The following is a 129738-nucleotide window of genomic DNA, read 5'->3' on the forward strand; positions in this document are numbered from 1 at the left end:
TCCCAGATGGACACAAGACGCGCCCTCCCTTTATAAACAGCCCCTGGCCCATAGCCCCAGCCCTCCTCTGCTCGGCTCTGCTCTGTTATGGGGGGAGAAAAACTGACTTTACAGGCTGCAAATATGAACGCACTGACGCCGTGTGCAGTTTCCTCTTCCCTCTGTCACTGCCAACACCTCCCAAATCCCAGCCATTCCCAAAGTCAACACACTCGGAATACCAGGCTGACTCACTTCCACGGTGGGTGGCTCTGCTTCCAATTTTCTCACCGCGCGGACCAGAACTGAATAAACATGTATACAATCTGACAAAAACATGCTCACAACAATGTATTAAGGACAAAAGACCGGCTAAACATCATCAAGAATACTTCCTTTTCATAAAAACAAAAATGAATATTCATGGGACCGGGCCTTGAAAGCTGCTTTGTGAAACCTTAAGGTAGAAGGAAATCAATCAAATTCTAAATCTTAACCACACACAAACACATGGCAGCATTCAAATCTCACTTGATGTTATCCTGATGTTGTGTCTAAGAGCAAGACACTTCCACCACAAAGGCTGGATGCAACAAGGCGAGCATCTGGTGTTTGCTGGGACAATTTGGATACATGCCGGTGAGAGCAACATCAGGAGTTGCACCATATACTAGACTACTAAAGTAAAAAGTAAACAGCAAATGCACGACACTAAAAAATCATATTCTATTCCATAATGTGAGCCATCTGTTACAAAACTGTCCCAAAACTATCCATGCACAATGCCATGTGAGTTAAAGGGACAGATGTGCAGAGGACACTTGGAGCACTTCTTCACATCACACTTTTCCTTCCTCTCCTTGTGTCCGTGAGAGCGTGGGAGCGCCCTCGGAACACCGTGCTCCAACCACGGGGATCACAACAACAGGAGGAAGCCGGTAACCTGAGCACCTTAAGCCAGGCCGGACTGACCGCAGCACTGACTGTGTGGGGAGAGCATTTCCCAGGACATTATCAGACAGGATCTGTCTGCTGTGGCCCACTGGGAATGCACCATACACTAACTTATGACTCACTCTGAGATATGTACAATACCATAGATAAACCCATAACACCCAAGATGAGCTGGCATAGGTGATAAGCTTCTTCTTCCTGAAAGTTTCCAGTGAGTTACTATATTATTACCACAATAAAGCCATGATCATTCAATACATCATAAGTGACAATGCAGGTTTACAATAGAGGCAATAGTTGATAATTGGATACATAGTGTAAACCATTAGCTAAAACAGTCAGTACTATCTTGCCTAATGACAGAATGACAACGCAGCACTTAATACCAATGGTAAAAAGTGAAAAATTGGCTGCTTTTAATTAGCTTGTTTGTTAGTGTGTAATTAGAATGTTTACAACTGGTATTTCTGTGTAAACCCACAGTTCTCCAGGTCTGATCCATAGCAAAAGACGAAATTTACGAATCAATCAACTGGACAAATCGTTGTAATTCTAATCGTTGAGTTGATAGATTTAAACTTCGTCTTTGGTAAATTGGTAAATATACTGTGCATATCAAATATTGTTAAGCAAATATACTACATCTTGATCAGTATTAAACTTAAATCTATTCATAAAAAAATTATTGAATTTAAAACAAACATATTTGTGCCAGAAAAGACAATAACATTTTGAAAATCCCCCAAATGTTCAATCCCAAATTTATACAGTTACCATTGTACGAAATAGTTACCATGTCAACAATACATATAGCTCACATTCAGCATTCAGCACACACAGCTGAAGACCTTAGTCAATCTACCCAACTGTTGCATTTCACACATATTATAAAGCCCCAATCACTCCAAATCCTCTCACCAATTTGTCGCTTTAACATCCAGCATTAGACAGTCCTGTCACTCCTCTGTACGCTCCAATCCGAAATGTCCACAAGGCGCAGAAAAACATACAACCAACATGCACAGTATCGCTTCCTCCTGTGTGAGTGCTGCGAAAGTCAGGGGCCCGCAACAAAAGGCAGCGGAGGGAGGGAAGGAGGGAGAAGAGGAAAGATTAACCCCATACGAGTGGACATGTACCCTCCCTTTACCCACTCAGGCACAGCTGGCCCCGCGTATCACTGACTCCTGGTGTTTTCGCTCAAGAGAGGAGAGGAGGGACGACCAAAAGTATACATGTGTTATGGGGAGGAGAGTGAGGGGGGTGGGGGGGGGTCTGGCGGGGGTCCAAAGGCAGCCAGCCCGGTGGTAGGAAAGAGACAATAGGAGGAAATGCTATATCAGGAGTAGCCCAGAAATATTGGAGAGACAGTGCAAAACAATGCCGTAGCGAGTGGAAAGCGCAGCCTGCAGCCGCTGCTAAACAATGATAGGAGACTGTTTTTTCCCCTGGTCCAGGACAGGATACAGAGAGCACAGATCTGCAGCCCACATGAAATGGAGATTTGTTTGTGTTTGAGAGGCAAAAATTAAACTGTTGACATATTTAGTTAGTGATTGGAATAGAAATATGCAAAGAATAAAATGGATATAAACTATGCTGCCGGTGAAATTTGAAGTGTAGATTTGTCAATGAAGAAGTAAAATGGACTTTGAATGGTCTTTTTCAACAGTAACAGACATAACAAAAGGAATGTAGAGATAACTTCAACAGTTGTAGCATCCTTGGGCAAGACACTTTGTGAATGTGCTGTGTGTGTGGGTCATTGAAGGAGGATAGTGGCTGATATTGGCAGCCACATTTCTGCCTCTCAGTTGCTGGGCAGCTGTGGCTACAGATGCAGATGAGGTGGGAATATATTGTGGGGGAATATTATGATAAAAAATAACAACAACAACAAAAAAACCCACATTGTTTTTATTTGTTGCTAATCGAAAACTTCAGCTAATCGGTATTTGGTATTCAAGCAATTACTAATACCAAAGCATCATATATACCTACTGTGTATGTCTCCAAGAACCTTTCTGTTATACTTACTCACTATTTTTTTTTTTTTCTTGTTACATGTATTACTGTGTTGAAGGGTGACTTCACACTGGTTCATAGGCCACATCAAAGCTGGGACTAAACTTGAGCTGGACCAGGATTAAACCAAGACTAGAAAAGTTGTGGTTTACAGTCGACTAAACTGGGCTCAAAACCAGAACCGGATCATGACAGTGTAAACACACCCTAAGTCACTTAATAGATCATAGGATTTCAGTTTTTGCAGTGTTTACTAAAACCTCAACTACCATAATATCTACATGTGTGTACTCTAACTCCATGTTTCCTGGTGGAGTTGTGCCTCCCAGCAGCTGATGCACCCGGACATGCACATTCCCTCTGTAATCATATCTGTGATAAGCGCTCTTCCCCCGCGGTCACTGCCTCACAATGGCCCAGTCTTCAGGGGCATGCTCTGATTACACTCACAAGAAGCCAACTCACACGGGCTAATTTCATTTCCTCCACTCCTCTGGGTCAGCTTGGACCAGTCTGTGAGGGTGTAAGAGCAGAAAGTAGCACTAGTAAACCCAAGCACACAGTCAGTTTAACAAATGTTCAATACAGTGTGAAATTATTTTATTTTGGATGATGGTATATCTTAGAATGAGATGTCCCAAATCAATCCATGTGTTGGTGTGTCTTAAAAAAAGCAGCTCTACTTCGAGCACCCACTTCATTATATTTTTTACCTTTCTAAAGAAGCACTCAGCCACCCTGTAGAGAAATCTAATTTCAGACATTTGTAAGGAGTTTATGGGTTTTATCACATGCAGTGATTGTGTAGTTGGTATAGGGATGTAGATCCAGCTGTGGTTGGATCAACTGGTGCATAATGCTGTTGTGTCCTTAAGCAAGACACTTCACCAAGTAATTTGTAGAGGTTGGAGAGAACATTGGTGCAGCTTGGCAGCCATGTTTCTGTCAGTAAAACCCAGGGCAGTTGTGGCAAATAGCCTATCAACAAAGAGGTGGTGCTGAATGCCATATCCACCCTTGGGCCTCAAGACTGCTAAGGTTTAAAAGAAGCTTACCAATCAACAAAGGATTATATGTGTTTATGAACCTTGTATCAAAAGAGTATTATCATTTCTTCTTTTGAGATAGACTGATTAAAAAGAAGTGCAAAAGTCAAGATTACCCAAATAATTTTCTCCTTTAGAAATAACACATGTAAGATTTTTATACTGATAAGATCATTTGGAGAAACATAGTAGATTTGATGTTTTTGTTTTCCCAGGGGTCAGTGCGGCCCACAGCAGCCTGCAGCTGTTTACCCTGACGGACAGCCAGTGTGAAGTCTGCTGGCCCAGTGACTGCATCCATAATAGAAGAGCTCTGATATCAGTGCATCTGTCAGGACCTGGCACAGATTCAAGGAGGGCTGGAAAAACCTACTTCTACACTGATATAAAATGAGTTTGAATCAAACAAAGCATTGCTCAATTTCGACCTCTGTAGTGTGAGGTAATTTACTAGTTCTACATCTCAAAGCCAACACGATTGTTCAATTTCACAATCAGTAAATGCAGGATGCTAAGTGAACACAAACACAAACTTGGCCTGACTAAAAAGTATACGAAGACGAGATTTGGACAAGACAATATTGCACATAGTTAGCAATTCCTTTCTAATTTGCAGAAATGCCTTGTCTCTGGGCTCAGAACAGTAACATCATTCATCTGATTTCAACTTTGAACAAAATCACACAACCTCTTCTCAAAACGTCTGCCAAGAACTGTCTTTCCCACAGACTGACAGTGGACCTACAGAGATGGGTCAGAGGGTGGAGGGGTTAGGGTGGTGCAGGGTCAATGAGTAGACTGGTAAAAGAGTATTACGTAATTTTCTTATACTTGTAACAATAATAGTGCTATGTGTTGTATCATGCTGTATATTTATTAAAAAGACAACAACATATGTATTTAAAGGTGCTCTATGTAACTTGTTTAGTGGTGGATCTGATGCTTTGGCTGGAAGTGCGGCAAAAGTGGCTTTTGTGAGCTTTACGCCATGTTAAAATGCTGTTATCTCTTCAAAACCATACCTGAAGTTCACACATGTTTGAGTAACGCTGCATTATTAGGCTGTCTACACCTTCCAAGCTCAAAATGCTCTGTTCCACCTTGTGATGTCATGAAGCAGTAGTTTTCAAGCTAACAGCTATCTTTAATCTTTTGTTTAGTAGACACTGGCAATTCCAGGGCTGAAATGACTCTAGTGAAGGTGTGTGGAGTTTAAAAACACAGTGGAGCACTTCCTGTATTACCACATGATGACAAGGTGGAGTGTTTTCTACCTAAATATGCAGGATTTCTACGTTAAACATGTGTGAATGGAAGAAAACACAATTCCAGTTATATACTATCAGTTTATATCTTTCACTTGTAGTGGTAAACAGAGATTTTAAATGCTGATTGCTCGACTATAAGTGGTGTACAAGTTGATAATGCTAACTCTATGATCTTGCAACATGCTTGCAAACTTACTCATATTGTTAGTAAAATTACCAAAAAGAAAACATTACCACCACCTACTCTTTGACGGACTTATTCATACGCAATTTTCTATTTGATTGATAGCATTAGCACTCATACGTCAGCACTAAATCAAGCTGGCGTGTGGTTTGGCAACAGCTGCTGCCACAACTGCTTTCAATGTAAAAAGATATTAATAATAACTGCTGTTGCTCAATGGCTCATTCAGGCCAGAGATGTCCATTTCCATATTCAGACAAGCTCTGAGTAAAGAACGTCAGAAATCTTATAAGCAGAACAGAGCCATTTGCTTCTGGCTTTTGGTACAGAACTGAGGTCACTTATGGGAAAATAAACCAGCAGTATTTTTTAATTAGCTCAACTTATAAATTACGACTTGTTTTAAAAGTGTAATTAAGGCTGAAGTGTGTGCTCTCTTCTGGTGGTTTTTCTCTTAATCACACCAAAGATAATAAATGTGATGGCTATAGAACTTAAACAAGGGCGCGGTGTAGAATAGGGGATTTTAATGTGATGGAAAGTGAAAAAAAAAATCAGTATATTTGTGTTATGAAAAATGAATGGTTGGGCTTTGCAAAACCACTCCCAATAAGCACAAATTCCTACTAAAAATATTTGATTGGATTTTATCCATCCATCCATTTTCTTCCGCTTATCCGGGGCCGGGTCGCGGGGGCAGCAGTCTAAGCAGGGACTCCCAGACTTCCCTCACTCCGGACACGTCCTCCAGCTCCTCTGGTGGGACCCCAAGGGGTTCCCAGGCCAGCCGAGAGACATAGTCCCTACAGTGTGTCCTAGGTCTTCCCCGGGGCCTCCTCCCAGTGGGACATGCCCAAAACACCTCCCTAGGGAGGCGTCCAAGGGGCATCCTGAGCAGATGCCCGAGCCACCTCAGCTGGCTCCTCTCGACGTGTAGGAGCAGCGGCTCTACTCCGAGCTCCTCACGTGTGACTGAGCTCCTCACCCTATTTCTAAGGGTGCGCCCAGCCACCCTGCGGAGGAAACCCATTTCGGCCGCTTGTATCCACGATCTTGTCCTATCGGTCATTACCCAGAGCTCATGACCATAGGTGAGGGTAGGAACGTAGATTGACCGGTAAATCAAACCTTCTTCACCACAATGGACCGATACAGCTCAATCCTACTGTCACGTCTTCCAAGGAGGAAGCAGAGACTGGGGACCCGGAGGCGGCCTCAACCATCACCCTGGCTGAAGTCACCGAGGTGGCTGGCAAGCTCCCCGGTGGCAAGGCTCCAGGGGTGGACGAGATCCGTCCCGAGTACCTCAAGTCTCTGGATGTTGTGGGACTGATTGGATTTTATATTAAACTATATGCATCATAGGGTCAATGAAGGGTTAATGTATAAGATAGTATTACAACTTTGATTCAGAGCATTGACTTACTGAATTCGATGCTTTATTCAAGATTTTAAGTATATTCAAGGCTAGGGTACTTATGGACCCCTTTGCAAGTTTTTATTGCAATACTGTACATTGAGCATACATCATCAGCGCTATACATTTTAACCATCAAGTATTGGTATCAAAAAATTACCCCCAAAAGTACTTTGTATCGAATCACTACCAAATATTGTGGTATTGTACATCCCTAGTTTGCAGAACCCCTCCAAATATGCAGAAACACTCTCTTGTCTTCTCTTCTCTTTTGAACTGTAATATAGGTTGTGAACCTATCAGTTTTCATCTCTATTATGTGGTAAAATTACCCAGACATTACAAGAAAAGATTTGATTGGATTTTTCATACTTAACTATACATTCAGATTGCCTTTTGAACTGCAAAATGGATCCTATTTCATGATCAAAATGGAACAGTTCTTTGGAAGGGAAGGGCCAAGGAAGCATATGGCTGAATGGCTTTTGTTCTATTAATTTTATGATGATTATTTATGTTTTGATTTATTTGTATTGTGATTTTAATGTCTTTCTTACTTTGAATTACTTTGAATTACAATGTGTACAAATCATGCTATACAAATAAATCTGCGTTGCCTTTATTCAAGCGCATTCAAGGCTAGAGGTGTCATTTTACCCCCACAGAGTACTATGTAAAAACAAACTGCACATGTTTAGCTGACAGATCACCTATGGGTTTCGAAATAAAAAAAACATTCTAGCTTCGCTTTAGCAGGCTGTTGGATTGATTGGAAAGCAACCATTTATAAGGACTACTTCATTGGTGTCCTATTTATGCTGATGCTTAAATGTTTTACTCTATATCTTGTAATAAACTCAATCATATGAGAGACATGGGTGATGGGCTCCAATGCCGGCTGTACCAAGCTGCCATTGACATAATAAGGAGGTTATTTTTCATGACTAGGACTTGGTGGTAATGCAAATTTTTAAACCAGTAGCCCGCAATGCATCAAGTTGCTTTGCTTACATGCAATCATTTTGGAGTCCTTTGGAGATGAGGCCTGACAGTCCGCTGGTTGTTTCATCAGAGTCCTGTAGTGAAGTATTAGAGGGTGGAGGGGTTAGGGTGGTGCAGGGTCACTAACAGAGACAAATGAACGAATATTACGTAGTTTTCTTATACTTGTTGTATGGTGCTGTATATTTATAAAAAAACAAACAAAAAAACACCACATTTATTTAAAAGTGCTGGTGGTGGATCTGAAGTTTGGTTGGAAAAATGGATTTAAAGCTCCTATATTACGCAAAATTGATCTTGTGAGCTTGTTAGAATGTTATCTCCTCAAAAACATACCTGCAGTTGTGTTTTGTTTCATTCACATATGTTGAGTAATGCTGCATTATTAGGCTGTCTGCATCTCCCAAGTTCAAAATGCTCTGTTGCACCTTGTGAGGTCATGAAGTGCTAGTTTTAAAGTTATCAGCTACCTTTTACCTAAATGTTTATGCTAAATGTTAACTCTAAATTTCGAAATAAACTCAAACAATCATATGAGAGACAGGGTTGGTGAGCTCCAGATGCCCGCTGTACCAAGCTGCCATTGCCTATTTTCCCTGACCAGGATTTTGTGGTGATGCAAATGTTCATACCAGTAGACCACAATGCATCGAGTTGCTTTGCTTACATGCAATCATTTTGGAGTCCTTTGGAGATGAGGCCCCACAGTCCGCTGGTTGTTTCATCAGAGTCCAGTGCAGCAGCTGGCTCCTGCAGGTTGTTTACCACATCTGCACATCTGAGTCTGATTCTGACCAAATCCAGCCTCTCTGTGCGTCACTGTCAGGGGCACGGAGCAGTGTCCCTGTGTGGAGTGAGGGGAAAATATGAAGGGAAAGTGTATGAGAATATGTTTGTCATTATGATGATTGCACAGAAGGGCGAGGTCTCTGGATGGAGCATGTATACAGCGCTCTGCCAGTGTCACTCGGGGTTGCTGAGTTTAGGGACGTCATGAATTTGAATCCAACTCAGAGCGAAAACATCTGCAGTCTGCATAATGGCAACACTGTTTTTAGATTTATATTTCTGTCTCAGAAGACCTTTGTTATTATTTTGTGTGTGTGTTTATCTTGGTCAACAAATGTTGCATAAAACCTTGAGAAAAAGGGCATGAATAGAGCAGTATACAACTATTTGTCCAGTTGACAGATTTGAACTCTTTTGCTATGGATCAGACCTGGACAACTGAGGGTCTACAGAGACATAGAGGAGTAAAGGTGAACTCCCTCACGTTTTCAATATGATTGTGGTTGTCAGAGGGGCAGCAGGTACAGATTGGCAGCCACACTTCAGTCTCTTTGACCCATGTCAGCTACGGCTATGGAAGTGCACATGGAAGAGACAATGAAATTACTATTTACCTTCAATTAATCCACTCGTGAATGAACTGTTCGTAGACTCTGAGCAATGGTGGAACATGGTCAGCTGTCTGGAGATGCGGGCGTGACGCTGGTTCTCCATGATGTATATGTGTGTGTGTGTTTTGTGGCTCTCTGGTCTGTTTTGGTTACGGCCCTCGTCTGTGAAGCTTCAATGATCAGAGCCCACTGACAGAAGCAGAAACGTCAGAGTGAATCACGTAGAGTGTTGTTCTCATGCACTACCCTCACACACAGAACTGCCTCCGTTATATTGGGACTTTATGCAATTGTGTTATTCCAGTACGTTTAGTCATTCCAGCCTTCTGAGATAGCAATTAAAAGAGGAAGGTTACGATAATGTATTGCGAAATCTGGATACTCCTTTTTACTCCAGCTTACCAAAAGAAATGCAGATCGATCAACCAATCAATAAAATAACAATAATTTAACCAGACTGAGGAGTTAAAATACAAGAAAAATATCAGTCAGTTTGAGGAGAGTGAAGACAAAAGTGTCACAGCCAACTTTATATGGTGCTTTTCTACCTTTTAGGCCCTCAGAACGCTTTATATCGAGGAACCACTCACTCATTCACGCACATTCACACACCGGTATATGCAGACACTGGAGACAAGGGGAGATAAGTGTCTTGCCCAATGATGCAAGCACAGCATTTGTCTGTGGTATCTGGAATTGCACCACCAACCAATGGCAGTGGATCTGACCGCTCTGTAAATGATGTTATATGTCGAGAGCGAGGTTCAAGCCACCAACCTTTGGAAGAGTGGACGAATACTCTGAGCTACCGTCGCCCAAATAAGAACACTGGGCTGGTAGGGTCAGCAGATCCTGTATCGGGGCAGTTCGAGGAACAGCCCTCAGGACAAAAGTTTACCTCCAGATAAATTGATTCTAAATTGCCAATGAAGTTGCCAGTTGCCCATTGCTCCCTCATCATTTCCACTATAGCAGCAGAACCATCAGCCTCTCCTCTCATCTTCACCACAATATTCACACTCTCTGTCTCCACCTACCAGGGTCTTAGCACTCATTCCAGATTCAACTCCCCCTCTGTCTATATCAAAATACAATTAAAATTCTATAAAAGCTATAAATAATTCAATCTTCCCATACCCACAGAAGTAGTCTCCCCGCCTCTCTCATATTTATCCAGGGTAACCTTTAGCCGACCTCCTCGCTGCTTGCAGGTATTTGTGGAGAAAGCGTCTGTGCCCGCGCAGCAGCACACATGGGAACACTTAAGGCTGGATGGGGAAGTGAGCGCCTCATTTAGCTGCTAAAGAGTCACATACTTGAGACAGGCAGAACGCCACGCCGGCCTACATGATTACTATGACACATTTCTGTATACAGCAATCATATCAAGTACAGTAAGTGACAGACGCCTTATTCAGCAAGACCTTTACATCCATTCTTATAAATAGAATACCACTCATTTTACAGCGTTCGCCAATATATACTCCAAAGGCTCATAAGCAGCTCCTAACATGTATTTTTTTGCACTGTGCATTGCTGCAGGTTTTGTGTGTAGATTTTGTTGTCACATTTCAGCGAATTTTAAGTCAGCCTAATGTTAAACTAATAGAGTTTAAAATGCGAAATTCTAAACATAGCATTCATTTAAAAGTATTCTGGCACTAGGGGGATAAATGTATTTACCAGCAGTTCCACAGCTCTTTTGTTTACATCTTTTGCTCATGCATCTCTATGAAAGCCAAAATCATCTCCCAGTAACATAAAGTTTTTGATGTTCTATCCCAAACTGAAATGAGCAATGTTAATAATAATTTTAAGGCATAGTATGTCACATAATATATCAAGTTTTAATGGAAACAATGCACATTTGCTTCATATCTATAGTAGCTAAATATCTGCTGCTGTCTTTGTTTGTTTTTGAGCTGGGCATACGTGAGGACAGCTATTTGTTTACACCGGTGCAAGGACTGAATGTAAATATAAGACCACTATTGCCAACTGGAACACATTAAAATCCACCAGAAACCTGTCTAAAATTCTTGACCCCCCTTACACATTTGTGTACTGTTCTCGTGACTCTAGGAGATGTGACATTTTGGATGTTTTCAGTCTGATGTTGTCATATAAATACAAATACAGTTGGTCAAGGTGATGAGAGCAGAGTCATAATGTTGTTAAATGTCAATCACCAATAGCTGAGTCAGGATACATCCGCTGCCGGGGGAGCCAGAGACAAATTCAGCTTACGGCCTCCTGAAAGCTAGAGCCGGCCCTGCATTTGACATAGTTAGGACACATAAATGCTTTTACATTTACAATTCAAGCAAACATTTCAACCGGTGATCATCTAGTTAGTGGATCAATGCTAACTGACTGTATAAAACTGTTTGTTCTTGTAACCTATTAACACATTGTTGCTAATAATCCTGTAGGCTACTAATGTTATATATCCCTTCATTGGCTGCACTCACCCAGGCAGTGGCAGTATTTCAAAAACTGCAGCTGTAGTTTAATTTGAGAAAAACTTGTTTAGCTAACTTCAAGGTCATGTTAACACTCAACAGTAACTTGACAGAGAGTTACCTTCTTAAACTTCACTAAATGTTACCAAAGTGAAGGTCTCTTTGTGAGTGGGGTCTGGTGTGCCCTCCCGCTCCAGGCTGCAGCTGCTGTTGTTTTGTAGGTCACCATTACGTCAGGAGGTGCAGGAGGGAGGGGCTGGGAACCACTGCTCTGACCCAGTAGAAGAATGTTAGTGTTAGGAGACATGTTATACTCCCAGACTTCCCTGAGCTGTGCTAACTCACTTCCTCCTCTACAACGTGTGCGCACCTCAACCATTCAGGTTTATTAGAGCTCGCTGAAAGAACGCATAGTTTGTGAAGCTTGGGAGTATTAAATCAGAGCTGGAAAATGTTTTTGTTAAATTAGGTACAAGTATCAGTTACGTTTTTATAATTGCATTAAACCACATATCAAAAGATAAATTTGTACAGCTACCCCTCGTACTACTGTATCTGCTTTGACTACAGGAGCTTGCCTACTACTGCTCCTGAGACTACAAACTTTAACCTAAACCACTTGTAATATTGTAGTACTACTATTAGGCCTATTTTTTTGCCATGAACACTACTACTACAGCCATTGCAGGTAAGGAAAATGGTGAATTTTACCAGTACACCTTGTCATGCCACTATATTGCAATGTAACAGTTACCCTTTTACCAAGATCATACTGTCATGATGACTATTTTATTGAGGGGACAGTGGCTATGATGGGGAGCATCAGCTACACCTCGAAGAGCGGCGGTTCAATCCCAGAAGCAACCATAGTGACCATCAGCAGAGACTGACAGCCACATTTCTGTCAATTAAGGAGAGCTATGGCTACAGAAGATACTTACCATCGCTAAGGAGTGAAATGATAAAGCCTTCTGTAGCTCTAATGCGACCGTATTATTCCAACTACTACAATTGCTGTATTTTAGGCTACTACTGCAACTACAACTACTACCACTTAAGGGACTATTACTATTTCAACTTTATTGCCGTGCCATTTCTGGTTGTAAGCTCACAATCCACTTTCCCACTTTTTTCGTCTAAAATATAGTATGGTTTCACTTCCTGCACTAAAATCCACATAGCTTAGACTGCTTACCATAGTATACCCTGATATCACGTCATGCCAGAACGCAAAGGGCCGTTCATCTCATGGCTAATTTCACATGCCAGCTGTCGAGGTGCGGAGAGTTATGGCATGAACTTCTTATAAAAACGCACCAAACTAGTGAGAGGGACCCTGCTGAAAGAATGAGATGTATGGAGTGAGAATTTACAGCGCAGCGTGGATTTATAGTGGACATGTGTGAGAGGGCTTTGTGTTGAATTCAAGGGCAGAGGGTTGGAGTGGCAGGCACGAGTAATGCCGGGGTTAAGTGGTGTGGAGGTGGCCTCTCAGGCAGTGGGACCTCCAGCATGGGTCAGAGGACTTTCACTAGTGTCAGTGTAGAGGAAACAAACACGCCTTTAAATATAAGGATCTGTTGTGCTAATGGGAACTCTATTTATTTAACAAGACAAAAGTGTGAATTAAAGATCTTGCAACAATAATGGTAATGTGAAATATCCCCTAATGTCTTGTCCGAAAACATGGATGAATTGTAACTGATTTTCAAACATGAGGAATATGTTATTCTTTATGCACCATGATAGAGTAATAACTGTGGGTTGTGGGCAGTTGCTTCAATGTCCAACATGCATAATCAAAGAAAAGACGCCATAACACCTGGTTGTTAATATGGTTGGGTCCTCTTCCAATCAAATGCCCATTAAAAGGATTGGCAAAGTCATAAAGTCTTCACTGCATAGAGCAAAAAGGTTATCTTGAATTAAAAGAAATAAAATCCAGGTACAGGGACTTTAAGATCTTTAAATAAGATACGAGGTTTTTGCAATCCAGTATTAACATGCATTTTTGCCTGTGTGCAAGAGAAAAGCAAAGTTGGCTCTGATTACCCCTTACTGATTTCTTTGTTTTGGTTTGGGTCTGAAGATAGATATGTAAATGAGTGACAAGTTGAATCTTGTCACCAGTTTGATGTAAGTTGTATCAGCGTGTTAGTGTCTTCCTTCTAAGAAATATTTAAACCAGATCCTTACCAGAGCTACATCAGAACTGAAGAAGTTACTTGGATAGGTGGCAAAACACATTCACTGCTATGGAAAAATGTATTCACTGCTATGGACTCTACCTGGACAACTGAGGAACTGCACAGATGCGTATGATTTTAAAAACTCTTGATTATTGACTTTGAAGACTGGCTCAGTCCCCGTACCTTTGCCAACATCAATAAGACAAATCCAGAGTTGTCTGAATTAATTGTGAGGTTATAATTTAGTCATATCTCCTGAGGTTACATTAGTGCGAGTCTGAGTTAATTACCAGTCATACAGATGGATACAAAACAGCCCTGACAACAGCACAAAGAGTGTTTGAAACAGTATGTTGTCAGGGCCCAAAGTGTCTGAATGTAAATACAGCACGACCATGTAAACAGAACTGTGTATGAGACTCTGCCAGGCTTTTAATGGAGGTTCTGGTGCAAAGGAGAACACAGCATCTTAATCATAAAACTTCATCAAGTTGAAAATTTGCCTTTTTGTAAAAAATGGTAAGGATATTGTTAACTTTGACACACGTATTACTACAACAAGTGCACGTTTAAAAAAAGCTCTAGGTGCCTTTACGGTCTAACTCCAAGTTTAGCATTTTTCATTCCAGACTGGGATGGAAGGGGGTCATGGAATATTTAGTTTTTTTGGCGAGGAAATTTACATAAATGATTGTTGCGAAACTTGAATGGAGAGATAGCATTTATCACTTAAGACATCTGGAAAAGACAAGATGGGGTCCATTAAATAACAACAAATTCACTGGAAGCTTTTTCAACACATAAGTTGTTATGTTGGGGACAGATGGGAGCATGGGAGTAATTTCTCTGCTGGAGGAGGTACTTTATCTGGAACTGGCCAATTGATATTTTGGTGAAGATAAAAACAGAGTTACTATTGCGGTGGCCAAAAAAGAAGGATGTGGAATCTAAATTATATCACAAGGGTCATATTTAAAAACCCACACAATCTGGAATTAACATATTCTTGCTATTTATTGTGCAATGTATTTCCAATGGTCCCATAGTAATCACAATAAGATTTTTCCTATTATCTGGATTGAGCAAATCCAAGTAACATCTCCAAAATTGTGGTAATTCCCAGACTGCATGCCTCCAGTTACTCCATTTTGTACCTGAACAAGGTTATTCTTTCAGTTTGATACTCATATGCAAAACAGTGACTCCGATCTGGAGAGGGTTCTTGATACTATACTTTAGTCATCCAATGAGCTATGACTTACAGATGATTTTACTTGGTCACAGCATTTTAATTCCATTAGCCTTTGCAAAACATCAATGGATAACTGTGCCAAAAATGTACTTCCTGTCTCGCTAACTTAATTTAGATTTAAAAGAAGCATTTGGCCTCGCTCATTTACAACACAATAAACATCTCCAGACCACAGGCCCTTTGGAAACACTAGCTGCCTGTGATATATTTAGCCCTTATTTGCAGAGGGGCCACCAGTCACGCCGGGCCAGATGTGGCTGATAGATTTGTGATCCGAACGGCGAGCTCATATTTACCAAGGATGTGGAGATGGATGGACGCAGGAAGAGCTGGACACGCAACACAATGGTCTGGGAGAAAAACGGAAAACCGCGCGTCTCTCCGGGGAAGCACTAAAGGGGATTTTTTGCTCCTCACATTCACGACAGCACCTTGGCTTCTGATGACCTCTGTGGCCTTGGAACCTCAATATAGTGATCAAAGTGATTGCAAACTAAACAAGATTGTCTACTATCTATAAAATGTAAATATTTATATGAAAATGTTGGATAACAGATGATCTAACGTAGAATACAAATACGTTGATGCCCTGAGAAACACCAAATAGGTCAAACACCACTGTAGTATTTATATTGAAAAGAAATGAAGAAGAGTTGAACTTTAACTCAAAGGAATCACATTTGAGTTGATAACACAGAAAAACATCTTTATAGAGTGGAATCTGTAAAAGCTGGCAACTTAAGAGGACCCAAACATGTTCCTTGAGGTACAAATATTACCAAAAACAACAACCATTGAACCAAAACATCATTCAAATTAATCGCAAAAGCAGGTTACGTCATAGATATACAAATTCTGATAAGAAATGTCCTGTTATTGAGGTTTAGAAAATGCTATTATAAACAACTTAAGACATTTTCACAGTGTCAAATACTGCAAGACTTTCCCTGATTTGTCCCAGATACTTTTGTTTTTTTGTTTTTTGTGGAGGAGTGTGACAAAGAGCAACAGCTGCAAGGATTAAGACTGAAGTGGGAGGGTCGAAGGGTGTCTGGGGAGAGGGGAGTCACTGTTTTCATATGTGGGCGGCTCTATATGAGTGTGTGTATCAGTGTGGGTGTGTGTTCAATCTGAAGAAAGGTGTCTATGTCTTTGAGATAGACACTGAACAGATGAGCCAAGAGAGAGAAATACTCAAGTATCAAGAGATAAGAAAAATACATATCAAGAACTGAGTGCATGTTTTTAATGTGTATGAAACCTAGTCCAGTCATATAGGTTTTTATGGAGTGTCTTGCCCAAGGACGCTATGGCAGTACGCAATGATGATAATTGGGTGGGTAGGCATTAAAGAATCAGATATTGATCATTACATGGCAAAAACAATATTTTTATTTGAGCTGCAGTTATTATGTAACAATAACCAATAGAAGATTTGTGAATGTGGGTGAGAAAATGAAGGTATATTTAAACTGCAATTCTGTCTCATGTATGGTTATTAATATATATTTATTGTTATCTTGTTGACCTAGGTCAGGCTAGTTGCCCCATCTTTGAACCCAAGCTTGGAATGCCTAATAATGCGACTTGTCTATGACACAGTGGAAAAATACTTACCACAAAACTTGTCATATCAACCCACCATATACCTGCTATAACCACAAAGCCAACAGTAACAACAATAGCAGGTCCACCTTGTAAAACATATAAGGCAAATACAATTATGAGTACAGCTGGGGTGACATCAGCCATAGAAGGCCAGGTATTAATAATCATAACATTATTAAAGCTATTAAAACAATGTGTGACGGACTAACCCCAGAGTCTTGTTGGTCTAACTCCCTAACCAGAGCCACAGTACAAGTGTCTGCAGAAGATGAAAATATTTTTTGAACAAACAACAGTGCTAATGCTTTGACTGGAGCGAAAACAACAGTTGCTCAGCAGACATCTTAGTCCCATAATCTTATTAACAAAGCAATCACTCAATAAGGACCACTGGTATAGTTGATTTAGGGGGAAATGGATCAAACTAGGACTTAAATTAACACTTAGTCTAGTTTATATAATCAGGATGGGATGTGTGCTTATATATTTGGTGATTTAAGCCAATAAAAGATGATATAAAAATCATAGAAGGTTCTTAGACTTAAACTCAGAAGTACAAAACACCACAAGCTAAAAAAAACAAAAACAAAACAAAAACAAAAACAAAAAAAACCTTAAAACTTAAAGTGCAAAAGCTGTATTTAAGGTACTAATGTTGATATACTTCGCTGAATTCTCACAAATGACCTAGAGATGCCCTGGGGAACTCCTAACCCTCAACTTACTATCTATAGAGTCGACCTGTAGTCATCAGTCAATGTAACCTTTCTATGCTGCAGACAATGTGACTCTAGACCCTAGGTTTAGGTTAGTATACAAATCACTACATGACACAACTTTTTATGCCTTTTTAGTTGTTTTATAAATGATTAGGTAACTGTGCTGGCTGACATTTGTGATCTGAGGCAGTAGTTCTCAGTCTAGGGTGTGAGATCCCCTATGGCCGCTGCCAGAGATTGCCGGAATAGTCTCTGGTCATCTTAAGCAAATTTTATAGTAAAAATCACTAATGAATGAAAAATCACTGACATTTTAAATAAATTAAGGGGCTGCTTAAAATAATACCCACTAGCATTATATATAAAAAACATAGTCATGAAGGCACATTGTGGAACAAGTCAACCAATAGCTCTGATCAAATTGTAATAGAGTGACATGAATGGCCAAAATGCAAACTGCAAAGTAATTTCAGACCATTTTATAAAAGTATGTTTTATGAAAATTAGGATACATCAATGCATATGTAAACAGTAAAGAGCATTATAGTCAATACGTTAATATGATGTGTTAGATAAGTACTCTGACTCCTGAAACCTATACATCCTACTTAACCAACTCTAATTAGTATAAACTGATACATGCAGGAGGTAAACATCAGCTTGGGACAGAGATAGTTCTTTCACGATGTCAGACTGTCATTACACCCTGCTCGGGGACTATTTAACGCTGCAGCGAGGGAGTTGCCAAAACAGGAAGTGTTTTATGTAGCTGAAACATTCCATTTTTAACTCGCACACAGGCTTGCTAAAATAAATAGGACAGGGAGCAGCGACCTGGGAGGTGACAGACTGGGGTGTGCACACATTTAAAGGTCTTGTGTACTATAAAAATGCTCTGTTAACAAAGCATATGTGAATTTTGCAATTACAGCCTTCAATAACAAAAAAAGCTGCTAAATGTTGATAGTATGAATTACTAATCAAGCCTAGGCAAACAGTAGTATTAAATTATAATGAGTACCAAAAATGTATTATTTGTCTTTGGACATCACAGTGAAGACACACGCGACACTATCAGGTTGTTACAAAACAGGATTTTGAGCAACAAAAACACCGGTAATGGAATAAATGCTGCTTAATGTCTTACTTTGGAACATTTCACTCAAAAGTTACATAGTGCACTTTTAAACTTGAAATCCCTGCATATTTTGTACAGTGTATGTCTGGCTTTCATTGTGTGTAAAGCATCTTCAGACTTGCATTGCTCTATAGCGCGCAGTGGTTTCATGGTTGTGCGTACATACCAGGGGCCCCCACAGGCTCCAGGGCCCCTTAGGATCATGAAGTCATTTCCTCCTCTGACGCTGGACCTTGACTTCTGCGGCAGGACAAACTTGGAATTATAGAGCCCAAACCAACACTCTAAGGGGGGTGGCTCCTTTTAGACCAGCTATGTGCAACAGTCACCACATTAATATCTGCATCGATCATCCTCTATATTGGGCATCCTCTGCTCTGCTGGTTATCCTCTGCACTGGTCATCCTCTGCACCAGTCATCATCTACATGGGCCTTCATTTACACTGGTCATCTTCTGCAATGAGCATCCTCTGCAGTGATCATCTTCTACACTGGCCATCCTCTGCATTGGTCATCCTCTGCATCAATCATCATCTGCATTTGTCATTCTTTACACTGGTCATCCTCTACACTGGTCATCTTCTGCAATAGGCATCCTCTGCAATGGTCATCCTCTACAATGGTTATACTCTGCACTTTTCATCCTCTGTATCAGTTATCCTCTCCACTGGTCATCATCTACACTGGTCATCTTCTTCAATAGGCATCCTCTGTAGTGATGGTTTTGTGCACTGACTATCCTCTGCATTGGTCATCCTCTGCGTTGACCATCCTTACCCCGATTATCCTCTGCCCTTGCCATCCTCTGCACTGATCATCTTCTGCACTGGTCATCCGCTACACTGATCATCTTCTGTACTGGTCATCTTCTACATTAGCAATCCTCTACACTAGTCATCTTCTGTGCTACCCATTCTAGCACTGGTCATCCTCTGCACTCATTATCCTTTGCACTGCTGATCCTCTGCACTGGTCATCCTCTGCACTAGCCATTCTCTACACTGCTCATCCTCTGCACTGGTTATCCTTTGCACTTGTCATCATCTGTACTAGTCATCCTCTGCCCTAGTCTTCCTCTGCACTGGTCATCCTCTGCACTGCATCTTCTGCACTGATGATTTTCTGCCCTAGTCATTCTCGACATTGGTCATCATCTGCATCTTCCATCCTTTGCACCAACTGTCCCCTACACTGGTCATCCTCTACACTGATACCTCAGTACTGCTCAGGCTATTTTAACCAAACATTGTTCTCTGTATTTTGGCTGTGTGTATTATCCTCTTTCACCATCCTCTGGGTTTATGGGCCCTAAAAAGAGAAAAACTAATATAGCAGAAAAATCCAAATGTGGTACTAATTCCATAACTATTGAGTTTGGCTGCATACCCAGGTGCTTGAAAGCTACAGGGAAATAATCCAAAAGTCTCCCACATACACCATGCAAAAATAGCTATACCTTACATAATTTTACCTTTTTTGTTAAACCTGTTGATATTAGTTTAAAGGTGACAAAACATATGCTTGTGGCCATGCATGAAAACACCATATGAGTATAATTATATGCCCAAACAGACAGGATCATTTACAACATGTCGTGAAATGTAATAGTATCCCCACTTCTTTATTTAGTGTAGACATAGTTTTTTTTTTAGAACACCCTCAGTCTGCGCCCAGGTCAGAGGTTGTGACAGCGCAGTGACAGGGCGCAGTTAAAAACAGAGAGGAACTTCAGGAATGCTGTCAGTGTCTGGACCCTAGCAGTGGTCCAACCTTGGGAGGACAAGGAAAGTGCTCCAGGAAAGTGTAAAGATAACATAGCAATTAATCATCTTCCAACCAAAGACTTACTAGTTCAAATCCCATCATCAGTCATGTCTGTGGATTTTGTAATTTTATTGGTGAAAGCTGTTTGATTTTGCACGGTTAGGCCACTGTGGTTTATTGCCCAAGAACAAAACAATAACATGCTCTTGTTAAAATATTGTGGCACCAAACCATCAGTTGGAGGGCAAATACTTGACACACTGTGGCACACTCAGCCATCATAAAGACATGCTAGCACTATAGGGGGCATTTAGAGTCCACTAACATTTTAGCTGATATGTTCCAAATACATAAAGGTGCACTATGTAACTTTTCTAGGACATACCATCTACTTGCATAAAGATGCTGCCATACTATGGAATGTTTCATAGTATGGCATTAAGCTTAAACTATTACATGTGAGTTTATTGCTCAGAAAAGCAAGCATTCTTACTGAGAGTGGAGTCGCTTTTCCACAGATCTGGCCTGTAACTTGACCTTTTTTTAATTGAAATTTCCACACAAACCATGGAGACAAGCAGGAAAATTAGATAGTGCTCTTCTAAAAATCCTCTGCTCATCATTGTGTATTGCGTATATCTGTATAGTATTTCTAAGTTCTCTCATGCTTCACATTACCCAGTGACAGAAGCCAAGGGACCACATCACTGGCCCCCATCTCCGCTCTTCCCTATCCATGATGACAACTGTGGTCTGTGCTTACGTAAACAGGACTAGACCAAAGCAATCCTGCACAGTTAGCCTCACTTTATTACTTTTAAGATTCCCAGTGTCGTGATGTGCTGATGCCACCAGACAGTAACCACATAGACACATCCCCTTTGTGTTTTCCACTGAAACTTATGATCCTCAGTTATGGGAAGTATAACAACTCACAGCATAATGACAGAGGAAATGGGCACTCAATATATGAAGCAGTCTTTGAGAAGCCATACACCACAAGGCGAGATGAGGAAGAAGCTGGCATTTGTGACATTCAAGGGTCAGAACTTTTAATAGTTTTTGTTTTACTTTGAGGAAATATGCATGCCATACAATAACCTTAGGCCTTAGGGTAGACGGCAGAGAGGTAATTGGCTCAGAATGGCACCCACATTAAAGGGACTGTCGTAAAGACTGACCAAAGATACAGACTCGGGAAACACTTCAGCAGAGTTTATTTGCAGATACAGGAATGTGAATGAAGGTAGACAGAACAGACAGTCGGGAGCGGTAGTAGTCTTGGAGCAGGTCGTGGGTCACAGGGTCAGAGGCTGGGGTGTTTGTACCAAACATGGAGCACTGGGTTGGAGACGGAGGTGCAGAGTGGCTCCAAGGAGTGAGATCATGGTGGGTACACGGACGAATAAATTGGAACATGACATGAAGGATGACCCGTGGAAAGACCAGGAGATGACAAGAAAATACTGGAAGGTGACAAGACGATCCTCAGTCCTTTTGTACTCACAGGTGAAGACTTGATTGCTTGATGACGGTGCCAGAGTCTCCGCCCAGCTCCAGGCTCAAACACAGAAGGGATGGGGGAAAACAGCACAGAACACACAAAAAAACCCAAATCCTGACATTGACAGTGTGAAACTTTTCCAGTGGAGGCTAGTTTTCTGCTGGTCTCCATGGAAATGTTTCTGTTTTCCCTCAAATGTTCCATTGTATGAATTAAACGTAATTGTCTTGCATTTATTCAGTTACAGATGTGTTTATTGTTCAAAAGTTTTCAAGTACATGCATTTTCTTTCTTGATGCCTCTCTGCAGATCGAACTATAACTTGGCCTAGTGGTATCACCTGCTTGTCCCTATGGATAGATAAGTTTAATGCCATACAGTGAAACATTCCAGGCAAAGAAGAAACATCTCTATGTAGACAAGTTGACGTTTTTCCACCTTGAAGGCACTCAAAGCACTTTACATCGAGGACAAACTCACCCATTTACACACACATTCACAAACCAGAATACGCAGGCAACAGGGGCGAGGTGGGTTAAGTGTCTTGTCCAAGGACACAACAACAGCTTTTATCTGTGGGAGCTGGAAACGCCCCATCAACCTGTGAGTCAGTGGATCAGACCACTCAACTAATGATGTTTATGTCGAGAGCAAAATTCAAACCGCCAACCTACAGATAGTGGACAAATGCTCTACCAACTGAGCTACTTCCCCCAGAAAACCTTTAATATCAGTGAGGGGAGCTGTTGCCATAGCACAAGACTACCACCAAGTCTGGTTAGTGAGTGAATAATGCAGTCAAGCATCCAAAAATGTGTTATAAATTATTGTTAAATTGTCTGTAGTCACGGGTGGTGAGAGGCCATCTGACAAAGCTGTGTGAAATCGTACTGAGTGAAATTGATCTGTTAACCTTAACATGGTTATCTTGTTGTTGTATGTTACACTATGAGGAGGTAAAAAAGCTTTCATTGCAAAAGAGCAGACAAGCAGAGACACATTAAGGACAAGAAGATAATCTCTGGACCAGTAGATCAGGTTTTACAACTTAAAACATGTACAAAGCCTCCTCCAGTACCTTTACCTGACCCATTTAGATGATTTCAGAGGTAAAATTACCATCACACCACACGCCAAGTTTAAAGCTAGCAGCTACTATTTTTAGCCTTATTTATACTGCTTCTCAGCTCAATGGGGTGGCAGGGGCAAGTCCTAGCACAGAAATCCGCAATGAATGTTGTTTTCCACACATATTGACGCAGTTGAGATTTGAGAAAGACTTCTGGATTGAGCTTAACACTGTCCAGATGACTACCACTGAAACCTTTGTTACCATTGAGTGAAATGCCAAGCTATTGAAAAAGCATAATGCATAATACAGTACAATCTTTAACATGCTGACAACTTCCAATTTTCTATTGGCAAACTTTACTTGACTGACTGTTGAATGAGTCTGGTCTTTTTAAAAGTGTAGACCATCAACCAATCACGAACAAACCACTGGACAAAGGCCAACATCCACAAATGGAGACATCATGAAGACATACGCAGTAATACCCTACAGAATCAAACTATCTCTCCACCCACAACTTTGTACTGCAATTGGAGTCCTCGCCCACCCGCAGTAGTAGTAGCAGTAGTATTAACAGTAGTAGCAGTGGTAATAGTAGCAGTAGTAGTGATGGCTGTAGCAGATCCGATGTTAAGCGCAGGTCAAACCATATACAATGAGAGCGGAGGAGGTTTTTTCCCATTCTGAATTTTTGTAAACCCACGCACACGTCCCAATGACAGGCCCTGGGTTCGGCTGGAGCGGAGAGGATGTCAGAAGTGAGATCTACAGTTGTAAGACTTATGGATGTTTCTCACAGGGATTTGAATTATACTAATCAATAATGATATAACAAATTTTGTGTGGTCCTGGTGGACATAGTAAAAATGCATAGAATCAACAACCAGGAAGCAGATTATTTGACTAATGAATGTATTTTTTATGATAATTACTGGCAGTATTGGCAATGTTTTTCTAAATATGTAGTCATTGGGCTTTATAGACATAAAAGCCAAGCATAGTTTTTGTGCACCAAAACTGTAAGTTCTACAGTACGGCATTAAACTTGTCTATCTCCATGGAAACAGACACAAAACAGCAATCGTAAGAATGCATGTTTCCTAAGACCTTTAGCTGAACAAATGCAAGATGGATAAGGTCAATGCCATATAGTGGAACATTCTGAGCTAGGCAAATAATATCACCATAGAAAAAAGCAAGTGGCAGTCACTTGGACCAGAAAAGTTACATTGTGCAGCTTTAAGTAATATGCCGTGAAAGGGCCTATATTACGCTATTTTCTGATCTATGTTATAATGTTGTTTCCTCATCGAATCATACTTGGAGTTGTGTTTTGTTTCATTCACTCATGTTTGACACACAAACCCTGCATATTTATGCTGAGGTCTTCTCTCAAACAGAAAACACTCTGTTCTACCTTGTGATGTCATGTGGTGATACAGGAAGCGCTCCACTCTGTTTGTAAACTCCATACATCTTCACTACAATCATTTGGGTAATTTCAGTCGTGGAATTAATCTCTACTAAACAAAAGGTAAAAGGAGCTGTTAACATGAAAACTACCACTTCATGACATCACAAGGTGGAACAGAGCATTTTGAGCTTTGGAGATGTAGACAGAGTAATAAAAGGGTTATGCAAACATGTGTGAATGAAACAAAACACAAGTCCAGGTATGTTTTTGATGAGGTAACAACATTATAACATGGCTTCAATCTCACAAGAGTCAGTAATAACATAGGACCTTTAAACTTGTATTTAACCATAATTTTAAACATAAATCTCGCTTGTAGGTTTGAAATAGACCAGAATCTCAAAGGCATAACTATATATCTTACTTGTTCACACTCAAGCAAAAAGCTAAGCAAGCAGCAATTATACCACTTTATTCTATGTTTTATGGAAATTAAGCACACACTCCCTCATTGTCGCCTCATTATGTTGTGCACAACTGTTAATTAAAATACGGCCAACTAAAAACAGCTAACAAAGGCTGTGGCGCATTCCCATTGTACCCAAAACAAGACCAGTTTCCACACTCTCCAAAAATAAAAACTACTCTATATAAACAAGTGCAAGTGCGAGCGTCTAACAGTAGCACCCTCGGGACCCACGCACCAATCTGTAACTCTGCTTCCCAAACAGAATTCCCTATTTTTACCCTCCTTCTCCCTGGAGGGAATGCACCCGCTCCGGGCCGTTAGCTTCTCCACAGATATGCACTCCCAGAAGAACAGCCAAAATAAACAAACGCAAAACCGCTCGGATAAATTTGGCTGCTCGTGCGGAAAAGCTTGGAGTCTCTGTGATTGCTCCCTCACAAAGAGAAAAATGTATAAAGGAGGAACAGCACACAGAAAGTGAATGGGAGATATTTAAATTCTGCATATATAAATAAATGATTACACATGTGGTTTAGTGTCAAGGTAAAAGTGGGAGGAGCAGAAAAGCCACATTCTCAAGTCTCATTATACAAGCCATAAGACTGAAGCTTTCTTCCTGCTAAAATATACACATTTTATAAAATATACTTAATATACTTATTTATTTATTTACATTTACAGTACTGGATAACCTACTTAAGAGTCCATAGAGGAGCAACCAAGGCTTTGTTTTGGGCTAGCATGTTTTATGTTTTTTGAAGGTTTTTGTCAATATACCCTAGTCTAAGCAGTGGTTACAAAAGCTTATCAGGTGTGGAGAATGAATGAAATGTGTTTGACAAAGCAGCTTTTAGCCAGAATGAGCTCAGAGTAGAGTTGCTGCTCCTCCACATAGAGAGAACTAAGTTGGAGTGGCTGTTTTAGCACATGATGTTTAGAGTCTGTTCTATTAAAGGAGGCCATACTTCACAGAGAGTATGAAGGAAATGGGCAATATGGTGCATCTCTTTTATGTTGGTGTGTGCTTCTTTATTTTTAAAGGTGCTATATCAAATTTTTACATTCTTAAAAATGTGAACATCAAAACTAGCGCATTTTAAACGTTTGCAGTCGTCCAAAGTTATTCCTCACTTACCTTACGCATTCCAAGCTTCCTAATTGTTCACAGTGATGAGTTTATTATCGCTTTTTACAACTTTCAAAGGTCAGAGTGGAATTTTGCTGTCACGGTATTGCTAACAACAACTAGCATTCTAACCGTACACTTCCTCCTTCAAGAAAATGCTTTATAATTAGATTTAGACAGCAGATTTAGATGTAGACAGCTGACTTTGACCTCAAGAGCTGCTTATACAACATATCTGTACTGGGGTAAGTCAAATTTTCCTCAAATATATGGGAAAAATCAGATACAGGCAATTTAATCCAGGGCTGTGAGCACAAATGAAAATACAAAAACATTTTAAAATCACATCTGTGGTCCATGTTTCCTCTACGCCTGATGAAGATCCCAAAGCTAAAAATACTGCAGTGATTAAAGAGGGGACAGTGGCCTGTGCTTTCCATGGGCTGTTTATGGAGCAGCAGATAAATGTAAGAGACATGACATTAGACTAAAATTAACCTAAGATGAGTGCGCCTCACTTCCTGTTTACTAAACTCAGATCTGTGTACATCTGCAGGAAATCTACCCCTCTGCAGAGACGCTTGACTGGGGAGGAAGTGGAGGAGACAGCCTCACTAACAAACTCATATAAAAAAAACATATAAAACGAAATTGGGAACAAGTTGCAAACATGCGCCCACAATTTTTAAAGATGAGCAAGATGTGTTTTTAAAAAAAGAAAAAGAAAAGTTTTACATAACACTACCACTCAAAGTTGCCTCATAATCCAATCAGTTAAACTCTCTGGGGGTTAGACATTAATAGTAACAGCTGCTCTGAGGCCGGGGCTGCAGAGATGATTTGAAGTACTAATAATTAATAACACAAATAATGCCAAGAATGTTCTGAAATATGTTTTCTCTTACTTTCATTCTGCTCAAGAATGCAAAAAATAAAAATGCTCAAATATTTTACTATTGTCAACATTAAATAGGCACTATTTTACTTCTATCGGGTATTAACTACATACCATATTTAGATCACCATGTTACCTGAAAACAATGTATTATCGTGTTTTATAAGTTTCACTTTTATATTTGACACTCTGAGACTCCCCTCCCTTTGCTCTCTGTGCTAAGTCACTCTGCCTTCAGAGTGTTATGCGATGCTATCACAACACAATCAGTGTTCTTGCCACTACAATGAATCACATCAGGCTTGTACAGTTTTGTATCATGTTTTTGAATATTTATGGAGAATTGTCATGTGAGAGCATGAATGACGTAAGCATATGGACAGAATCTTCCAGCTAACCATAAGGGGGGTTCGAATAGGGCCTTAGAGAGATGGCTAAAATACTCAAACATGCATGGATGACATCTGAAACCTCTTCAGGCACATTTTTGATGAGGGAAAAATGTTATAACATGATAGAAAGCTCAAAAAATCTATTTAGCATAATACCCCCTTTTTAAACTTTTGTCACTTGTTGACAGTGAGAGGGGTAACCAAAATTTATAATTAATTAAGCCTACTGTTACACTGTAAGAGAAAAGAGAGAAGTAAACTCTAAAAGTTACTCTAGTAAAAGATACTAGTAAAAGTACTTGAGTAAATGAGTACTTTCAATGAACAAAGTGAAACTAACACTTTTATACATTGTTGTTTTGCCCAAAGACACAACAACAGTATGCAATGCTAATAGCAGGAGCCAAACCGTCAACCTTTGGATTAGTGAATGCGTCCAACTATGAAGTACCACTATTGTTCTCTACCCAGCTGACACATGACACATGACAAAATTCATACTTTTTACACAAACTAGTGCCTTTTAGCCAACATGCTTTTGCACATCAAAAGTCTGTAACATAAATAAGCCCAGTTGCGTTTGTAATAGTGTCCAATGGGTGTTTCAACATTACAGGACAATAATTCTGCTCATATGTTTACTGTGCGCTCCACCCAGAACTTGACCCTGTCTTCTCTGAGAACAAGCAGAGAGTCGACCAGTGCCAAACCAGAGCTCTGCTGCAGCTGCGGAGCCATTCACAACTACAAGAGAAATGGACAGTTTAAAGAGGCCTCAATTTCTGTCATATTGTGTAATGTGTTAGCTATGCACAGGTGGGAAGACTGATATGCCATAAACTGGTGAGTTAAAATAGTCCATTGAGAAAAGTGTGAGCCTTGAGATTGTTTTCATTCTTGGACCGTTGCGATATGAGCAAAATTTGTAACTCCAGTCACAAGCAGTTAAAAGCATAACGACGAAAAGGTCCAGGGTTCGATTCTCTTTGTGTCTGAGGGATCACTGTATGCATTTCACTTGTGTTTCTCAAGATACTCTGGTTTTCCCCATCAACAAAACAAATTTCCAACAAGCTAATCTATTTTGAGAATGCCTGATCTTGTCTCATCTTGGAAGCTAAGGATTGGGCCTGGAGACCACTGAAAATACCAGGTGCCTCAGTGGGGCAGCAGTGACTCTGGTGCATCCTTAACCAAGACAGTTCACTCCCCTTGCTTATTATTAATGTATATAGTGCGTTCGTGGTGGTTGAAGGGGCTGATGGTGCAGATAGGCAGTCGATGGTGCGGATAGGCAGCCTTGTCTAAACAGATGCGGCTACAATATAAAGCACCAAAAGATGAAAAGTGAATAAATATTGCAACGTAAAGCATCCAATACATTGCGATATAAATAAAAAATATTATTATTATTATTATTATTATTATTATTATTATTATTATTATTATTATTAATCCTTCAATTTACAACTGTTTAACAAGGGCCCAGTGCAGAGAGGGGCCCTTTACAAAGTCTACAATGGGCATTTTCATCAGACAACATGTAGTGCGGGCCCACCAAGATGATTTGTACCCAAAATTTGGTACTACACCCTGCATAAGTTGTCCTATTGCTATTGACAGATGGGTCAAATGCTAATCACAATTTTTCCCATTGGGCCAATACATTTTATCTTACGATTACGATATGTTTAAACTAAGCAAACCAATACTTTCTGTCCCAGCTGTTTGGAGTCGAGGTTGTATATGCAAAATAGAATTCTCTACTATAACCCAGTGTCTTTAAATACAGTAAGTGTATTTCTATCTTAAGTCACATGTTTTCATATCTTGCGCTTCCTGGTTGGATTTTGAGCGTGCTGAAAGATGGAACCGTTCTGGTATGTGGTCTTTCTTTAGCGTGTGGTGTGCGCTGGCTGGTCAGAGCGTGGGAATGTGGAGCAGGATCGCTGTGGTATTTTGAATGTTTGTTATTAAATATTATACCGCCAGGGACCGCGACCGAACCCTCGCACTCCTCCTCCTCGTCTTCACAAAACAGTATCACATGATGAAGACTGGGCAAGTACAAGAAGAAAAGGTAAAAATAACAGAGGAGTGAGAACAGCTGATAGGGAACTTTGGAGGATTAGGGCAGAAATGGAATGAGCAAAATGTTAAAACTCTGGCAGGAAGAACAAATTAGATAAGTGCCGTAGGAATGGATCAAGGATAATAAGGGCCATAAGTAGTAGTACAGTAGAATATACTGCACGCATAATCTGATTTTATACCTTAAATTGCCTGGGATCCAGAATACACACTTCAATATTATACAAAGATGTGAATCTCGTAACTGGATTCAAAGGGCGTGACTGACAGATGGATTAGCCAATCAGGGACAGGCATGGTCCAGCCGTCCTTACTGGAAAAAAATATAGGAAAAAAAAACTTAGAAATCTGTTGATCTGAGTTTAATTAGATTTTATTTGTCAATCACAGGTGAACAATGAGCTCCTTCATTTCACATGTGTCACTGAAAAAAATACATTGCACGAACACATTTGGCCAAGCTTGAGATGTAAAGGAGGGCGTGGGGACCAGACTGATATCAATCTGTATAAAAAAATACAAAGCGATGTCATTTTGAATATCTTATTTTACATAGGTTGATGAAGGGTGAGAAAAGTGCATTGCTTCTTCTCCTGTTTGAAAGCTGAAAAGTTTGAGTGCCAAGTTATAACAATATTTTAACATTGTTCATCAAAAACATACCTGGAGTTGTCCTTTGTTTTATTCATACTTATTTTATTAATCCTATTTATGAGATCATCTTTTTCCAAACCTCAGAAATCTCTTGATTCATTCAATTGTACCCAGATTGTGACGTCAGATGCTGTTTTTAAGTCCGTAAATCATCTCCAGACTTGTTCTGTGTTTTTCTGCCGTCAAATTGTATTCATTACAACGGCTTAGCTAAAGGAAAATCTGGATGAATTTCTCTTTTTTTCCTCTTTAAATTGTCCGCGATACAGGTAGTATTATAATGATTTATTTGCAAACGTAAAAGGAGCATGTTGAGTAGAAGATTTGGATGAATTGTCTTTCCAATGGACACAAAAATATTCACATGGGTAACATTTATCTCACTAACACAGCAAATAGATGGTGGTTCAATTCTTTACCACATTTTTACCAACATAGTAATACATTTTTTATTGTATGTCCAAAACAAGCATTCCCTATAGCTGACCTGCACCTCCAGCTATCTGCACTTTTCATTTCCTCCTTTCTTTATCCATGCTGTATTACCACACCAGCACCATTTTCCAAACAGCCTCTGAGCATTCTGGGGTCTCCTTCTCTGAGTGGTTTCCCTGTCTATAATTATCACCTATTAGGCCACTGTTATTAGGGTTATGATTGCTCGCGGCTCAGTGCGTGTGAATGGAAGCGCGCGCGTTGGGCTTTGTCGCCAGTGGCTTTCTGACCTCGTCTCGCGGTCTGGCCCTCGCTCTTCGGATTCCTCTCCGTGTTTGTGGATGTTTCCCCTCCTGAACGAATGGCTCTCATGTGCGTCAGCAGAGTAACCGCGGCCTCTCATCCTCTGTGTGCAGCAGCCCCTCTCCCCCCGATCAGAGAAGGACCCCACCCTTAGCTCTCTCCCTACACAAAATCTCTCTCTCACATCTCTCAGTTTTTATTATATGCCTTGTGTTTGCTGTCCATGTGTGTTCATTTATTTTTAATATCTGTTGCAAGTTTACATGGTTTAAAGGTGCACTTCGTAAGCTTTCTACTTGTGTCCATGGAGTTGTTGCTGCTTTGTCTAGAATGTTCCACAGTATGGCATAAAACTATTCTATTTCCATGTAGAGACGTAAATGACACCACCAGGCAGCGTTAAAGGTCAGAATGCAGTAAGAGTGCACGTTTTTCAGTTTATTTTTAGGCATTAAAATACTTGTAAAGAAATGAATGCAAGATAGATAAGTTAATGGAGCATTCCAAACAGACCATTAATGGCTCTATGGAGACCACCAGATGGGAGACCACCGACCACACAAGTTACATAGAGCAGCTTTAATAACATTTTCTCTTTAGTACATGCAATGCTCCAGTGTTTCAACAAGGATCAGCAGTCACCGCATACAGAGTAGTTTGCGTGTAGTGCACTGAAGATTTAAGAGAAAACTTTAATGCCTTTACTAGTGACATCAAACAACAAGTTTGATGGTGGGTCACACAAAGTTAACAATCTGACCAAAAAATAAAGAGTCTTTGTGATTTGGGTGGAGCTCAGAGTAGAGTTACTGCTCTGTCACATTCAAATGGACGGATGAGATCTAAGGGCAAGGGGGGAATACTTTTGCTTTGTGTTGGCTCAACTCTGGGTAATGAGGTTTGGTTAAGTTGTGTTTGCCAAGTTGCAGGTGAGATCTGTGGGTATACTAGTTAAGCAATAAAAACACCTGCAATTAAATAACTGTTGATATAGATATGTTTAATGCCATATTGTGGAACATTCCAAGATAACTGCATATAGCAATTAGTAAAACAACATTTAAATCTCTTGCTAAACAATAAGATTGATTCAGTCTTCTCCTTTTTGCTAATCATTATATGGGTTTCACAGTTTGGAAACTTGGCATAGCAATAAACAATTACAAAAGTATAATATTTTTTGACTGACGAAGTTTCCCCACATTGGAAATGAAGCCCCTTGACAGTTGCTTTTCTGAGTAACATAAACTATGTAATTGCACTATTCAACTATTCTGTGTAACACAAAAGGGATGGGTTTGGATTCAGAGGGATTTCCTCTGAATGCTGCTCTAATATGTTTGAAAGACAGTGACACATGTGCTCTCTCTGGCTCAGTGTCTGTGCTCAGATTTATGCCCCAATAATGAGTGTGGGACATAAATATTACACTTAATATTGGACACTCATCTCTTTCCTCCATGTGTCGGAGCAGCTGTGAGTCTGCATTTGGCTGCTGGAATGAGGAATGTCTTATAGAAAAACATTCAGAAAACCAAAAAGTAGCCTATATAGTTCAATCTAAGTTTTCTTAGTTTGAACAGTATTAGTTTTTAAAGATTTAAGATTTAAAAATATTCAACAAAATTACTTTCAACTTACAAAGTACAAAAACTAAAGAAACAAAGTAATCTCCATCTATGCTCAATGTTGGGAAGAATACGTAGCAAATATGTAGGCCTTGTTGCAGAATACTGAATATCTGCATTAAAATGTGTTTTGTTATGTATTCTGACACATGGACCAATCTGAGTACTGTATTCTGAATACTTTGAATACATTCAAGGTGCACTATGCAACTTTTCTGGTGGGGGATTAGCTACCATGGAGATGCTATTGAATTGCTGTAATGTTTCACAGTAGTCTATAACTTATCTACCTTACATTTATTTAATTACATGTGTTTATGTTGCACAAAAATACCTTGTTAAGAACCGGGTCGCCTCTTCACAGATCTGACCTGCGTGGCCTGGGGGTGTCTCTGGCTTGTCTCCATGGACAAGCTGCTGGCTGACCCTTCACCAGAAAAAAGTTATATACTTCACAACAGAGGATTAACCCAGCTTAATGTTTGTTGCACAGTTTGTTGTGCATTTAGTTAGCAAACCTTGCCTCGAGTGGAGGAGTTCAAGTATCTCGGGGTCTTGTTCATGAGTGAGGGAACGATGGAGCTTGACACTGACAGGCGGATCGGTTCAGCGTTTGCAGTGATGCGGTTGCTGTATTGTACCATTTTGCTAAAGAAGGAGCTGAGTCAAAAGGCAAAGCTCTCGATTTACCGGTCAATCTACGCTCCTACTCTCACCTATGGTCATGAGCTTTGGGTAATAACCAAAAGGACAAGATCACGGATACAGGCGGTCGAAATGAGTTTCCTCCGCAGGGTGGCTGGGTGCTCACTTAGAGATAGGGTGAGGAGCTCAGTCACACAGGAGGAGCTCGAAGTAGAGCCGCTACTCCTCCACATCAAGGGACTGATTTTAGGAAAGTCACTGTATACTGAATACCACCAAATGAAAGAATAACTGTACCAAAATACACTTACTCAAAATTAGTATTGAATAGGCTCACATGTTTTGGTACATGTTAAGGTAACTTCCCAGCACTGTCTATGCAAATATACTACTATTACTACTACTGTTACTTCAACTACTGTTCTACTGTTCTGTTACCCAGTAATTTCCCATACAGTTTTTCCACTTTTCACTTCCAGTTTTCTTTTCATTAAAAAAATATGGAAAAAGATTGTGGCCACATTTTTGTTGAACTCAAATCATGAGTTAATACCCTGAATCAGCTGAGTGATCCTGATCATTACGACATATTCCAGTAAAATGATGAGTAAGAGGTGACTAAATATTAAAAAAAAGCTCAGTGTGGTACTGTGTGTGTGTCTGTGCATGTCTGCTACAGTTTCTCATAATGATACAAGAACTCACTGGAAACAGATATTTGGACACCTGGTTTCTCTCATTCAATTTAAGAGGTTTTTTTTTTTTAGGTTACTGCAGCTGTCCAACCACCATGAACTGTAATACAAACTAAAATACCCATAAACTCTGTTAAAATGGTTACTGTACTTGCACACTCAGCTGAGCTAAAGTAACTTTGTGGTAAAGTAACAGCTGCTCCATCCTGGCCTATTTATTCAACACACATAGTCTTTATAGTAGCATGTGTATCTATAAGCTCTACATGGATTATTTGTGAGATGTTGAAGTAGTTAAGTGTTCATGTGTTAACTCGATGCTGTCATTTCAAAACTAGCCTGATGACTGGCAATGTAGTTTGACCTTATATGCTGTTAATTGAGTTATAATGTTTTTTCCTCATCATTAACTTACTCAAATACTTGAAATATATATTTTTGATTAATCCGTGTATGTTTGTGTAGGCATGTGTTTGATACTGTAAAATTAGATCTGTCAACTGGACAAAAAGTTGTGGGAGTGAAGATGTTTCGCTGCTCGTCTAAGCTTCTTCTTCAGTTCTGGTCAGATTACTGGTAGATACTGCCTTATATCAATCTGAAGGGAGGAGCTAACTTCACTGAAACTGTAAACAGCTATTGTCTCCAGTTTCAGCCTGACAATAGCTGTTTACAGTGTCCACCAGTAATCTGACCAGAACCGAAGAAGCGGCTTAGATGAGCAGCGAAACATCTTCACTCCCACAACTTTTTTCCAGTTGACAGATTTAACTTTGGCTTTTACTGTGGATCAGACCTGGATGACTGCGTTTGTATTATCCTACATTTGCGTCTTGCGAGTTCTGCCAATTTCTGTTTTCACATATATAAAAAAACAAAAAAAAAACAACAACTGTAAAGCAAAATCTGAATCTGTTTGGCAGTTTTGAACAGGAAATCAATGGAACGATTTCTAGATTATGATAGATGTAAAGTGATTTTCCATCCATCTTTTTCCACTCCAGGATCAGACACATCCTCCAGCTTCTCCGGTGGTATCCCAAGGTGTTCCCAGGCCAAACTATAGACAAAGTCCCCCCATCATGTCCTGGGTCATCCCCCGAGACCTCCTCCCAGTGGGATATGCTCTACTCTGAGCTCCTCCTGTGTGACTGAGCTCCTCACCGTATCACTAAGGGAACACCCAGCCACCCTGCGGAGGAAACTGTGTACTCGTTCCTGTCCTTTCGATCATTATCCAAAGCTCATGACAATAGGTAAAGCGATTTTTTTTTTTTTTTCAAGATGCAAATTGTGGCCTTGTTCACATGCACACCAAAATCTGATAAACTGATTGGACCTTTGATTACTCAAATGACATGTAAACTGCAACATCTGATGTGAGGAATCAGAGGGACTACGATTAGAAAGAAATAACACGATTTTGCTTTTTACATTTCAATTAAATAATATTATAACTCAAAAAATCTTATATTAATCGTATTTTCAGTGTGCACCTCACAGCAGCCAGCGTGACTTCATCATACACATTACATTTTAACTTCTAATAGTCCTGTTTAAAGTTGGCTATTGTAAATTAGAATATCAAATCTTTACATGCAGCTAACTATCAGTGTTTTTGATTGAATTTCACAAGCGGTACAAGCATAGTATCCCTCTGCTAACCCAAAAATCTCACCCATTTACCTAGTTTACCCTCACAAACGTGGCATACATGTCTTATGAAGGTCACATGAAGTAGATTGCGCTAATGCAGGTCCAGTGACTCCAATCACACACACTCCTCCTGTTTAGTCACGGATGTCCCCTCGCATCTCTCACTTGAGTAATAAAAACAACAAATCTTTCCAGGATCATCCCATCCCATCCCCACCTTTCAGACCTCTAAGCCCTCCACTTTGAGCCGAGTTAGTAAAGGTTAAGCCCCACCACTTGGTTCATAACAGCTGTGGTCTTATCTTTGATGGAGGAAGGGCATCTCTTTTAAAGTGAGCAGAGCTGACCGGACAAACAATGGCAAACTGTTGGTGCAGGACTCAGAGCAAAGTTATTACAAGTGCATTCTTTTGTGGGCGAGTTGTAACCATTTAATTAGGCACCACTAGCTTGCCGTCACATGCTAAAAAACACTTACAATTGTTTACTATACAAGAGTGAGTCATGTGTCTATATATTTACATGGAAATACTGCAGATTCAGGAAAGTAATCTTGGCTTAGAAATTGGACCAGAAAGTTTTTTAAAATATAACTCTCAACTCCTTACTTTGGAAACCACTGCTATAGGCCTATATCACAGTAGATTTATGTATTCATGTATGTATTTATTTGCATAGCCTTGAGTAATCTGGGGTTATCATTTATTTTTAGGTTTATTTTTGAAGTTTTTGTACAATATTGCTCACAGAGGTTAGTTTCACCTTTAGTGTTGTTGTATCATACTGCCCTCTAGTGGTCAGTTACAATAAGAGCAAAAACAAATGTCCCAGTTAAGTCTTGAAGTTGTATAAAACAAAAATCATGTTGTTCTAGAGCAGCCTATGGTTAAAAATAACATCAAACAGTGACCACAATTAGATTTTAAAATGAATGTGACTTCGATCAAATATTAAAGAAATAATAAAGCATACATTTCAATTATATCAAACAAATAAGGACAAGAGCCGTGTCATATGTTTGCGTCATTATGTACAGCTGTTTATTTGTGATTTCCCAGAACATTAGTATCTTACTACATACATACAATGTAATCAACAAACAATGAATCAACAGAAGAGCTAAAGACAGAGCGACAGACAGGCGGCGGACCTAAGCACGCACAAACTTATAAGATACACTTTAACACTATTGGTGTGTATGGAGCTGCTAATACTTTACTTCATCAACAGCGACGCCATGGCAACGGTATATAATGATTTATAGCTTTTGTACTGCATGGTGGTGTAAGGGAGGGGTCTTATCTTGGGACTCAACTAAGCTTTGAATATTTTTTGACATTTTTTGAATATTTCTGAGCAGTAGTTTGAGATTCAGGAGGCCACAGCTGCTGCAACTTAGTTTTTTTTTTTTTTGTTTTTTTTTCTAAATCTGATCTGAGACAGGGTGTGTTCACATGCACACCAAATATCTGATCATTATCTGATTTCCGGAGTTATCAGTATATGGAAATTTCATGTAAAAACAGTTAAACCTGATGTGTAATCTGATATGTGATTTCTTTCTGACTGGTCACCCCTACATTATGCAAAAAGGCCAAACTAATGTGGCAGACAAAACTGAAATAGAAAATGTAACACATTGAAAGAATTATTTTAAAATTAATTATATAATAGTCTCTCTAAAAATGCTTGTAACTGACAGATGTTGTTTCAGATTTCTCTTAAATCCAGAATGATATCTCTGTATTTTTTTTAAAATACAGATTGATATCAGTCTGGTCCCCACACCTTCTGTTGTGTCTAAATCCCAGCCAATTATGATCTTTTTTAAATTTATTTTTTGTTCAGTGACGTGTGTAAGCTTGTCAAATATCATTAACAAATCAAATCAAATCTCTCTCACTTCCGGGTAACAGAATGTAGTGCTTCTCTCACTGATTCTACGGAAATAGGCAATGGTTTTCAGCCCCCAGTGAGATTTTTTTTCTTTCTTTTTTTTTTTTTTTTTACCATGTATGGCCCTGATTGGCTATTCCACCAGTCAGTCAATCGCTCCCATCTGAAAATGAGGAAATTCACCAGTGACCAGGCAACTTGTGCATGTAAACACACCAAAAATTTGATCTAATTATTGGGTTAACTGATTATTGTTATCCGATCTTCACTGGTAAATATACCCACTTTCCATTTGAATTCTGAGTTCTTTTACAAAATATAAACACTGGATAAATACTGTCAAAACTACAAAATACCAAAATTCATAATGATGTTTAAATTTCTATATAGTAATACATCCTTTCATTAACATTAGTAAGCCTATACAGCACATGACCTGCCATGCACAAACTACTGCGACACCCATACAAAAGCTGAAGCATCTAACAAATGTATGGATCTGAAGAGGAGCAAACAGCAACTGAAATGTAATATGACTCTCTTCACAACAGTAGTATAACAACAGGTCGCCCCCTACTGTGTGACCCCTGATATTGTCCCAAAATAAGGCTGTGGGTTCTAGGCACACCAAGGTACAACTGAGCTGAGCAAAATATGTGCATTTCCATAAATTTTACAAACGTGACGGATGATTGCATGAGTTACATACTAATACCAGAGATTATTATCACAAATATTGAAAATAAAATACAAAAAAATATGAAAATTAGGATGTAGCAGAGAAAACGCAAGTGCATCATTGGCAAAGAACTGCTGGTGAGAGAGGAGTGCACGTAAGACAAGTGCACGAGTGTTTCTGATTAGGCTGTTGGTGTGTGTGCTGTAGTGTGTGTAGAACGAGCCAGCGAGGTAGCACAGAAATGAAAAGGAAATGTCCAGATAACAAGCCAAACTGACAAAATACCATGCAGTAGAGGTGCAACTATCCTAAAATCCTTGCACTTGATTTAAAGGTGAATTATATAACTTTTCTGATGGAGGGTTCACCATCTGTTCTGTGGAGATGCTATTGTTTTGTATCATGGAGACACCCAGGGCAAGTTATAGGTCACATCTGTGGAGAGGTAACCCTGCACACAGAATGCATCCTTTAGCAGTAAAAATAACATTGAGGTTATACATTTAATACAGTGCTACAGAGGAACATTTAGAGGCAATGTAGATGAAGACAAACTGGTGGTTGTCCTTTCTCCAGAAAAGTTACATAGTGCATTTTTAAATTCACCTGGAGCCAATCACAAGGCGGCTGACAAATGACATTGCCTTACGTTTAAAGAATATGTTTTATTTACATGGTGGTGGTCCAAGGTAGAGGTTTCAAAGGTATTCATCTATTCATCTTTTCACTTTTTTTTTTTTTTTTTTTTTTTAAATCAAAGCGTTCAACTCCTTTGTTGACTTTGTATAGGACTGGTCTGTGACACTAGGATTTATAATGCACTAAGCTATACAGGTTCTACCCTCAAGACGAGTTTTCAACTGAAACTGCCCTGCCTATGATTACAAAAACTGTGTCCAAACCTGTGCCCAGATGACCCTTGAAACCTTTCTGCCTTTTTTGATTTCATTCTTAAGCCACTAAATCCAATCAGAAAGATGAATGAACCCCTTGCTTTAAGTTGCAAGATTTAACAGCTAATTGCAAAAAATGTGATAGTAGTGGAAGGTTTTACTAATGTATTGATGCATCTCTACTGCACCTGCTGACTCCACACGTCAGCCTGCATATCTGCATTATGCATAACAGCCCACTGACTTTATCTAAAACAGAAAAGCATCAAAAGCATGGCAGCCACATGAAAGTATGAAGATATATTATAGTAAAACATGTCAGAAGGCTAGCTGTGTTGTTGCTATAGCACACATATCTGAAGAATCGTGAACATAAATGCAGCAAAGAAAAGGAGAAATAGAAGAATGCAGAAGCATGTGGGATTTAGAGGACAAACAACATTACACGTACGTTTAGAATGTAAGCTGGGATCCCAATGTTATGAGTCCTGTCAGACAGAAAGGTGAGATGGTACAAAGGCAAGTGTGAAACAGTTACTATGTTGTGGCTAATCCTTATGTAGGCATTGTTGAATTTCAAAAGAAATAGTCAGTTACATTTGTGTCTAGTTTTGCCCTGAAGTGTGGACAGAGGGTCAGAGAACTTTACATAGGCCCAACATTTGTGAATTAGCCCATTCTAATATTAACCTACTGGTTTGAAAAAGCCTACAATATATTTAAGGCATATGTTTAAGGCTGCACAATATATCACAGTATTGACTATGCAAGAAGATTTACAGCAACACAAAGTTTAAAGTTTTCTTAAAACATAAAAAAAAAAAATTATTCAAGATTTCCTTATTTTCCTTATTAGGTCCAATTTTAGCCTTGTTTTGGACTTAGTATATTCTGTCTCTGTACATTAACTGATTTTTGTTTTAATTTAACCAAGATTATTATTTAAAAAAAAACAAAAAAAAAAACAACAACAACTATATATTAAAATATAGTACTACTATTATTTTATCAACACAAAACATTGTTGTTGAATATCATATCTTTGCCAGTATTGTGCAGCCCTAAATGAAATCAGTCTAGAATTTTCACTGTAATTTCTACTTTCAACTTAAGCAGCTAGCAACACTGCTAAAATTCAAGACATACTTTTACATTAACCTAATGGTATCTATAGAAAATAGCAGCAAGAAATATGCAGCCCATTTCTTCAGCAAAATATTAACATTATACTCAAAATCCCAAATGTGTTTTTTTCTTCAACCACGTCTAGTCCACACTTCTGTTATGACAATCCTAGCGATGGCTAATTGTTATGCTAACCCAGAGTTGAGGTAAAATTGTCCAGCATCCGAAGAAAGAATCAAAGAGTTAAAACTGTACATAAATGACAAAAATAGTGTTAAAATATATAACCAACTGTATCCTATTTAACAATCAAGCTGCAACAAAAAAATATATGTTTATACTGTCTTGAGTATGTGCTGAGGGAGAGGTAGTATGTTGGGGTAACTGCAGCGCCGAGTTGAATACAGTTTAAGAAATGAGGCAGAGAGGAGGAGCGAGTGAGTAAAGCAGAAGTTAACATTGAAACACACACACACCGCTCTGATGGTAACTGAAATGTAGTTTGAGCTAAAATCAACACTGCAAAGGTTTCGTCAGTATATGTATGCGAGTGTCTGCGTATTGACTTTATGTTTGGTTCCCTTGAAGGCTATTGTACATACTGTAAATGAGGTATTTGATTCCAGCTGAGTGAGGTTTTTGTAATAAGGCTACTGAGGTGGAGCTGCTGACCTGGGTTGATGGCAAGGCGGTGCAGGGGAAACCGAAAGTGGGTTTAAAGGGTTACATCATCACAACATTGATAATACTGTAAAAATGAGCATTCCAAAGGAGAAGTAAGAGAGTATGTAAGATTAGGTTTTTTTTCTTCATTGTGGTTCATTCACCCAGTCTTGTTGATAAAGATTAACAGGATTCAGATTGTGTAATACTACATATATTAACATTTTTGGAATTGGATGGAATTCATGGTTTCAAGGTGCACTATGTAACTTTCCTAGTAGAGGGTCCGTCACTGCTTTGTCTCCATGGGAATGTTTGCGCTTTGGCCAGAATGTTACACAGTGTAGCATTCAACTCAGCAAGAGACAAGAAAAGGCAACTGCACCAAGTTACAGGTCAGATCTGTGGAGAAGCGATCCAGCTCACAGTAAGAATGCAGGCAGGTTAATTGCCATACAGTGGAACATTTGAGGCAAAGCAATAACAATCAATGCAATGAGACAAAAAGGTTGTGGACCCCACCAGAAAAGTTCCATAGTGCACCTTGACCAGACGAGTGAATTTTATTTGGTGGCATTTGTACTAAATTCAAGTTGTGTACAAAACCACTTTCAGCCCTTATATTTATATCTGAAATTCCAGATATACTCTTACTAAACTCATTTTATAATAAAAAAATCTATATTTTGTGGTACATCAATACAATAAGTAAGTAATACTTATAAATAACATATAGAATCAGATAATGCTTTTGCCACATATATATGCCACATATTAATGTCCCACGTATCATTATGGCTACACTTCTGAAACTCTCTTCAAGAAAGTATAAAAATAACTTTGTAATTTGATACAAATTATAACTAGCCTCAAAACACAGGGTCTATGTTGATGCTTCTAAAATACATCAATGGGAAAGTGCAATGCAATTGGGTCATTTGGTTTTAAGGAATATTCTAAATTCTGTTTTTGAAACCAAAATACTGCTTTCTCACTCCAGTGTAGGCAACATATCTCATACGTACTTCTCCTTTTACATATGATGCGAAATACAAACCCATAAAACTCCATTCAGTGTCCCCTGTCTCCGCCCTGCTTCCATTTGATCAAACAGGAGTTGTAGATGCTGTTTGAAAGTCCACTTGCTAATCTAACAATGTTTTGATAAAACAGAACCATAGGAGCTGCGATGTATGATGGTGACAACGATACACTTTGGGTTTTAGGAGGCGATATTTTTTGTCAGTCTCTGCGCTCTACATCCGCCTGTGGCAACGTGTCCTTTTTGAAAACAAAAACAAAAAACTCTGTACAGACTTACAGAACATACATTATGCTTTCTGGAGTCCAAAATATTGTTTCTGAAAATCCATTCCTGCTTTTGACTACTTCACAGTTTCCAGCGGCTTAAGTCCAATCCGATCCCGTCAGCCCTTGGTGTGCCACGGTCGATTCCAGAAAAGCAGAGCTGTTGAAGTTAAAGCTATGAATCCTGCTGTACATTGCTATTGCAGAACAAAGAGGTGGTTAGATGGTCAATGGTCAAATAGGCACGCACATGCTGTTGCTATACGAGTCAATATAGGCAGTGTTAGTTTGTTTGATTGTGTCGGACATAGCTTCATAGTTGCACAGCTGGAGACCGTCCAAAACTCTCCTCCAAAGTGTCCCATAACAATCTCAGAAGAATCCGGGTGAAACTATCCGAGTGGGGCTGGAGCAAAGTCTCCAAGGTCCACTGCTCATCTCTGCTTCATTAGAAAACGTCTCAGCGCAAGCATAGTAAGACAGCAAACTCTAATAACAGAACAATCTTGAGGGAAAACACAATTGAAAAATATGGATTTTCTATATAATTGTCCAGAGCTTATTGATTGACATGAAAAAGAAGAAAGCCGTACATCCATAAGCTGGGAATGGACAGAAGGGTGGCCCTTGTCATGTGATACAACCAATAGGGACACACTTGAGTTAAAGCCCAGGCAGACGGAATGCTTAAACCACCAATGGGAATGTCATGTGAGAGAAGCTACCAGTGACTGGTTTAGAGGACTTACTCTTTAGCTTATAAATATTATGTTAGGTATATAGATCTAAACCCAAACATCTTGGTATTCATTTTAATAGTGAAGCCCTTCCTTCATGTCCTATTCCAAGGTCTTTTTTCCTCCTACCACTTTCCAAGTGCTCTGATTTACTGTATTATATGTCCACGCATCACAATAATCACTGGGCCAAAATTTCTAGTTATTTGGCCTTGCCAAAAAGTAGTACCATACATTTAGAAATGTATCATATAAGTGCTAAACGTTGAAATATTAAAACATAATAATAAAGTCATTTTCATTAATTACCGATGTAACTGATTAATTACCAATATTGTCCTTTCTTTGTTTACATGGACATGACCAGTTCCTCAGCCTGGTATGTTTTAAAGTCAAATTGGTGACAGCATCAGCCCCAAATGAATCCAATTTGAAAAAAGCTCACCAAGTCCCAGCTCAAGTGTATTCACATGCTCTGTTCATGTCTAAATAAAAAATAGACCAGAGCACACTCCTTCAGTCCATTCATTCTGAGTAAAACAGAAAAGGCATCTCCTAGTTGCATATAGTGCTGTACGACCAGAGCATGTCATCAACTGAAGTCTTAGTATTTTAGCCTACATTAATCTCTAACTATGTACAAACCTATAGCAAAGTGGTATTTACAGAGTTTGTCCACAAGGGGGGGCTCCAGGCCTGTTTGAAGGGCGAGCATGCACTGTGTCCAGAGAATGAGATATGATATGTAGTGATGTCCCAACAACATCCAAAACCTCGCTTATGTGGCTGGTGTACAGACAACAGATGTGACCATTTGTATATGAAACAACTCCCATACTATTGCCCCCGCTTCAAAAATTCCCACTAATATAGTATACATGTTATATGCTATTGCTACCATCTCTATATCATGTTTTCTTAAGGCTAATTAAATACTCATGTGACTTAAGGTGTCAGTTTTGGAGATTATAATCATTTGAATAAAAAAATGAAACAGGAATGGAGAATGGGTAATTTATATAAAGTCCCTTTAGCTTAGTTGTACTGTTATATTTTAGGATTATATCACAGTGATGTAGAGGTTTGAAAACAATCTCTGTCAGATTTGATTGTAAGCTTACGCCACACACACACGTAAACACTGATACACGCGATCACCAGACAAACTATTCCCTGAGGCAACAGCAGCTAGTTGGCTTGGCTCCAACTATCTAGCTCCACTCAGTACAGTTACATGCATGGCTATTTCAGACTATGGGACAGCTGGATTTAGCTATGGCGCATACTTTTACCCTAAAGCTACTGTAGTACAATTCCCTATGTGATCATGTGGTTAAGGGCTACATAATCAACATCAGATATGAAAAGATTACTTACATTGCTACACTAGCTCTTTAAAGCAGTGGTTTGAAAATATGTATTTTTCTAATTTATGTAATTATGTATTTAAATCTGTCCTAGTCCAAAGATATGAAAGTGAATCTACTGCCAATCCAAACTCAAGAGTAAGTCTGTCTCAGGCAGTGGGTCAATTTCCTCCACATGTGTAACTGCACTGACGGTCTTAGCAGCAGTCTAAACTATTCCGACAAATATTTTGGATTATTCCCGAAAACATGGCGTTATAAGTCAGTCGTCAGACTTCACAGGTCCAAAGAGCAGACAGTGCATGTGCTCCCCTGTTCAAAACCTGGCAGCGCCCCCTTGTGGTCCATCAATACTCTCATACACTGTACACATCACAAAAATAGACTCCTGGCACACTCCGTTCCTCTGCACATATTTGTCTTCAACACATGATAGAGGTGGGGCCTTCAGATCCTCTATGTCAAGCAACACTCATTACTGTGCTTCAACAGAAGCCACCATGATTCATTCTCTTAAATATAGTTCTATAAAGATATTTCAGCTTATTGTTATATATAGCATTATACATACATTCTAGTTCATGAAGACTCCCTTTTGATTTGAAAAAGGGAACTCCACCTGTAGTAATGTCCCACCTCCTCTACTCATTTCTGGTAATTCTCTTCACGACTCTGAGATGCTCTTCTTTGCACTTTCTTATCTGGCCATCTGATTTTCTCAAAAACAATAAAACAAAATATCAATCTCACCCAAGTATGTATAAGCCCTGGCCTTTGAAATACTGAATAAAATATCAATGATTAATGATATATAGTGTGTAGGAGGCTAATTTTAGCAATGCAGCTAGCATTAAGCTCTAGCTTACTAGTTGTTTTAAGATATGCTTAGCCAATCCTCTCTATCCTGGGGATGCCGTGAGGATGGAAAGACAGGTGGACACAAAACAAAAGGAACACATATGTCCAGGGTAAGTGGGGCAAGACAATCTTTGGGGAGAGATTAGGGTAGTTGATGCTAGCCACAAGGTTAATGTTGGTATAAGAATAATAACTGCAATATTTTTGCAGTGTGTCCGAGCTAATTCCAGCGGTGAGTTCAGAGGAGGAGGTTATAAGGGCCTGTACAAGCCTGTACGGTGATCCACATTTCTCCTACATTTGCCGGTTTTGGTGGTGGAGAAGGCTGTTGAGTGTTGAGTTATCCATTCTGTAATGTCCAGGTAGGGTGTGTGGATTGGAGGAGCCTGAGCTAGGACACTTCGCTCCCGAACACCTCCAGGACCAGCGGGGTGAGCTGCATGCTGTGCTCCGGCTGGAAGGACAGTGAGCGGTACTGCTTGGAGTGCTCCTCGTTCAGGCTGCGTAGGTCGGCTAGCTTCTGGATCATCTTGGCGTAGAGCAGGCGTCCTCCGGGGTGGTTGACTCGTATGTAGGCCTGCAGAGCATCAGACAGCCTGTCCTGCAGCTGCTCCACACGGGCGTGGTCCTGCACTCCGGGGCGGTCTGACACAAGAGGAAAAAACGTTAAAAGTCAAGCTGAAAATGAGACAAAAACCTGGCCAAACCTCCTTAGGCAAGACATTTCACAGACACACCATTTTCATACTAGGCAATGTGGGTGAATGATTGGTGGTGGTCGGAGGGGCCAATGGCAGCTTCGCACCAAATGCACCAAATTGTAAAGCAACTTGACAGAGATGAGATCCTGTGGTTCGGGAACCACAGGATCTCATCTCTGCTGTTTGCAGATGATGTTTTCTTGATGGCTTCTTCGAGCCAGGACCTGCAGCAGGCACTGGGGCGGTTTGCAGCCGAGTGTGAAGCGGCTGGGATGAAAATCAGTTCCTCCAAATCCGAGGCCATGGCTCTCAACTGGAAAAAGGAGGTTTGCCCTCTCTGGGTGGGTGGAGAGCCTTTGCCTCAAGTGGAAGTGTTCAAGTATCTCGGGGTCTTGTTCAAAAGTGAGGGAAGGATGGAGCGTGAGATTGACAGGTGGAACGGTGCAGCGTCTGCAGTGATGCGGTCGCTGTATCGGTCCACTGTGGTAAAGAAGGAGCAGAGTCCAAAGGCAAAGCTCTCGATTTACCGGTCAATCTACGCTCCTACCCTCACCTATGGTCATGAGCTCTGGGTAATGACCGAAAGGACAAGATCGTGGATACAAGCAGCCGAAATGGGTTTCCTCCGTAGGGTGGCTGGGCGCACCCTTAGGGATAGGGTGAGGAGCTCAGTCACACGGGAGGAGCTTGGAGTAGAGCTGTTACTCCTACACGCCGAGAGGAGTCAGCTGAGGTGACTCGCGCATCTGCTCAGGATGCCTCCTGGACGCCTCCCTAGGGAAGTGTTTTGGGCATGTCCCACCAGGAGGAGGCCCCGGGGAAAACCCAGGACACGCTGGAGGGACTATGTCTCTCGGCTGGCCTGGGAACACCTTGGGGTCCCACCGGAGAAGCTGGAGGGCGTGTCTGGGGTGAGGGAAGTCTGGGAGTTCCTGCTTAGACTGCTGCCCCCGCGACCCGGCCCCGGATAAGCAGAGGAAAATGGATGGATGGAACTTTGACTGAATGGAAATGCACTATATAAGACTAATGCATTATTATTATTATTATTATTTAAAAAGTGAACAGTAACAGCAAATGTTTTTTTGTTTTTACACCAATCTTATTTTGAAGTCACAACATCAGCTGAAGTCACAACATCAGTGCTTTGCCAGTTTTACATCTGATCCCCTTCTGCTCCCAACAAGTCCAAAAGACAAGGGCTTTTACTAATGCTCGCTCTTCTATAATTATATACTAAGTCTATTATTAACTCATTGGCATAATGATAATAATAATGATGCCTTGCACTTGAAATGCACTTTAAAGGCTTGTTGAAGTCTCTCAAAGCACTACACTGTAGTTATTATTCATTCACCCCATACTTATGTAAGCTACTTATGCAGCCACAGCAGCCCTGATGTAGACTGACATGCCATTGGTCCCTCCGACCATCACCAAGCACATTCAAACTAGGCAAGGTGAGTGACGTGCCTTCCCTGAGGACACAACAGAAATTGGTTCAAGCAAGTGCTCTAGCCACTGATCCACCGTTCACACTTACAATTCATGTTAAAGTGTTAAAATATCTATGTGCTCCTCTACTATACAGCTGTACATGGCTATTAAAGCAAAATAAAAATGAACCCTCTAGTTATGTTGTTTTGAAGCATATATTTGTAATCAGGTAGGTCTTTCCACCAGGCCCACTCTGCTGTTTAATGAAAGTGGGTCACGACATCAGACATGGCTGCAAGTGTTGGCCTGGTGGTGGAGCACAGGCACAAAGGGGCAGGTACCTGGGGAGAGCAGACAGATGGCCATCAGCAGCACGTGTTCCTCCTCGTGAAGGTTCAGCTTCTTCAGACCCACCTGGAACTTCACCAGAGGCTCCAGCAGCTCCAGAGTGTGGCCCGCTGCACACAGAACAGTGACAGTCAGAAACATGGGATAGTTAACATCTGAATCTTAACTGAACATGTCTAAAGAAGAACTTGATCCTGAAACGTTACATTGTGGTGGTATTAAAATAATAAAAAATTGGGAGCTCCAGAGAACTCTAGTGTGGATCTGTTCTTGTTTTTCTACAGTTAACTTCTGAGGCTGGTGAAATTGGTCCAATTGCGGTACCAGATTGCAAACAGAATATTACACTGCACTGCACTACACTTTGAAAATGATTTGGAGTTCATTCGTTGTTATGAGGTGAATAAAACTATAATAATGAAGAAAAGAATTCACAGTTTTTGTGCATTCTAAATTCAATCCACACTACAGCTGTCTTGGGGTGGACAGAAGTGACAGAGTAAGGACCGAAGTCTCAGAAAAATGGCAAACATGCCAACTACACACGTTATAGGAGGCAGCAGAAACTAGAGCAACCAGATAAAGCCTACCCCTCTGTGAGGATATGTCTTTGAGTTTGGGTTGAAGACAGCATTTTAACATGAATTACTCATCTCTTGTTTCACATTTTACCACTTACAAAACAAGTTCACAAGGCTGGTTTCTCAGAAACATATCAACTATATTTCAAGGTAACAGATGAGTTTCTCTTTGATGCACTACTGTTTGTGTCTCAATACAGTTAGATGAAGAGATAACTTTTTGACTTGTTGCCATAACACTCTGTGTAACACGTGAACTGCCATATTTCTGCGTACATAGTTTAAGAAAATTGAAATTTGTAAACTGTATTATTGACATTATAGCTTAAATGTTTTTAATCTATAATCTCAATAATAAAAATTTTCTTTAAAAACTTTCTTTAAAAAATACTCCATTCCTAGTTTTCCATGCAGGCTGTGGATCCTTGTAAAAAAAAGTGCTTAGCCTTACTCACAAAAACACATTTTGGAGTGAAAAGCCTGGCCTGTTTTGCTCTCAACCCTCAATGTGTGAAAAAATAAACCTTGTGTGCTTAGTGGTCTCTTTATTGCTTCTATGAAAATGCCATCTTCACAGTAATTTGCAGAGGAACGTAGTGTGTGGGTGATCCTCCGAAGAACGTTACATAAAGGTGCATGTGTCGTCAGCGGCAACAAGGGCTGCTTCTCTGTCCTTGAGAGCGTGTGCATCGAATGAGTGTAGGGCTTCATCTATGTTCTTAATGTGAACAGTGGGAGCGCTGGGGAGTTGATGGGAAAAGAACAAGCAAAAGAAGCTATAGATAATCAATATGTTGTTGGAGGATTTCTGTCCCATTACACATCATGGGTCTTTGAGGATCTGGAAGTCAGTAGTTGTAGTTCCAAAAAAGCAATGCTACAAGGTTAACAAAATCATAAAAAACGAACTTGAGAGGCCAAAATCTTATCTAGTCTCATTCTTGAAGACCCAGTCTTATGAATTTTCATAGAATTTGAAACAGGAGAGTCAGCCAGTACCTTTAGTAACGTCATTGATGCAGTATTTGAAGTCGGGGCCTCCACAGCTCCAGGACATATCCTCCAGGCTGAAGGACTGGTTGGAGCGCAGCATGATGATCTCTATGGCACTGGACTTCAACAAAGCGATCTGGTCCTCAGGAGTCAGATCTCTGCAACATGACAAACTTACATTTAAAAACACTGTTCGATTTTGAGTAAAATCCACAATATATAGCTTGTAAATCTGAGTATGCACATAACTGACAACATCATTTGGAACAGTCCTCCAAATTATCAGTAAACTGCCATTGCCGTTTACAAAAATCTTATGTGATGTAATGACTTGTAATTGTTTTAGATATCGCTGCAGTTCTAATGTGCTTTGATGGAGACCCATGGTATTATGAAAATATTATTCCCCAGTGATTACAGTTGGTTTGATTAAGGAGTGAGTTGGAAAAATAGGTACTTACAAACATTTATCAGTGGTAACCATCTAGTCGTTTCGAGTCCTATATAATGTTAGAGAGAAGAAATAAGCCTAAGGGTTTGTGTCTTAAACAACTAAACGCAACAGGTATTTCTTTGATCTATGTTATAATGTTTTTTTCCTCATCAGACAGGATAGGATAATATCATCCCTTTAAAGACTATCACACATCCCTATGTATTTTAACATAGAGCAGTGGTTGCAAAACATCTCAAAAGTGTTTCTTAATTAAGTTATTTTTTTTGAGAAAGATTTACACATGAATGGCCAATCACTCCTCTGCCGTCTATTGTGAATGAACCACTTGCAAAACACAGAGAAATAAATAGACATTTTAACTATTGTGCACCATTATAAATTCCCTCTTCATTAAATTGATTTGCACTTGTCATTTTCTACAGTCCTATTCAATCCTTTCATTACAAAACCACTTTGGAGAACTGCCACTCCACCACCCACAGATGTATTGGAACAGCAATATGCAAATACTGCACAATGTGCTGTGGAAATTAGTTATAGAACAGAGACTTCCACAAAATCCACCATCTGTAGCTTACATTATTCCACCCAATTCCTGTGTACATGAACAAGGACAGTGCACAGAGCGTGTCGGAAAAAAATAGGTGGAATTTTCCTGAGACTAGTCAAAATAAGAATTCTCGTCATCTGAAACTCACAGCTCATAGATAATCTGTTTATCTTTCATCATTTGTTTTTAACATGAGTTTACGGTAAAAGGAACGACCACAAAACCTCAAAGTTCATGCAGTATGTGGTAGTGACTCAACCTACCAACTTAAATGTACTAGAATTTTGTATTGAATTAAAGTTATAATTGTACAGAACACTTTCACTTGGGCACTATAGTTCTTAATGTTTAGATTACTCATTTTTAGTATTTACTCATTACTCACTCAATGACACATTCTGAGACATTTTAATGAATGGCAGCAATGAAACAATAATCTAACCATAATATTGTGATATTTGTAGCATTAAAGTCAAGACAAATTGTCAGCTCTCAATTACACTCAAAATGCCTCTAGTGGTTCTAAGCCACAACCCAACCTTAGCCAACACAAAACAGAGCAGTAACCACAGTACAATTATGAATCTGCTAAAATAATTTATATTGCCTAACTTTTGTTTAACAATATGGTTAACCATTACAAAAGTACACTTTTTTTCTGTTGAGTAAAACATGACATTTGTTATTCACCTTTGGACGGGAAAAAACTAGTGCTGGTCTGGCAATATTAATAGCAACAGTCTGACATTTTTCCCCCCCTTGAAATTGAAATTAGGGCTACACAATATATCGCTAAAATATCTATATGACAATACTGGCTGTTGCGACAATCAGTATTCCAAGAAAATAAATATATCGCCACAACACAAAGCTCTCTACTGTTGTACTGTTTTTTGAAAGTAAAAAAGGCAGATTTTATTCATGATTTTCGTTATTAGGTCCTACATTAGACTTCAGTTGGTCTTGGTTTTGTCTCTTAAGTTTTTAATTTGACTCAGTTTGACTAGTAAACAAAGGCATCTGCATTTTTTTTATTGTGCCAAAATGTATATTAAATATCCCAATAATATCGGTAGTGCAGTACAAAACATAGCTATTGAACATCGCATCTTTTTATCATGTCATGCAGCCTAAATTGAAATGTACGAATTTGAAGCCGTAGCACTAAAAATAGTGGGACACTGCATGAGGGGATTAGGTCTATTACGAGGCAGTGGGAGGTGTTCCCTGGACACAGACATCGCTCATATACTTTATTAAGCTGCTGTCTGGATGTGCATACATTCACATTGTGTCTGGTCTGAGCTCAGCGTGTGATTATGAATCTGTATGCCTCTCACGCTGTCATTCCTGGAAGAACCTGTTTGTCTGAGCCCATCTCAACCAATTACATTATCTGTTACCTTATGTCATTAGTGTATGTGATTATGGTTCAGCAAACACAGAATGCCTGAATTTTACATTTCAATATTTATCACAAGGTAATAAAATACAAAGCATGTAGTTTTGTCAGTTTAAACTCTTTCCATTTTTGGATCATTGATTATCAGTTGAAAAAAGTTCATGAATGACCACTATTATAGCCACTAGCTGTACAAAAATAAGAGAACAACCAGAGGCAGTCAACTTGTGGCAGAAAGTCCGGTTTCTTTGTGGAGTTGTGAGATTAAAATCAATACTCGGTGGAGAGAAACAGAAAAATTGGACAAACCAAAACAGTTCAATCAAGGTTTACCAATGTCTAAAACCTGCTTAAAAGTGATTTAAACTTGAAAATGTATATATCACTAGCATATGCTAGTTGAAACAATGAGTGCGTTCTATGGTAAAATATGGTACAGTATCTATAATAATATAGTTAATATTGATTACTATCTGTATGGGTTGGGACATTTTTTTTACCCTTTACCTACCTTTAACTTTACTATAACTTATCATAGATGTTTGGGCCTTGCTAAACATAAAAAATCTTAATATAATAGAATATTATATAATTGCTATGGGCAAATATTGGTTATTTGTATTGGCATATCAGACCATCTCTGATTAATAACATGGGTAAACTGTTTGATCACACAGTACCTGAATCCTGGGATCATCTTGGCAAATCCAATGACCTTCTGGATGCTGTAGGACACCAGGTCAGCCAGATGGGGCAGCATTGAGAGCTTTGTGTCATCCTCACTGGAGTCTGGACTGCTGGCACCATCCTGGTACATCATCAGCAGGTTACTGAAGTTCATCTTACTGTCCACAGACTCTGTGTGAGGACAAGGCCAGGTAGAGGAACACAGAACACAGCAAATGACTCACGATTTGAGTAAAAAATAGAAATTCACAAGCACTAATGAATCTCTTAGGTTTTATAAATAGAAGTTTGTGTGTAATGAATAATACTTTTCAGAGTACGGATGAATCGTTGCTCTGGCCTTCACGGGTTTAAGGACACAGGGCAGTGTATTCAACAAGGCACTGTGAAACATGTGTGAGGAGAATGTGATGTTTTCTGTGTAAAATCCCCATGCATTTTACAGTCGTAGCTAGTCAGAGAAGCACTAATCGAGGTCGAGTGAATTTTGTTTACCTGACCACACATTACTGCATTCACGTTTAGATATAGCAATATTACATTTACCTTTTGAAAACAGTGTATTTGGCTTCCACTTAGATTCACTTAGTTTCTTTATATGGGAGAGATCTACTTTATTGAGTTGATATGTACAGAACCCTCCCTTCCTATTTTTTATAGCTTGATTTGGTCATAAGTGTTAAATAGGCCTGTCATGATAATTACTATATTGACTTATTGTTCTACAAATGATAGATGCAAAATTTAATATTTATCGTGGTTATTTTTTTCTACTACAATAAGATTTGAGCTTCTAGATAGGTTGAATAAATAACTTAACTGCAATGACTCATTATAGGCACAAATTAAAGTGTTTAACAATACTGTACATTTAGAATAGCTGAAAAAAATGTTTCAATGTTTTGTTTGTCTTCTATATTTTCTTAAGCAATAATACACTTTAAAATGTGTTTTTGTGACAGGTCTAGGGATAAATCAACCTCCATTAAATGTAATTAAAATGGATAAAATCATATCAGCACCTGCCATAAAATGGAACTACACCCAGCCTTGAGGGTCACAACACACATCTCCATATAAACAAACGCCGGACCAGAGAGAACTTCACACTAGTCTGTGACTACACATAGTAAACATAACAACAGGTGTGGCAGGAGATAGTGTCCCTCACCAGGTGAATGGTTGAATGAATCGGAGGATGCGTCAGACAGTGAGTGAAGGGAGGCGGCTCTGCTGGCACTGCGAGTCACTGGGCCTTCACGGACCGGAGGCTGGGGACAAGACACAAACACTTATTTGTTTTACAGGAAGAAACAACAGCATTGTTTACACTCCAACACTGGCCCCCTCAAAGAGATTAGTTGATGGTGTCCACGTGTGGTTGTTGTTGAAGGTTAGTTTAACGACTGATTTGGGTTACATTATTAAAAGTAAGATTCTAATCCCATACATTTCAGAACATATATGTGAAGATCTAAACTACAAGTACAAGACGACTTTTCTATAAAAAGATACTTAATTCTTTCCAGGGGACAGGATATTTCACTGTCTATATAATTGCAACCTTTGCGATTTGATAATTGCACCAACTCAGCTGTGATTAATTCTGCAGCTCTACCATATATCTGCCATCCGTATTTACCAGGTTTATGCTGCAGATAGCGGGAAAAAATACAACTACTTTTGAATTACCCCATAAATATAAACTCTCTCTCTCCAAGTTTACCCTTTCAAAGTGGATTCAACAATAGGCTGGTTGAATAGTGTGAGTATTTCTTGGCTGCTGACAGAGTGTGGTTGTGGCTGTCTGCAGTTTGATCCACATAATAAATCACAGATAAGTGTAGTGAGGCTTCCTCGGGATTGCCTCTATCGCGTCGCTTCATCTCATTTACTGGAGGCGTCCCAATTGTGAGTGAGACAGAGAGAGTGGCCCGTGAGCAGTATCAGGTTCAGGACTTGGCGGACAATGATACATAAACAGTGTCTGCTCCCTGTGTTACTGGTGTCAGGTGAACTCGCAGCATAAAGGTAAGAGTAAATACTTTGTCTAACTGAGCCTCCTTCTGTCAAACTGAAACAACATGATGACAAACATCGACTCCCAGTAGGCCTGCATACAATGTGCTCCACAAATCTCTTGATCTTTAATAAGTACTCCATGAAAAGAAGGAGCTGTGCATGCATTGTGATAAAACTCAAATTTATTTCAAAAAATTACACTAAGTGGAAATCCGTCATGTTTGTGGCAGCAGTGCAAAACTCTCACAGAGATATATTAGCCAAAAAACTAAACCAAAACACGATGGAACAACCTGATAAACAGCTGTTAAATACATCTATCACTTTATGGTGTCAGAAAACATTTGAATCAATGCTAAGGCTGTTTTTTAGCATATTAAAATCTACACTGGTTTAACATTAGGCTCACTGAATATTCTAAAAAGTGACGTCACAATCCCCAGCTCTGTATATTTTTATATTTTCTGTATTTTGCAGCATTTTTTATAATTATTAATTCTGATAACTGACAAAAAACAAAGTGACAAAAAAGAAGAAAAAGAGCCGTGGCTGGCGTTCCATGTTCCAAGTATAATTCCGCAAGTCATTTTTCAAGGCTTTCGAGAGAATAGCAAAAGAAACCTCTAGGTCAAGAAAATGATTATGGGGGTTTCTGGTTTTGTTATTTTATTTTTATTTTTAATGTAAAAAATCTTTCTGATTGACCAAGAGCGGAGCCAAGGACATGTTCAGATGCAGCAGGATCTCGAGAGTAGAATGACACAGAAAACTCAATTTGACCAAAAAATTACTGAGCAAGTTATGATTTCAGTTTTGGTTTTCAGTTTCAGATTTCAGTTTTAGTAGTTTTTAATCGTCAATGTGTATAGCTAGTAAAGCACATACATGTCTATCGAGCATCTCCATGTTTATCAAAAGTAGTAAGAGCTACCAACTGACCCTAAACCTTGAGAAGTCTGAGTAGGAGGCGTCGTAGGTCTTGTGATGCGCCTCCACCAGAGAGGAGATGATGCGTGCCTGCTCGTCGTTCAGTCTAGGCTTCATGGCCTCCCGAGCCGCCTCTTCCTCCTTCCTCTTCATAATCATCTCCTTCTTTCTCTGCACCTCCTCGTCTGTCAGGATAACTGCAAGACAACACAACATGGATATTGCTGGCTTTAGGACTGGGTGACAATGCAAGAAAATAAATCGATCATGATTTTCCACCCAATTTTATTTATTTTTTCAATAACAAAATAAAAATGGCATGAGTATTTGAAGTATAGATTTCATAAAGATAAACAACCTGTGACATTAACATAAAAATAGCCACATTTATTCATGGTTCAAACTCTTCTCCAAACCACATTTTCACAGAATTTCAAATTTGACGGAATTTCAAATTTGATTGACGGCCCAACCCTAGATGACATTTAGACATTCAAATAGTTCTTAATATGCAGCAGGAAAATTGGCTTCAGTGTATGAGGGGTTACGGATTTTAGTTCCAAAAGTAAAAACACATTAAAATCATATTAAACAGGTAGATGGCACCAAATAAACCAGACAAAACCAAACAACGTCTCAATGTTAATTTGACGGTTTCATGTGTTTTAATAAAACAAGGCTTAGAAATAAACAATATATCTGCCTGTAATATAATAGTGCTACAAGGGTGACGCACTGGAATGAAAGCAGTTGTTTTTTCCATGAGCATCTAATCCAGTCATAGTCCAGAACATTACAGTGCGACTTGTTTGGTGACTACGCTAAATAAAAATGCTTTGTCAAAAGATTAAAATTAAAAATACATGCTGGAATTCAATATCTACACACTAAAAAACAAAATACAGAAAAGATAAGCAGATTAATAGGAGAAGACATCATTAGCATTTCCAGTATCTGATTGTAACTGATCCACTGTAACGTAGTGAAAGTTACACCTTCTTCTATCTGCAAAGACAGACTGACAGCTATGTTCTTTTTAAAAAATACTTTTCGGATTGAAGAGGGTGAGTTATTTCCCAACACTCTTCGGAGCGTGCAGATCCTTAGGTCGACACGCACAGGCAGCTCAGTCTGTGGGCAGGACTCTACTGCTGATGCAGCGGGTGTTGGTTGCTTAAGTGCCTTTTGCTTTATTCATGCAGCACAGGGGAAGAGTGGCATAGGAGGGACGCCCCAATGGTTTCAACACTGTTTATAGCAACACTTTTAAGGCCGGACTGCATGAGCATGTCTCAGTCCACACATGGTTCCCAGCAGTGCACAAGAGTCTATAAGCTTAGTTTTACCATGGACAAGATGTAAATGGAATGGAAGTAACACATCCACATTAAAACAGGACCCAAAGGATTTAAACAGCCTGTTGGTTAAACATGTCATTATTTCATTAATATGGTACTAAACACTAAATCTAATTTTTGGTGACTAAACTGTGTAATTGGTGGTTTAATAGCATTACCTACTGTTAGTAGTGCTTTTTTGTATAAACTAGGTAAATTTGCAACTTAGTGTTCAAAACATTCTAAAAATGTGTGTGTGCTGCTGCCTTCTAATCTGGCTCACACCAAATTGATATGTATAGCACTATGAATTCAGTTCTACACATCAATCTGGGATGACTCTTGCTGAAAGCAATCAAAAACACATAACGGCATGACGATTATTTGTATGTGATTGGTCGAAGCATCACAACAAGCCAAAAAATCTAACTTTTGTTAGAACCAGTTGAGAAAAAAGCACACATCTTCCCTGTCCACAAATGCATAAAGAGCTTACGTTCTGCATGTTTTTCACAAACAAAATAGATGCTAAAATAGGCTTGAGTACGTCTGTCGGTGTTGCCATGTTTGTTTTGGTTTGCTTTGGCACTTGAATTTGGCTTTGGCACAAACCTCAATGCTGCTCTGTGACTGGTCTGCCCGCCCAATTAACCTTACAGCGGGAGTCCTTCAAGATGGATTTGTGAACTCATAAATATCACAAGAATCCATCTTGCTGTGGAAGGTTAGCCACCTTCAGTGGCCACCGCAATTTGGTACTTGGTGACATCACGCAAGACTGTCCTGAATACACCCAAGTATTTCTGATTAAAAACATCTAGCTGCAGGGCTTTAGTTTGAAGTGTGGATACCTGTTAAACCAATCACACTGTTCCTTATACCCTCCTCACTCTTCCCTTTAGTCTTCCAGGTACTTCCCAAGTCAGCAGCTCTATTTTAAATGTGTTTGTGGGAGGAGCTTAGGTGTTCTGTCTCAATTTAAATTGCAAAGCTGGCTAGTTGGCTACAACTCAGCTGAAAGTCCCCCCTTCTCCCTAGCAATTTCAAGGAGTGACATTCTCCTATGAACCCTTTCAATACTGTAATATCATTTTTTAAATTTTATTTTTTTATTTGTATTTTTTTTGCCAGGTTACAAGATTTAGCTTCAATATGATGATGCTCTAGTATTTGACTAATGGGCAGATGTAGGTGGCACTATACACATACTATAATCCCCGATGAAACAATAATACACATCTGTGGTCATAGCTTCAAGTGAAATTCAGCGATGGCGAGTAATTTGCAGTGTAGAGACATTGAGACGGTGAAAATAACAACTTCAATTGTAAACATGCAATTAGTCCAAGTAACTATATAATTAAAACATGGTACATGGAATATTTGTTGTCTCTCACTATGGAAACACATGCTCACTACACATGTTTTTACAAGAAAGTAAAAGCTGACTAGTTTGCCGCTGTAAGTGATGCAATTTATGGGATTAAATGCAATTTATGGGATTGTGTCTGTGGGCTAAGGTTGTCAAAAGTATCGGAAATTACAAACTCATCAATCCTAAAACTAATATCGAAACTAGATATTCAATTGAGAGTCTTGGGAAAAAAAAAACATAAAAAGGATTTGGCCTTTTCTTAACACTTTTAGAATGATCTTGACTTTATCAAAACTAGTATAAGACCACATGGTAACATACTTGAAGTAATATTTTGCATTGAAAAGTACTGAAAGTGTTTTTATCATCAGTGTGGTATTGACATCAGTAGACATCAGAGTATTGAGCCTATATTATAAAATTTTTTGACAACTCTCATCTTTAATTAAGCTAAATGTAATGCAACTACCCTGGACGGCACTATAGCATGAGTGAATTTTTAAAAAATATATAAAAATAACAAACTCAGTTATGTAATTGTATTTTTTTTCTTACCAGTAACTTCATCATTTAATGGACTCTATGTACAGATACATATGTCCTTGATCTCCATAGCAGCAGTAGCAGCAGCACAGTGACCCCTGGATGCAACCTCAGCGCTGTATTAGCGCTCTGACGCTGTGCCACACTGACCGATTTGGTCCCAGACGGACCGGCCAGGCAGAGACTCCGCTGCTGCCAGACCAAACGCCGGGCAAGTCACCAAAACCCGCCCAGTAACAGCCCTCATACCTACCTCACACACACCAGCCTTCACCAATCGCACAGAGCTCTTCTTCATCCTGCTCAAATAGGCTTATACTGTTTATCCAAATAGAGACAGATGAAGTAATATTTGACTCTTAGCAAATGCATAAATACATAGACTGCAATGTTGAAATTAAATGGAGCTAAATACTGGGTGCTTACGCAGAAATGGTAAACAAGCATATTTGAAGAGGATTTTAGTGATTACATCCTTGGTTGCAACCACAGAAGCAACATTGCATAACCACGCAACATAGAAAACAACAAGCTAAAATTGGTAAGTAAAAGCCTCCAAGCCCCAAAAGGACACCAACATTAGCTTTCATCTCCTTCAAGCCACCGTCATTAATTAGACTTTGGCTTTGACCCAAAAGACCAGGGCCAAGAAGAACCACTCCTTGCAAGTATGAATAGGCATGGTTTGGTTAAGATTTGGCACAGGAGAAACCAAGCGAGCAGCTATTCTCAGGGAGAGCTGGAAGGATGGGAGCGTCCAGCCAAGTCGCAGCCCTTGATGGCATCATTAAGGCACAACAACAAGGGAGCATCAAAGGAGCATCCTGACCACCCCACAGCGCTTGGCAGAGGCTGAGGCGTTTACCGAAAGACAGCCGTTGGGAAGGCTGAAGGCGGAATGGGCACAGAGAAGGACTAAAAGACAGGTTTGGTAAACACGGACAAGATGGACGCTCCTCGGGGAAGACAGTTTTCCAAAGGATTCTATTGTGGGCGTTGCAACCTTCATGCTGGACATCAGGGAAGTGACTTTTCAACGCAGGGCAAGGGTACGCACCTGGCTGTGAAAAGATAATTCAATGCCAATTCAATTAGATTTTCACGCCAACACATTCCTCAAGCAATCTTTCCCAGAAAGTTAGAATCTTGACAAATTTGACATTTCCTCCTCTGTAATTAAAGCCACAGTATGTAACTTTTGCATCGAAAAAGTTTCTTCGAAAAAAAAAAAAGAATCTTTTTTTTGCTGTGCACTGAAGAACTTTGGAAAGAATGGAAACATTCTTTTGGCTATAATCTTCCACAGTATGATATATAACTTATCAAACTATGGTCTCCATAGAGTCACGCAGATGGCATGCCACCTCCAGAAGGTTACATACTGTACCTTTAAATTAAAAACAAAAACATATTTTAATACATTTCTATGTTGTATTAAATTTTGAATGAAGACATTTTCATTAATTTTGAATAAAGACATTTTGCCTCTTATCCAAGTGGCTTTGTCAATTTTGACTGACATTTTAAAACCAATAAATAAAACAATATACAATAACAACAACAACAATAACATTGTCTTGTGTAATATAAATATTAATTGCATGAAATGAAAACAAAACATATTTCAATGTATTTCCCACCATAGAACATCTCAAATAAAGCACAATCACACAATGTTAGCTCAAAATTCGTTTTAGAGCTGTATGCTTGTGTACGTCTGCTTGTCTGTTGTTGTTCCCACGACTGCCCCAGGGCATACTGTTCAGGGGTGAATTTAGGCCAGGCAACGATCAGGGCACTCACACATGCTGCAGATGACCCTAAATGACTTATCAAAACATCATAAAGGACTGCACAAAGCCGCACTGGTTTACCTTTACTTACTCCAGCCTCTTCACCTGGTTAAGCCGTAGGAGAATGTGAAATTGAGTGCAAGATATTTGCAACACTTTCAGCCGTCTGTAATGAGGCTTAGGTGCAACCCCGGTGAGAAATGCAGTGAGGCAGAGGAGAAGGTAGAGGGCAGCTCCACAGGCAGAGCTTTGCCAAAACGACTACTGAATGAGATCGAGGGAGAGATGCGCTCATCTGAAAAACTCTTCAGACCCTCTACTGTGAATCTAATCCTCTTCACAAACACACCAGAGAAGACAATATCAACACCATCACCGGTACACTATGAGTTCTCCATTCTGCGTTTATGAGGACGGGAGGCAGTTATACAGGCAGCGTTGTGAGAGCTTCACTGGCACACATTTAATTGGTAAATTTGAGTGGTAATTAAATAAGGTATGATCTTGTCAAGTTAACAGAGTCCTTTAAGTAAAGAAGAATTTGACAAAGGACATCTCAGAATAATCAATACAAATTTCCAAAAAAAAAAACAATATTTTTGATCCAATCCAATTTTAGTGAATTTAATTGTCAGTATAATTTTTTGTATTATTTTTTTGTCCAAATTTCCAATAATGATAAACAATGCGAAACCTGTTAAATGTCTGTTCATACTAATGCAAAAGATTAGTTCTACTGCAGAAGAAATGGTGACCTCACAGTTCAGATCTAGCAATAGTACAGTCACGTAGGCGAATATAATAAACAGTACAATATTGTCATAATTTCTTGAGAATGGAGTCAAAATAAAGACAATCTTAACCTTATCAAATATTTACAGCACTTGATCATCTCCAGTTTAACCTCTGCCCTTTTTATATCTATCCCTAACACATGCATGCCAAAAATACTGTGTATGTGTCAAAATGCCTACTGTTACAAACCTTCTGGCTCCCATAGAAGCATATGGATTCAGGTTAGGCAATTCAAAAGCATAGAAGAAAATCTGTTCCCTTTTGTTTTGACAATATTATATACACATATGAGTGAGCAAAGAACAATAGATGAGCTATGTGCACCTTCCAATACATAATGTGAATGCGTAGCAACAAGCTGTCATCTTGCATTAACAGTTGACAATGTAATATCTTTCCTATTTCCTTATTTTTGGATTACAATTTGCTTGCAGCACATCTCAAAGCAAATCACCAAATCAAACGTAACTTACATGTCTGGAAGGTTTAACCATATGGTCCATGCATAGCCACAATAGCCTGTCTCACCTTCTCAGATCAGATCCACTTACACTGAGAATCGATCTGGTTGGCCACTGTCCTTTGGGTGGTCTTTACATATTAGATTAGGCAGGTGGAAAACAGAGGCCTCCAGACAATAATCCTGGCAGACAGTCTATGCCAAACTGTAGTGAAACATTTCCTGTCTGAACGCAAATCAATGGCAATGGAATAGTAATGCTGTTGTTTTACTTATGAATGATTATTAAAAATTACCTAGCTCAAATAAATAGAAATATGAAGTAAGATTTAGCCACAGAAGTGATTTATTCCCCCCTCCACCCCTCCACAGCTCAAATTACAAAAAAAACCAGCAAAAATGTCCCCTATTTTACAAAGAAATTGTACAAACGATAGATATTGAGCCCAAAATATATTGTTCCGGCTTTTATATATTGAAGTCGATATTATCGCGACAGGCCTTCCAACAACAGGCCTACCAAAATCTGATACCCAGTTATTCACGGTGGGGCAGTATACTCACATTCTTTCATCATGCCGATGTCGATGCAGCGTTTGAGGCGGCAAGCCTGACAGTGGCGACGGTTGTCCTTGGTGATGGTGCAGCTCCCATTGAATGGACACGTGAAGTTGGCTTTGCGCTTCATACTGCGTCTGTAGGGGCACACATACTTTAACCAATAGAACATATGAAATGATTGTACCATTATTTAGGAGAAGGATGTTTTTTGTATAAGAACCAATGATTGATTTGTTCCTATGACCTTCTGCTTTTATAATAGGCCCCTACATAATATTTAACAAAGACGACCCATGCATGCATTTATGAATGTACAGTAGGTTTTGATATTACACAAAATTGGCTCTTGTTAGCTTTAAGTCATGTTATGATGTTACTATATCCTCAAAAACATACCTGGAGTTGTGTTTTGTTTCATTGACACATGTTTCAGTAACTCTTTATTATCTCCAAAGCTCAAAATGCTCTGTTCCACCTTTGATGTCGTGTAATGGTAGTTTTCAAGTTAACAGCTACCTTTTACCTTTTCATTCAGTAGATATTGGCAACTCCAGGGCTAAAAACATCTAAATGATTCTAGTGAAGTTATATGGAGATACACAGTGGAGCATTTCCTGTAATACCACATGACATCACAAGGAGGGACCGAGAAGGAGGATGAGAATGACTCAGCCTGAACATGCAGGGTTTGTATGTTAAACATGTGTAAATGAAACAAAATACAACTCTGGGTATGTTTTTGACGAGGAAAAAACATTATAACATAGATCAGAAAATAGCATAATATAGGCCCTTTAAGTTTGGAAGCCAGTATAGATGTCTACAGTCTGAAGGAAAGATTCCAAAGTAAACATTCGTTCAGATTTTACATTATTATGTTTAATTTCATCTTCAATTCAGAAATAGCTTTGTGTTCTTGGCTTCCATGGTTGTTCTGAAATATCAGTTTCTCAACCGCCCACAATTTAGCTACTGCACAACTCATTAGGGAACAGACGAGGCATAGTTTGAATTAGTCCAATTTGTTTTGCACAATTGACAGTGAATACTCAAAGAGAAATACTCTGTACACTATACAGTAAAATATTTGAAATTTTTAACAACTCCTCAAGCTACAACTACCGACTTGGATTAATTAGCCCTGCTGCAGTAAGTAAATATAAATTATAAACGATTACATTGAAACCAAACCATAAAGCAGAATTATCCCCCAAAAGTATTTTAAATGAACAAAATTGTAAAAAAAAAAAAAAGAAAAGAAAAAAAGAACTGCAATAAATAAATAGCAAAATGTGCAATAAATATAAATATTGCCATCCAAAAATTATTGTTCCATCTGTTATGTATTGAACAATAAGTTGATACTGCATTTATCGTGACACGCCTAGTTTCAACTAGTTTAGGAGACACAAGAGGCTCTCCATTCCCTTCCTAGTAGCTTTTCAAGGGATTTAGAAATTATTATTATTATTACTACTACTATCATTGTAGTAGTAGTATCAGTATTGTAAACATATACTTAAGATGTCTAACTATGTGAACTAATAAATGGATACTGATTTATGTTTTATAAGCATACTGCAGCTTATCTAAGGCTACCTGTCATTATGACCACAAACAGAATAAGCTCTCTACCATTTTTGTAGTTCTAATCCCTTCTTTGTAAGATTAAAGCAAGCAAAATGTGATAGTCATTCAGAGATCCCACCTGAAGAAGCCCTTGCAACCCTCGCAGGTCATAGCATTGAAGTGGAATCCTGTGGCCTTGTCCCCACAAACTCCACAGATCCGGGGAGCATTCCGGTCGAACTCCTCCGGCCCGACCACTGACGTCGTCACCGTCATGGGCTCCATCACTGCAGAGACAAAAAAACACCAACGATACTTAGATCTTTATGCGTACGCTTTTGGCTTGAGCTGTGGACGTGAGTATTTCCCCCTGTGTATAAATACAGGTGTCAGTCGATTAGCATATTCAGTGACACCCTATCACTCCTAGCCAGTAATTCGGCAGACACAAGGATAAAGCTCATAAAATTACAATGACTAAGTGTCTGAGTATTAATGGAAAAGGATGGATCGGTGGCTTGAGGCAAAGATGATTGACAGTTTATAGTACGAGATGAAATATTAATTTACAGTGTTCATTTCTCTAACACAGAAGCAAACACGTGCCTTTGAATAATGACACAGAACTGAGTGTCTGTGAGCTAGTGATACACAGTAATCAGTAAAACACAGGAAAACGAAACTTATCAGGGAGTTGTAGTAAGTAATGCCATCATCTATAAATCTGTGTCTATCTAGAATTAAATGAAAGAAATTAAAGGCGGACGCAGCTGCTTAAGAAAATAATTAAAACCGCTTTGTCAAGTAAGTCATTAATTAACCTTAAGGGCTTTTATGGCCCCTTTCTGCTTCGACTCCCTCTTCAGCACTACTCCCTTGTACGCTTTTCCCACTACAGGCTAAGCAGGATCCTGAGCTAACAGAAGGGAATGTTGTGTTTACAGTTTGCTCTATGTGTTTTTTCACAATAAAAAAATAAAGCCAGAGAATGCTGCAGGGTATATGGTCAACACTGTGCAAAAGTAACAGCTTTTGGAAGATGTTTGAGAAATAATTTATCAGTGCCAAAGGGCTGGGTATGCATTTTCTTTTCTGTGCATCAGTACCTAAACAGTTTACTGTAACCTGGATAAGCGGAAGAAAATGGATGGATGGATAGATGGATATATGCGTCTGTGCTGTCTTTTTTAATGTACTATGGACCATGTAAGATTTCAAAAATAAAACTTTGATATTTCTCCCTATAGTTTTAATGTTCAAAGCCCATTAGCACTCTATGTATTGCTCTGAGGACCACCTGACATCAACACTTTCAAAATCCAAAGAAAAATATGTCTTTTGGTACCAGTTTTAGATACTGGTAATACTTTATGTTACTTTTTCTGTATCGTAGTGATGCGTAAGAGTACCCAGCCCTATAATGCCAAGTCAAAGACAAGACTCAAGCCACTAAAAGACAACTGAAGGTAAGCTAATGGTTTATGGTAATTTCCAAGAGTGTTCTTATGTTTTTCTTTTTGTAACTTAGTGGTGAGAATAGATATTAGCTTTTTTGTGTACAAGAACAAATTTTAATGCTATATTTCTCAAACTTGTATACTATGAGCTATGCAACAAATTTTACTATCTGGTCCTTCATCTGAAATGTATTACAACAAACATCAAATGCAGATCCTGTAGGTTGGTTAAACAGATCATCTAGTAATAACAGGTCTTTGTGGGGCTTCTTCAACCTTGCCCTGAAAGTAGACACAGACGCACGCAACCCTATGGAGAGGGCGAGGTTATGTAAGGAGACAACTGACAAATGAGGACAAAGGGGGGGAGGGGCCCAGCGGGAAGGGCACTCACGAGCAGCTCAGCCGAGGAAGTAGGACAACTACAAGGCAACAAGGATGAGGAGAGAAGTGAGTGAGGAAGAGGGACGGGTGTCAGGAAGTGTGTCAGGAAGGTGAGGTGCATGGGTGATCAAATAACCCAGGTTCTGAAACTGTTATCACAAGAAATCTACCAGTCGCAAAGCATTTATAGACTATTTCCTAAATAGTTTTCTAAGTTGTTTTCAACCCATTATCTCTCAATTGAAAGAAACTGAAAGAACTGAAAGAAACTGTTGGTGTACACAAACTAGGGCTGGATGATATGACAAAAAAACAAGGACAAGTGTGAGCGCATCCTTCATCTGACAAAGGATTGGCTGTGGTCCTCCCGATTACAAAAGCCCAAGCTGATCATACAAAAATAAATGACTGAATCTTGATGTCAGTTTAAATTTGATTGCAAAGCCCTACTTCAAATCAGTTAGTAACTCAATTTACGTGTGCTATTGTGTGGACAACTAACACTATAAAAATGTCACAAATGAGAAAATCCCTTTTTACTTTGAGCATTTTGTTACAGAATAGCGAAAATGAATGCTTTTAAAGGCCTCCAGCTGTAGTGCATGTGTCTCTACTAACCTATGCGGCTACTTGTTTACAGAGAAGAAGATGAGGGCTGCCATGTTATAAACAGTGATTTCAGGTTACACAAACAATACCCTCGCTATTATTCATCAGGGCTTCTGCCGAACAACAAGAGAAAATGGTGCAAACGGATCAAGGCTAACACAACAGGCTTATCCATTAGGGCTTCTGATTAATAACGCAAGCTATAGGGATCTGAGTGGGTAATTAGCGACTGTAGTACTGTTTTCCATTTAGCATGTTTTCTCATCAGTATCAGTATTTCATAATTAGCAGGGTGATTTATTATTTAAAAACTGTGCATAGAAAAGGCGTGACAGGTTAATTATTCTCTCAAGCTACTTTAATATCACAAAGCTAACTTTCATCAAATAGGCATTTTGTGATGAGGAATAAAAAATGAGAATGTTTGTTTAAATGGGGGCTATTTACCCATGGATGCCTAGTGTAATGAACCTCGTGTTTTCTACAGTCAAGCAGAAATGAGAAAAAAATATCCTCAAGTAAATTATATGGTTACAAAAGGCACAATATTAGAATACTGAATATATAGTTCTGTGTAGTTACAATAAAATATTTCAAACTTGATTATGATACTAAAGAATAGACTCGATACTTGATACCGGGTTTGATAACTAAATGAAAACAATATTGTAATTTTCAACACAAAATAATAGCATTTGATAATTATACCATGTTAAACTAATTTTGATAAAACCTAAGATAAAACTGTGAAAAGTTAAATTTGATCTTTTTTTTTTCTTCAGTATCGATACTTAAATGCTTAAATGAGTATCTAGTTTCAATACTATTTTTAGTATTCATTAATATCTGATTTTTGAGAACATTGATGAAAACGTAAAAGCTAATTGTGCAAAAAGGGCTTGATGCATTGTTTACTTTTTACTGTTTACTTTTTCTGAGTTTTTTCTGAGTTTTGCCAGAAAAATGGCAGATTGCCATGGTCACGGTTATTTTTGATGTGACAATATATGATTGAATATGATTGAATTGATAGTTTATGGTTATTTGTCTGCTTATTTTACCGTAAGGTGTGTGAAGTTTGTAGGCTCATCCACATTGCCATAACCTTAGGGTCGTTTTAACCCTGCCAATAGTTAGGTTGACGTAAAAGAACATTCGCTCCGAGAGTGGTGCACTTGGGCCGGGGTGAACCCAACAGTTGCATTCTGCACTGCAGTAAATGGACGGTCCAAGAGCGCTTGAAACAGGATCCATCAGCTTTAAGCGTGTTATAGAAATACATTCTGTGATCAGCTGATGGACTCACATGGCTCATGGTGCGTATTTGGGGTGAATGATGCACGGTGTATTCGAACAAGTAAATCTAGTGTGCACTGACACGTGAAAACGACCTAAGACTCTAGATCACTTTTTGTATAGTCTTGGTCAATGTTGAGAGCTAAATTCAATCCAATCAATAGTCATTGCAAAAGGCCAAACCCTAACCTTAGGCAAACCCCAACAGTCTGTCAGAAAAGGAAAAAACATGAGTCAAAGATAAATAAGTAAATCTTTGCATAATGTTGTCCTGTTGTGTTGACGCAAAGCGACAAAGCAATGAAGTCCAAACATGTGGCGACATAGTCCTGGTTGTCATCAATTGGATTACTTTAACCTTAGGCCAAGTTGTTTATCATCCAGATTAGATACTAGAATGTGTCTTGAGCTACATTTGAACACGACAGTAAAGAAGCACTAAATGTTTGCTCACCTTATAAGAACCCTCATCTGTGTGTGGAGAAATCTTAAGTAGAGTAGAATTCACATAGAGCTTGTTCAAAAGCCACACCATTTGGAATAGGCTATTGCTTGGTACTAAAATAAATAAAATCAGGATTTTATGTTGCCATAGTGATTGGTAGTTGTGAAATGTTCTTGTTTTTTCACCAGTAGAAGCACTGACATGACACTTCATTCCAGAAAAAAAAAACATAACCAGGACTTGAATGTATCATTCTTTTTCTTTAATCTTCCACACTGATTCTTGCTTTTACTATGGTCTCATTCAAATTGATCATAGTAAAAAGTGAGGGCACACAACAGGCAAAATCTGTTTTACATTCCCCCTGCGCCATCATAATAGCAATAATCACACCTTCAGTGATGGTCACTGAAGGCAAAAACTGGTACAATCCAATCATAATAAACACAATCATTGAGGATTGTATACTGTCAATTTTCACAATTAAGTTATAGTTAATATAGGCTTTTATGGAAATCACACAAATGTTGGCACAGAGACGTTACCGTTTATCAAACTACACACCCTCTTTCAGAGATCAATGTCTCAATATAACTTGCTTTTAAGTCCCTTTGTGTAAAATCACGTAACTAAAGTCAGCAACATGATTAATTGATTAATTTACTGTTCAGGTGCTGAGAGACATTCAACAGAACCACCTGTAGCATTTTCACCCACTAGCTAGGATGTTAGTGCTTTGAGTGGTAATCTCCGCATACACCCAGTGTGTGCTGTGCCAAGTTTATAGGTTTGGACAGTGCAAAACTAATCCATTAATATTGTAAGAATGAACTCACAAAGAGCTACATGTTTTCAACTTCATCACAGTCCATCACAAGAGGACAAGAGTGAATAACAGTAATGAAATTGAATATAAATGTCAGCCACGACATGACAGAGGGTCCCTTCAACATTCTGTTAGAACCCAGAAGGGTCTGGAATCAGATTATAGAGTGTAAAAAACCTCCGTCCTGACTTGGAACAGTCCAACCACTGCCGCTAATTTGTAACACGCATCTCTCAAATGGGGAAGACATCTGATCCTGAAATAAGTTTAGCGTCTCGCATGTTGATTCTGCAGAAACCTGTGCTGTTTCTCAGTGCTCTATGTTGTTTTATTTTCCTTTTTTACCGCCATATTTTGACACAAGCGGCCCATGCACTTCTCTGACTGTTTAATCCGCCTGTCAATCATGCCTCAATCGGGGAGACAGTATATGACTCCAAATCCCCATGCCTTTGTTAAGACGTCAGGGAACAGAAAATCGCCGTTTTCACCTACCCCCCTATTCCCGCCCAGAGCTCTTTACTTATGTACTACACAAATCCTGACTTTGGGTCATACATTGAGCATTTTGAAACTGGTATTGGCTCCAAAGGTGTTTCCAGTGTCCAAAGAGCTGTATAACCTCCATGCGGCCTATCCTGTGACTTCCACTGAGCTTCCATTCTCCTGCAGCCTCCATCTCTAGTGTGGGCTTTAAGCTCTCATAAATCTGAGGTTCCTTTTTGAACAGTCTCTAGAGGGGTTAAAACAACAGGACCACCTGCAAGCATACTGCTGTCTGCGCATACCTGCCAACTGCAGACATGATGGAATGTTCTATTAAATCAATGAAGTTTACTGTCAAAATATTGATTATTCTAAGCAGCTGTGGCATCATGATGCAGCAAAAAGCACTGTGTATTTCATTTGTGGTTTCAATTATTTTTGTTTGGAGCAAAACTCTCAGAACATCAATAACAAATATACATATTAAGTACTATTTTTTATTTTTCCTACTTAAAAAAAAAAAAAAAAAAAAAACTAAGCAAAAAAACAAAGCAAAAAACATATATTATCTAAGCTCAAATTTAACCTGAAAACAAAAAATTAAAGACCAATTAGTAAAATGCATGTGGCATGTTATTAAACGTAAATAAAGGTGTAATTAGGATTCAGTGAGCAGTGCAGCAGTGGGTGGTCTGCATTAGGATGCAGGCTCACAGTGCGGGGGAACTTTGATCCATTCATTAGTTCTATTAAAGGTTTTTCAGAACAGGTCCAAGCTTCGGTGGTCTGTTTTTAAGAATTTTTTATTTCATTTTCCAATTGTTGAGTTGGAATTTTCTCAGAGCAGCTTTATATAAGATGTAAATCCACAGGTTGTTGTCCACTGTATAATATTATGATAGACAGTGTAACAACAGACCAAGTATAGAAAAAAATAAAATAAATAAATAAATAAATAAATAAATATATATATATATATATATATATATATATATATATATATATATATATATATATATATATATATATATATATATATAAAATATATTAAACTATATATAATATATATATATATATATATATATATATATAAAAAATAAAATATATTTTAAAAATTCATGTCAGTTGAATCAGCTTGTGTTTTCAGGTGTCTCAGATTGGAGCACAGAATGAAATCGACAGCTGTATTAGAAGTGCTATAAAAAAAGTTTTTACAGGGAACACAACTTTTAAATAAGTCATACTATGTTTTCATTCACAGATGACACTTAATGAGAGAAAAAATAGGTTGAAAAAGAATTGGCAAGTTTTTTTTAATCCAAAACTTTCCTTATTTCCCTGGGTCTTTTGAACCCGGACAGGTAGAGGCTGTGTCCCTCCCCATAGTTTTTAGTACTCTGTGTTCAGCACTACCCATCCTGTATATGGCTAAGTATAGGAGGCCACTGTGAAGGAAATGGAGCCTGTTGCTTTGCACCGGGGTTAATTCTATAGGCGGCACGGTGGGGCGCATGGCCTACTTTTACCACCAGCTGCCTCGCACTGGGCCTCCCCAACAGCGGACCACTGTAAACTCCAGCCCAGTACAATACAACAAAGCACGGGCCGCATTACAGTCTCACACGCACACCCACAATCCCACCAGGCCCTGTTCCGACACACTTTATCTCCTCATTTGTCTTGATTCTTGAGCTTAAACTTCATAGCTCATGGAGAAAATGGCGACAGTGTGACTCTATAAATCTAGAACATCAAAAGTACAGGCCGAACTCGCCGAGAAACAGGACCTCAGTGTGGGACATGAGATCAAAGCCCGGCGTTTTCTTTGGTTGAGGTGATATGCAGTGGAGTGTTACGGAAATTAAAGGCGGACCACAGGTATAGACCGCAGCCAGAGTCATCTGTGGGTGACTCTGGACAGAGATTAATGCCCCATTCAGGAATGAAAAAACATGGAAAAGAAATATTTTGGGCAAGAAAATAAGGGACAAAAATATCAAACTTGGAGCTTTTACATCATATGGACCACCAACACTGTGTATTTTTGTGTAAATAATATACACACAATTCTGGCCTGTACTTACAGAAGTCATCTGCTGATGCATAAAAGAAACTTAAAAGAGAAAGGAAAAAACTTTAGAATGAGCACATTTAAAATACATGATTTATTAGCATATTTTATAACCATTAAATAAAAATTGTGTTTGATTATTAGAGTTGGTAATTAATTCTATTATCCACCATCTACTTTTCTAGTTAGAGGGTGGAGTATGTGCTTGTACAGTGGCCAACCCAAACATTTCTATGGTAACAAAGTATAGTCTATATACTGTTTCTTAACAAGAGAATCAGAAAGCAAATAGCAACACCTTTAGCTGTCATCCACAGGTGCAGAGTGCAATGAATAACTTAACAAGACTTAATTATCCAGCTGTAGCCATAGCAGGTAAAAATGACAAGAATACAAGTAGGACTGGGAGATATGGTGAAAAAATCTAAAAAAATCTAATTGCAATGATCTGCTATTTTAGTAAGAAAAATCATCCTATTATGATTCACAAATTTTCTATTGAATGCAGCTTTATGCTCAAACAAAGACACCTTTTTGTGCGTGAACTTTGAGAAGAACCAGATGACTTCAGTGATCTCTTTTTACATAAAGTTAAAGTTAAAATTTGAGCAAAACTTGCCCCAGTACTGTTTGTACTGTCTGCATCAAATTATAAAGTTGTCTATTGTCTGAGAATCAGGAAGTGCACTGTTAACACACTAGTTGTTGTTAGCATTACCGTGCGCTGTTCTCTGAAAGTTGTGAAAAGAGCTTATAAACTCATTATGGTGAATAATTAGGATGTTCAGAATGCAGAAGGTAAATGGGGAATACCTTTGGGCCACTGCAAATTTTTCACATTTCAAGACAAACAAAATCAGGTACAGCCCCTTTAACAAGAATATAATATAAACAAAATCATAATCTGGCTCCTCAAAAATCATAGTACACTCTTTTTTTTGACATATCGCCCACACCTAAATACAAGCTTAAACTATTTTCCTATTTACTTCAGGGCCCATAGCTCAAATGATGTGTAACAGTATACACGTGCCTCGTGCAAGTGCTAACCAGTCCAAACAGACACACTAATGACAGGGCAAAGGAGAGACGCAGAGGACGACCGAGTAGCAGCAGGTGTGCACTCCGCTCACTTTCCCTCTGAATGTTGCAGGTGGAAATGCACTCGTATGTATGTATAATTCACACATGGAGTCGTGGAAACGGGCCAGCTGTGCAAGGGGATACTATGGTAATGGAAGTATACCACGCAGCAAAACGAGTAGTAATCACTACAAGGATGTGGGGGGAGATCATAATAAAAGGGGAGTGTCAATAGAAAAGACATATATATATATATATATATATATATATATATATATAGGGGATACTATCGAATCAAAAAACGCAATTTTCTCTGCAAATAACAAAATATCCTGTCTTGTTGCATTAGTTGCTCTCAAATGCTAATGCTCCTGGAGTTGTTTACAGAATACAGAAAACAATATAAGCCCAGGATTTTGACATTGGTAAATTGTTCTAGAAATACATACTAGATCTTCTAATGAACTGTGAAAAAAAGCAAAAAAACATTTGAGGCACTTTACTCCAAAATTAAATACAAAATTAGTAACTTTTGCCATAAAAAATCTTGACTTTTCTTTAAATCAGAACAACCCGATTTAAGATTCCTTCTGTATGATGTAATAGTCAAACGTGTGGTGACCAGGGCTTGGCAGCGTGCTACATTCCCAATTCACAAGTACCGTCTCTGAACTTTAGACCTTGTTTTTGAGACGAAGGATGAAAACGAGCGGCAAGTGAGGGGCGGAGCCCAAGGGAAAGACGGACAGATGGACAGACATACAAAGGCAGACTTGTAAAGAAAGGAATGAGGGAAAAAGTTCCAGCAGGAAGTGAGGAATGGACGGAGAAACTGAGAGAAAAGACGGCACAGGAGAATGCAGGGACGCACAAGCAGCTGGAATAGAGGAGTGTAAAAATGTGGAACGTCCAGTTGTCGTTTAGCAGCAATAGGGCATTGGACTGTTTTTATGTCTGAGATTTTCCTCTCTGTTTACAAGTGCCTGAGGGAGTCGTGTGACCAGCCCTGATACTGGAAGCCGTTAGAAACATTTACCATCATCTTGAGATCAAATGTGATGACAACAAGTAAGATAACAGGGATAATAAAAAGTAAGCTTTTTCAAATTATTGCTTTTGTTTTCATTGCTTTCTTTAATCATTATGTGGGTGTATTTCATATTTTGGAGATTATGCTGTTGGAAAATATTGAAACACTGAAAAGTACTGGGTTTCTGATGGAGCTGTTAAGGTGTGAGCATGCCATCTGCTGGGAGAACTGGAACAGAACCATGAAAAATAATTAAAAGCAGCCATTTAGCGACATGACCAGAACGCTAATATGTGCATTAATCATACTGTACAGAAAATTACTGAGTTTTATTTGGTTACACGTTAATCATAGAAAATTACAACAGAGTGATTTCTAAGTGCCCAGGACAAGACAACAGTTCCAACATTTTCATTTGCCAATTTCTCGCTACAATATATAAGATTTTTTAATAACATCAACTGCCTTTTATGAGCATATAGTGAACTTCCAGAGCACAACAAGGTTATTAAGCTCTCAACAACTGACTCTGCTTTCCTGTCCTTTGATAGAGTTAACTTTTTTGGATTAAGTCCATCCCTCTAATGTCAACCAATTAGCAACCCATCTGTTAAAGTAAGTGCCAAATTTGCCTTATTATTACATCCAGTGGCCTCCACAGATCTCAGACTGAACAAACACACTTTTCATGCTCTTACTCAAAGAATAACACTACTCTTAATTGTGAATCATTTCTCGATTAAAAATACACATTATTAAAGAGGCGGTATTATGCTAAATCTATTTTTTCAAGATTTCTGCTGCGTTATAACTTTGTTCCTGCACCAAAAACATGCCTGAAGAAGTTTTTGATGTCATCCATGCATGTTTCAATAATTTAGCGATACATCATCCATGGTCCTACACAACAATTCTCCATAAATATACAAAAGCATGATTCAAAACACACAACCCACAACAACTTAACAAACCTGATGCAATGTGTGGTAGTTTCATTAGTGGGATGCACACTGATTGTGTTTTGATAGTGCTCTGAAGGGGGAGCGGCTCAACGTGAGAAGCAAAGGAAGGGGTGACTTAGCATAAAAAACTAAAGTGAAACTAAAATATGTTAATACAGTGTTTTTTTGGTGAATATATTGCTTTTTCAAAACCATAAAAAGGTAACATGATTGTGTAAATGTTATGGGTTAGCAGTTAATACCCCATAAAAGTATAAAAGTAAAATACCCCATCTTTAGGTTGCTCTCTCCGTTGGACTTTAGTGATTGTACTGATGTGTTCCAGAGAAATATGTATAAATATGTAAACTGGAGCAGCCTAAATGTTGCAAACAAAAAATCTGGAATAACAAACTTGTACTAGCATAGTTATTTTCACACTCTACTTCTATGAGATAATATGCAACAGATCTGGACTCAACAAAAAAGTTTCAAGGTTATCAAATGTCTGGCAAATCTTGGCTAGTAATCAATTATATAAGTTTTAGCTTCACAGGGAGCAGTGTCTAAAAAGCAGTGTTGTAATCTTGAACACAAGGCATTGAGTCAAGCAGGTTGACAAAAGGCTTCAATGATCAGTTTCTCTTTGAAGAATAAAAATCTGCTTTCTACAAATCAGTAAATTTCCCAGTTGTTGGCAAAATGTGTCAATATTTCCTGAAGAACACTAATACCAGAAGAAATATTTTCTGTGTTACTCTTACTATAATCTTACTATAACTGTTAAAAAAAACACCATAATAGTTGTATTGTTTGGTTGGATGCACAAGATAAACAGTCAGAAAATTTTCCACTACCACAGATCCTTAAATACGAGCATCAAAAACAAGATGTCACTTGAAGTTCTTGATAAACAAGCCCTAAAAATAAATCATTAAATGAAAGCCGCGCTGAACAAACATGGCATTGTGTAACTCTAGAAGACTTCAGAGGCCAAGGATCTGTAAAATGTTCTTAATTTAGTACACAACAAGACAGCATATTTGTGATATATTGTACTTGTTTCCATTTGATTTTACAGCTTCTTATAACATTTCTGAAAAATTGATAACTGTATCACTGTAGCTGAACCTGCTTTAGTGAATTGCATGCAAATTTCTATTTAGCTCTAATTGAGCTGGTGAGTCATACTTTCTCTGGAGAAACAGTTTCATTAATTCTTTATTGTCAACAAAACAACTGTAAAATGTATTAGTTGAATAAACACATTTATGCTGGTGAAGACACATTTTGTAGATTAACCATGCTGTGTTAGAAAATCATCGTCCTCAGTATTATGCTATGAAATTATGCTGTATGTTATACTCAGTTATACTGTAGAACAATTTAGATGCCTGGTTATTTTCAGGGCAAAAGCAGTTATAACATTCAAAGACATGTTCAAATGTTCTAACATTACAACAGGGCATATTACCTTAGAATCTGATTTGGTATCAAATTCCAAATTTTTGCATGTAAGATTTACAGGCTGCTTCTCTGGGTGTCAACCACTTTATGTAACAAGGTTTAGAGCAAACACAACTTGCAGCAAGCAATTTTGATTGCATCTCAAGCTCTAATATATTCATTATTTAGTAAGAAAATTACAATCTTAATATTATATTTAAGGTAAAAGTGTGCACTTACACAATAGTTCACTGTCTAATGTTCCAAGTAACTTGGAGCCAACCCATAATCTTGGCAAAAGGTGTCATTTGTATAAATCATGATAGCTGAATCCCCAGTATCATATTTTCCAGTGATAATTATGGATGACCATACATTTTAAATCTATATGATGAGATGCACAAAATAGTAACATGAGATGGCAATAACGACTTTGGAATTAATTTTTGACATTCCAAACATTTTACAAATCACAAGGCAGTTAATATGATTTTAGCCTCATGCCTAGCGTTTTATGAGGGCTGCATATCTCATCTTTATCAATAGATTGCAAAAAGCACTTGCATCACAACATCAAAATAACTTACCGATCACATTCATGGAACAAAACACAAAATAGAAATGACTAACCTTGCGCTTCATTCTGCTCTGGGCTAGTGAAAGCTCTCCACTGTTGACAAATTAAACAGAAATCCTCTCCAGTGCTGCTAATCGCGGCTCTTCCTTCCTCTCTCCTATTCTTTGATACTCCCAGTGCTGTTCACAATGGCTTCACACCTTCACTCCCACTACGACAGTTTCCTACCGTTCAGATGTGCTTCTGTGCCATGCATGACTCACTGCAGCGTACTACAGCCAGAGTCCACAGCCAACACTTAACCACGTACAGGCTAATGTTTAACCTGATAATTGGGGTCAACTGGGTAAACTCCACCAGGGCAGCATCTGGGACAGGTCAGACAGAATGCACAGTTGGCAACATGCACGTCCACTGCAAAGGGCATGAATGTTGAAATGCGTCTATAAGTGTCCTCAACCGATTCCATGCGGGTGATCTAATGCTTGAAAGGACAACATCACTAAAGCCTTATCCAGCAGTACATTGCCTTCAAGAGTGTTTTTTAGCAGTTCCGTATTTCCAAATAAAATATAAGATGTATAGGGTTGAAAGAGTAAATTCTATGGTGTATTATTGTTTCATATGGTAATGCTGTACGATTGGGAGAAAATAGCTATTTTTCTGAGAAGCATTAGGTTTGCGATTAGATTTGCAATTATGTTTTAACAATAGGATTCTGTTCAGAGTAGAGATAGACCAATGTTTGCACTTTTTAGCACATCGACTATCGGCCTAAAATCTCTGGTGTTTTGTTTTGGTCGACCTGCTGCCTAAAAAGTACACAAAACGTTTTATTTTAACACATTCAGTGCACATTGATAACTGCAGAAAACGTGACAACAGCTCTCTTACAGTATTGTGGAAAACAAAAATGGCTGCAGGAGAGTTTGAGGTAAATTTAAATGACAAAAGTTAGAGAAAATAATCAAAATCTGCACAAAAATATTAGCAGAACTTATTGGTCATCAACTGCTCTGGATTCTAAACAATCGGTATCGGCATCAGCCATGGAAAAAACACCATATTGGTCGAGCTCTAGTTCAGAGAATTGACCAAAAAAAATGAAATCAGAACTGACAAACTAACATGAGAATCACATTTCAGAACATGTTTGTACAGAGCTAAACTACAGGGTAGTGTTTTGTTGTTGTTGTTTTTTTTTTTGTTTTTTTTGCAGAATAAGACAGGAGATTTGTCGTTAGTGGAGGAAATTATGTACTTCAAAAATTGCAGCCTTTGTGATTAGCTAATTTTGCCCATTAAAATTTCGATTTGATTGCGATTCATATGGTAGCCTTAATATTTATTTGTCGCAACTCATGCCCTTTTAACCTTTTATATTCTGCTGTAAAATGACTGTGAGTGGCATATTGTAATAGTATTATAATTTATTGTGATATTTCTGTAGGAACACTATAATAATATGCCTATCCATAAAAAAAATAAGTATGATTGCAGAGAGATTAATGGCGAATCATACAGAATAACCCATCTCCACAGGCTCTTGTATTAATCTCGTTAGCTCTGTAGTTTACACTTCTACATAAGTTCTAAAATGCATGTAATTAGCAGTTAATCATTATATGTGTTAATGCTCCTGGATGTGTTTCAGATCTTGTTTTATTCAGACTTTAAAAGATGTAAACACTCTTATCATGGCAGGGAATGGATTTCAGGGCCTTCTTCTGGTTGTGAGCTAACAGCATGACTTGATGGGCCGCTGCTGTCTTCTCAGCAGGAAACTCTAGCTACAATTTACACTATGTTACCAAACCTGATCAATAGAACATTTGCTGGTCTGGTGAGTCACTTTTTCTCTTGCGACACTTACGGTCAAAAACTGGCAAGAACAAAGAGTCTATCCTGTACTTTAGATGCTGGCGTCATTCATCTGGCTCAAATAGTTTTGGTGTTAAAAGTATTGTTCAGATTCTTTTTTTTTAGTACACTCTGGAATTGTTTTGTCTGTTGTTTAATTGAAAAGTAATGAATATTTTTGAAAGTACAATAAAAAAGCCACAGAAAGATTATCTAAATATAATACTGTGAATGTTGTTTTCAAAATATGCCAAATATAAAAATTGTGTTAGTCTATAATGAAAACTGTGCACAAAGAACTAATTAAAGTTTTACATTGCCATTTTAAAGTGGAAGGATTGTGTAAAATCAACTTTTTAGAGCTTGTAACCATGTTTACCCTTCTTGTTTACCCTCTAGAAGTTGTATTTTGTATGATTCATGCATGTTTGAATAATCTTTATACTCCTATATTCAAGACGTCATTGCTCAGATCAACCTGTTTTCCCGCCACTGGTACACGCCCACTGTGCTGTACCTACTTCGTTCTTAAATGTTATTTTCTTAATCGATGATAAGTTTTAAAATGTCACATGAATGATCCATAAAGTGTCATAAAGTATGACTATATAGCAGACTCAAGCACAATGTGTCTTCTTTAAAACTTTTCTTTAATTAAACTTTAATTTTACAGTCCACATTTGTCTCAACTTATACATTGAAAGACACTAGTGATGCATGATAATGAAATTTTCAACTGATATCGACAACTGATAATTTGGACATGACCGATAACTGATAAAATCAAATCGGTAATATATCTTAAATTAACCTGATTTTTGAAATTTACAACTTTTTTACCAGTTTCTTTTAGTTTAAAGGCATAAATGAGACTAAAACAGATAGTACATATAAAGCCTTAACAAATATGACATTTACAAATATGAAGAAACAGTACTGTAGCTGCTCATGAGCTCAATATAAATAAATGATGTCCTGGTAATGTTTCATCAAGTTTTCTTGCCACATTGTAAATTGCTTGCTTATTATTAATAATATGCTTCAGATAAGCCATATATCTGTGGGTTTCATGCTTTGTGCAACACAGAGGGAAAGGGGCAAGCCCAGGGCACCGTAGCTGCTCATTTAACACAAGATAGATTTTGAGGGACAAGCTCAAAGCAAAAACTGAATTGTGAATATAGGTAATGAATAAAAAAGACGTGGAGAAAGGCGGACACAGACAGTCCTGTACAAAGTCTGTCCGCACTGGGCTGTTCATGAAGCTTGTCTGCGTGATACACTTTCTCGTCTGCACACGGAACACATGGTCACAGCAGCAGCTCAAACAGGCGAACGCCTCTCAATTGATTCAGAACTCAAATGCAACTAGAACCTCACATAGTCCAAGCCTGCCAGCCCAATAGCATCTATGTCAAGCTACAATGCACGGACTGCCACAGTCTCAGCTGCCTCGTGTTTTCACTCAGCGCAGTGAAAACTTTTAGATGAGTTCTTAGATCTAATGTGAGGAGCCTGTATTCCTTCTGCCATGCCATGGGGCTGGTACAAAGCTGTTCCACTGAAATATCTTTCCTCCAAATGTAAAAGATGCCCGTATATGTAAACACGAGTCTTCTGCTCTCTGCCTTTGACCCAGGGCTCCCGTCTGTCTGCGGAAAAGCAGCTGAATCTGTGTATTCTGGGCTTCTAATTACTGGATTAAATCATTGGTGAAAATTTTTATTAACAGAATTATCGATGTGATGTCATGCACATTGATTTTCTCAGTACTGTCCCCTAATGTCAACACAACTTTTTTCAATAACATAACAAAATGTCCACGTAGAACCTTCCTTCATCATAAGCCATCAATACATTTCTGATGGTATAACAGGTTTAAAATATGACACAATTACAACAATAGAAGTTGATGAAAAACAAACATTAACACCGATCATGAGTGGGAACCTGAGAGACAAAATATCCTCTGGGCAAACATTCCTCCACTTAGACCTGCACAAAGCGCACACCCACGGCGCACGTCAGATGCCATTAGTCCCCACCACTGTCATAACAAAAAGGTTACAGAAGTTTACAACCCATAATTCCCTTCATTTAGCAAGAATGTGCAAGTACAAAGCTGCTGTAGGATAATGGTAGGCTAAAGGTGTTATATGTTCATGTTATTAGTACTGATATTGTGACTGCACTGTAAAGTCATTATGACAAATTGTGATCAACATGAAGCCGTGTTGTTTTGATCAACATGGAATAAAAGTCTAGTGTCATAAATGCACATCATTAGTCCAAGGACAGATAGTCCAAAGCAAAGTTCAACCTGGCACTGACCAAACAGGACAGCTATTTTTACATCTCATCTATAAGCCAGGAGCGGTCATAAAAGTACAGCACTTGTGACACACTCCAAAAGAACAGTTTGATGTTTTTATCCTTATCATCAGTCAATAAGAGTTGGTAGCAGACGTAACAAGGGAACACACTGTTTTATATCAATCTAGTAAATCTTATGAGAATATATTTTGGGTGCACAACACATCACAAAAGAGTTGAAATCGCATTGGAGTTGGTTCTCAAATTGCAAAAGCTGCAATTATATAGGTAATACAATGTCATCTGAAAAGAACAAAATATCCTGTCTTTTCAGAAAAATGTGGCGTTATTTCTACAAACATGGTCTGAAATTGATGAAATTCTTGTGTTGGGGTATGAGTTGTCTATATGTATTTAAAATTTCTTTCAAATGTTAATTCTACTAGAGTTGAATCTGCACAGAATCCTGCTTTTAAACATATTCTGCAAATCTCCTCTAATTCCAATACTTGTCAGAAAAATGCAGCCCTGTAATATATTGTCTAATAATTTCCAACACATAGCGATTGTAGAATCTTCTGGGATAGTAAACAAGGCATGTCAAGTAGAACAGATCACAGTTCCAACCTGGACCCACACAGACACTTGACACTCAAAACAAGGGACTAGAACAATTCTATATGATACTGAATAATAGGAAAGTTTGTGGTGGCTGCATGGACTCTTCAAGGCAAATCAAGTTTATTTGTATAGCACAATTCATCCACAAAGCAATTCAAAGTGTTTTACAAACTAAGAACATTAAAATCACAATACAAACGCAAACATAAATAATCAGCATAAAATGAGCATTGAAAGAGAAGAATGCAGAATAAAAAACCTTTCAGTCATATGCACAGCTAAACAGAAGCCTGGATTTAAACATTATCAGAGTCCTGTCTCACGTCTTCAGGATTTTAGCTGCATAAAACTGAAAAGCTGATTTCCCATGTATCAGCAGGAGGCCGGTCCCTGAAGTCCTCAGAGTGCGAAATGGTTCATATGACACTTTCATGTCGGAGATGTACTTTGGTGCTAGGCCATGGAGAGACACAAGCAGAGCTGCTTTAAAGTCTATTCTCTGAGCCACAGGATCCAGTGCAGAGGCCTGAGCACAGCACGCATGTGCTTGTACTTCCTGGTTCTAGTCAGAACCAAAGCAGCGGCATTCTGGATGTACTGCAGCTGTCTTAATGCTGGTTTAAAGAGGCCAGTGAGCAGGCCATTACAGTAGTCTAATCTAAAGGAGACAAATGCATGGATAAGTCTGTCTAAGTTTGGGTTAGACAGTATATCTTTAATGTTTGCAATGTTTTAGATGGTAAAAAGCTGCAGATGTTATTTAAAGGTCTTAATATTATGTAAAATGGACTCTTGAGAGCTTTTAGTCATGTGAGAATGTTGTTACCTCTTCAAAAACATGCCGCAATTGTGATTTGTTTCATTCACACGTTTGGGTAACCCTGCATGTGATGTTATCAAGTAGTAGTTTTAAAGTTAGCTGTTATTTTTTTCACATTCATTGAACTGATTTACTCTGCAATATACTAGAATAACTGTGCCTTAAAAAAAATTTGTTCAGTTGAGATTGCAACAGAAAGTCCACAATATCTTCTGCTGCACCGAGGATTGAAGAAGTTTCAACAAGGCTAAAACAATTGATGTAGCGTCAAAGTTTGGCAATTCCAGGGCTGAAAATTATTCAAATGATTCTAGTGAAGGTGTATGGAGTTTAAAAACACAGTGGAACTCTTCCTGTATGACCACATAACAAGACAAGCTGGAACAGAGAGGAGTGTTTTCAGTTTGAGAGAAGAACCCAGCCCAAAATATGCAGGGTTTGTGTGTTTAACATTTGTGAATGAAACAAAACACAACTCTTGGTATGTTTTTGAAAAGAATACATTATCACACATACATAGATCAAAATTTGTGTAATGTAGGCCTTTTAAAAGGCCTTACTGCTTCTCATTTATATTCAAATGCTTTTTTGTTTCATACAGTTGATGCAATAATTTGTACAAAAATACATAGTAAAAGGAGTTTGAAATGTGATCTATTACCACACTGGTGCACAGCTGGTTTGGGAAGAAAAAAATGAATAGGGTAAAAAGGCCCAAAAAGCACCTTTCCTCTGATTTCAACACCCTGCTGCTGCTGGTGAAAAGATGCCAAATACAGGAGGGCTGCCCTTTGCCAAAATCCCCATGTTGGAGTGAAGGGGGCACCCGTCCAAAAATAACAGATTAGCTAAGTGAGACGTCAGGTGACCTACAAGAGCACTCCGAGGTGGAACCAGATCAACAACTTTTCCTGCAAGCCTGCAAGAATCAATCAGATTTTCATAATATGGCCACGCTTGTAAATCCACACATTTTCTATATTCCATCCAAAACACACTGTCTAACAGAAGATTCAATTAAATGAATCATTTCCTTTCAATGGAGTGGGACGGCTATGACTACAAGTATGTGTAGTAAAGTCAAGTACATTATAGATTATTTTCTTGGGTGGAAAAACGATAGCTTAACCAAGACTGTAGAAAGCAACTGTAGTAGAGATGCCTGATATAGGTTACTTCTCATAATAAAAGGTTCTAAGAAGGGTGCTTCGATTTCGCATTTTGGCGCAGGAAGGAAATGGAGCCTCTTTTATCATGCTGTCCTTTGGCTGCGAGTGACCACTCCACTGCAGGATAAGCTCCGTCGGTATGCAGTTCAAACCCACTTGGGAGGCTCAAAGTAGATTCCATTGTGTGTTATTTTATTGTTTCCATGTGTTATAAGGAGCAGGAGGAATCCAGCAGATACACTGATGTGCTGTTACAATAATGCTTGGCAGGAAACTTGAAAAAATCTCTCCATATAAAAGGATGGGCCAATTACATGTAATAATAACATGTATAATAAATCAGATGATTAGCAAAATAGACACCTATGCTTGACCCCCATAAACGGGGAGGTCAAGCTACCCTTGATTAGATTTATTATCAAAAATATTGAGATTGGAGCTGACATCAACAATGTCTGTAAATATTTTGCTACAGGCAAGAATGAATAAGAGTGCTGGATAAAGGCACTCTCCAGAAAGCATCCACTACACAGCAGCTGACTGTTGAGCTAATGTTACAATTTCATAGACCACGTCCCGTCACCGTGTTTGAATGTCATTTCTACTCATAAAAGGGGCACAGGCATGATATTACATTTTTGAGCTTACATCACATTTTTTATCGTGTCACAATTCATGCAGTTAGTATATTTTTTTCTACCATTAAGGGGTAACTAAAGACATCTGCTGCTTCTGACAGTTCACACTTTACTGTGATTTTAAATCCAACTGTCACTCAGACAAATCAAGGATGCTGAGGAATAGCTGGAGTAGGGGAAAATGTGTGTCTTTGAGCATAGATCAGCATTAAAGCAGGACATTCCCCCTGCAGCTCCTTTATGAGAATACACTGTCAGGGGACAGACTCCAAATCTTTTTTCCCCCTTTTTTTACTCTTTTATTTTGTATTAACATTAGGCAGTATAATCACATACAAAAAACATATAACATTGCTAAATATAAAAAAGAGCCAGGGTGTCCCAAGAGAAGTTTCTTTGGGTTGGGTGTCACAAAAAACAGAAAAACACTCATTCCTGATCTGACAACCTCAATAAAGAAGCATTCTGTCACAGGATCATTTCATATCTTTATTATGTAATACGTAATATGTTTGTTGAAATGCTCACTGTCACACTAAACCAGGTGCCACATTTAGAAAAGCATCAGAGCTAAAATTACACAGCACAAAATTAGACACCTGGAGCCTTTTAAATAGGGGCTACCCATATCTTCCCAGTTCTGTATTCTGTTATGATCAGACAGTTGGGACACAAGCACACCAATAACTGTTCAGCTTCTTCAGGGCACTATTGTAAATCTAGGTCTCAGGCGCTGTTCCACCAACTCGTCTAGACTGCCAAGTATGCAATGTAAATCAATACACTCCCAACTGCCTCAAAACTGCCATTTAAACTACCATCGGAATGTGGAGTGTGCTTTACAACAGTTGGTTAAACACTGGGCTCAAACAAGAAAATAAACCCGGAGATAAGAGTTGAGAGATAAGTTTGGCAAGTGCTTCCCAAGCTGAGGCGTTGTGGTCAGAGGATGGGCAGAGGATGCATTGTCTAGAGTGAGTTCACTGAAGTGGAAGGGTCAGAAAACAAAACACACAACATGATATTGGACACAAATCAAGCGGGTATAGTGGACAAATCTGCTTGAATTTTTTGAGCGCTAAAAGTAGTCAGCAGTCACTCTGAGCTCTGTGTAACCACGCAGGCTTCAATTTTTTATAGCTCTACCAAATGCACTATCACCACAAGGAAATGGACACCTGACAGCACTTTCTCTAAATACAAAAGCACTATGTTTACACGCACAGCTGAGAAAGAATACGCACAGTTTGTATGCACTGTGGGGACAAAACTATAGTCAAGTCTGTATCTGCAGGTAGAATTCAAATTTATGCAGTAATTATGTTTTTGTTTTTTTCTTGTGTGGAAGTTCTGGGCTACAGCCACCACTGGCTTAGAGACTGGACCAATCACATGACAGCATTGTGGTTTAGGCGGAAGCCAAAGGTGAAGCATCCAAATGAACCAAAACAAACATGGAAATGCTGACGAACGCACTTTGGCCTATTTTTGCAGAAACAAACAATTTTGTTTTGTGTGGAGTGGTGTATTGTGGAGGTGCTTTTCTTTTGAGTGGATTCAATAAAAGTTACGTTTTTTTGTCTTGTTTTGTCTTGACGCTTAACCCAATCAGCTTCAAATATTCATCTGGATTTTCTGCCTTTTCACAATTGCTTTCAGTGAGAACCGTTGCATATTGTTAATATATACAACTATATTCAGAGTGCTACATTTATAAATCTGCCGTTAGCCATGTTTTGGAATTTGGAGAGCTAGTCGTACAATAGACAAGTAATTAATTTTCATTTAATAGATTTCAAAAAGAGCCAACCTGGGTATTTTATATAGCCCATGACCAAGAACACAGAGATCAATGTTCCATGTTCTGGATGAGACATGTTGTTGCTAAGAGACAAGTTTGGATGCACGTTTTTTCGTGGTCAAACCGCAATGACCAAGAAGGCCTCCTTGTCAAAGCCTGATCTCGTTGGATCTCAGAAGCTAAGCAAGGCCGAGCCTGGTTAGTACTGGGATGGGAAACTGCTGGAAATTGTAGGTACCACAGTGAGGCGTCAGTGGCAAAAATTGTCATTGTGTCCTTAGATAAGGCACTTCACCCACATTGCCTAGTATGAAAGTGGTGTGTGCATGAATCTTGTCGATGGTTGGAGGGGTCAATGGTGACTGGCAGCCTGGCTACAATAGTAGTTTACTACCACCGAGTGTGGAGTGAATGAATAATGCATGAAATTGTCAAGTGACTTTGAGCATCTGGAAAAGAGCTTTATCAGACTAATGCATTATTATTATTCACAAACATATATTGTATTTTGAACTTCAAGTATTTTATTATTATTAATTTTGAAGGAGGCATGCTGTGTGCTTACACTATTGACAACCTTTTTAAAAAAATGTATAGTAAGTATTATGAATGAAAGCCATTGTCATGTCACACCCTCATTCTGATATCCGTTTCCGAAATTTTTGGGGTCTCCATAAAAAGGGAGGAGAGGGTTATGCCGGGACAAGTTCATGCAAATGCTTAAACCACAGCCAGTCTGCCCCCATTATAAAATTACCCCAAATGTGAAAACAAAAAAATTCCACCCACTACCTGGCATCCATTTATGAGTGAAAATAACAGGCTTTAGTGGAAAACAACAGACTCGGACAGAGAAAATGACTCATCCCTCGCTCCATCCCTTCACCGTACGCTTTCTCTGTTCCTCTTTTCTAGTTAGCAGCATTGGCACATCCTGTACATCACAACACAAATGGGAACATGGACGGCAAAGAGGCACACAGCACGCTCGAGCTGCTTGTTCCGGTAATATTAATTGAGTGACAGGGCTGAAATTTTAAGAAAAAACATTTTAACAGACCTGCAGCACTGGGCCTTCTCAAACTTCACAGAAAGATGGGTAAAAATAGTACAGCGTAGTGTGATGTGGGTTCATTCAGCCAATACCGACATATATTGTAGTACAATTCACAAATCATCTTATTACTTTTATACAAAATTAAGATTATATATTTTTGATGTAATTTTAAGAATTTTTTACCACTCAAAAGATGAAACAACTACTTCAATTATCATAAATGGAAAAAGTTCCAATTCTCCCACTGTATTTTGCTTACACCTGTAAAACCATAGTAATCTCAAAAAACTACAACTACACTGAGGGTCTAAGTATATTGTCATGTCAAGTAGCTGTTTGATGCTTCACCTGTCCTAAGCATGTTTGTGTGCCGGTTAAGACATCTTAAGAGGTGCTTGTTTATCTGTTAGATTAAAGAGCCTCCTGCAGACAGAGAGCAATGGGATATCACAGCGTGTGTAATGTTTGTATGTGCAGTGCCCCTGTGGCGAAAGCTGCTCGGCAACACGTCTCTATCCACGGGCGATCTTACTCAACTGAATTTCCAGGGACCAGGCATCACGTCGCTTCCAGCGAATCACTATAGCTCAAAACACACGTACTTAAACACAGGGGTATGCACAGTGAAGACAGTTGCCTGGATTGGAAAGATGTTTAGAAAGTAAACAACTTTGAAATATCGGAAATGACACAGTTTTGGTTAACTTAAGAAATAACACGTTTTTAAAAATTTGTACAAACTTGTGCTAACATCAGCAGTGCTACATTGCATTTTTGTGCCAATTTAAATAAACAGGTCAGTAGGGCAGACTTTGAATAATAACTTGAAAGAGAAGGGTTTAAGAGCTACTTCAAAGTGAATCAGGTTTATGGATTTTTTTGAACCGATATCGATATATGGAGTGCTGCTGTAGCTCAAAACTGATATTTTCCTATATCAATATTTAGCTTTTAAAATCCATAGCTAGCCCACAAATTTAGCTTGAGTTAAAGTAAACATCACAAATGAACTTTTCACATTTGGAAAAAAATTATATGCATTTATCTGGGATATGAAATCATTTACTCCAAACATTCACCCATATTTTATCTTAAAAGACAAACCTGATGTCTTGGGACTGACACATCCCAAATCAGGTTGCCACTAACCTGTACTTGTTTATGTATGATAACAATATAGCTCTCATAACATGCACGGCTGACTTTCATAAGGCTTTTCATTTCCCAATTCAAGACACTTGAAACATCAAGAATAAGTCAGTAGTCAATAATCCTGACACTTGAGTTGCCCCAGTATTCTCCTCTCACTCAAAAGCCAGTAACACCAAACCAAAAGTGCAGAGGAAAATTTGTCGCATTAAGGATGATGACACACCCTTGAAACCTTCCACAACTTTAACATTTCTGAAGAAAAATAACTACCATTTCCAGTACAAGCAGCTTCCCAACCACAGTTTAGAATCAGGCCGTAAACATGGACGCCCAATGTTAAACTACTGGTCTCAACTGCCACATGAAAGGCTGACTCAGAGTGGCGGCACCAAGTTTGTGGTCAAAAGCAACTTAGCTACAGACTTAGACATTTTTAAGTCGAGATGACTAATTTATTACCTGCATTTATGGATTAACTGTACATTTCCGACGCCTGCATATGCTGAATGATAACCACATTCAACCATCTGAGTATGAGGTAGGAGAAGAGCGTTGAGTGGGTGGAGCCCGATTTCTGAATTGAGTTAGCTGTGGTTCTTGTTTGTTGCCGTCTTCTGTGGCTGAAGGAGCATAGATCTTCGGAAAAGAAAAGTGCTGGTCGCGGCTGTCGGCAGCTGCTCCACACGCATTTATTTACACTCGCACAAAACAGAGCGGTGCATGTGGTGGACAGAGGCAGTGGTGTTCTCGAAGCAGCACAACACACAGAAGACAATGGCAGGATTCAACAAAAGCACTTAGCTCGGTTAGCAATGGTTAGCTTTGTAACGGTACAAGTAATGGCCATTGTATTGATAACAGGGTAGAATAAATACACAGTTTAGATACCGTAATTAAGGTTATGGTAGATATGGGTGACTGTATTTTTTTCTTTAGTCTATACCCTATAAGTAATGATTTAAAAAGTAAATCCCAAACATTCTCATTTAAAAAAAAAAAAATCATGCCAAAGAGGCAAAATTCCAATTAGTATATTAGTATATCTGCAGCATGATAAATTGCATGCTTCATCACAGTATGATTTATGTGAACTCAATACCTTCAAATTTCGCTTTAAAGAGGGGATATTTTTTCTTCTATGAGGTATTGCTAACACACAACATATTTAGATCATGTTCATGTTTTATTGTTTTGAAAATCCTTTATTTGCCAAAAATAATGTATTAACATGTTAAATTTCACCAGTTATAAGTTTTTGATGCTTGACAAGTCTCCCCTCCTTTTGCTCCCCGTGCTAAGTCACTCCTCCTTCAGAGTGACATCACAACACAATCAGTGTGCCTCCTGTTAATGAAACTACTGCACATCACATCAGGTTTGTCAAGTTGTTGTGTAAGGTTTTGCATCATGAGTTTGGAAATTTTTGGAGAATTGTTATGTGGGAGCATGAATGATGTAGGCCTGTGGGCTGGGAATTGGACAAAATCTTACATCTAACCATAAGAAGGGTTTGAATAGAGCCCGGGATAGATGATATTTAATACCTCTTCAGGCATGTTTTTGATGAGGGAACAACATTATAAGGTAGAAAGGTAGAAAGCAAACAAATAAATACATTTTACATAATACTCCCTCTTTAAAGAACTTGATTCATTAGTCCTAAAGTTTGAACTGATTTTTAATTTTTTTTATTGAATAAAAATGGGTTACAAATACTACAAATCACTAAAAGAACCATGGCGATAGCGCAGAAGAAGTATTTGTGGAATGGTGGTGTTATGCAAGTGTCGGTGAATCGGTCAAAGCTGCAAGCGGGACAGCTCCAGTGGAAAGAAATGTAAGCCAGTGACTTTCATTTTGACATCTTAGGCAGGTCTCAGAAACAAACCAGACAAAAGTTCTGGTTTGCAGATAAGCATATATGCTAAAATAACTGTCTTCTGTTTTGGCATTTGCCAGATTAGGAATATCAGATGGCAGCGACAAAGGTTCGATTCTGCTCTTTGCTTCACTCCGGTGCGAACAATTTCCTTTCCTGGCTAAGTTGAATTAAAATACCTGACCTCCCTGGAGTCATTGGCATCTGGCCAGCGGTGGGGCCACTCAACCTTGGTGAGGGTTGCTAGAAACATCTATCTGACACCGGCAGAGAAAAGCCCTCTGAGGATGTGTGAACACTGTAAAAACAATCAAATGAACAATAATAATGGTATCTGTTGTTTACATTAGAACATATGGAGCAGTCTGTTAAAGGTACAGCTACAAAGGTACATAAAAGAGAAATATAACTTTCCATCTACCAACAGCACTACAGTTAACAAGTTAACAATTTCGTTCAATATGGCATTTTATAAAATATTTGAAGTAAACTTTGCCTTATAATTAGTAATATTAGGTAAATGTTTCTAATACAGAACAAATAGAGTACAAACAAAACTAGTTACAATCTAGACAGGTAGGGAGGATCAAAATAAAAAAACACCTATCTAGCAATAATTTTTGATAACTGCAGATTTCACTGTCTTGTAAACAAAGAGTACATAGCAATCAGAAGCTGATTGGCTCTGTGAAAGGTTGTGTGGCGTAGCTTTTCTGCTGTTGTGCTCCCTTATAAAATTGTTATTCTGCCCGTGTCTTGTATCCGTCAGCCACACTTGGGCGACAAGACGTTTATAGGCTCCACACTGTAGTAGCTACCATAAGCGCCATAAGCCGTGAAAAGCCAGCACGGCACAGAAAGAAGCGGGCAAGGAATTAGAACAAGAGCCATGGCGGCCCGTTCTCCGAGGTGTGCTAACCGTATCTGATCTGCTCGGAGTCAATGGGCCGAGCTGTGTCATTTAATTATGTGGCGCTGCCCGGTTTGCAGAAGCTGTGCCAGGGTTTGTTCTTGTGCTCAGACAGCCAAGTGTGTTTGATTGGTCAGCTCAGGACACAGGACCTCGGGCTGACTGGACGAGCAAGAGGCTGGAAAATAAGGGGAAATTGTAGAGGTTTGACCGAGCATCACCTGATAGATTACCACATTTCTGAGAGGTTTAGCGGGATTATATCCTAGCAGTTACTCAATTGATGTTTCATTACAAGCATTCTGAACAAGAGGCAAAACACACCCGTATCATGTATAGGTGTTATTTTGCCCCCTTCTTGCCCCATGTGCCATTTGGATTGGCAATTGATGGAATGTTCAAAACAGACAAAAAAAAAAAATCAAGAAAAGCAAGCAAATTAATCACAATCAAACCAAAATCTCAATTATAATGGACGCAATTAGCAGATAGCAAAGGCTGCAATTTTTTAAGCATCATAATTTCTCATTCTACATAAAAAACTGCTAAGCCTGGAGTTTGGATCTGTTTTTTTGTCAATTCTTCTGGACACATTTAAAATGGGAACTTTGAGCAGAATCCTGTAATTAAAACAAACCGCAAATCTAATTGCAATTCAATATTTTTCCCAAATCCTTCAGCCCTACTAGAAAAATGGCTGCTGCAAAAGTAGTCTAGACCTTCACCTTTGACAGCTTCATGGTAAGTCCTCAACCAGACAAAATTTTTCAGCAGATTTCTCCAGGGGAATTTAATGTTTGAAATTATTACATCAAAAAGCATAAAGTGTTCTTTCAGTTGTAATAGTTCCAGCACAAAATTACATTTTCAGTATAAAATATCAAAATATTACAATTCCCAGCCTGGAATCAGCAGCTGATTTTCTCAGCACAAGTTCACACACACAGAAAATGGAAAGATGAGCCAATTTTGATTTAAAAAAAATACCCCAGTGATGCTAGTCGAGAGAGTAAAAAATTTCAGATTGATCAATATGGGTATTTTCATGGTCGATACTGATACCAATTGTTTAGAATCCAGAGAAACCAATGGTCAATCAGCTCTGTCAATATTACAAACATATTGAAGAGCAGTTTTGTGATGTTTTATGTAGTTATCTCTTGTTGTTAAGTGTTCAAATATAGCTTTATGCACATTCTCAAGGCAGCAGGTCAACCCAAATTGTTAGAGTTAAGTGTTTCAAATGTGACTGGAGAGAAGAGTCCAGTGAAACCATAGACAGTGTCACCCAGCTGACTCAGAATACACACTGCGAGGTAGGTACAGCAAATAACTCAAAGTACCACAAAAGAGCTGCATTTTAAAGAAAACATCTGTAACCTACGCGGTAAGTTTCATACCAACCGAAATGCTCATTGACTAGCTTGCTTTCAGCATTTAGTACAGGAATGCCAACTACCGATACACAATGTTCACACTCCACTCACAGACTCATGCATTTTATTTTATGTAATTTTGCCAAACCCATGACTATAAGTGCTACTTGTAAAATCTCATTTCTACTCACATGCAATCCACTGGCTCCTTGATTTCCTTTTGTGAACCATTCACACATAAAAATGTCCAAGGTGGTATTTGGGTAAGCTCTGTGTACATGTCCAGCAGTGGTACCACTAGTGCCTGTGTGAAAATGAGAGCATTGAGTTGTGATTGGGCCTGCTGTGCCACTCCGGTCTAATTTTAGAAAGGCAGGGGTACAAGTTGGAAGAAAAAGTGGTGTTGAGTGACCAGATTATCTGAGCTCACACTTTTTCTGTTACTTGCAGACAGACAGTGATGATTGCCTTTTCCTCATAAAGGTGACAAAGAGACATTGTCATTAGCACCTCAAACTCATCTTTAAGTACGTAAATAGTAGTGGGTTAGTAGTGGTACCTGTATTATGTGGATTAGGGATATCAACACATACATACGACATACACATACAGAATGACATTGTCCAGCAGAGTACTTTACCCAAGATCCAATGGTTAAGAATGGAGGAGAAAAATTCAGTTCTGGCTACATCATACTTTGATCAATCCAAGTTCAAAAACTGTTTCAGGTGGTGCAAAGGCTCAGCGCTCCAGCCTCACAGCAAGAAAGTCACGGGTTCACCACCCGGGCAGGGTAGTTTTTCTGTGTGGAGTTGCCAAAGAAAGATTCTGAACATTGAGGAACCTTGACATTGATCAATGCCTGCTGCTACAAAAATATGAAAAACTAGGTAATCAGAACACAACACTTTAAAACTCCAATAAAATAACAAATAGTGAAGATAACCATGCTTGTAGTATAAAAAATATAGTCATAGAGTCAAAAAAGATTTCAAAAAAGAAGATTTACTCCAATAAAATAACTTGTTATGAAATCATCCATTTTGCTACATACTACCAGTCCATTTGTCCTCTTGTGCAGCGCAAAACCCCACATTGGCTGTTCTCTCTGCTCCCTCACTTCCTCCTCAGTAAACAGGACAGAGACAGACATGCTGAGGCGCTTATTGGCGGCTCAAATTGCGACAAATGAGCCAAAATCTGTGCGTAAAAGTGCCTGAAAAGTCTCCTACTGTCCTCATGAGCGGATGTAGTAAATTTCTGCCCAGACATTTTGGTTCTGTTGTTTTGCGTCCAGCCGAGGATCAGTGCTTGTAATAGTTCTCTGTTTGCAGCTGCAAGCAATAAGTAATTAGAAGCAATGACAGTTTGTTTCCTTTCAGAGTGGCTGGACTTTGGGGACTGCCAACTTTGTATGTACATCAACAACAAGCGTGTAAAAATGGGAGCATTCCACAGAAAATTAAGTTAAAGTTAAATCTGAGCTGTTGGTTGTTATTGTGTTTGTTGAGAATGGTGGAGTGTTTGTGTGCTTCGAGGCCTTGTTCTAAATCAAGCCTCTGATGTAGGCCAAATAACTTTATAAACAAAACAGTTGTTCTTGTGCAAATGTGCTTATCAGATGTGGGACCAAAACCTAGCATTAGCCGTTAACTAATTTTCGTTTATTACTGCTAGCCTAACTTTTTCAGCCAAGGATGTAAGACATCCAATATTTTGATTTGGCAATAGTTTTTGCTAGTATGCCATCACTAGATGACCTTGAAATGTTAGTGCCATAAAACATCTCGCACTCTGAGGACTTCAGGGACCAGCCTCCTGCTGGTGTCCAGAGTCAGGACTAAACATGGGGAATCAGTGTTTCAGTTTTATGCAGCTAAAACATGGAACAGTCTTCCTGAAGATGTGAGACAGGCCTCTACTTTGACAATGTTTAAATCCAAGTTCAAAACGCTTCTGTTTAGCTGTGCATATGACTGAACTTTTCTCCTTTAATGTTAATTTTATGATGATTATTTGTTTTGATTTGTTTGTATTATGATTGTAATGTCTTTCTTATTATGTAAAGCACTTTGAATTACTTTGTGTACGGATTGTGCTATATAAATAAACTTGCTTTAATTTACCTTGAAATTGCTGCCAACCTGATTACACTGTTGTGATTAAAGAATACTACAATAATAATGTGAAGGTAAACTGAGCAGAGAGAAGGAACATTGTGCCTTAGTCCACTTTCAGTACTATACTATACTATACTATAATATAATTATTAATTTGTTTTTTTTCAAACTCGATTTGAAACTAGAATGGATTTGATACTCAATACAGATTCCAATACCACGATGATAATAAAAAAAAACAGTCTTTCTTTGGACAGTTTAACTTTTTTAATGTCATTTTCAACATTAAATCGCAGTACATTCATTAATATTGCCATCTGGTTTTAGATCTGTGCAATCCCTCAGTTATAGAGGTAGTACTGGGCAAGTAATCAAATTAATGTTGATAGTGTTTTTAATAATTCAGATTTTGAAAAATTGCAAAATCGTGAAATCAAGAATTATTATCAAACAAGTTTACTTGTGACTTTCTTACTTGCAAAGCAGGGTTATTGAGCAAAATTAAACAATTGGCATTGTTAAAAAAAAAAGCCACATTATAATTTAAAATATTAAAATTTGATTACATATCTATACAAATGTAATTGAAGGCAGTTCGTAATTTCTTCTCTAATTTCTAATAGATTATGATGACAAGGAAAATGTAAAGAGCTTCCCCCTGAAAGATTAGCAATCCCTGCTCTGAACATTGTAATTGCCCAGTGTGTGCAAAAAAATCAAGATTTTATTGGCCATAAAGGCCAGCCGTATGTGCAGGCAGGTTCCATAGTGGTCCATGGAAGTATACTAGTCTATGTGGTCTTATTGTCCTGATATAGCTAAAGATCATTCTAAAGCTATGCAGGAAAGGTTCATTTCTGTCCTGTGAATGTAACTTTAGTATTGTTACCTGTTCAAATGACTATGCTTTTGACAACCCTATTACATTGAGGACCTATGTTGTTAAAAAAAAAAAAAAAAAAAAAATCTATCTATCTATCTATCTATCTATCTATCTATCTATATATATATATATATATATATATATATATATATTATATATATATATATATATATATATATATATATATATTATTATATATATATATATTATATATATTCCTGTTACATGCTGATAAATAATTTGGCTTTGTAGAGATCTTCGAAGAACAACCTACCACTGATTCTATAGTAACATGTCCAGGGAGCATATAATCACTTTAGGAGACCACAAGCCATAATTACTAGAGTCAATTTGGCCCTTAGAGATTCCAGCCTCTGAGCAAACAATACAATACACTACATATTGAAGCAGGAGGTGAACAGGGCAGAGAGCACAACTCTATATTCAGTCAGAAATTGTGTTGAATTTTAATAGCTAGATTCTTTTATGGTAGAAAACGAGTACCAATTTGAGTTGTTTTGACAGCAAACATATGTGTGACCATGTCTAAAGTTGATTTACAGAGAATCGCAGCACAAACCAGGTTTCAGGAAGCCATTTTAGAGCCCACTGAGACATGATTTTAAGAGCAATTATAAATCTGACTTTCGACTTAAAGCAGCCAGATGCAGTTTACCTGCTGTCAGCCTAAAAGAGGGGAGCGATGGATGGGAAGGACTATAAAACGCATTCAGAATGGCAGTGTGATAATGACAGCTGCTTAAAATGCCAATGAGAAGGAAATAAGTACAAATGTTAACTGTAATATTTTGTATTCTGTCAAAATGCAAACAGCTATTGTGTGATAGAGAAAAAAATGTGATCAATTTGTTTTTAATACAGCCCTACCATGCTCCCATGCTATGTGTTTAGGCAGAAGTCTTCTAAATGCCCCATACTTTGAGTTTTACTCCTCAAGGAAATATACCCATTTCAGCAATATTTAATAAACCAGCTTCAAGGACATTGAACCCGGTCGAGTTGAACAAAATAAATATGCTTCAACACAGTGACACATGTTGAACGGCATTCTAATGGTTTCCCAAATAACCACAGAAATGTAAATCTGGCGAGTCGCTGTGTACCATTCCACATTATTCACCCATTCATAAATCAAAGTACACTCTGTCTTAGTTCTAACATGCTCTCTGTCTATCCCGCCAACAGAATCAAATGGGTGGAGCCTGCTTTGGGGGGGCATGTTGAGTTACAACCGTTCCCCCCTTGGGCCTGTCCGTGCCTCCCCGCCTACAGTAGCATCGGACGGGACCCACAGAGGAATGAAAGGGCCCCTGAAGTGGGCCTCTCCGGCACAGAGACGCAGACATACAGGAGCTGAATCTCATTTGAGTGTTTTATGTTTCCCGTCTCACTGCGGGGCCATTCCACATAACACGCACCACTGTCCACACCCACCCGCGCACTTCCATTACCCGAGCCACTGGAGCTGCTCTGGACGTCCTCGTACAGTATGGTGAACGGGAATGTGGTAATGCAAATGGAGTTGTATACTGATTGATAAATTCATAGAGTTTAATAAAGAGCTAGCATGACAAGTTAGAGAAACAGGGAGAGACAAAGACGACTGACAAGAAAGACAGGCTGTTCTACTGATTTTCTTTTTCCATCACAGAAAGAATTGAACTATTGAATAGTAAGTCAAATGTAAATCGGCTATTGCGCTGAGTGGATTTTGATACCACAATGTAGGGTTGTCAAAAGTACCGAAAATCAGATACTAATTGGCACTAAAACTAGTATTGAAACTAGATACTTAGATAAGCAAGTACTGATCCAAAAAAACAAACAAACACATAATTAGATGAGATGTGGTCTTTCCTGCCTAATTCAATCTTGACTTGTATCAGAACTACTGTAAAACCACATGGTATAATAAACAAATACTATTATATTTCTATGAAAATTACAATATCCTGTCAAGATAATGACTATATCGACTTATCGCTCAATATATGAAAGCTGGAACTATATTTTTCAGGTCAATATTAATTGTGTGTACTTTTTCTTTTGCATTTTTTTGGCCATACGATAAGATTGAAGTCGTAAAGGGTTGAATTAATAACTTCTATGACTCATTACAGATGCAAACTAAGTACTAAAGTGTTTCATTCTCCTGTTTATTCATTGCAGCTTGTGATTTTTGTTACAATATTGTAGATTTAGAATAGTTTGGTGGTTAAAATAATTTAGCGTGGTTTAAATCTGTTCTTGGGTCAGTAGAATAAATTTGTTGCGATATTATCGTTTATGGTCTATATTTACTTCAGTCATATATCACACTTCAAAATGTGTAATTGTGACATGCCTAATTACAATAATTGTCTAAAAAGAGATTTTAAAATAAGAATTTGGATTTCTAAATCTGCATCGAGTATCGAGTCTATTCTTTACTATAGAAAATGAGTTTGATAGTATCATGACAATACCCCCACAATGATAACAGATATGCAACAGAATGATATTTCAATGCAAAATAATCATTTAATATCGCCATGTGGTTCTGCTGATACTCATTCAAGACAATTCAAAAGTACTTTCTACTATGTGGTTTTTGAAATGAGCATCTTGTTTTGATACTGGTTATTAATTTTTTACAACATTACTTTATGACCATGTTTTGAATTTTATGGAACAAAAAATATTCTGGCTTAATACTTAAACTCCTGAATACTTGTGGCCCTTTCTCAGTACTAAAAAGGCAACCAAAACAAACAGCACGTTAAACTTCAGGCTTCAAGTTCACATACAACAGGTGAACAGTTTTCTCCCAGATCACCCAAACAGAAAAAACACCAGAACAACCTAACACACTGTAGGTCCATGTTAGACCGCTTCATGCATATCCACACACACACCACCAGGTTTAATAAGTGCCTGTACTAATGATCCAGGCGTGCTTTTAGTGTGGCCGTAAAAGTTAACTCGGCCATCAACGTAATTAAAGGGACCCGCTTTAAATCAATGGAAAAGTAGAGGAAATACAAGGCTTTCAGAACTCGAAAGGTGTAATATGAAAAGATATGAAGTTAAGATATGTTGTTTAGGCTTTTGCGGTAGGCAGAATGTGCACTTTTGACTTTTTTAAGCTGCCCTCAAGCATGTGCTCTGCTTTGAGACAGGGCCTCATTGTATTAAAGAGTCGTGAAACTGGAACAAGCCAAGTTAGCGTTCGGCAGTTAGCACATTGTTTGCGCTTCACTCGGGATGGGACAAGATCTCGCGGGATTGTGCTCTGTTAAATAGGATTTGATTAATACATTTCTGTTTTAAGATTTTATGATTAAATCTGCGATATAGGAACCATCATGTTATGTAGTGTAAAAAAACAAATGCTATTTTTAGATTTGTGATATGTTTAAAATGTATTCTGTTAAAAGTGCACATTGTAAACAACTCCAGGAGCATTAATATTTCAGAGACTATAATTATATTAATATTATGAACAGATAAACTAACACAAGAATCCTTTGTATTTCAGAACAGAGAGCAGAGAGCTAACTACAGACAAAACATGATTATCCATTACAAAAAGACAGGATATTTTGTTCTTTGCAGAGGACATTCTATTATCTAAATAACTGTAGCCTTTGCGATTTCATAATAGCACCAACTCAAATTGCCTAGAGAAAAGTAAATTAAATTCTGTGACTTTAACACAATTTAATACACTTTTACTCAGGCATAAATGAGATGCACGATGTGGAAAGATATAAGAACTATAATTCTAACTACTGTATGTTGGAATAATACTATATTTTTTGTCATACTATTCTGAAATATAGGACAAATGGTATGAACAGAGAGATGTGTTCTAACAGGTCATGGTAGCTATATAGGCACCATGTTTTTCTCATATGACGCATGAATTTTCTTTCTACCTATTTCAGAAACAGAAATAGCAGTGTGTTCAGACTCAAAGCATGACGCAAATTGTCAGCACTGTCGACATTATAATTATTCATATTGTTGAACCAGTTATGAATTTCTTTGTTCAACTGACATACTGCATCACATAGATTATGGAGCTATGGGTAAGTTGGGGCCTAAGGGTGTTTTGAAACATCAAATGTCCAACTCGCGTAAAAAAAACAACAACAAGATATAAGCTGTGGGAACTAATTAGCTAGTTGCTGTTAGCTTGTTGCCCGCACAAATCATGTCACTTTTAATAAACTTCTTTATAATAAAGTAGGGTTGTCAAAAGAAAGTACTGAAAATCAGATACTAATTGACACAAAAACTAGTCAAAACTAGATACTCATTTGAACAGGTATAATAAAAAAGGTAATACTAAAAGACTCATATTTACTGGGCAGAAATGAATCTTTCCTGAATAGCTTTAAAATGATCATGAGAGGTATCAGAACAAGTATAAGATCACATAGACTTGTATACACCCATGGACCACTATAGAACATACCTGGATACCTGATGAATTACACAAGATATAAGACCACATGCTAATATAAAAGAAAGTACTAGGATTTAATGTTTAAAATGACATTCTACTGTCTAAATAAAGAGTGTTTTTATTATCATTGTGGTATGAGTATCGAGTCTATTCCTTAGTAATAGAGTTTGAAATTTTAGTATCGTGACAACACTATAATAAAAACAAATGAGTGAGCATCTCATGAGTGGTTCTGATTTTAGAGGCAAGTATAAGTTTATTGCAAAGCCATAAATCCCCAGTATCACGTTACACCTCATCTCTGCTCCCATATGGACACTGCATGACCCTAAATATGACATGAGACTCCACTGACATGTGACTCCAAACCCCGGGGACTCCTATGATGACAACATACAATGGGCCTGAACAACACTAATGTTTCTGCTCTGCAATTACCTCCCATAAGGAATCCATTAGCCCCAGTACGGCACACTGGTATTAAGACGCTGATGCTTGCCCAAATGTCACAGGGCCTTCTGCTTCCTTCCTTCTCTGATCTATTCTACCCTGTACATGTCCATCCACTGGGCCCATCCAGAAAGCCCAGGATCTGCCAGTGTAAACACCTGCTATCTGTTGAGGTCAAAATCCACCATGGAGAGTCGTGAGTGACGGCCTTTGTGCTGGATAAACAACAGAGCATGTTTATTGAATGGTGGTTGGACCATTGGAGAAAGATGATGACAGGCTACGGTAATCCGTGTATCAGGGTATTCTAAATATTGTATGTGCTTTCTTATGTAAACAGTGAGGGTGATACCTGCGGTAGAGCTGAGCACGCTCACGCTACACCTATTGCAAATAAAGACATCGTAAAATGAAGAGTTATTTTCATAGATCTATTTTGACAAGCGGATGAATTTGACCTTGTGCCTGTTCCCTGTTCTACAAATTGATTTGAAATATTTAGTGGTGAAACCTGGCATGGGGTTTTAAAGGGGATGGTGAGATTTTTTGTGGTAAGAAAAATGTGGCTAGACGACTTCAGCTGCTTACAAAACCCTTAAGACAAGAGATTTAATGCTTACTTTAACAGAATCTGCAGGGTTAAAGCAATCCGCCATATTTGCGTGATTCCTTGCTTTAAAATAATAAAAAATACACATTTAAATTTTCATAATTTCTTCCATGGTATTCAACACATAACCAAAGGTATTGCATTTTTCAAGACACAAATACGAGCAGCTTGGGACAATATTAAGACCTGCTTATTGATAAATACTTTTAATGCCTGTTAAATCAACCACAAATTTTTCATTCTCAACCACTATATCGCACAGTGTTTCATCACATTTCAACACCATAACAAAATTAAGTACTATAGTCTTGGTAACTTATTTCAGGGCAGCTTTAATTTAAACATGAATTTAACTGCAACACTAATGTGCAACACCTCATTTTCAAAGAATTGTTGCTCTTCCATGAAACCAAAACTGGGCTATTTACGCCTCTGCCAGACCACCACCTTTTTACTCCTTCCATTTGCAAGAAAAATGTGTTTTGAAATGGTCCCAGCATTTGTGAAAGGTACACAGAAGGTGAGGAATAATGGAGGACTGAAATATCCCACGCTCAGAAGGCTGCAGTAGTGTACAGGAGAATGTCAGCGGTTGGAGTGGCACACACACACATTCCATATTTCTGGGAATTAGCTTACATCTCAAAACAGTACGCTGCTGCGAGGGGCCCATGCATCTGTTATCATTTTACAACCTGCCTGTAACTCAGCAGCCTCCCCTGTACAATGTGCTCCACTAAGCACCTCATTATAGAAAGAGTCTTTTGTAGCGCGCTGAGGTAATGGGAGTGGGAGGGACTCTTTAGGTGAACGTATCAAACATCCACAAATGACAGAGTGAGTGGTCTTTTCACCACAAAATCTGCAATTTCCGGAACGCCACAGCAGAACGGCCCCTGATTGATTGACACGAGGATGTTCGATCGTCCATCTGCTGTTCAGAAGTTAACTTACTGCACAACTTTCAAGGAACATGAGTCTAAGTTTGCAAGCACGAATTAAATGTGGAAAGCTAGGTTAAGTAATCTGTCAAGTTAGTTTGAGGAGAGAATCTGTCTTAATATTTGCTACTGAGCAGCTAAGTGAAAGTACAGCGACTACTCCTGTGCTGAACAAATATACATTACTGCTGTTACAACTTAAGCCTGTCATGATAATTACTATATCGGCTTTTTGTTCGTAAGTGATGGATGGAACAATCATTTTTGCCATGGGTACTTTTTCTTTGTATTAGTGGGGAATTATTTTTCTATCCTACAATAAAATTTGAGCGGTAGGGTTGACTAAATAACTTGTAACTCATTAAATATGCAAAATAACTACTTAAGTTTTGACTCTATTTATACATTATACATTTTTAAACAATATTGTAAATCTAGAAAGTTTCACAACTACCACTACAACTTCTTCTACTACTACCATTACAACAAAATAACATGTTTTTTGCCAAAAACATAGTCCAACAGTTTTGCCTTGATTGGCTTTAATTACAAAGTGCTCCTATAAACGTATTTTTAAGGTAAAATAAGTTGGGTGCTTTGAGAGAAAAATAACAGAAAAAAACAGTTTTATAAAAGTTTAAATTTCATTAAATTATAATTCTCATCATTAGCCATCTTGATTATTTTCAACAAACAAACCAGTCCAAATCTAAAGCTGCCTAAAGCAATTATAAACAAATAATTATAGTAACATTCTGAGATGCAAAGTATAATTAAGAACACACTCTCAAGCTGTCAAATAATATTTAGATACATTTTTCTTGTTAGAACGAATGGGAAAACAATGAACTTTGCACCAGTGGCAGAGATTTAGGAAGGAGACTTAGTTCTCATCTTATTTCAGGGTGTGCAAAAAAATCAACAGTCAAAAACTTTAAACTCCCACCTTAAGCAATCAACCCACAAACAGGCAAAACAACACCAAAGTTAGCAGGGCTCTAATTGCACCAGAATAAAAGGAAATACGTGTTATGGTTAAAAGCAAGGTAAGCATCCTGTGAAGGAAGACGTCTGCACAATTCATATCCTAGTCTGCTGGTGTTTTTCATTCACATTAGTCTACTAGATTAAAATTGTCTCTACAAACTGTGTGTCGAATCAGATGCACAAAAAAGTAATGACGATGCAACAATATACCATAAACTTTTCCAATTCTGTGCACATATATTCGTCATTGCACGCATGTAACAGCTACACAGACTGTTTCTTTCCATGCACAATAACGCATGATACGTATGAAGCATGTGTGTGGCCTGTGCATGACTGCTTGGACCACGCTAAGCCTAACCTCGTGTTTTGGACTCCCCTCAGCTCCATGCGTACGCGTCCCTTTGTCTCCCGCGCCTTGCAGCAGAGTAGAGCAGCCAGCCTCCTCTCACTTTACACACTGACACCTCCCTAGCCTCTTTTGCAAAACCACAACATACCTCCTACACGCCTCTCCGGCACACAAACACAGATATACTCTTGAACGCAACGCCAGTACCTTGATATTGGTCGATTTGTGTGCATAGGCGTGTTGGGTTGGTGGGATTTGCGCAGTACACATGTGGAATGTGGAGGGAATAGCCGCCGCCTGGACAATAACACTACAGCGGGGCATGTAGAGTGGAGAATGAGAGCTAAAGATGCCATATGGATGTTCAGCGTGTACATCATGTGGAGAAAACCGCATGTAAACATTGTATCCCGCTCAAACAAAGGCGAATTAGCCCCTGCGGTCATTACGCACAGCGCCTAGCATCACAACATTGCGTGGTACACCCCTGTCCCTTACCTGATGTGGCATATCAACCTTTACTTTGTCCAGTCCTGGAATCGAGACAGTTTTTCCGAGATGGTAAACTTGTGTGCAGTTTAACTATTTCTCCAAGCTGAAAAAACTTTGTCCTCGATTTAAAAACTGTCAACAAAGAAGAAAAGAGGCGTGAATTAGAGACTGGTTAAGTAATGGCCAGACGAGTGGGATTGGCGTGGAGCTGACCGCGATGACGTACCGTTATTAGTAGTAAAATTACGCAAAAAACGCCATTTAACAAACCCAGACATCGTCCTGAATGCTACCCCTTATAAAGTCCTAAACGTAAATGAGTTTTTTTGATGCTAAAACGTAGTAACTGTGCAAAGTAGATGCAGATACGCGCTCGAATAAACTTTGACAATAGGGCGCAAAGAGTGGCTTAATGAATTGCCTAACTTAATTTATCTTAAAATTGTTAAAACGTTGCTAAATAAAAGCTTGAATGCGGCCGAATTAAAGAGCAATCAGCTACAACTATCCCTGGTTTGTGTAACTTTATAACTGTGCTGTTTTAAGGCTGATGCTTAATGGAAAAAATAACCAAACATTTCCCAAACGAGGATCGCCTCCTTTCTCTATTCACGAGGACACGTAAACGGGGCTTAGACACTGCATAGCAAAAGCAGCAGTAGCAGCACTAGCATTAATGCACAATTTCAAAAACATACACAAAGACTTAGACAATATCCGCGCGGCTGTGAAAATGCTTCTCAGTTTAGCGTCAGACCGAGTGCGGCGTTCTGTGTGACAGCGCTATATGAACCCGCTATAGCGCAATAATAAGAGTGCAAACACCACGGCTACCACCGCACTCCACACCGAGCAGCGCGTGTGTCACTCGGCCTGAAAGCACTTCTCAGCAAAAGCGAAACAAGAAAAAGGCGAAAACTGCAACACTCGCTCAAGGATCCAACCCAACCCCACCCCGCATGGAAACCTCTAAACACGCAGGAAAAGTGCAAACAACTTACATTAGTCCATGCGAAAAGACACGCAAGTAGACACAGTTAGTCCAGTTTTTAGTTCTGTATCAACATAGATGGACAGCACTTCTTGGATAGTCCCGCCCCCCCAGTTTACCAGTCAGGCATTTCTATACATATATATAATCCAGGCGGCGACCAATCACAACGCTCGACTCTGGAAAAGCGCGCTTCTGATTGGCTGAAGGGGTTTTCAATCTACAGCTGAACCGCCAGCTCTCTTCCAACCATATAGGGGTGTGTCGTGACGTAGCAAAAACCACTAGAAGATAAGACACTTTTTTATTAAATATAAAGAGTTCAGTTAAAAAAAATAGATGTGTGTTTGCTAATAATTATTTATTAATCATATCGAGCCACTGTTAGGCTAATGCTCAAATGAAAAGCACTCTAAACACCTTTGTAATTAGCCTAATCATTTTCTTATAGTATTTTCTACATACATATATTCTATAAATGAAGAATGCATTGTGGAGGCTATAATTGTAATCTTCAACAACATTTCCATACTGTAACTGAAATGTAGTAGGCACAATGTTATAACGTTTTAATAATATTGCATTGTGTGCTTCTTATATGTTATTTAGTATTAGTAGGAGTAGGCTATATTTTTCCATAGTCGACAATCATATCTGGTCTAGTACTGTTGACCTGTGGGTTAGGATACCATTTATTTTGACAACAGAAAAGCTGCACATTTCTCAAAGAGCATTATGTGTTGTTCCTTATACATAATACATGAAAGTTGCAACAATGCCCTGCTGTGTTTGCGTCTCTCTGATCTGGAAACCACAGTGACTGATAGGGTAAACACACAAAAACACAGAAGAAGAGGTAAAGCAAAATCATTTAAGGGTAATTGCTCTGTGTCTATCTATATGATCTCAGCTAATTTGTTTTGGACACATTTAACCATACAGAAATGTCTCGCTGTGGTATGCAAAGCTACCCCTGGGATGTTTTAATATAGAGCTTCAATCACCACATTACCCACTACGCAATTAGGATTCATTATATCCATCATTTGTCTATTCGGCCTGGACACATTTGCCCTGTGCTTACTTCGGCTATTTGAAATATAGAACATTACTTTTAGCGAACGTAACCCATGACATTTCAAAAGACTGCTCATTAGAGTTGCAGGGCATAATCAAACTTCTCTGAATAAACATAGTCATACTTATTGTGAATAATCGTGCTGTAGCCTTATATTTTAACTACACTTGTGTAGTGTTGTGTCATATTTAAGACAACTTTTAATAGTTATGTATCTTGATTTTTGACTGTATAGTTATATTTTTCTGCAGTTCTTGTACTGTGCGTTGCACCTTATTTTATCTTAAACTGAAAAATGGAATTTGATTTGAATAAAAGTATATATTTTGTTATCTGTCTTGCATCATGCATATTTTGTGAATAAAGCTTATTATAAAAATATATTATGAGGCTTTAATGATTAAGAAGGGTACTCAGAAATGTAAAAACTAGCTTATGTTATTGCCTGAATGCATTAACCCAAAAACATAATTTTGCCATTACTCTGGATGTAATAGCCTGGATTTCATGGCTTAAATGGCTACTGTAGAGGGTATACTGTCTGTGTCTCATGTAAGCGGAAAGTTAAATCCAATAATCAATATTTAAATAAGATACATTTCACAAAATAACAAAAACATTTGGTCTTAAGAGTTTCACAAAGAAGTTTGAAACAACAAAAACGACTAATAGTTCAATGAGTCAAGTTTGTAAGTACTTATTTGACGTTAATGGTTGACAGAAAGTTAAGTGTTAAAACACTGTGTTCCCGCCAGGACACTTTTATTGAAGTGTTTGTTATTGCCTTAACACACTTGGGAAACAGCCTTATTTGTTTGTTTCTCCTTGACATCAACTAGGTCTTCTTTTCTCTCCATTTACACACACAACTATTCCGAGGAAGTACTTTTAAGTGCCCCTTTAAGACAACATGCAAATATTAACTTTTATATTGATTGATTAGATGGTATAGATACTTTGATAATTGATTGCTACAGATAATTACATCAAATAGGCCTACATTAGAATCATATCCTTGTCAACAATTGCTGTGGCAGTTTTAGCTCTTTCAGGCAATTAACGCTAACTACACAATTGGTGGCCCTACCCTATAGCATCATTCACAAAAGGCAAAATGGTGAAGAAAAAAGTAGTAGTAGTAAGTTACAGTACATCAGTATTAGCCATGGCCCTATACCCTATAATTATGCAATACAACCAACAGGCTAGAGTATGCTGAATATTTACAAGGGGTAAACAAGAGTCTACATAAAGCCTATTTGCACATGTCGCCTGCGTTCTCCATAGAGTGTAGTGGTGCCGAGTGCTTCCTCGCGGCCTGCCTGTGTGTGCATGTGCAGGAATCTAGGCCATCCCTCGTGGCTTTGTGTCTGAGAGGCGGATCAGCCTATACCAGGCCCTGTGCTGTGTACAGGCATGCGCACACCAATGTCGCCCCCCACTCCCCCCTCACAGTGTGTTCAATAGGAAAATGCAAGCACTGTAGTGAATAGTTATTTTTCCCACTGTGTAAACTAGCAAAAACTTATTACAATAACTTTTAGATTTGTACAACTACTTACGTTTATGTATTAGATAACTTTATGGTTTCCCCATTTTCATCTTTGCACTGCTTCTATTTGAATATAGGCTACATTCTCAGTTTACTATATTTTACTTGAAAATATATACATTTGTTTATTTACTTTAATCATACTTTTAAATTATTATTATTATTTAAACATTGATTTTATTTATTTATTTATTTATTTTTTGCTCTTTGTCATTATATTGTAATGTGTGAGCTAACTGTGTTCAAGTAACTTTGCTTGCGTATTAACATTTAAGTCTAATTTGCCTTGATGGTTTCGGTTTTTACAAGTTATAGTTATAGCCAGAGGTATAAGAGTTTGGGGAACTTACTAAAAACACTTCATTATTACTTTAATTTTCAACAGCTGTCGCCTCGTAGAGCTGTACAAAGCTGTTGATTCAACCGACAGAAATAGTTAGAACAGTAATTGCTGAACCAGTCCTCGGTCAATAAGAGACAGACAGAAGTAGAAGAAAATAATCATAGAAAAGACCAGATTAAGTTGTTTTTCAATTGGAATGCAATAGTATAAAAGACTACTACATGGCTTGTGAGAGTTTGCTCCCACTACTGCTGCTGCTGCTGGATAACTATTGATACAAGTCAATAAAAAATACTAATAGTACTACTACCAGTTATGCAATTATACTAAAACAAATTGGTGCTACTTCTGCTTGTATTATACCAATATTGCAACAACTACTATTGCTGCCTGTTATCTTAAACCAGTCAGGCTATGCTCCTTTGACCCCTGAATCAGCAAGACATTTTTGTTTGCTACTGTTTTATCCACATTTCTCTGTGTAAAACTCTAAAGATGTTTGTGTCTGCAAGGAAGTTTTGCTGATCATAATCTGTCAAACAAGCTCATCTGTCAACACTTGTCAAGTCACAAACAACTTAAATGAACTTCTTCCTTGTTGGAATACCCAGCAGAATTGCACTTCCCAAGCATGTTTGTACTAAGTAAATTTCTGTCATATAGCATTTGATGATTAACAGGTACAAGAATTTAGCAAACACTCTCCCTTTAACTGCAAATGCCTGCTCACCTCCGCCTCACTGTCTAACCAGAACATCTTCCTCCGCCCCCAGACACTTTCTCCGCACTCGGAACAGCTGGAAAAGCAAACAGCAGCCGAGCCCGGGCCCACTGGAGCAGGCTCGTCTCTGGATGAATGCGAGCTTTAGATACGGCTTTGCACTGCAGTCGCAAAAAAAAGCACCAGAGAACAAACAGTCGCACAAACTTTAGGGATTTACACAGCGGCCAATGAATATATTTTAAGATCAAACTTGCAAAGTGGGGTAAGAAGACTGGATTATAGGGCAGGCAGAGACAACATTCTTAAGCTCGACAATAAGAATGCATTGGTTTATACTTGTTTACTTAACTTCTGTGTGGATAAGATTTGATTTGGTCAGACTAAGGCTGTCAAAAGTATTGGAAGTCAGATAATAATCAATACTAAAACTAGTATCTTGAATCTATGTCAAAATAAATGCTGTACTGTCAACTGGACAAAAGGTTTTAGTGTGAGCCTTTTGTTTAGTTGACAGAATTAAATTTATTTTGATATGGACCTGGATGACCGAGGGATTACACAGATAACTAGAATTTAGAAACTCATTTGTGCAAGAATTAATACTACAAAAAATAACACAACACAATTTAACCTTTCTGGAACAGTTTTAGAAAAGTCTATCTGAACTTGAATAAGACCACATGGTAACGTAATGATTTTATGTTCTTTTATTATCATTGTGGTATCAAAATCAGCACTGAGTATTAAGTTATACCTTAGTATTGAAGTTGAGTTTGCAATTTTAGTTTCGTAACAACACTAGGTCAGATCAAATAAAGTGGATAAACTTATACCCAAGAGTTCTTCTGTTTCATACAGTTTATCGTGGATTTTACTTAGTGTCTTTTATCCAGATTAATAGGTACATACTTACCTAAAATGTAGAATGTATCAAAAGTCTTCCTCAGTAGATTCTGTGTAACAGGCTTCAATGTTGTCTGTAACTGGAAAAGATATTAGTAAAATGCATCAATGTCAAATACATGTGAATGCTTCCAGGTTCAGTATGCGTTAAAGAGACAGCCTAAGGCCCATAGTAGCTACAATGTTATGTTAAAACCATGTGTGAAACTGCATTTTAAGAACCTCTGATAATTTAATTGTACTGTAATACTTATTGTAATTGCATTTTACAGTACTCTTGCTATTTATTTTATCATCTTAGCTATGTCCGCACTTGTGTCCTTGATCAAATAAATAAATGATAAATAAATTAAGTCCACATTGCGAAAAGAAAATAAGAGTTTTATCAAGGCCATATGTATAATTCTGTGGAGAGAGGCGGTCTGTGTTAGGCTTTTATTTCCTCAATAAAGTTTCATGTATTATGCACTCCAAGCATAACGGAGAATATTCTTGCCTCACAATGGGAAAAAAAGTGGAATGACTGAAACCCACAACAAACACGGGTCTCTATATTCAGTAATAGTAGCTGCAGTGATATCTTCTTTTGAAATGTGCTACCCAAGGACAAAGTAACATTTTTGTGCACTAAATTAGACTGAGAATCCTGTCAATCTTTGCTGCACAGTTAGAAGTTGTCGAGTTGTCATGGCAATTGCATATTCTCCCTGTGTCTTGATAGGTGTCTCCCCTTTTTCTATCCACAAACAAACCACCCATAACATGCAAATAGGGTCTACGTTTCCAGATGACAGTTCAGACGACGGATGAGTAAAAAAAAGACAGAACATATTTTCCTACAGGGACTATTCATTACAACAAAGTGCAGCATCAACTTTCTCTACAAAACAAACATTCATTGGATATTGCCTTGAATACCAACCTCTCATTGCAAATGCACCACTACTATATTACAAATAGCCATTTTATTACCCAGCCGGGAATTAACTTAATATTAATTCCAGAGCATCATTTTTCCATTTTGCTCCCATTTTAAACAGTCATATTTTTCCCTCAGATCATTCACTACAGTTGACTTGGAAAAACCAATGTCAAGCTGCATTAAACGGTGAATACCCCGTTCCTTAAATTTGCCCCTCTGTGTTGACTCTGGAACCGCACATGAATCGTGTTATATAATAAGTACGCTGGCGGTGCGAGGGGAATACTTGTGAAGGATCATTTCCACTTGTTGCTGCTCTTCAGGAAGTTTTTAATGTGAAGTGGAGAGCTGAGGGAGTGGAAGCCCCCCCCTCCTGCCCTGACACTTCCAGGCAGACACAATGCAGCCCACAACACCAGGGTTGTGTAGCTATAAATCACTACTCACCACCTGCTCCGCTCCGGTCAGCAAAAACTCAGTCCACAAGAGCGTAGCAGGGTGGGTTGAGACATCGAGGGGCCCAGGACAAGGATTCCGTGGATAAAATTTATACAAGATGTGATTATCAGAATGCCAACACATACTGGGTTATTTGTATCATTTAAAGGCACAGTGTATAACTCTTAGCATAATAAGACACATACTAAAATAAAAGCGAGTTATTTTGGTTATGTTTATTGCACGGAAAAACATAAAAAAAACATGCATTCTGGCTATGAGCAAGCTTGCATCTCCGTAGATCTGAGTCTTATTTATCCTGCAGGGCGTTAACTTATCTTTCTCCGTAAAGAATGTTCCAAACTCTCTATTTCCATGGAATCTTGCAGGCCTCGCTGTACTTTTAATATACAGGAATGTCAGAAGTAGATTTAATAATCCTCTAGAAACAACTAACTAACACAGTATTCCTCCAAGTACAGGTTTATAAGAGAGGATAAGACCTTTTACTGATCCAATGTAATATCCCTCCACTGCTATCACTTGTTACAATTTGTTACATAATCAATATATGCGTTCATATTTTCTTTCACAGGAAAAGACTCATTGCACAATTACCAAATGATGTTGCTATTTCTCCTGTATAGTTACCACAGCACTGAAAAGACCCACCCACAGATTCATTTGCTAAACATAATGAACCCAGACTGTTGCATTCATTCACTTTATTTCCTCCTTGGCGCCTTGGGAAATCTTTTGAGTTTTACTTCAGATAAAGCAATACTTTAATGACCAGATAATGTGAAAATACATACCGCATCAAGGCTACATCCATTCATAACACTTAAGGAGTATATTGAGTGAGGCAGCTCCTTTCGCTTGAGCATTGTTTTTGGATAGGGTTACAGATGTGATTTGCTTTGATTCACAACAACGCTTTTATGTTAACCTGATTTAGAGGAAAGATGCTGAAAGATGCTCTCTGAAAGATGAGCCAGAAACACCCTGCCTCACATGCGTTTGCTCAATGTATCTATTACAATATTCATCTGTATATCAAAAGCTGGTATTAAGTATTTATTTGGCTTCAATCTGTGCACGCGCTTTGATCATATCACCATATAAAGGCATTGGATGGTGTATGCTTTCAGATATTTCAGCCAATAGAATAATCATTGTTGATCTTGGAATGAAAAAAATAAAAATAAACAGAAATATTATGGTGTTTTGGGGTGCGTTCATACTGATTTGGGCCTAGCTTGAGCCCGATTTATTCCTGCGTAGACTTTGTTTGGTGGTGTTTTAGTCCTGGTTTAGTTCCGGTGTTGTCCAGGATTACGTTTAGTCCCAGTTTAGTCCAGATTTTGATGTGTTGTATGTGAAATATGAATACATCCGTCGTGCATGGCCAGAAAATATTACCACCGCTAGCAACGGCAATCCCATTCCTGATTGGTGCATATTAATACAAGGTTATATACGAGGTAACCCTTTCGTTTACTATAACTAGCTCTTCAGACGCAGCTAATTTCTGTAAACACATTGTAAAACCATCTCTACTTTGGGTGCCCTTTGGATGACTGCCTATGCTTCATGCAAACTGCGCGTTCGAGTGGACAGGAAGCAAGGGAAGACAGATGAGGCTGGGTGGAGCTTTGCAGATGGATGAGACAATAGAGTCCGCGTCACCGTTCGACAGGCCTGATCAATGTCAGCCTGTTGCACAACACCAAACTGCTCCTTCTCTTTGTCCTAGGCCTTCTTCATTCTTTCCTCTACTCTGTCTGCATTCTCTGACCACACTCATATCACCCCGCAGTCCAAACAAGGAAAAAGTGTCATGCCAAAATATTCCAAATTTCACAGAGTATTTGCAGCCAGAGCTTTAGGGACAAAGAGAATATAATGTGCTCTATTGTGAGCTGGGTGCACACATCACTAGCAACCTCCTTCTTTGTCTGCTTCGCTGCGACCTCTAACCCCCAGAATTCATCACGAGTGGCCAGGAGTAGACCTACATCACAGCCTGTTTGGAAACACTGCACAACCCCCCCTCCCACAACAAACAGAGCTGTGGGAGGGACTGCAACAAAACAGATGTCTCGATTTCGCCTTTATTTGCCACACTTAATCCGATGAATAAAGGGGTCTCTCGGTTTATTTATATGCTATTTCAGGACACTTTGTCATATTTTGTAACTCGATGTTGCATCAGAAGAGATCATCTAAGGCTAACTTACGTTCACATGCAAAACATAATTTGGTTGGATTCATGCAACCAGTTTTAACTTTAAAATCTGATTTCATTTCAGTAAAACTGATCGTTCTAGTATTTAGAGAATCATGTTGCGCCACTCAACTTGAGCTCAACTAAGCTGTACACAAGGTTTCAGTCATTTTAAAAGTGAGTTTTACATAAAATAATTTAGCAATAATCAGAGTTGGCTGGTTCTGTCCATCCCAGGTCCTGTGACTAGATTTTTTTCTTTTGTCTGCATATTTACAACACAGTGCAGCAGCACTATGGTGCACCACACCTACTCATGTGTCTTGCAAGAGCATATATGCTTTGAAGAGAACAATCTCATTTGGATTTTTTTTTTTGGATAGCTAAAAGCTTTAAAGGGGTATTATGCAAAATCGACTTTTTGTATTTTTCTGTGTTATGATGTTCCCTCATCAAAAACATGCCTGAAGTGGCTTTAACTTGTCATCCATCCATGTTTGAGTAATCATGCGATCTCTCTCACTATTCAAACCCTCCTTAATGGTTAGGAGGACAAGCCCACATCTCTTGTACAAGGTTCACAAGCCTACATTACCCATATACCTGCACAGCCATTTTTCATAAATAAACAAAAGCAAGATACAAAACCATGCAATACAATTTGTCAAACCTGATGCAATGTCCTTTAGTTTCATGAGCAAATATGTTGTCTGATCACAGTTATTTTCTGTGTTGGCTGTGACAATGGCTGTTCAGGCACATACTATAATAATTACACACATTTTCATCTGTATCTTTATTTGTTGCCAAATCTGATGTCCACTCTTAAATTCAAATGAACGCTTGCCCTGTGCTAAAAAAAATCCTGTCCTCTTGTGTGTACATTCTAATGGAATCGTGCACTATTCTGTCTGCAGGAGCACGCAGAGATTGTCACGAGAATGGCAGGCCAGGAGTGTCTTTACGGCTGTTATGATACAAACCTCATCTATTAACCATAAAGTCTGCATTTTCAGAACACTGCAGCAGACGTCTCGTTCCTGTGCGCTTTGGTGTTTATTTATACAGACTTTGGTGGAATTTCTGACCCGTTTTGATTGAATTTCAGTGAGCTATGAAATCATACCATTGGTTTGCTGTCTTCACTGGCCATTCCCAACATGCTTTTTTATATAATACACCACATAGCCCACATTTGTTGACCATGACTGGAAACTGACAGTCAGAGAAGAAAAACAGAACTATTGTGATTTATTTTTAAACAATGTCTGGGTTAAGAGCTACCCCTGCCCTGGTACAAATGAAACCACAAAAATCAAATATGAAAAGTTTGGGTTAGCAGCTACAACTAAAAAGGTCTTGTTGACAGTCTTAGAACTGCAAGATGTACGAAAGACAGGAAATATAGTGAAATAACAGTGCAACAAAAAGACACACCATAATTGAATCCACTTTCCGTAGTAAAAGTTGTACTGGCTCATTTAAAAAGACGCTTTCACTTTTGGATTTTACCAGACTTTGGCTAGTTCTTCTGGAGGGCCTGCCACCAGGTTGTCTCCATGGAGATGTTAATTTTTTGTTTAAAATGTTGCATCGTAAGGCATTAAACATATTTCCATGCAAGCCAGTTACGTCACAAGGCCAACTTACAGGTCAGATCTGTGGAGAGGCAACTCTACTCCCAGTAAGAATGTCAGTTTTTCAAGGTAAGAAATAAAACATCAGTAATTGAATAGATGCAAGATAAATATGTTTAATGGCATATTGTGAAACATTCCAGGCAAAGTGATCCATACACCAAAAAGTTACATGTGCACATTTACATTTAAATGGTGAAAAAAGCTTTCCAGTAGTTGAAATAGACTCCATTAGATCCACTTCTCATTCTAACACATGCCAACACTACTGCGTGGTGCTAATAGCTTTGTGAATGAATGTGTTTAATTACATGAACGAGCGTTTGTTGTTGCTACTTAGAACACATCCATACATCTTCAAAGAACAGACCCTGTATAATTAAACATTCTAATTAACATTCTTTTATCATGTTCGAATTCACTTGGTGAATTTTGAATGACCTACTTTTTAAGAGTTTCATTAATGCATATTATCAAAGGCTTAGTGAATGATCTTTAAACATATTGTAGATATAGACGTATATGCATATATTTTATCTTATACAAATGAAAGGAATGGCTGCACATTTGCATCTATTTAAAAACAGACATGGACAAATCAAAGCCTGAATGTGAAGAACCAATGTTGCTTTATAGAATTGCCCTTGTTATTTCACATTGAAATTCAGTAAAAAACTCAATTTCATTTGTAGCATTTTTCTTCAGTCAGATTAAATTTGATTCAATTATTGTGGGTAGACCAAAATCCCAAGAACACAGTGTTACCTTTTATTGTTTTGAAAATGTTCTATTCGCTGAAAACAACATATTTCACGGCACAATCGGCGTGCATTTCATTAATGAACCTACTGCAGTAATAGGCTTGTGAAGTTGTAGTGTATTGTTTTGTATCATGCTTTTGTATATTTATGGGAAATTGTCATGAAGAAGGTTTCGAATAGGGCCCAGGAGTGATCACTGAATTACTCAAACCTGCATGAATGACATACAAAACCACTTCAGGGATGTTTTTTGGGAGAGGGAACAACGTTATAACATGGTAGAGAGCGCCAAAAAGTCGATTTTGCATAGTGCCCTTTTTTAACAAAATTGTTGATTTAACCAACAGTAAATTAGATGATCAAAGGCTGAAACAGTTAACAGACAAGAAGATCAAGTGGGAATGACCTACATCTTTCTAATATACATTTTACTGAATTTCCTTCCATTGCTTACATAATAAAGATGTTTGTGTTATACTTAAACCTGCCTATAAATCCAGGTGTGAATAACCACTTCTGATTTTATTGCAGTTACATTCCACATACTTTTACCATATATATCTTGACCCTTGGCTCCTGCTTCGTATTTTTGCCTCACTATTGGACTTGACAGGAGGGAGAGCAAACAGGGAGCTCCACTGTTTACCATGCATTAGGTCTATGTTTCTGTAGCATTCATGAGCAGACACATGTGACACGCAGAGCCACACATCCGAACACATGGGAGGGAGCGGAGGTCAGAGAGAGCATGGCGCATGTGACTGCCACATGCAAAAGATGAGGAGGGTTAATGGATGGTATAGGTCACATAATTAGGAAAAATACTATGGAATAAAGCATGTAATTTGAGGTATGTGGTAAACAAAAAATAGGTTTACAAAAGTTAAAGGTACAGTATAACTTTCTGATGGTGGCTTGTCACCTACTTGATCACATGGAAATAGAAAGTAGAAGAAGTATGGTAATAGAAACATTCTTCTTGGAGATAGAGACTTTTTATGCCATTCTGTGGAAAATTACAGCCAAAGGAACAACATTTCCATGGAAACAAGCAGGAAGAGGCCCGTCAACAGGCCAAATAAGAGTCAGGTTTGTGACTCTTATAAGATCCAAGGCTGTAAGGACACACGTTTTTCTACGTTTTTCAGTGCAATAAATCCAAAATTAAAAAGCAAAAAACAAAAACAAGAGCAAATTTAAACATTACAGGTGCACTATGTAACTTTTCTGGGTGTTATTGCTTTGGAAAATTCAACAGTACGGCATTAGATCGATCAATCTCCATGGCGACAAGCATGTGATACTATCAAGCCAAATTAGAAGTCTGAATAAGTGAAAGATGATAGAGCTGTTTAATGCCATACTGCCTAACGTTCTAGTTAAAGCAGTAACATCTCTAGGAGGTGTCAAACCTTTACCTGAAAAGTTACATAGTACACTTTTTAAACTAACATCTGCAAATACACTCACCGACCCGGCTATGTTATAACAGGCTAACAGGTTTCACATCTGCTATCTGCCAGTAAAAAAACAGAAATGTATATACGTATAATTGCAGCTGTTAGTTAGTCCAATCATTGTCAATGTTCACAAGGAAAACATAACGTACTGATGGACAGAATGCCAATGAAATATCACACTGGAACCATGTGAAAATCTCTGACGCATCTATATATAAATATATGTTTTATGGTGGCTTTGCGTGTGGTGTATTGTGAGTGAGGGCATTTACATGTCAAGAAAACATCCACTAGCAATCCTAACATTTCCTCCGAGCAAGAGTTATAGATAGAAAATTACACAGCACTATGCCAAGAACTCCAGAGTCAGGCCTGCACACACACACACACACACACACACACACATACACACACACAAATGAACTGCATTGGACAAGACCAAAGAAACAACGCAAAAGTGACAAGCAGCACGATAAAAACACACAGACAAATATGGACCTGTCCTCACTCCACAAATCATAATGCTTTGACTGACGGCGTGGTCTTTTGTCGTGAATAGGTTGAGTGCAAATCATAACTGGTTTGTGACTGAAATGACAAGGCGGACATGAAATAGAATGTGGCGATGTTACTAATGCAGGACAAGCAGTTTTACGTGTAATATTGTTCCTGCCTTTGTACCATGTGATTTAGGGTGCGTTCACACGATAGACTATATATAAAAGGACATGGCTAACCCTCTAGCCGTCGCATTCCAAATAGGAGGTGAGCATGGGTGCAATTTGACTCTAGTTCATCTTCTATTGAAAAAACGTTGCTCGTACCTTTGTAATTGCTGCTCGCTTTTGTGCAACCAAATCAAGATATAAACATTAATACCAGATGTCCGCGTAATCCCTCAGTCGTCAGGTATGATCCCTAGGAAAAGAAAAATTCAAATCTGTTAACAGGAGTGAAGACATTTCACTGCTTCTTCAGTTCTGGTCAGGTTACAAATGGACATGGCCTTAGCTCCTCCCTTCGGATAGATACAAGGCAGTGTCCCCCAGTAATATGACCAGAACTGAAGAAGCGAAACCTTTTCATTCCAATAACTATTTGCCCCAGTTGACAGATTTGATTTATTTTTTTTATTTTTTTACACTATTAATAACAGACCAATCATGTGCCTTCTTTCCCTAAGGTCACTCCCGCAAGCGTTAGCAACAGGTTTTATTGACTACATTTTGTTTTTATTGTGGGTAAGCTTGCTGCAAAAATGCTATTAAAAGCTATAAAAATATGCTGATGTTTATTTTAAAAAAGAGACTAAATTGTATCATTCAAAGTTCCAATTGAAATTCACCATAATGACACTCTATTTTCTGTGCAACCATAATAGCCTACTTACTTTGTCAAAATCTGCACATCAAAAACATGCCATCGGAGGCTTTAAAGACGCACTATGTCCGATCTTTGCCTCAAGGATGTTATTGCTTTGTCTGAAATGTTCCACAGTGTTACAGTAGTGGATCAGTTACCAAAATGTTACACACTGCAGCTTTGTAAGAACACTGTTATATTGAAAATTGATACAGCCAATGAATGCAGAGGCTTGCAAGTAAAATTAAGGTTTTAAAGTTCTTTCCTTGACTTTTTATCCACCACAAAAACCTTTGATGCATTTCTTTAGTAGTGGCTGATTGCACTAAAGCTGCTCTAATGACCCACGTCACATCTGCGTTTCCAAAACACCATTGTTTTGAGCAGCAAAAACACTGGGAACTTTCCCCGACTTCCAGCGCTACATGTGTCTGTGCTGTTGTGTGTTCACTGTTATGCAATGAGCAATGACTGGATTTGAATATTTTAAACATTCAGTAAGCTGCTGCAGTTAAATAAAAATGAGGCATATTTTGTTGGGACACTTGAAGCCTGATAATAAGCTTCCTGACATGCAAAGTTTAAATCATTCATAGAAGTGGGGGATAGGGTAGGCATAGGCTGGTATTTATCTCATTGTGGGTACCATAATCTGTATACACATCATCATGGGGTCCTGCCTCCTTTGTGAGAATAACAGTTGTAAGGTTAGCATTGGTTTCCAGGAAATGGATGCAATTCAATGTAATGTCTCCAAAAAGCATGAAACTTGAGTGTGTATGTGTGTTGGGTTTGCATGTTTTTTGAGGATATTACATTGACTTACATTTGTTTCCTGGAGACCAATCCTAACCTCAAACATACTCACAAAACATGCTAACCTAAACCCTAACTTTAACCTATTTTAGTTGTTGTTGAAGTTGTTGATTTATTAGTTAAGAATTTACAACATGGGGACTGATTTTTATCCGCAAAAATGATGCCGGTCCCCATAATGTGAGTGTGTGTTCAGACTTTAGTCCTCACATTGTGCTAAACACCCACCCTCACAAGAAGTAGGCTATATGCTAGGTCATTTAGGGACAAGATATTAAATATTAACCAACATAAGCCTTTGAGTGCCAATGTGGGATGACAACATGATTCGTTTTATATACACTGTCTGCAAGCTGACTAAAAAGTGGAAGTGGTCAGAGACTGCCGAGGGTAAATCTGCCTACAAGTATCGGAGTTCGTTGTATTTGCTGCATGCTAGTGTGCTTAGGAGGCCACTGATGGGGGAGGCACTGCTGCTGTCACCCTAAGACTCAAGCAGACATGCAGACAAGCTCTGACCTGGCTTCAACTCCTTAAAAAATGTATCTTTTAACTGCTCTGGATAATATTTTCTGAGATGTACACAGACTGACAACTCTATTAATATTTGATGGGCCTAAATGATTGCTTACATAGCTGTATGTACTTAACTCAGAGCATAATCTATATTCAAACATTGACATTGTACTTACAGAATGTTCTTTGAATGTTATGTAACCGTTTAGGACAGTTACTTCCAAACATCAAGTTAGAGGTTATTTGTATCATAATAACCAAAAATCTGTAGTAAAATATGGCATGTTTTTGAGAATAATACATCATACTTTTATTTTCACTTAACAAATTATCATCAATTAAGTGTTTTTTTGTGCTTTTTGCACAGTAGGTTCAAAAAGTGGTGCCGTTGCATGACCCAAAAGGCGTGATTATTGTCAACTGAAAGGGATATAAACCATGAGATTAACATGACAAGTTTGTGCATCCTAATCCTAAACAAATACTGATTAGGTTCCGAATATGAACTTAAGCTGTAGAATGATGTATTGTTGTTATTTATATGAACTTTGGTGAGATTTCAACTAAACAGACAAGAATTAAGCGAGTAAGAAGTACGTGTAAAGAAGCTGAGGGATGGGAACCTCAGGGGGAGTATCTGGAAACAGGCCGGTACTTGATACAAAGAGGGAGTAACCAGTCCCTCAAGGCTGAAAATGTGAGACAACATCGGCAAGAAAACACCAAGGGAAGGCCAGTCATGGATAATGGTGAGGAAAAAAGGCATTTCTGACAAAGTGCTTTTCTGTTTATGCAGCGCTATGCTCAAATTCAGACACGTGCCGAATCATTTTCTTCACTTCCTCTTATTGGTCTACATCACATGTGTCAAACTCAAGGCCCATGATCCAGATGTGGCCCTTCACATCATTTTATGTGGCCCTCGACAGGGTAAATCAAAAGGTATGATACTCTTAAAATCTCAATTTATCAGGAGATACGCAGTTACACAGCCATATTTTTACATCTAGTCAAATGCATATGCAATATTTGTAACTTGAATAAGTAATAAATACAGAAAGAGTTAATTAACAAGCTAAAACATTTGTTAATTTTATTTTACATTTGGCCCTTTGAGAACAGCCATTTTGGTGATGTGGCCCTCGGTGAAAATGTGTTTGACACCTCTGGTCTACATCATGAGAATAACAGGACCACAACATGAAGCTAAATATACATAAATTGTATCAAACCAGAATTGTGACCAAAAATCAACCCCCCAAAAAAGCAATTTGTAATTTTTTTGTTTTTCTCACATCGCCCACTAGTACCACTAATATATTCTGAGACCTGTAAAAAAAAATTAAAAAGTGAATTTATCAAAAACATTGGACATTGTGTTGCTATTAATGCAGTGTTTTTTTTATTCCAGGTGTAAGCTATTATGAAATTGGTTTGTTTGTCAGTTTGTCAGTCAATAATAAAAAAAAAAAAAAACCAAAAAAAAACAAAAAAAAAACCTGTAACTGTAAAAACGTATTTCCTTTGATTACTGCATAAATTAGTTCAAAGAAAGACATGAAATGCGATGCAATGACAGACGTGACAGTTTTAGCCACACTCAACACACAAGTAACAAAAAAAAAAAACACAGTGTTATCTCTTAAGGCGGAACTAGAGTGTTGGAAAGCTGCATTACCCTGACGTGAACTTGAGCGCGCGTCACCTTAAATAACCCTAGACTGGCACAGGTACAGCGAGTCTTATAGCTCACTCTATACTGAAGCAACTTTGGCTCCCACACTGGTTCTCTCATTCATGCTCTGACAGCGGAAACGAAGTGCGTCCAAGTTACTACATGTTGATCCACCGTTTTAACTATAGCAATGTATAGTATGCATCCTTGGCACTGCTGTGGTAAAGGCATACAACTGTAGCGTCCAACATGTCAGGGCTAGTATGACTGCAGTTAGAGAGTATAGTGTTGATTTTCAGGGGGGAGCTGGAGAGGCTGCAGTGAAAAATGAGGCAGCGGTGGCGGAGTGTAAATCTAAAAACAAAGACCAAAAGGACAATGAAAGTTTACAGGCTACACAAGGGATCTGGGCATTTCCCAAGAAAAATATGCAAGAATGTAATTACAACTCTACATACGAGTGCATCATGTGGTCAGCTCCACCCCTGCACTGGTCCTGGACACTTGAAATGAAGAATTATGAGAAATAAGAAACATAAAATTGCTAAATTATTTCAAGTAATTAAGTAAAAGCAGTACAGTTATATCGTAATTATAGAGCATTTGATTCTCAGCAAAACAGGAAGTACATCGTGTACCGTAACTGTAAACTCTGCTGTGTCTCTGTTGTGAAAAGCACTTATAAACTCAATGCGGTGTATAATTAGGATGCTGTGTGTTAGTAAAGTTAACAATACATTTGGACTGCTGCAAGCAGTTTGAGATTAACTAGTTCAATTCCTCACGTTTTTGAGACAGTAAAAATTAGGTACATGTAATTTGGCCTGGTGGAGTTGCATGCTTGTTTAGAGACATTTAATGCCATACTGTGCAGCATTCTAGGCAAAGCAATAACATCCATGGAGACAAAAGTTAGTACATGGTAGAACGACACTAAGCCGCTAAATTTGCGACCCAACCCACAGAATAAAAATCTATTTGAAAAGTTAATATAGTGCTAAAAGACTGATGACAGAGCGTATACTCAGTAGGCCCAGTGACAATACAGCAGGATATTGAACTGGAAAAGTGCTTAGGACAACAATATTCTCTTCTTTCTGTTCTTGAACTGTGCGTTGCAGCACTACAAGACATGCAACATTACATTTTTGGTATGTTTGGCTGCAGGGATAGGATAACGCATTAAGTAACTTGCGAAGGAGACAGGTCAGAACTCACGTATTGAATAGCTATCCTACTCTACTTGTCAAATCCACATTTTTCATGATTTCTCCAGAAGCTGCTTGCAGTCCTGACTCATGTTGAGAGCCCTGTGTTATGAATATCAATGTGTTTTTAGTGTCATACTAATGCCTAACAGGAGCGTGATGTGACACTTTAACTCTTAATTACGCATCTATTAACTGTGCTGAGGGAAACAGGGCTGCCGTCCTTACTAACAAGGAACATTCATTAAGAGGTATATTGGGTATTTACTTTAGCTGTTATAAACTAGGGATAAAATCTATATATAACAACTGTAGTTCAGTTTTAACTTTATTTTAACTTTAGTCTTAAACATTATGATTGCAAAGGCTGTGTTTCTTAACCAGTCAGAAGAAGTGGTAGGTGACAATAGGTTTCATTCACATACTAGATTTGATTATTTCAGATCAGGAGCCTCTATAGGAGTGATTCAATGTTTTTGGAAGAAATATCCAAACTGAAAATCAACAAATGTCATATTTTATCATTATTTGGTTGGGATTTGCTCTACAGCTATATTAATTTTACATCTTAGAGTCATTTCAGATGGTAATTTTCCGGTCTTGAATTATGGCACCACTATCTGAAACTGAAAAAAAAAAATCAATGTTGTTTATTAAAGCTGACAGAGAAGATGTTGATCTTTGTGCCGGTTTTTGTTTCATGAGGACAGGTCCAGTAAATACAGAGATACTGACGATAAACCAGGTCAACAAATATGCAGTCTGACAGTTAAACAGCAAATTCCACCATAGAATTCTGACCATGTAAATACAGTCTAATGTAGTTAACAAAAGTGCAGATTATTAAAACATTTTCACCTCATATATAATGTTGCCATATGTTCTAAACTGGAGCTTTACACTTTTACACTATTTAGGTTAATTGCATCTTCCATAATTTCAGTGACCTGTGTGAGCATTCCTGGTTACTCTGTGTCCTTACATGATCTGAACCTACCAGGAGCTTGGGACATGCGGGCTGTGGGATTACCAACACTTAGATTAGCAACTAAAACGCCCCCTCACCTAATCTCTTATTCTGATACCTTTTTCAATCTCTGGCTTCCTCTATGTCCCCGCATTTGACTTTATTTAATCAGCGGTAAATCACAAGTGCTAATTCAATACAGGGGGTATTGTATTATTGAATGGGATTATAATAGCGTGTGATAAAGTATAGAGGTGGACTAATTTGGTTTTTTTTCTGTATGAGAACACCTCCATCTCAGTCCTTACAGACATTTGTTTGTGGATAGCTCTGTCTACAACCTGCATCATCAGAGGCTATAATACTCCCTACAATGAAAGCATGGGCAGACTTGAAGAGACAATACTACCACAAAGTGTTAAGGTTTCATGTCTCTGTCTCGTACTGATGGTAAATAAACTTCTCCTGTGTCAGAAATCTAGAGTCTCCTGCCTCTCTTTACAACTATCAGGCTACTTCAAAAATGTTTACAACAGTTATGGTTAGATATGACATTTGATCAATGTTTTCAGGACCTCTGGTGAGAATAAAACAGCATTAACTATGTAAACAAACTGAACAAGAAGTGAATCTGCATTGTTAATTCATTTTGTGTAGCGTTAACTTTTCCTTTTCATGGCAGTACTTGGTAAAAGAATGCAGTAAAATGGAAAACCATCCTTCTGAGCATGCCCCACTCCCTGGTCTTTTACTGTCAGCCTTGAATCGCAGCAGGTTTCAAATGAAAACATATCAGTCTGGACACATGTGCTTTTTCCACTGCAGTAACAGGCCGATCCCACACTTTCTCATGAAATACAGTAGATTTACAGCCGTGTGGAACACCCAGCGCGCTTCCCGTCCGTCCCCCAGGGCAGTGGCTGGCCTTCTCTCCCCCTCCTCCTCCAGAGCCCCACCCCCCTCATCTCCTCTCTCCTCTGTCGTCACTGCGGCGGGTGCGCATGGCTCCTCTCCGCAGAGCTGTCACATGTGATCTGGTCACTCCAGTCCCCGCTTCGCACCCTCCTGCCCACGTTAGCACCAGGCTGTTGGAAGCTCCACTAGCAACACCGCTGACAGGGAAAACAATAGAAACACAAAGGACAGGTTACCAAATATCTTTCTCCATCATCTCTTTTCAAAGCAGCAGATAGGAGGAGAATGACAAACAAGTGATTAAGTAAATGTAACGTAATTGTCTGGTGGAGGGCTTCATAATGCATGTCTCCATGAAAACGTCCGTTCTGTTCCATAGACAGACCATAATATTCCACAATATGACATAACACTTATCCCTCTCCATGAAGCATGTTCTGATGTATGGCTTTAACTTTGTATTTCCATGCAATAATGCAGGTGGCTTGCCATAGACAAAAAGGTCAGCACACATTAACATTTAACTTTAAAACATTCCAGCTCTTTGATTTCCAAAACAAAACTCTAAAATATAAGTTCATGAATACAGATGAATTGAATGTGATTATAACATAACATACTGATTTTAGGGTGCATGTGCACCATTATCACTTGTCCACTTTTTTGTGTTTTCATTTTTCAGCAGTAACTACTGACTCCTTATGTGGCCTCTCTTTCCAGCACCCCGATAGTTGTCTGAATCCAAAATGGGTGCTATTGAAGGCGCACATGATGCAAACCCAGTCAGTCATTCCTGTGGAGCGGAGAAGGCTCTAAATCTGTCGGGAACGTGTTTTCTCTCAGCCAGAGCGACTCCAGGTGGGAGCAGCCTGATAAACCCACAGGCGGAGCACTGTTTGGGGCAGGACTCCCACAGACACACGCGCACTGTCAGGAAACCACCAGCCACTGTGTGCACCCAGTCGCACAGGCAAAGGTCTGCCATGCACTCACTAGAATTAGACTTGAAAATGTAACTGTTTTTGTCCTTCTTGTATCAATATTGTGTTGAAAAGTTGCCTCAAACCACCATAATTGTTAAGTTGCATTATGCTACATTTTAAGAGTGTGTCCAAATAGCTTGTAGATGTTTAAAAATGGGATGCAAGAATCATAACATAAGAAAAGTAAAAATACCTACATTCAAGATCACCCTACACAACACATGATAAAAAATATATAAATAACCATTAATAAAGTAACTAAGATATATTTGCATAATTTCATTTATATACACATACTTGTATAGTATTTTTATAGTGTTAATGACAGTTTTAAGTTAGAATTCCCTTCCATTGTACTACTGACAAGACAAAGTTTTATAGTTAACAGAATTGTTGATGCCAATTGAATGAGCTTTAACCAGAGCTTACTTTATTTTTTATTTATTTTACTTTAATTGTTTTGTTTTTGTTTCGTAAGCGTGTACTTGGAAAGGACTAAATAGATTAATAGAGTGTGTGTGTGCTGCTATAGAACCCTAAATAAGATTAGTGAGCTTGTGAGTGGACATTAACTGTTTCAAAGACCCCGTGTGACCTTTTGTTTTCTCACAACAAGGGCGGGGTTAATCATTTTAAGTATATTTCCTCCTTTTTTTCCACACTTCATCCTGACACGATAACCCACGCATAATTTTAGCTGTTCAATTGCCTATATCATAATTATATTTATAAATAAGCTTGATGCACGTCTATTCAAATTGGTTTATATCATTAGGACATCTGCTGCCTGATTGGCTTACTTTTTCAGGTATAATCCATTCCAAGCTAGTACAGGTGAAGTACAAACAAATCGACTGTTAGGTTTTAAAGTCCCCTTGCCTCTGACTCATTTTTCTATGACGTCTCTAAGCAGATGTCTGTGGTCAGCAGAGACCAAAACCAGGGCTTTAACTTGGTTACTTATTTAAGATGTTCTGTTTGTGTATCTGTTGAATCCACTTCTGTCCGTGCTCTCAAAACACATTAACCATTTGTATTTGATTATAAGTAGAGGTAAGTGTGGTCTAGGTGAGTGAGTTAATGCCCTGATCTGTCAATAAACCTTCGTTGTTTTCTTTTGCGCCTGTGCCTTAAAACATTCAGGAAAAAGGTGTTACTGGCAGTAATTACTTGGAAGGTTTTTAAAGGGACTGTATCCTGTGCTCATACAGTTTTAAAATAGGAACTACAATCAAAACTGAACCTGAGCTGCCAGATCCTTAACCTGCATGTAAAGGACACACTTTTTTCTCCTTCTCAATATCTGGACAGGCCATGAGCTGCAGAGGCCGCAGTAGCAGGTGTAAGGGATTTGATAATGATGATTCAGATCAGTGAGCGCTTTTTAGCTTTATACCAGCTGGATTTCAACACTAAAGCTGGCAAGCCAAATGAAAGACTCATTTGAGGCTCATTTTGTTTTCTGATTGGATAATCATCTTGAGAACCAAAACATCAAATTTTAACATGTCCAGTGTTTTTGTTATTAAAAATAAATCTGCATTAAAATGATTATCAGTAAAAGCTATATTTGGTTTGAACATCTTTACTTTGTATCTATGGACACAGTTAGGTCATTTTTATGGAATTTACAATCAAAATATTACATGCAGTTCATTTAAATCAAATGTCTGTTATGCTGCAGTCAGCCACTGATTTCTGGAAAGGGAAATGAGAGAACAAAAGCAGAAAGAAACAATGTCAACCACTTCTGTATAATATGAATCACAGATATAGTTCAGTTATTTAAGACAAAGAGATACATATTGACCCAAACGTACTCACTTACTCTAGCATTTTCAGACACGTCACATTTTGATCCTACTTATCCTGAAGTGCAAACTGCATTGAAGGCACTCAAGAGTCACCACAGGTTTATGATAGGTCCGAATATATAGAGCTTCAGCTATTGTGTAACATTATGTAGGCTTTTGAAATGTTTTTCTACAGTTTCTACTATCTTTCAAGCTGACCTTCGGTAGCTTTAAATGGAATAAATCATTAGATAACCTTGACAAAGTGCAAGAGTAATATTATGCTATTCCTGGAAGTAAAGCACATCTGAAAAACAAGCTCCAGCTCTAAAAGTACACCAGGCAAGGACCACATAATGCAGACTAATGCTGTGTGAAATTAACTAGTCATTAAGAACAAGATGCTATTTTTCTTTCCTCAGCCAAACCCAAGATGACCGACCATCACTACATCAATCACCCTGTAAAAATAGAACAATGGACTTTGATGCCTGTCGCTTTTTCACATCCATAATGTCAGGAAGCACTTTTCCGTACTTCAACCTTCATTGTCTGAAGCTGCAGTGGTTCGGCTATTATCCTAATGTTCGGTCTGTCATTAGAGAATGGAAAAACTCATTAACTTTTTTTATAACATAATTTCAGCCTGGACTGAAAATTTCAAAAGACATATTTGGTCCACATGAGTTATTTTGAGTGGCAAAATTCTAGCTAAAAGCAAGATCTTAATTGAACAAGTGATCAAATGACTCGAATATGAGAGAAGTGCCCCCTTTTACCCTTTTAAAAGTGCATGGCAGGTTAGACTATTAATTTCACAAAAACATAATTAACATGTTTATATTTAAGATTTACAAACAAATATTTTTCATGTTTTTTTTTGTTTATTGTTTTGGTTTATAATTTAACTGGTTGGACATGGGCAGCAGATGTGATACACTGTATGTAAAGTTAATTCCATAACCCTTTACCTAGCTATCACAATATTATTAATAATAAGGGGCCAAAACATGTCTAAATTGCACAATTGTTATAATTTCCCTAATAAAAATGAATGACAACATCTTTACTTTATTAAATGAAGGTTTAAAAATTTTCTCAGAGGGAAAGGATGGAATTTTCTGTAGTAATGACACAGGTAAAGGTATTTCCATTCGGGACTCCCTAAATGTCTAAGCACTACTTCCTGTGTTTTTGTACTATTCTTCTTAATGTATTTTCCCTGTATTTTTTTTAAAAGTAATAATTGTTGTTTTTTTCCAACTTACAGGTCTTATATTAAACAGAATAGATTCTTGTGAGCTTTAAGCCACGCTACAACATTGTTACCTCTGCTTTGTTTTATTCACATGTTTGAGTAATCCTGTGTGATTAGTCTGTTTACATCCATCCAACAAATATCACTAGAGCTTTTATGTTAAACATTTGCCAATCTCATTACTAATGGTAGCTTTAAAGGTCCTATATTAGACAAAAACAGCCATGTTATAACGCTGTCACCTTGTCAAAAACATACCTGGACTTATGTTTTGTTTCATTCACACATGTTTTAATAATCCTTTATTATTAGCCTGTCTACATCTCCAAAGCTTAAAATGCTCTGTTCCACCTTGTGATGTCATGTAGCGGTGGTTTTCAAGTTAACAGCTACATTTTACCTTTTGTTCAGAAGAGATTGGCAATTCCAGGGCTGAAATCATCCAAATGATTATAGGTAAGGTGTATGGAGTTTAAAACCAAAGTGGAGCACTTCCTATGTTATCACATGACATCACAATGTATAGTGTTTTCCATTTGATTATGTATCCATAACACCACTTTAATTATGTATGTTTCTGGTACAATTTGGTACACACTGTATTCACTCCTAAGACTCTTCAGTGAAGCTCCTCACCGAAGATGCCGGTTAGGGGCCCTCGACACATAGTTCGAGTGCTTCGGGGTATTATGGATCAGGCGTGGGTGATGAAAGTGGAAGGGGTCGTGTTCAAGCTATGTAGGCTCTCTTCAAGGCTTATCTACGTCAATAACTTTGGCGGAGAATGCAAGACCAAAGTAACAACATCAATATATTTTCCTTCATCATACTGGCCTCATAATCTCAAATAATCGTCTTGAATATCAAGAGGAATCCTTGCCCAAACGTATAGGTGATTTTGCCTTGCAATTTCCCAGAAGTGAGGGGCTAATCTGGTTCATCTGGAGCTGCTTCATCAGTGGTGAGGGCAGGGCATCAGGAGCTGCCAGAGCTTCTCCCGGGCCACTGTTCTAAAGGGGATCAAAGTGGAATCCTGTGACTGCTTCTGACCTTGACCTGTGATGTTTGTTTAGACTTCCAAATACTCTTCTGGAAATTTCAAATCACTAACCTTTCAAACAAACAAAATCTTTTTAGGCATTGTCCCAGTATGTAACCTTTTTCATTATGGGCATGTTTATTGCGATGGAAAATATAAAAAATGCATCTTTACTCTACGCGGGCTTGGATCTCCACAGACCTGACTCTTATTTGGCCCGGAAGAGGGCCTCCTCCTGTTTGTTTTCATAGAAATGTTGTTCCTTTTGCTATAATCTTCCTCACTATGGCATAAAACCAATTTTAATCCATTAATGAAGAAGAAAGTTACTCTGTCCCTGCACCATGACAGAGAAAACACTGCCTTGGATATTCTCAGAGAGTTACCTCCACTTGGTTCCTTTCAGCTATGTGACAAAATGGGATGATACGTCTGCTTGCTCTTTTATAGTTCTCATCCAATAAAATGCAAAATAAAATGCTATATCATTCAATCTCATTTTTATTTAGAAATACCTGCTTTCACGACGCACTGAATGGAGTGTTTTCATGAACAAGAATAAATCAAAGTATGGTACAGGGCTTTTAAGGGTTTTATAATAAAAACTGCAAAAACAAGCTGGTTGTGAGTAATTTTCAAAGTCCTATCAGGTAACACTAAACTCTGCGTCCTTCTCATGCAACCACCTCATTCTGACCTCTGTACTGTTTTTTGCCAAAACATTAAAAAAAATGTTCCGCTGATATTTTTTTTCCAATCCTATTCATTACATTACTCATCACTTCCACAAAGAGAATCATGGCATCTTCAGCTGTCCTAGAGCTAGTTCTCCTGTCTGTCTTTTCCTGGCTGTCGCTGAGACCTTTTATTAAAATGTATTGTGAAATTTAAAGTTAAAATAAAAATACTATAAATACTAAAAATATTACAAGCTGTCATGTTCATATTAGAGCCTGCTTGTTTGATGTTAATCTGCACAGTTGAGTATCAACCTATAGTCATGCATTATTAATTTTTTAGAGTGGCTGACCTAGTTTGGCACGTGCTAGCCAAAGCTGCTGTTCATTACATTGATTTTTGTCAGATTCTGATATCCAAAGTCCTGCACCATATTGATTACCCACAAATCCATCCATGCTGGCGTTTATAATCATCTGTGCATGTGT

The 129738-nt window shown here is 38.5% G+C and overlaps 2 protein-coding genes across 5 annotated transcripts in view; both read right to left on the reverse strand.

Moving 5' to 3' along the window:
* hdac7a (histone deacetylase 7a) overlaps positions 1 to 2126 on the reverse strand; it is a 62782-nt gene extending 60656 nt beyond the window's left edge. Inside the window, exon 1 of the mRNA XM_033969165.2 lies at positions 1852 to 2126. Within this exon, the coding sequence (XP_033825056.1) occupies positions 1852 to 1870 (19 nt within the window). The 5' untranslated portion in view covers positions 1871 to 2126. The remainder of the gene's footprint in view (positions 1 to 1851) is intronic.
* A 34274-nt stretch (positions 2127 to 36400) lies between these two features.
* Positions 36401 to 110432, reverse strand: LOC117373139 (vitamin D3 receptor A). 4 transcript variants are annotated; one of them, XM_055222873.1, is made up of 10 exons: positions 110419 to 110432; positions 103011 to 103094; positions 63591 to 63738; positions 61886 to 62016; positions 55031 to 55215; positions 53241 to 53340; positions 52063 to 52240; positions 48980 to 49131; positions 47393 to 47509; positions 36401 to 45558 (listed from the first exon to the last, which is right to left on the reverse strand). In XM_055222873.1, exons 3-10 carry the CDS (start codon positions 63734 to 63736, stop codon positions 45305 to 45307), a joined length of 1263 nt encoding a protein of 420 aa, XP_055078848.1. In that variant the 5' UTR covers positions 63737 to 63738; positions 103011 to 103094; positions 110419 to 110432; the 3' UTR covers positions 36401 to 45304. The 4 variants fall into 4 exon arrangements, with proteins under 4 accessions (XP_055078848.1, XP_033824916.1, XP_055078849.1 ...); XM_033969025.2 differs by lacking the exon at positions 110419 to 110432 and adding an exon at positions 104006 to 104100 and having other exon boundaries at positions 103011 to 103136; XM_055222874.1 differs by lacking the exons at positions 103011 to 103094; positions 110419 to 110432 and adding an exon at positions 104006 to 104094.
* Between the last annotated feature and the right edge of the window lie 19306 nt (positions 110433 to 129738).

The sequence above is a fragment of the Periophthalmus magnuspinnatus genome, chromosome 7 (genome assembly GCF_009829125.3).
Source record: "Periophthalmus magnuspinnatus isolate fPerMag1 chromosome 7, fPerMag1.2.pri, whole genome shotgun sequence".
In the NCBI taxonomy this organism is placed as follows: Eukaryota; Metazoa; Chordata; class Actinopteri; order Gobiiformes; family Gobiidae; genus Periophthalmus; species Periophthalmus magnuspinnatus.

What these genes read in the sequence shown, in the direction of transcription:
- LOC117373139 (XM_055222873.1), bottom strand. Translation starts at nt 63,736, where the DNA reads ATGGAGCCCATGACGGTGACGACGTCAGTGGTCGGGCCGGAGGAGTTC. An exon ending in CAGACTTCTCAAGGTTTAGG is followed by an intron (nt 53,341 to 55,030) that starts GTCAGTTGGTAG and finishes TCTTGTCCCCAG; the next exon opens with CCTCCGGTCCGTGAAGGCCC. An exon ending in CATCTGTCTGCTCTCCCCAG is followed by an intron (nt 45,559 to 47,392) that starts GTACCTGCCCCT and finishes CTCTTGTGTCAG; the next exon opens with ACCGCCCCGGAGTGCAGGAC.